We start from the raw sequence: 144,179 nt of genomic DNA on the forward strand, positions 1-144,179 counted from the left end.
AAATACTTACTAGAAGTGCACAAATAGTCCCCAAACATGGATAGTGACATACTAGAGGGATCAATGACAAAAATTCCCACAAAAAATATGTATTTTAATCATGGGCCATTTTTATGCATCTTAAAGGAAAATTCGCAAAAATGTGACCTGCTGGAGCCTAGAAAAATTGTATTTTAGGCCACGGGAGTACAGGCCATAAAGCCTAGGCATTCACTTGACATAAAATAAATTGTGATTATGTGGCTCGAGGTACATTGTGCGGTAAATGCAACATAATTTTACTGTAGCCCACTGAAGTACAGGCTCAAACATTAGGCATTAACCGTACAGAAAAGATCAAGTGATTATGTGGCTGGAGGTATATTAGATGGTATAGTGCAGGCCAGTACAAATACATGTAAAAAACATGTTTAAAAAAACTAAAAATATTAAATAAGAATTAAAAACATGACTGACGAAATCCCCCTCTTAAATTAACCCCAAATGATAATAGGTGAATAGAGTTGAGCGGACACCTGGATGTTCGGGTTCGAGAAGTTCGGCCGAACTTCCCGGAAATGTTCGGGTTCGGGATCCGAACCCGATCCGAACTTCGTCCCGAACCCGAACCCCATTGAAGTCAATGGGGACCCGAACTTTTCGGCACTAAAAAGGCTGTAAAACAGACCAGGAAAGAGCTAAAATGCTGCAAAAGGCAGCAACATGTACAGTCATGTGAAAAAATTAGGACACCCTTTGAAAGCATGTGGTTTTTTGTAACATTTTTAATAAAAGGTTATTTCATCTCCGTTTCAACAATACAGAGAGATTAAAGTTATCCAACTAAACAAAGAAAACTGAAGAAAAGTCTTTTCAAGATCTTCTGTAAATGTCATTCTACAAAAATGCCTATTCTAACTGAGGAAAAAGATAGGACACCCTCACATGTATTCCCTCTTAAATTGGCTCAGATCTCACACAGGTATATCACACCAGGTGCACATAATTAGTAGATCGTTACTCTGCATGTTGAATGAGGCTTGCCCTATTTAAACCTCAGACATTTAGTTTGGTGTGCTCTTGACTGTTGAAGTGAGAGTGAGCACCATGGTGAGAGCAAAAGAGCTGTCAGAGGACTTCAGAAAAAAGATTGTAGCAGCCTATGAGTCTGGGAAGGGATTTAAAAAGATCTCAAAAGATTTTGAAATCAGCCATTCCACTGTCTGGAAGATAGTCTACAAGTGGAGGGCTTTCAAAACAACTGCCAACATGCCCAGGACTGGTCGCCCCAGCAAGTTCACCCCAAGAGCAGACCGCAAGATGCTAAAAGAGGTCTCCAAAAACCCTAAAGTGTCATCTCGAGAACTACAGCAGGCTCTGGCTACTGTTGATGTAGAAGTACATGCCTCTACAATCAGAAAGAGACTGTACAAGTTTAACTTGCATGGGAGGTGTGCAAGGAGGAAACCTTTGCTTTCCAAGAGAAACATCGAGGCCAGACTGACATTTGCCAGAGATAAAGTTGACAAAGACCAGGACTTCTGGAATAATGTTCTTTGGACAGATGAGTCCAAAATTGAATTATTTGGACACAACAGCAGAGGACATGTTTGGCGTAAACCAAACACAGCATTCCAAGAAAAGAACCTCATACCAACTGTGAAGCATGGAGGTGGAAGTGTCATGGTTTGGGGCTGCTTTGCTGCAGCAGGACCTGGTCAGCTCACCATCATAGAATCCACGATGAATTCTACTGTGTATCAGAAGGTGCTTGAAGAACATGTGAGACCATCAGTTAGAAAATTAAAGCTGAAGCGGAACTGGACCATGCAACATGACAATGACCCAAAACATACTAGTAAATCAACCAAAGATTGGCTGAAAAAGAAGAAATGGAGAGTCCTGGAATGGCCAAGTCAAAGTCCAGATTTGAATCCCATTGAGATGCTGTGGGGTGACTTGAAAAGGGCTGTACGTGCAAGAAACCCCTCAAACATCTCACAGCTGAAAAAGTTCAGCATTGAGGAGTGGGGTAAAATTTCCTCAGACCGATGTCGAAGACTGGTAGATGGCTACAAGAACCGTCTCACTGCAGTTATTTCAGCCAAAGGAGGTAACACTCGCTATTAGGGGCAAGGGTGTCCTATCTTTTTCCTCAGTTAGAATAGGCATTTTTGTAGAATGACATTTACAGAAGATCTTGAAAAGACTTTTCTTCAGTTTTCTTTGTTTAGTCGGATTACTTTAATCTCTCTGTATTGTTGAAACGGAGATGAAATAACCTTTTATTAAAAATGTTACAAAAAACCACATGCTTTCAAAGGGTGTCCTAATTTTTTCACATGACTGTAGGTAAATCCCCTGCAAACAAATGTGGATAGAGAAATGAATAAAAATAAAAATAAAATAAATAAAAATTAACCAATATCAATTGGAGAGAGGTCCCATAGCAGAGAATCAGGCTTCACGTCAGCCGCCACTGTAACAGTCCATTGTCATATATTTAGGCCCAGCACTCAGGCAGAGGAGAGAGGTCCCGTAACAGAGAATCTGGCTTCATGTCAGCAGAGAATCAGTCTGCATGTCATAGCAGAGAATCAGGCTTCACGTCAGCCACCACTGCAACAGTCCATTGTCATATATTTAGGCCCAGCACCCAGGCAGAGGAGAGAGGTCCCGTAACAGAGAATCTGGCTTCATGTCAGCAGAGAATCAGTCTGCATGTCATAGCAGAGAATCAGGCTTCACGTCAGCCACCACTGCAACAGTCCATTGTCATATATTTAGGCCCAGCACCCAGGCAGAGGAGAGAGGTCCCGTAACAGACAATCTGGCTTCATGTCAGCAGAGAATCAGTCTTCATGTCATAGCAGAGAATCAGGCTTCACGTCAGCCACCACTGCAACAGTCCATTGTCATATATTTAGGCCCAGCACCCAGGCAGAGGAGAGAGGTCCCGTAACAGTCAATCTGGCTTCATGTCAGCAGAGAATCAGTCTGCATGTCATAGCAGAGAATCAGGCTTCACGTCAGCCACCACTGCAACAGTCCATTGTCATATATTTAGGCCCCGGCACACAGACAGAGGAGAGGTTCATTCAAATTTGGGTAGCCTCGCAATATAATGGTAAAATAAAAATAGGATTGAATGAGGAAGTGCCCTGGAGTACAATAATATATGGTTAAGGGGAGGTAGTTAATGTCTAATCTGCACAAGGGATGGACAGGTCCTGTGGGATCCATGCCTGGTTCATTTTTATGAACGTCAGCTTGTCCACATTGGCTGTAGACAGGCGGCTGCGTTTGTCTGTAATGACGCCCCCTGCCGCGCTGAATACAAGTTCAGACAAAACGCTGGCCGCCGGGCAGGCCAGCACCTCCAAGGCATAAAAGGCTAGCTCTGGCCACGTGGACAATTTAGAGACCCAGAAGTTGAATGGGGCCGAACCATCAGTCAGTATGTGGAGGGGTGTGCACATGTACTGTTCCACCATGTTAGTGAAATGTTGCCTCCTGCTAACACGTTGCGTATCAGGTGGTGGTGCAGTTAGCTGTGGCGTGTTGACAAAACTTTTCCACATCTCTGCCATGCTAACCCTGCCCTCAGAGGAGCTGGCCGTGACACGGCTGCCTTGGTGACCTCTTGCTCCTCCTCTGCCTTGGCCTTGGGCTTCCATTTATTCCCCTGTGACATTTGGGAATGCTCTCAGTAGCGCGTCTACCAACGTGCGCTTGTACTCGCGCATCTTCCTATCACGCTCCAGTGCAGGAAGTAAGGTGGGCACATTGTCTTTGTACCATGGATCCAGCAGGGTGGCAACCCAGTAGTCCGCACACGTTAAAATGTGGGCAACTCTGCTGTCATTGCGCAGGAACTGCAGCATGTAGTCGCTCATGTGTGCCTTGCTGCCCAAGGGTAAGGACAATATGCCCTCTGTGGGAGGCGTATCGTCTTCGTCCTGCCTTTCCCCCCAGCCACGCACCAGTGATGGGCCCGAGCTGCGTTGGGTGCCACCCCGCTGTGACCATGCTTCATCCTCATCCTCCTCCACCTCATCCTCGTCCTCCAGTAGTGGGCCCTGGCTGACCACATTTGTACCTGGCCTCTGCTGTTGCAAAAAAACTCCCTCTGAGTCAATTCGAAGAGACTGGCCCGAAAGTGCTAAAAATGACCCCTCTTCCTCCTCCTCCTCCTCCTGGGCCACCTCCTCTTCTATCATCGCCGTAAGTGTTTTCTCGAGGAGACATAGAAGTGGTATTGTAACGCTGCTAACGGCGTCATCGCCACTGGCCATGTTGGTGGAGTACTCGAAACAGCGCAACAGGGCACACAGGTCTTGCATGGAGGCCCAGTCATTGGTGGTGAAGTGGTGCAGTTCCGTAGTGCGACTGACCCGTGCATGCTGCAGCTGAAACTCCACTATGGCCTGCTGCTGCTCGCACAGTCTGTCCAGCATGTGCAAGGTGGAGTTCCACCTGGTGGGCACGTCGCATATGAGACGGTGAGCGGGAAGGCCGTAGTTACGCTGTAGCGCAGACAGGCGAGCAGCAGCAGGATGTGAACGTAGGAAGCGCGAACAGACGGCCCGCACTTTATGCAGCAGCTCTGACATGTCGGGGTAGTTGTGAATGAACTTCTGCACCACCAAATTCAGCACATGCGCCAAGCAAGGGATGTGCGTCAAACCGGCTAGTCCCAGAGCTGCAACGAGATTTCGCCCATTATCGCACACCACCAGGCCGGGCTTGAGGCTCACCGGCAGCAGCCACTCGTCAGTCTGTTGTTCTATACCCCGCCACAACTCCTGTGCGGTGTGGGGCCTGTCCCCCAAACATATGAGTTTCAGAATGGCCTGCTGACGTTTACCCCGGGCTGTGCTGAAGTTGGTGGTGAAGGTGTGTGGCTGACTGGATGAGCAGGTGGAAGAAGAGGAGGAGGAAGCTGAGTAGGAGGAGGTGGCAACAGGAGGGAAAGAATCTTGCCCTGCGATCCTTGGCGGCGGAAGGACGTGCGCCAAACAGCTCTCTGCCTGGGGCCCAGCTGCCACTACATTTACCCAGTGTGCAGTTAGGGAGATATAGCGTCCCTGGCCGTGCTTACTGGTCCACGTATCTGTGGTTAGGTGGACCTTGCCACAGATGGCGTTGCGCAGTGCACACTTGATTTTATCGGATACTTGGTTGTGCATGGAAGGCACGGCTCTCTTGGAGAAGTAGTGCCGGCTGGGAACAATGTACTGTGGGAAAGCAAGCGACATGAGCTGTTTGAAGCTGTCTGTGTCCACCAGCCTAAATGACAGCATTTCATAGGCCAGTAGTTTAGAAATGCTGGCATTCAGGGCCAGGGATCGAGGGTGGCTAGGTGGGAATTTACGCTTTCTCTCAAATGTTTGTGAGATGGAGAGCTGAACGCTGCCGTGTGACATGGTTGAGATGCTTGGTGACGGAGGTGGTGGTGGTGTTGGTGGTACATCCCCTGTTTGCTGGGCGGCAGGTGCCAACGTTCCTCCAGAGGCGGAGGAAGAGGCCGAGGTGGCAGCAGCAGAAGAGGCCAAGGTGGCAGCAGCAGAAGAGGCCGAGGCGGCAGCAGCAGAAGAGGTAGCAGGGGGAGCCTGAGTGACTTCCTTGTTTTTAAGGTGTTTACTCCACTGCAGTTCATGCTTTGCATGCAGGTGCCTGGTCATGCAGGTTGTGCTAAGGTTCAGAACGTTAATGCCTCGCTTCAGGCTCTGATGGCACAGCGTGCAAACCACTCGGGTCTTGTCATCAGCACATTGTTTGAAGAAGTGCCATGCCAGGGAACTCCTTGAAGCTGCCTTTGGGGTGCTCAGTCCCAGATGGCGGCGGTCAGTAGCAGGCGGAGTCTCTTGGCGGCGGGTGTTCTGCTTTTGCCCACTGCGCCTTCTTTTTCTATGCTGTTGGCTCGGTCTCACCACTGCCTCTTCCTCCGAACTGTGAAAGTCAGTGGCACGACCTTCATTCCATGTGGGGTCTAGGACCTCATCGTCCCCTGCATTGTCTTCCACCCAGTCTTGATCCCTGACCTCCTGTTCAGTCTGCACACTGCAGAAAGACGCAGCAGTTGGCACCTGTGTTTCGTCATCTTCAGAGACATGTTGAGGTGGTATTCCCATGTCCTCATCATCAGGAAACATAAGTGGTTGTGCGTCAGTGCATTCTATGTCTTCCACCGCTGGGAAAGGGCTAGGTGGATGCCCTTGGGAAACCCTGCCAGCGGAGTCTTCAAACAGCATAAGAGACTGCTGCATAACTTGCGGCTCAGACAGTTTCCCTGGTATGCATGGGGGTGATGTGACAGACTGATGGGCTTGGTTTTTTAGGCGCCATCTGTGCGCTTTCTGCAGAAGACTGGGTGGGAGATAATGTGAACGTGCTGGATCCACTGTCGGAAACCCAATTGACTAATGCCTGTACCTTCTCAGGCCTTACCATCCTTAGAACGGCATTGGGCCCCACCAAATATCGCTGTAAATTATGGCGGCTACTGGGACCTGAGGTAGTTGGTACAATAGGATGTGTGGCTGTGGCAGATCGGCCACGTCCTCTCCCAGCACCAGAGGGTCTACTAACATCCACCACGACCATGTCTGCGTCCGCGTCCCTTACTAGATGTTTTCCTCATTGTTACCGTTCACCACAATAAGAAAAGTATTATTTGGCCCAATGTATTGAATTCAAATTCAGGCCTTTTTTTACAGACACCTAACACTATTTGGCTATCTATTTAGATACCATATTACACTAATACAGGCACAGCAGTAACAACAGATTTAGCTGGATATAAATTTGAGGCCTAGTATTTAGGCGCTAGGTGACAGGTATACGTTTACTGACAGAATTAGACTTGGAAATGCACAGTAGCGTGTGTGTGAAGTTATTCAGAATGACCCTATGCGCACCTTGAATCTTATATACCCTTTTAGGGATAGATTTAAAATAGCTCTGATACAGCAGAAACCACTAAATTAGGAAATTGCTAAATTGGGAATTGTATTTCAGCCCAGAACAAAAACTGTGCTTTGACGGACACTAAATAACTTGACCAGCCACAGCAGTATTGACAGATTTAGCTGGATTTAAATTTGAGGCCTGGTATTTAGGCGGTGGATGACAGGTATACGTTTACTGACAGAATTAGACTTGGAAATGCACAGTAGCGTGTGTGTGAAGTTATTCAGAATGACCCTATGTGCACCTTGAATCTTATATACCCTTTTAGGGATAGATTTAAAATAGCTCTGATACAGCAGAAACCACTAAATTAGGAAATTGCTAAATTGGGAATTGTATTTCAACCCAGAACAAAAACTGTGCTTTGACGGACACTAAATAACTTGACCAGCCACAGCAGTAACGACAGATTTAGCTGGATATAAATTTGAGGCCTTATATTTAGGCGCTGGGTGACAGGTATACGTTTACTGACAGAATTAGACTTGTAAATGCATAGTAGCGTGTGTGTGAAGTTATTCAGAATGACCCTATGTGCACCTTGAATCTTATATACCCTTTTAGGGATAGATTTAAAATAGCACTGATACAGCAGAAACCACTAAATTAGGAAATTGCTAAATTGGGAATTGTATTTCAACCTAGAACAAAAACTGTGCTTTGAAGGACACTAAATAACTTGACCAGCCACAGCAGTAACGACAGATTTAGCTGGATATAAATTTGAGGCCTATTATTTAGGCGCTGGGTGACAGTTATACGTTTACTGACAGAATTAGACTTGGAAATGCACAGTAGCGTGTGTGTGAAGTTATTCAGAATGACCCTATGTGCACCTTGAATCTTATTTACCCTTTTAGGGATAGATTTAAAATAGCTCTGATACAGCAGAAACCACTAAATTAGGAAATTGCTAAATTGGGAATTGTATTTCAACCCAGAACAAAAACTGTGCTTTGATGGACACTAAATAACTTGACCAGCCACAGCAGTATTGACAGATTTAGCTGGATATAAATTTGAGGCCTAGTATTTAGGCGCTGGGTGACAGATATACGTTTACTGACAGAATTAGACTTGGAAATGCACAGTAGCGTGTGTGTGAAGTTATTCATAATGACCCTATTTGCACCTTGAATCTTATATACCCTTTTAGGGATAGATTTAAAATAGCTCTGATACAGCAGAAACCACTAAATTAGGAAATTGCTAAATTTGGAATTGTATTTCAACCCAGAACAAAAACTGTGCTTTGACGGACACTAAATAACTTGACCAGCCACAGCAGTAACGACAGATTTAGCTGGATATAAATTTGAAGCCTATTATTTAAGCGCTGGGTGACAGTTATACGTTTACTGACAGAATTAGACTTGGAAATGCACAGTAGCGTGTGTGTGAAGTTATTCAGAATGACCCTATGTGCACCTTGAATCTTATATACCCTTTTAGGGATAGATTTTAAATAGCTCTGATACAGCAGAAACCACTAAATTAGGAAATTGCTAAATTGGGAATTGTATTTCAACCCAGAACAAAAACTGTGCTTTGACGGACACTAAATAACTTGACCAGCCACAGCAGTAATGACAGATTTAGCTGGATATAAATTTGAGGCCTATTATTTAGGCGCTGGGGGACAGTTATACGTTTACTGACAGAATTAGACTTGGAAATGCACAGTAGCGTGTGTGTGAAGTTATTCAGAATGACCCTATGTGCACCTTGAATCTTATATACCCTTTTAGGGATAGATTTAAAATAGCTCTGATACGTCAGAAACCACTAAATTAGGAAATTGCTAAATTGGGAATTGTATTTCAACCCAGAACAAAAACTGTGCTTTGACAGACACTAAATAACTTGACCAGCCACAGCAGTAACGACAGATTTAGCTGGATATAAATTTGAGGCCTAGTATTTAGGCGCTGGGTGACAGGTATACGTTTTCTGACAGAATTAGACTTGTAAATGCACAGTAGCGTGTGTGTGAAGTTATTCAGAATGACCCTATGTGCACCTTGAATCTTATATACCCTTTTAGGGATAGATTTAAAATAGCTCTGATACAGCAGAAACCACTAAATTAGGAAATTGCTAAATTGGGAATTGTATTTCAACCCAGAACAAAAACTGTGCTTTGATGGACACTAAATAACTTGACCAGCCACAGCAGTAATGACAGATTTAGCTGGATATAAATTTGAGGCCTAGTATTTAGGCGCTGGGTGACAGGTATACGTTTACTGACAGAATTAGACTGGGATATGGCCAAAAAATAACCACACTATTGACGGTTAAATGCACTTGGTGACAGGCTCAGCTTGCCCCTGATGTAGTATATGGCCAAAAAATAACCAGACTATTGATGGTTAAATGCACTTGGTGTGGCAGCTTGACCCTGATGTAGTATTTAGCCAAAAAACAACCACACCATTGAGGGTTAAATGCACTTGGTGACAGCTTGCCCCTGATGTAGTATATGGCCAAAAAATAACCAGACTATTGATGGTTAAATGCACTTGGTGTGACAGCTTGACCCTGATGTAGGATTTAGCCAAAAAACAACCACACCATTGAGGGTTAAATGCACTTGGTGGCAGCTTGTGCTGGCGCACCACAAGACACAAAATGGCCGCCGATCACCCCAGAAAAAAGTGACTGAAAAATGCTCTGGGCAGCCTAAAAACAGTGAGCAATTCAATAGCAGCAGTTCAATCATCCACAGCTGCAGATCGATCTCTGAATGAAGTCTTTTGGAGGAGTTAGTCACTGCCTAATCTCGCTCTAACTTTACAGCTGCAACCTCTCCCTATGCTGATCAGAGCAGAGTGACGGGCGGCGCTACGTGACTCCAGCTTAAATAGAGGCTGAGTCACATGCTGCACTGGCCAATCACAGCCATGCCAATAGAAGGCATGGCTGTGACGGCCTCCTGGGGCAAGTAGTATGACGCTTGTTGATTGGCTGCTTTGCAGCCTTTCAAAAAGCGCCAAGAAAGCGACGACCACCGAACCCGAACCCGGACTTTTACAAAAATGCCCGGGTTCGGGTCCGTGTCACGGACACCCTAAAATTCGTTACGAACCCGAACTATACAGTTCGGGTTCGCTCATCCCTATAGGTGAATTTTAATAACACAAGGTCGTCACAGGTGTTGAATTCTTCTAAGGCCCCAACAATTAGGCATTCACCATACAGAAAAGATCAAGTGATTATGTGGCTGGAGGTATATTAGATGGTCATTGTACCGATTTTACTAAAGGCAAGTGGAGTACAGGCCCCAGAAATTAAGCATTCACCGGACAGAAAAGGCCATTTATGCCGCTGTATTTACATAAGACAGAGATCATTCTTTGTTCTGGGTGGTGGCAGGTATGTTGTCACGAGGGTGTCAAGAGCCACGTCTGACTCCGTTATACCCGGGGTCAGGAAGTCGCAGCGGGTGGCTGCGCGCTCTATGTCTAAAGATCACGGTGTTTCTTAGTGTTTGTTTTCTGTGTTTGCCTTGCTATCCTTTTTGTCTCACTCAGGGATCCGTAGCTTCTCCTCCTCAGCTGTTTCTTGTCTGCCACTCCCAAACTCCTTATATTCTCCTCTCACACTTCTCTTGTTGCCAGTTATAGAGCTTCCTGCCTGGACATCTATGCTGACCCACTGGAGCTGAGAATCTGGTTGTTGTTCCAGAGTGCTACCCTCCGGATCCCTGTTGGGCTTTTGTTGTCTCCTGTTGTTGCCCACCTGGGATTATATGTTTAGTTTGTATTGTCTGTCCTCCCCTTGGTGTTTTCCTTTAGAGCTAGTGGTGCGGACTAGTGTTCCCACCGCCCTGTTCACTATCTAGGGCTCATCCTAGGGAAAGCCAGGGTTTTAGGCACGTGATCGGCGTACGGGTGAGGAACCCGTCTAGGGACGACAGGGCAGCCAGGCGCCAGCCGCAAGGTGAGTCAGGGGTCACCACCTTCCCTCTCACTAGGGCAGGGCCTCCCTCTTTTCCTCCCTCCGTGTCACGTATGTGACAGTTACGCCGATCGTGATATTATAACTGGCCCTTATTTTTTTTTTGAGAAAAAAAATAAAAATTAAAAAATATAATTTTTTTTTTCTCTACTTAGAATCCAATATGGATCCTATTGCTGCTTTGGCAAAACAGCTTCAAGGCCTGTCTTTGGAGGTGGCAGGATTGAAGGCGTCTGTCCTCCAACAGCAGCAGCAAATGCAGCAGACCGTAAGCCCAGCGGTTGCTATGGGTAACCAGGTTGTTACAGAACCCAAGGTTGTTCTTCCTGACAGATTCTCTGGGGGAAGGGACAAATTTGTGTTGTTCCGTGAGGCCTGCAAATTATATTTTAAGCTGCGCCCTTACTCCTCAGGTAATGAAGAACAGCGGGTGGGGATTGTTATTTCCCTGCTTCAGGGGGACCCGCAATCCTGGGCGTTCTCGTTACCCCCTGGTTCCCAGGCTCTCCGGTCAGTGGAGGGATTTTTTGGGGCTTTGGGTCTCATATATGATGACCCTGACCGTGTCGCCCTGGCTGAGTCGAAGTTACGGAGACTCCTACAGGGAGATCGGCCAGCAGAGGAATATTGCTCAGAGTTCCGCAGGTGGGCTACGGATACTCAGTGGAACGACCCGGCTCTCAGGAGTCAGTTCTGCTCTGGGTTATCTGAAAGGGTTAAGGATGCGCTGGCGCTGTATGAGACCCCCCTTTCCCTTGATGCTGTTATGTCCCTCTCTATCAGGATAGATAGACGTCTTAGGGAGAGATCGAAAATTCCTGAGCAATCGGTAACCTCTCCCAAGCAGCAGTTAGTCTGTACTGACTTGGATGAGCCTATGCAGCTAGGAGGAACTTCTCGTCAGGTCCGTCCTCCTGAGGTTCGCCGTAGGTGGGGGGCTTGTTTTTTCTGTGGGGGGAAGGGTCATTTCATTAATGTCTGTCCCTCCTTTCCCAAAAACAAAAGACCGTCGGAAAACTACTAACCCCAGGCTGTGCGGAGGATGTCAGCCGGGGGGTATACGTTTCCTCCATACGAACATCTCAATTTGTGTTGCCAGCGGTTATTGTTTTTGGTGTTAAGACGGAGTCTATTTCTTTTTTTCTAGACAGTGGTGCAGGGGTAAATTGATAGATGCCCATTTTGCCCGCACTATGGGTTTGTCTCTCTGTACGCTGCAGAGACCCATTCCCATATTCGCTATTGACTCTGCTCCTCTGTCTCAGAGAAACCTCACTCACGTTGTCCATAACTTACATCTTCGGGTAGGGGACCACCATAAGGAGCGTCTTTCATGTTACGTTCTGGAGGGCCTTCCCTCTCCTGTGGTATTGGGTCCTTCCCTGGTTGGTAGCGCACAATCCAGTGGTGGATTGGCAGGCCAGGGAGATATTGGAGTGGAGTGAGCATTGCAGAGAGAATTGCTTAAATAACAATTGCTTAATCGCCTCCATAGCTTCCCTACCTACATTTATTTCGGACTTTGAGGACGTTTTTTCTGAAAAGGGTTGTCAGAAACTACCACCTCATCATCCTTATGATTGCCCGGTTAACCTGATTCCCGGTGCAAAATTACCCAACTCCAGGTTGTATAATCTTTCGGGTCCCGAGAGACAAGCCATGAAAGATTATATCTCCGAGAGTCTGGCCAAGGGACACATCAGACCCTCTTCTTCACCCGTGGCTGCAGGGTTTTTCTTTGTTAAAAAGAAAGATGGGGGCCTGCGTCCTTGCCTAGATTTCCATGAGCTAAACCGGATAACCGTCCGAGACCCATACCCTCTTCCTCTCATTCCTGACCTTTTTAATCAGATTGCGGGTGCTAGGTGGTTCTCCAAACTTGATCTTAGGGGGGCCTACAATCTGATTCGTATCAAGGAAGGGGATGAGTGGAAGACAGCTTTTAACACCCCTGAGGGGCATTACGAAAATGTAGTCATGCCTTTCGGTCTGACCAATGCCCCTGCTGTCTTCCAACATTTCGTTAATGATATTTTTAGTCATCTCATCGGCAGGTTTGTAGTCATATACCTAGATGATATCTTAATTTATTCGGCTGATCTGAAAACACATGAAGTACATGTCAGGCAAGTACTGCAGGTCCTACGGACGAATAAATTATATGCGAAAATTGAAAAATGTGTCTTCGCCGTTCAGGAAATACAATTCCTGGGATATCTATTATCTTCTTCAGGTTTCCGTATGGATCCTGGGAAGGTCCAGGCAATTTTAGATTGGGATCTTCCTGAGAACCTTAAAGCTCTACAACGGTTTTTGGGTTTCGCAAATTTCTACAGAAAGTTTATTAAAAATTATTCAGTGATCGTTAAACCCCTTACTGACATGACTAGGAAGGGGACTGATTTTTCTAAATGGTCTGACGCCGCTAAAATTGCATTTTCCTCTCTAAAAGAGAGATTTACCTCGGCACCTGTCCTAATTCAACCTGATGTCTCCCAGCCTTTTATTGTTGAAGTTGATGCGTCGGAGGTGGGAGTGGGGGCTGTATTGTCTCAGGGTCCGTCTCCTGGCAAATGGCGTCCTTGCGCTTTCTTTTCCCAAAAATTATCTGCAGCAGAAAAGAACTATGATATTGGAAATAGGGAACTGTTGGCGATTAAACTGGCGTTTGCAGAGTGGCGTCACTTCTTAGAGGGAGCAATCCACCCCGTCACGGTAATTACGGATCACAAAAACCTTCTGTACCTAGAATCGGCTAAGCGTCTCACCCCTAGACAAGCTAGGTGGTCGCTATTCTTTACCAGATTTAACTTTGTAATCACCTATCGTCCTGGGGCAAAAAATACCAAGGCAGACGCATTGTCTCGTAGTTTCCCTGGGGGGGTAATGTTAGTGATCCGGTACCTATTTTACAAAGAGGAGTGGTTGTCTCTGCTGTACACTCTGTTCTAGAGGGAAAGGTGTTAGAGGCCCAGGGGGACGCCCCGGCCTCTTGCCCCTCAGAGAAATTGTTTGTACCGTTAAACCTGCGTCTTGAGTTATTGAAGGAACATCATAATTCGGCACTTGCTGGGCACCCGGGTAGTAAAGCAACCTTGGAGCTATTGTCTCGTCGTTTTTGGTGGCCAAGGTTGCGTCAGGATGTAATAGATTTCGTGTCTACATGTTCTACTTGTGCACGCGCGAAAGTCTCTCATACACGTCCAGCAGGGTCTTTATTGCCACTTTTCATCCCCAATAGACCATGGACACATCTATCAATGGATTTCATCACTGACTTACCTTTGTCTGCGGGTAAAACAGTTATCTTGGAAGTAGTAGACAGGTTTAGCAAAATGGTACACTTTATTGCGCTACCCGCACTTCCTAATGCTAAGACTCTTGCTCAGGTGTTTATCAGTGAAATCATGAAGCTTCACGGGGTCCCTTCCGATGTGGTTTCGGATCGGGGAACCCAGTTTATTTCTAAGTTTTGGAAAGCTTTTTGTACCCGTTTAGGGGTACACTTATCCTTTTCCTCAGCTTTCCATCCTCAGTCGAATGGACAGACTGAGCGTACCAACCAAAACCTAGAAACATATTTAAGGTGTTTTGCGTCTGAAAACCAAGAGGTGTGGTCATCATATTTACCGTTAGCCGAGTTTGCCATAAATAATCGCCGTCAGGAATCCACTGGCAAGTCACCATTTCTTGGTGCATACGGTTTTCATCCCCAATTTTGTACTTTCAAAGAGGGGGGGTCTTCTGGGGTTCCCGAAAAGGAACGGTTTTCTTCATCTCTTTCATCGGTATGGCAGAAGGTGCAAGCGAACTTGAAAAATATGAGTGGTAAATACAAATGCATGGCCGATAAGAAACGGTCGCCAGGTCCGGACCTAGGAGTGAATGACTATGTGTGGTTGTCTACTAGGAATATTAAGTTGAAGGTTCCCTCTTGGAAACTGGGTCCTAGGTTCATTGGTCCTTATAAAATTGTAGCCGTCATTAACCCTGTGGCTTTTCGCCTGGAGCTACCTCAGACTTTTAAGATCCATAACGTCTTCCATAAGTCGTTGCTCAAGAAGTATGTTCCATCTCTAGAACCATCACCGCTGCCACCTCCTCCTGTTGTTGTGGATGGTAATCTGGAGTTTCAAATATCCAGAATTGTTGATTCTCGTCGGGTCCGCCGCTCTCTTCAGTATCTGGTGCATTGGAGGGGTTACGGTCCCGAGGAAAGAATGTGGGTTCCAGCGTCAGAGGTAAACGCCAACAGGTTGATTCAGGCTTTCCATGTCTCTCATCCGGAGAGACCTGGTCCTGAGTGTCCGGAGGCCCCTCGTGAAAGGGGGGGGTACTGTCACGAGGGTGTCAAGAGCCACGTCTGACTCCGTTATACCCGGGGTCAGGAAGTCGCAGCGGGTGGCTGCGCGCTCTATGTCTAAAGATCACGGTGTTTCTTAGTGTTTGTTTTCTGTGTTTGCCTTGCTATCCTTTTTGTCTCACTCAGGGATCCGTAGCTTCTCCTCCTCAGCTGTTTCTTGTCTGCCACTCCCAAACTCCTTATATTCTCCTCTCACACTTCTCTTGTTGCCAGTTATAGAGCTTCCTGCCTGGACATCTATGCTGACCCACTGGAGCTGAGAATCTGGTTGTTGTTCCAGAGTGCTACCCTCCGGATCCCTGTTGGGCTTTTGTTGTCTCCTGTTGTTGCCCACCTGGGATTATATGTTTAGTTTGTATTGTCTGTCCTCCCCTTGGTGTTTTCCTTTAGAGCTAGTGGTGCGGACTAGTGTTCCCACCGCCCTGTTCACTATCTAGGGCTCATCCTAGGGAAAGCCAGGGTTTTAGGCACGTGATCGGCGTACGGGTGAGGAACCCGTCTAGGGACGACAGGGCAGCCAGGCGCCAGCTGCAAGGTGAGTCAGGGGTCACCACCTTCCCTCTCACTAGGGCAGGGCCTCCCTCTTTTCCTCCCTCCGTGTCACGTATGTGACAGTTACGCCGATCGTGATATATGTGTGGGCTGGCATTAGGAAATTCAATTACACGCGGTCGTCCCAGGTGTTGAATTGCTCCGAGATCCATGCCTCAATCATTTTTAAAAATGTGAGGTCGTACACACTGTCATGACCTAGGTGATTGCGCTTATCGGTCACCATCCCCCCTGCTGTGCTGAAAATGTCCTTTTAGACAGGACACTCAACAAAGGGCAAGCCAAGAATTCCATAGCAAATTGTGCCAGCTCTGGCCACAGTTCAAGCCTGCACACCCAGTAGTCCAGGGGTTCCTCGCTTCTCAGAGCGTCCACATCGGCCATTAACACGTTGTAGTCGGACACCTGTCGGTCTAGGCGTTCCCTGAGGCTGGATCCAGAGGGCGGCTGTCGATGGGTTGGCTGCAAGAATGATCTCACATCCGAAGTGACCAACACATCTTCAAACCGCCCTCTTCTTGCATGTGTGGTAGGATTGGTACTCGCAACTGTTTCTCTGTGGGTGGAAATTCCTCTGCCAGTGCCCGCAACAGCAGAATGCAGCATCTCTCGCAGCAAGGCCTGGAAATGCTGAATTCTGACAGCCCTCTGTGATGCTGGAAACATTTCCGCCATTTTGTGTTTGTACCGGGGGTCTAAGTACGTTGCCACCTAGTACTGGTCCTTGCCCTTTATGCTTCAAACACTGAAGCATGAAGGCCCCCATTTGCACTTAATTTAAAGCAGTGGAGCTCCATAGCTCCCACTCATCGCCCAAGAGAATGTCGTCCTCGGTCTACTCCCCCCAGCCACGGACAACACCAGGGATCCCAGAAAAGTTTAAAGCCTGTTCTTCTTTCTCCTCCTCCCCCCAGCCACCATCCTCCTCTGACTCCTCTTAAGACTCCTGCTGACTTTTCTCAGATGGAGTAGCCCCCCAGGGGAATTTATTCAGCATAGCAACTTCCTCATCTTCCAGCTCCTGCTCCTCGACGGCTTGATCAATGAAACAACGCAATGCATGCTCCAGAAAGAAGGTGTAAGGTATGATGTCACCAAATTGAATAGGTTCTGGGGAGCTTGGGGGGTGTAGCGGAAGAGGCAATACCAGTCGAAAAGGAGGAGTCAGCCGAGGAGGAGACGGATGATGGAGGAGGAGAAGAGGCAGGCCTGCATGCAATCCGTGGTAACACCAAATACACACGGGTGCCACGGGTTACATGCTTGACGGCTGTCAGAAAGTTCACCCAGTGTGCAGTAAAGGTTATGTACCTTCCCTGCCTGTATTTGATAGACCACGTGTCTGTGGTCAGATTTATCTTGGCACCGACACTGTGTGCCAGAGATATATTAACTTGCTGCTGAAAGTGGCCATATAGTTCAGGGATGCCCTTCTGGGAGAAACATTTCCTTCTGGGGACCTTCCATTGCGGTGTGCCAATGGCCACTAATTTTCTAAAGGCCTCCGAGTCCACCAATTTATATGACAGTAGTTGGCAAGCTAGCAGTTCTGACAAGCCAGCGGTCAGCAAGAGGATTATCCGGCATCATTATATTTTTACACTCGAACATTTAGGCCACGGAACCCTGCCTTGTGCCAGATGAACGTGAAGACGGCATGGTGGAAGGTGGAGTGGTGAACAAATGTTAGTAGAGAGGAGAAGTAGAAGAGGCAGGACGTGGAGCGCCGGGAGTGAGGCTTTGTGGGTTCTGACGGCGTGAGTGTTGGGCTTACCGCGACTTATGCGCTGACAGCACAGGCTGCAGATGGCAACACTATTATTAGCAGCAGACACGTTAAACAAAGCCCACACTGCGGAGCCATGTGCTGGCATCCTGGGAGCACAAGATGTGACCGTGCAGGGCTTGCTCCAGATACATTTGCAGTCATTTTTTTTAGTCCGGTGCACTGCAAGTTCTGCCTGCTTCTCCTCCCTATCTGCTGATGTCCCACCAGTGACAGGTTTGAGAAGGTCTGAAAGAATATCTGCACATTAGTTATCAGACAGCCTCTTTTGGTTTCACTTTGTCTGTGTGTTGCTGGTATGTTCACACCCCCTGTTCACAGGTGGATCATGTGACCTTCACCTCTCCCTATTTAGTCTGACTTTACCCATCACTCCTTGCTCTGGATAGGTTCATTTGGTTTTTGGAAGAGCTGGAGTGTGGTTCGTGGTGAAGTCCTGTTCGTCCATCATCCATCAGCCTCAGAAGTTAAGTGTTCCGCTTGTGTTTTGTATCCCCCCCCCACCTTTGTTGTTTACTAGGCCTCAGCGAGACACTGGTTCCTTCACCAGGGAAGGAGCGGGTTGTCTCTGCCCAGTCATTACTATTATGGCAACTGAGGGCCACCAGGGTTTTCTAGGTTCCTGTGTATGGGCATCTGTACCATCGAGAGGTGCCCATATGGATAGGAGTTAGGTCCAGGAGCAGGGTTTTGAAAGTGGTGACCCTTTTCCTTCCCTAGTGGTGAAGCCTAGTGTCCTTTCCCTTCCTTCTTGGTGTCCTTTGGTGTTCTCCACTACAACATCCGTGACAACATCCGGACAAAATCCGTCTCTCCCTCTGAACTCCCCTCATTTTCCTCTCCCCTTCTCCTCCCTATCTGTTGCTCCGTCTCTACCTCTGAATTCCCCTCCTCTTCCTCTCTTGTGGGCACCCACGTGACGTCCATTAACACGTCATCATTGTTACCTACAGCACCACTGACATTAGAGATCTCGGAGTAGGCAGCAACAGCGGCAACCACCCTCCTTGGGCCGCTCTAGTTACTGTCGTCAAACCACCGTTACTACCTCCTCTTCCTCATCCGATGCCAAGATTGGCTGTGCATCAGTAAGGTCTGGGAATGACTCGGGTGGAGGGGCTATAGTGGTGGTAGTGGTGGTGGTGTCTTTGGGGTTGCACACAGCAGAAAATGAGGAGGGGGCAGATACAGAGGATGAGGAGGGTGCAGAAGCGGAAGCTGATTGAGCCACTCAACCAACTCTGGTGCGCTCTTTGAAGTTATCGCACACTCCTTCTCTAACTTCCAGCTTAGACTCTGGCTTGGTGCACCTGCCTGACACCTGCAATCCCTGCAGAACGGTCTGCCTCTTCCTCTGCTTGTCATTTTACAAATGACCCTCTGACTAAGTCTGTATAGAAAAGTAGTTTTTGTGGAAAAAGGAATATCACAACCCTCAATCAGTATTTGGCAGAAAGAGGTATAATGCACTCCTCAATCAGTATTTTGTGGAAGTAGGTGTATTGCACCCCTCAAACAGTATTTGGTGGAAGAATGTATATAGCAATAGTACCCCTCAATCAGTATTTAGTGGAAGAAGGTAAATGGCGGAAAAAGGTGTATTGTACCCCTCAATTGGTATTTGGTGATGAAGGCATATGGCACCTCTTAATCAGTATTTGGCAGAAACTGGTATAATGCGCCCCTCAATCAGTATCTAGTGGAAGATTGTATATGGCACCCCTCAATCAGTTTTTGGCGGAAACAGGAATATAGGACACCTAAATCAGTATTTTGCTGAAGTATGTGTATTGCACCCCTCAATCAGTATTTGGTGGCAGAAGGTATAAAGGAATAGCACCCCTTTGGTGGAAAAAGGTGTATTGCACCCCTCAATCGGTATTTGGTGGAAGAAGGTACATAGCAATAGCACCCCTAAATCAGTATTTAGTGGAAGAAGGGATATGACACCCCTCAATCAGTATTTGGTGGAAAATTGTGTATTTCACCCCTAAATCGGTATTTGGTGGAAAAAGGTAGTTAGCAATAGCACCCCTCGATCAATATTTAGTGGAAGAAGGCATATGACACCGCTCAATCATTATTTGGCGGAAACAGGAATATTGCACCCTTCAATAGGTATTTGGCGGAAAATGGTGTATTGCACCCTCAATCAGTATTTGGTGGAAGAAGGTATATAGAAATAGCACCCCTCCATCAGTATTTAGTGGAAGATCGTAGATGGCACCCCTCAATCAGTATTTGGCGGAAACAGGTATATACCACAACACAATCAGTATTTGGCAGAAACAGGAATATGGCACCCCTGTCATGGAACCATGAACCAGACGTACAACAAGAGATAAGTGGAAATAAGAAGGCTTTATTGAAAATCAAGCTGTAAGGCAAAAGTCCAAACGGATGGCTAAACCGAAGCAGGGTCCTGCGAAGCCAGAGGTCAGGAACCAGAAGGGTAGTCAGACGAAGCCTGGATCAGGAACCAGCAGGGTAGTCAGACGAAGCCTGGATCAGGAACCAGCAGGGTAGTCAGACGAAGCCAGGATCAGGAACCAGAAGCAGCAGCAGTCTTAGAAGCATGTGAACACAGGAGGACCAAGCAAGGAACTGAAGCCACAGACCTCCTATATATATGAGCTAGGCATCCAGCTCCTCCCAGTGGGAAGGAGAAGCCGCAGGGTGGAAAGCTACAAGAAACCCAGAAACCAAGATGGCCGCCAGCACATGTCAAACAAAGGAGAACAGCAAGAAGGTAAGACCATGACAGTACCTCCCCCTCAAGGGCCCCTCCTCCGCGGAGTAAAGAACGGTTTCTGAGGGAAGCGTGCGTGGAAGGCTCGAAGCAAGGCAGGAGCATGGACATCTGCGGAGGGAACCCAGGAACGCTGCTCTGGACCATAACCACGCCAATGGACCAAAAACTGCACCCGACCGCGGACCAGGCGTGAGTCCAGGATATTGCTCACCTCATACTCCTCACGATTGCCCACTTGGACCAGACGAGGCCGAGGAACCGAGGAAGTGAAACGATTACACACCAGTGGCTGCAACAGGGAGGCATGAAACACGTTGGAGATCCGCATGCCAGGAGGAAGCGCAAGGGCATAGGCTACCGGGTTTACCCTGCGAAGCACTCGGAAGGGACCAACAAAGCGAGGCGCCAGCTTGGGAGTGGGCACTCGAAGGTTGAGGTTGCGGGTGGACAACCATACGCGGTCTCCGACCTGGTAGGAAGGAGCGGGCGCTCGTCTGCGATCAGCCTGGAGTCTCTGGCGCTGCGCAGAGACCTCAAGGGACCTCTGGATCTGTACCCAAGAAGCACGTAGGACGGAAAGGTGATCCTCCACAGCCGGAATATCCTGGGGAGAGAATACCTCCGGTAACACGGCAGGTTGGAACCCATAATTGGCCATGAAGGGAGACGTCCCAGAGGAAGAGTTCACCGCCGTGTTCCTGGCAAACTCAGCCCAAGGCAGGAGGTCAACCCAATTGTCTTGGTGATCGGAGACATAGCAACGAAGGAATTGCTCCAAGGCCTGATTGGATCGTTCTGCGGCCCCATTGGACTGAGGGTGGTAGGCCGAGGAGAAAGAGAGATGAATCCCCAACTGGGAGCAAAAGGCGCGCCAGAACCTGGACACAAACTGACTCCCCCGATCCGACACAATCTCCTTGGGCAAACCGTGCAACCGGAAGACCTCCCTGGCAAAAATCGAGGCCAACTCTTGTGCAGAGGGTAACTTCTTGAGAGGAACACAGTGGCACATTTTGGAAAACCGATCCACAATCATGAGAATGACCGTATGGCCTCGGGATGCAGGGAGGTCCACAATGAAATCCATCCCCAGGTGTGACCATGGACGCTCCCCGGTGGCTATGGGTTGCAAAAGGCCCAACGGAAGGTGCCGAGGGGACTTACTCTGGGCACAAACGGAGCATGTCGCTACATATGCGGCGATGTCGGAACGTAGAGAAGGCCACCAGAACAGACGTGAAACAGCCCAGGACAGCTGATTCTTTCCAGGATGCCCCGCGGCCTTGGAGTTATGGTAGGTTCGCAACAACCGAGTGCGCAACTCCTCAGGCACAAAACATCTGCCGTTGGGTCTCCCAGAGGGAGCACCAGATTGAGCCGCCAAAATCTGCTCACCCAGGGGAGAGGTCAGGCTGGTGCAACAGGTCACGAAAAACATCGTTGATGAATTCCTGGAAGACTGCGGGCGCATTGCACAACCCAAAGGGCATAACCAAGGATTCATAATGACCGGTCCTGGTGTTAAACGCGGTCTTCCACTCATCGCCCGCCTTGATCCTTACCAGGTTATATGCCGCCCTCAGGTCGAGTTTGGTAAAGACCGTGGCCCCTTTGAGGTGATCGAACAGCTCGGAAATCAAAGGTATCGGGTAAGCGTTCTTGATCGTGATGCGATTGAGACCCCTGTAATCGATGCAAGGCCTCAACTCACCGCCCTTCTTTTTCACAAAGAAAAATCCAGCCCCTGCCGGGGACGAGGATTTGCGAATGTGTCCGCGTGAAAGCGCCTCCCTCACGTACTCCTCCATGGCCTCATTCTCCGCTACCGACAGTGGATAGACTTTGCCACGAGGAGGAACGGCACCAGATTGTAACTCTATGGCACAATCGTATGGGCGGTGCGGAGGTAGGGCAACCGCACGCACCTTATCGAATACATCCCGGTACTCCTCGTATTCAGGAGGCAACAGAGAGTCCGAGGAAGTACACAGCAACTTGACAGGCCCATGGATGCAACTAGCCCCACACTGCGGTGACCACGAGAGGATCTCGGCCGATCTCCAATCGAAAGTCGGATTATGCTTCTGGAGCCAGGGGTACCCCAAGACCACCGAGTAGTGTGGAGACGAAATAACCTGGAGACAGACCGACTCTCTGTGAACGGCACCAATGGCCATCCCCACTGGAAAGGTCTCCTGAGTCACGTGTGGCGGCAGAAGGGGTCTGCCGTCTATCGCCTCAAGAGCCAGTGGGGAACCTCGAGGCTGCAGAGGAATGGAATTGGCGGCAGCGAACTCACTATCAATGAACAAACCACCAGCACCAGAGTCCACCAACGCCTGGGTCGTCACCGAGCCCCCGACCCAGGAGAGGACAACAGTAATCAGTGGTTTGTCAACACGGGAAACCGGGGACGAGGAGACTCCACCCAAGATCTGCCCCCGACAGGATCTCAGGTGCGAGCGTTTCCCGGACGGTTCGGGCATGCCAACCGAAAATGCCCACCGAGACCACAGTACATGCATCGGCCCTCGCGTCTCCGGAGTACCCTCTCCCCCTCGGACAGGCGAGCAAACCCCAGCTGCATGGGTTCACCCCCAGACAAGTCATCCCCAGGAGGCGTGGGAGGAGAGGGAGGCACGGGTGGGACAGCAAACGTAGGCGCCAATCTGTTAGAAGACCTCCGCAGGCTCTCCTTAAAGGAAGGTCTCTCCCTGAGTCTGGTGTCAATCAAAATCAGGAAAGAAATAAGAGACTCGAGCTCCACTGGTAGGTCCTTAGCTGCAACCTCATCCTTCAAGGCATCCGAGAGACCATGAGAGAAAGCAGCGACCAGAGCCTCATTATTCCAGCCCACCTCTGCTGCCAGGGTACAAAACTCAATGGCGTATTCAGCTACGGATCGTGAACCCTGTCTGATGGACATAAGGAGCTTCGCAGCAGAGGCAGCACGAGCCGGCACATCGAATACCTTCCGAAGAGAAGCAACAAAACCGGAAAACTCGGCAACCACCGGATTGTTGTTCTCCCATAAAGGGCTGGCCCAGGCCAAGGCCTTGTCCGAGAGCAGCGAGATCAAGAAGCCCACCTTTGATCTCTCAGTAGGAAAGGCATGTGGCAGCAACTCGAAATAAATGCCCACCTGGTTAAGGAAACCTCGGCACTGAGTTGGCTCTCCCCCAAAGCGCTGTGGAAGGGGGGCAGAACCGGTCATACCCCGAAACACCGCAGGCGCAGCAACAGGTGTCGGGGTAGACTCTGGCGCAACAACCGGAGCGGCAGTAGGAGCGGGCCCAGGAGCGACAATCGACCCATCGGCAACGGAAGCTAAATGAGCCGTGCGTTCAAGCAGGGTTTGCAACGCCACAGCGAACCGACCCAACAGGTGATCCTGCTGATCAAGTCTGGCAACCAGCGTAGGTAGCGAGGATGGCCCTGTACCGTCAGAATTCATGGCTTGGTCCTAATGTCATGGAACCATGAACCAGACGTACAACAAGAGATAAGTGGAAATAAGAAGGCTTTATTGAAAATCAAGCTGTAAGGCAAAAGTCCAAACGGATGGCTAAACCGAAGCAGGGTCCTGCGAAGCCAGAGGTCAGGAACCAGAAGGGTAGTCAGACGAAGCCTGGATCAGGAACCAGCAGGGTAGTCAGACGAAGCCTGGATCAGGAACCAGTAGGGTAGTCAGACGAAGCCAGGATCAGGAACCAGAAGCAGCAGCAGTCTTAGAAGCATGTGAACACAGGAGGACCAAGCAAGGAACTGAAGCCACAGACCTCCTATATATATGAGCTAGGCATCCAGCTCCTCCCAGTGGGAAGGAGAAGCCGCAGGGTGGGAGGCTACAAGAAACCCAGAAACCAAGATGGCCGCCAGCACATGTCAAACGAAGGAGAACAGCAAGAAGGTAAGACCATGACAACCCCTCAATCAGTATTTTGTGAAAGTAGGTGTATTGCACCCCTCAAACTGTATTTGGTGAAAGAAGGTATATAGCAATGGCACCCCTCTTTCAGTATTTAGTGAAAGAAGGTATATGACACCACTAAATCAAAATTTGGCAGGAAAATGGTGTATTGCACCCCTCAATCAGTATTTGGTGGAAGAAGGTATAGAGCAATAGTGTAACGGATCTACTGGCACCCCGACCGGGTACCTCCATCAATGGATGCTCCTAGTGCTTTCCGAGGACTCCAAGTACTCCACTTGACACCGTAAGTACTGCAGACCCCACAAATCGCCGAAACTTGGTTGAGGTCTCACAGTCTCCTACCCACCCTTGACCTACGACAAGGCTTCAGGCTCCAGTGGGTGAACCTCACTTAAATCCAGAGAGCAGGAACAGCTCTTACAAGAGCTAGGAGTTATAGCCAGGGGAGTATACACCGTATAGCAATCCCCATACACATGAGACGAGGCTCTATGTTGAATGTAAAACAGGAACTCTTTATGGAACACACAAGCATTGACTTATATACACATTTTCCAACAAGGGTACCACCCCCGTGGACCTGGTTGGGAACTGAGGACATGACATAGCAGCCAATTCTTTACAGTTTAAACAGAAAAGCTAACCCTATTCAACAAACATAATGACATTGTCTGTGATGCAATTAACAAACACAGCATGCAGACAGACATCTTCACCCCCTCCATAATGAATGAATAGGGACAGTAGAGACACATGTGATGGGATTATCTCCTGAGTATATCATGGTGATCTACTCATCTAGGAGTCGGCTGCTATTATAATCAACTATCTTAATCCCATCACTGACACAATCAGTGGGAGTCTCAGTGCAGAGTTAACCCTTTTAGTGTTGCTAAATCCACACCATACATTTTTAATGGGCAATTGGAAATATGTGGCATATAAATGACACACATAAATCAGGGTTCATAGTTCCTTGTAACCCCAAAAGGTCTTAGGGGGTCTCCATAGTTCCCGGTCCATAGTCTGTAGGAAGGAGGCTGGACCTCAGGCTTCTCCAGCAGCCCCAGTGACGTTTCAGTCCATCACAAATTTAGAGGAAGAAGGTATATGGCACACCTCAATCAGGATTTGATGTCTATGCGTTCCAGACTTCAGGCTGCAAGTAATTGCAAAGGATTTGCAACCAAGTATTAAAAAGTGAAAGTTTGATTATTATTATTATGTCCCATTACTTTTGGTCCCTTAACAAGTGGGAGGCACATATGCAAACTGTTATAATTCCTACACTGTTCACCTGATTTGGATGTAAATATTCTCAAATTAAAGCCGACAGCCTGCAGTTAAAGCACACTTGTTTGTTTCATTTCGAATCCATTGTGGTGGTGTATAGAGCCAAAAATGTTAGAATTGTGTCACTGGCCCAATATTTATGGACCTAACTGTAGCAATAGCACCCCTCAATCAGTATTTAGTGGAAGAAGGTATATAACACCCCTCAATTAATATTTGTTGGAAACAGGAATATGGCACCCCTCAATCAGTATTTGGTGGAAGAAGGTATATTACACCACTCAATCATTATTTGGCGGAAAATGGTGTATTGCACCCCTCAATCAGTATTTCGTGGAAGAAGGTATATAACAATAGCACCCTTCAATCGGTATTTAGTGGAAGAAGCTATTTAGCACACCATAATCAGTATTTTGTGGAATTAGGTGTATTGCACCCCTCAATCAGTATTTGGTGGAAGAAGGCATATAGCAATAGCACCTCTCAATCAGTATTTAGTGGAAGAAGCTATTTGGCACCCCTCAATCAGTATTTGGCGGAAAATGGTGTATTGCACCCTTCAATCAATATTTGGTGAAAACAGGAATATAGCACACCTCAATCAGTATTTGTCAGGAACAGGAATATGGCACCACTCAATTAGCATTTTGTGGAAGTAGGTGTATTGCACCCCTCAATCAGTAATTGGTGGAAGAAATCATATTACACCCCTAAATCAGTATTTGGCTGAAAATTGTGTATTGCATCCCTCAATCGGTATTTGGTGGAAGAAGGTATATAGCAATAGCACCCTGTTACAAAACTGTTAGTTACCCTGTTAGTCTGAATGGATGAAGCACATGGTGAGAACAATGGATGGCGGCCATTTTAACTCACAGACACTGTTTGGACTTTTCTACACGGTGCCATCTCGCCGGTATTTGGTGCAGAGAGACATCATTCAGTAGTTTGAAACTACCAAACAGGGGACACATTTATTAGTGACTATTTTCTGTATAACTTGTATATTTTTGGTGTAACTGGCATAAAACTGTATCTTCCAGACTACTGAACGGATCTGGGTGAATTTCGGATATGTGGTTCACCCAGATCCCCCGGTTCCGAGGATATACTGGTTATGGGGTTATTGCATGTTTTGGGGTTCCTGTGATATGTTTTATAAAACTGTATTTCTCTGCCTGTGATAATTATATTCGCCATTGTATTCAGTAATCTTATCACAGCCAGAGAGGAGGATTTTGAGTGGGAGTGTCTGTGTTTATTGTACGGATTGATTGGTTGTATTTCAAACCCCTGTGGGCAGTGCTATGTTTGTGGATTGTAAATAAAAGAGTCTATAGGCCCCAGGGCAGTCAGTCCTAGTCAGACCACCTAGTTTGATCAAATCGCAGCCTCGCCTCGTTTTGTGGGGGAAAGATTATCCTAGCTGAAAAATAGCTAGTGGGATTGTTCTACATTTACAGGATCCTTCTGGATATCGAGACGAAGCGGCTCCTCTCTCTCTCCCTAAACAGAGATCCAGACTATCCAAGCGGTCCAGCTTCCAGCTAGCCTGGGAGTAACCGTAACACACCCCTCAATCAGTTTTTTGTGGAAAAAGGTATTTGGCACACCTCAATCAGTATTTTGTGGAAGCAGGCGTATCGCAGCCCTGAATCAGTATTTGGCAGAAACAGGTGTATGGCACCCATCAATCAGTATTTTTTGGATGCAGGAGTATTGTACCTCTCAATCAGTATTTGGTGGAAGAAGGTATATGGCACCCTTCAATCAGTATTTGGCTTAAACAGGTATATAGCACAAAGAAATGAAATGACCTGGCACTCACGATATACATGGGTCACGCAGAAAATACTAATATCAGATTTTAAATTAAATCACAACCATAACAAACTTAATAAAACATTAGTATTGGCCAATACTACTGGACTACAATAATACTAAAATGCAATATAATAAACAAACCACCCAATTCTACCGCCATATATTCTTAGTAGCTGAATTAGTCACAATATACTAGTCCAAAAAATAATCGCTGGACTATTGTAAAAGTTTGCAATCACCCTTTGATAGAGTGTTAAAACGGATGGAGAAGATACTTTTGAAAAAATGTTTTCAGATGAAAAATATTTTTGAATGAAAAAAAGGAAAGATGTATTAAGTATACAAATGCACAATGGCTGAATGGTTCCCCAGTTCTTACGTATGTTCGCACTCAAACTGTATTACGGCGATAATTCAGATGAAAGATGAGTTCAGTATGGCCGCTTGGTTCACTGCGATAATTTAAATGGAAGGTGGATTCAGTGTAGCCACTTGGTTTGTGGTTATTTCAGATAAAGATTTGGCGGATCATCTTATATAGGTATATAGCACCCCTCAATCAGTATTTGGCAGAAAAAGTAATATGGATCCCCTCAATCAGTATTTTGTGGAAGTAGGTGTATTGCACCCGCCAATCAGCATTTGATAAAAGACGGTATATAGCAATAGCACCCCTCAATTAGTATTTAGTGTAAGACGGTATATGACAACCCTCAATCAGTGTTTGGCAGAAAATGGTGTATTGCACCCCTCAATCAGTACTTGGTGGAAGAAGGCATATAGCAATAGCAACCCTCTAACAGTATTTAGAGGAAGAAGGTAAATGGCACCCCTCAATCAGTATTTGGCGGAAAAAGGTGTACTGCACCGCTCAATCAGAATTTGGCGGAAATGGGAAAATGACACCCCTTAATCAGTATTTTATTTAATTAGGTGTATTGCACCCCTCAATTAGTATTTGGTGGAAGAAGTTATTTAGCAATAGCACCCCTCAATCAGTATTTAGTGGAAGAAGGCCTATGGCACCACTCAATCAGTATTTGGCTGAAACCGGTATATAGCACCCCTCAGTCAATATCTAGAGGAAGATGGTAAACGGGACCCCTCAATCATTATTTGGTGGTAACAGGTATATAGCACCCCTCAATCAGTATTTGACAGAAACAGGAATATAGCACCCCTCAATTAAGTATTTTGTTGAAGTATGTGTTTTGCACCCCTCAATCAGTATTTGGTGGAAGAAGGTATATAGGAATAGCACCCCTTAATCAGTATTTAGTGGAAGAAGGAATATTAAAATCAGTATTTGGCTGAAAATGATGTATTGCACCCCTCAATCAGTATTTGGTGGAAGAAGGTATATACCAGTGGCGTAACTAGAACTGACTGGGCCCCACACCAAATTATTGAATGGGGCCCCCCCCCCCCCCCTCACGGGCAACTTCTTCAAACCACCCCCCCCCCCCATGCAAGCCCCAGTCCTGCAGCTAGTCAAAAACATTCACTCAGACCAGGCCCGGCTGCGACTTCGTCCGTTTCCCACACATATACTGCATATCATGTCACTGTATATAATACTATTGTGGGGGTCCTTTTACAATTTAGTCCTCATCTTAGGTGGGCCCCTTTTGAGTTCAGGCCCCGCAGTAGCTGCGTCCCCTGTCTCCACTATAGGTACGCTCCTGCCTTTCACAATATTACAGCTATACACACTATACAATGCCAATAAAAGGTCTGTTACCATAATTACAAGAAAAATGCAAAAAAAAAGTACTCAAAACAAATATAAATAGGGAGAGTTTACATTTCCGTTCTTCTGATGTGTCAAATGGATCCTGTTGCATCCGTTATGCACATTTGGCATCCGTTTGAGCCATTTCTGAGATCTGTTCTATCAGACAGAAAAAAGTACTGCGTACAGGAGTTTTCTTTCTGTCTAAAAAACGGATCTCAGGTAGAAATGGCTCAAACGGATGCCAAATGTGCATAACGGATGCAACAGGATTCATTTGTTTACAGGATCCTTTTTTCTGTTCTTCTGACGGATCAGAAGAACCGAAAATGAAATGGAGATGTGAACTCTTGCTTACTTGAATACACAGAATAAAATAGCATAACCAATTTCAAGGAAGTACAGGAATAGCATTCACTGGGCAGTGTATTTCCCCTATGCCTCCTCAGTATGGGGCTGACTGTATAAATATACACAGACATTCAGTATATAGTCTTAGGCCTATTTCTCATTTCACATATGCATTGAAATTTCCACCAAATGCCTCCACTGGTGAGAAAACTAGGTTCTGTTATATATATATACAGTATAATAGATAGGAGATAGATGATCACACACACACCTTTCACATACATACACTTGCCTTTTAGGCAGGCTAGATGGATTTGTCAGGCTGTGGAGGATCCAGAAGAGTTTCTAACCCCCCGAGCACATGGCTGGGTGTCTCCTCCTCAGAGAGCAGTGCAGCCCCCTCACTGTGTCCCGACGCTGACAACAGAGCAAAGAGCACTACTGCCCTGCCGTAATATGACCGTAAGTGAAGAGGAGCAAAACGGGGGGGGGGGGGGGGGGGGGGGAGTTCTTAAGGAAGCTCCAGGGAGATTTTTTTAAGGTAGCAGCTGCTGACAAGAGCTGCTGTTATCGTCAGTGCGGCCCTCCACTATACGCTGCCTGCTGCCTGTGAGGCCAGAAGTTTACATCATAGTACATGCAACCCTGCCCTGCTGACACCCCTGCTACTGCTCCCGGGCCCCTTCTAAGCTCAGGGCCCCGAAGCAACTGCTTCCCCTGCTTCCCTGATAGTTACGCCCCTGGTATATACAGTCAGGTCCATAAATATTGAGACATTTACACAATTGTAAAATTTTTGGCTCTATACACCACCACAATTGATTTGAAATGAAATAAACAAGATGTGCTTTAACTGCAGACTGTCAGCTTTTATTTGAGTGAATTTACATCCAAATCAGGTGAAAGGTATATAAATTACAACAGTTTGCATATGTGCCTCCCACTTTTAAAGAAAGCAAAAGTAATGGGACAATTGGCTTCTCAGCTGTTCCATGGCCAGGTGTGTGTTATTCCCTCATTATCCCAATTACAATGAGCAGATAAAAGGTCCAGAGTTCATTTCAAGTGCGCTATTTGCATTTGGAATCTATTGCTGTCAACTCTCAAGATGAGATCCAAAGAGCTGTCACTATCAATGAAGCAAGCCATCATTAGGCTGAAAAAATACAAAACAAATCCATCAGAGAGATAGCAAAAACATTAGGCGTGGAAAAAACAATTGTTTGGAATATTCTTAAAAAGAAGGTACACATCGGTGAGCTCAGCAACACCAAAAGACCCAGAAGATCACGTAAAATAACTGTGGTGGATGACCGAAGAATTCTTTCCCTGGTGAAGAAAACACCCTTCACAACAGTTGGCCAGATCAAGAACACTCTCCAGGAGGTAGGTGTATGTGTGTCAAAATCAACAATCAAGTGATGAATTCACCAAAGTGAATACAGAGGGTTCACCATAAGATGTAAACCATTGGTGAGCCTCAATTACAGGAAAGCCAGATTAGAGTTTGCCAAACGACATTTAAAAAAGCCTTCACAGTTCTGGAACAACATCCTATGGACAGATGAGACCAAGATCAACTTGTACCAGAGTGATGGTAAGAGAAGAGTATTTAGAAGGAAAGGAACTGCTCATGATCCTAAGCATACCACCTCATAAGTGAAGTATGGTGGTGTTAGTGTCATGGCGTGGACATGTATGGCTGCCAATGGAACTGGTTCCCTTGTATTTATTGATGATGTGAATGCTGACAAAAGCAGCAGGATGAATTCTGAAGTATTTCGGGCAATATTATCTGCTCATATTCAGCCAAATGCTTCAGAACTCATTGGACGGTGCTTCACAGTGCAGATGGACAATGACCCAAAGCATACTGCAAAAGCAACCAAAGAGTTTTTTTAAGGGAAAGAAGTGGAATGTTATGCAATGGCCAAGTCAATCACCTGACATGAATCCGATTGAGCATGCATTTCACTTGCTGAAGACAAAACTGAAGGGAAAATGCCCCAAGAACAAGCAGAAACGGAAGACAGTTGCAGTAGAGGCCTGGCAGAGCATGACCAGGGATGAAACCCAGCGTCTGGTGATGTATATGCGTTCCAGACTTCAGGCTGTAATTGACTGCAAAGGATTTGCAAGTATTAAAAAGTTAAAGTTTGATTGATTATTATGTACCATTACTTTAGGTCCCTTAACAATTGGGAGGCACATATGCAAACTGTTGTAATTCCTACACCATTCACCTGATTTGGATGTAAATACCCTCAAAATAAAGCAGTCTGCAGTTAAATCAGATATGCTTCCTTTCAAATCCATTGTGGTGGTGTATAGAGCAAAAAATGTTAGAATTGTGTTGCTGTCCCAATATTTATGGACCTGACTGTAGCAATAGCACCCCTCAATTAAAATTTAGTGGAAGAAGGTATATAACACCCCTCAATGAATATTTGGTGGAAACAGGAATATGGCACCCCTCAATCAGTATTTGGCGGAAGAAGGTATATTACACCTCTCAATCATTATTTGGCAGAAAATGGTGTAATGCATCCTTCAATCAGTATTTGGTGGAAGAAGGTAGATAGCAATAGCACCCCCTCAATCAGTATTTTGTGGAAGTAGGTGTATTGTACCTGTCAATAAGTATTTGGTGAAAGAAGGTATATAGCAATAGCACCCCTCAATCAGTATTTAGTGTAAGAAGGAATATGAGAACCCTCAATCAGTATTTGGCAGAAAATGGTGTATTGCACCCCTCAATTAGTATTTGGTGGAAGAAGGTATATAGCAATAGCACCCCTCAATCAGTATTTTATGGAAGAAGGTATATGGCACCCCTCAATCAATATTTGGTGGAAACAGCTATATGGCACCACTCAATCAGAATTTTGTGGAAGTAGGTTTATTGAACCCCTCAATCAGTATTTGGTGGAAGAAGGCATATTACACCCCTCAATCAGTTTTTGGCAGAAAATTGTGTATTGCGCCCCTTAATAAGAATTTGGTGGAAGAAGGTATATAGCAATAGCACCACTCAATCAGCATTTAGTGTAAAAAGGTATTTGGCACCCCTTAATCAATAGTTTGTAAATGCAGGCGCATCACAGCCCTGAATCAGTATTTGGCAGAAACAAGTTTATGGCACTACTCAATCAGTTTTTTGGGGGGGATGCAGGAATATTGCACCCCTCAATCAGTATTTGATGGAGGAAGGTATATAGCAATAGCATCCCTCAATTAGTATTTAGTGGAATAAGGTATATGGCACCCTTCAATCAGTATTTGGCTTAAACAGGTATATAGCACCCCTCAATCAGTATTTAGTGGAAAAAGGTATTTGGCACCCCTTAATCAGTATTTTGTGAATGCAGGCATATCACAGGCATGAATCAGTATTTTGCAGAAACAGGTGTATGGCACCACTCAATCAGTATTTTTGGGATGCAGGAGTATTTCACCCCGAATCAGTATTTGATGAAAGAAGGTATATAGCAATAGCACCACTCAATCAGTATTTAGTGTAAGTAGGTATATGACAACCCTTAATCAATATTTGGCGAAAACAGTAATATAGCACCCCTCAATCACAATTTGGCGGAAACAGGAAAATGGCACCCCTCAATCAGTATTTTCTGGAATTAGGTATATTGCACCCCTCAATCAGTATTTTGTTTAAGAAGGTATATAGCAATAGCACCCCTCAATCAGTATTTATTGAAAAAAGGTATTTGTCACCCCCTCAATCAGTATTTTGTGGAAGTAGGTGTATTGTACCTGTCAATAAGTATTTGGTGAAAGAAGGTATATAGCAATAGCACCCCTCAATCAGTATTTAGTGTAAGAAGGAATATGAGAACCCTCAATCAGTATTTGGCAGAAAATGGTGTATTGCACCCCTCAATTAGTATTTGGTGGAAGAAGGTATATAGCAATAGCACCCCTCAATCAGTATTTTATGGAAGAAGGTATATGGCACCCCTCAATCAATATTTGGCGGAAACAGCTATATGGCACCACTCAATCAGAATTTTGTGGAAGTAGGTTTATTGAACCCCTCAATCAGTATTTGGTGGAAGAAGGCATATTACACCCCTCAATCAGTTTTTGGCAGAAAATGGTGTATTGCGCCCCTTAATGAGAATTTGGTGGAAGAAGGTATATAGCAATAGCACCACTCAATCAGCATTTAGTGTAAAAAGGTATTTGGCACCCCTTAATCAATAGTTTGTGAATGCAGGCGCATCACAGCCCTGAATCAGTATTTGGCAGAAACAAGTTTATGGCACTACTCAATCAGTTTTTTGGGGGGGATGCAGGAATATTGCACCCCTCAATCAGTATTTGATGGAGGAAGGTATATAGCAATAGCATCCCTCAATTAGTATTTAGTGGAATAAGGTATATGGCACCCTTCAATCAGTATTTGGCTTAAACAGGTATATAGCACCCCTCAATCAGTATTTAGTGGAAAAAGGTATTTGGCACCCCTTAATCAGTATTTTGTGAATGCAGGCATATCACAGGCATGAATCAGTATTTTGCAGAAACAGGTGTATGGCACCACTCAATCAGTATTTTTGGGATGCAGGAGTATTTCACCCCGAATCAGTATTTGATGAAAGAAGGTATATAGCAATAGCACCACTCAATCAGTATTTAGTGTAAGAAGGTATATGACAACCCTTAATCAATATTTGGCGAAAACAGTAATATAGCACCCCTCAATCACAATTTGGCGGAAACAGGAAAATGGCACCCCTCAATCAGTATTTTCTGGAATTAGGTATATTGCACCCCTCAATTAGTATTTTGTCTAAGAAGGTATATAGCAATAGCACCCCTCAATCAGTATTTATTGAAAAAAGGTATTTGTCACCCCCTCAATCAGTATTTTGTGGAAGTAGGTGTATTGTACCTGTCAATAAGTATTTGGTGAAAGAAGGTATATAGCAATAGCACCCCTCAATCAGTATTTAGTGTAAGAAGGAATATGAGAACCCTCAATCAGTATTTGGCAGAAAATGGTGTATTGCACCCCTCAATTAGTATTTGGTGGAAGAAGGTATATAGCAATAGCACCCCTCAATCAGTATTTTATGGAAGAAGGTATATGGCACCCCTCAATCAATATTTGGCGGAAACAGCTATATGGCACCACTCAATCAGAATTTTGTGGAAGTAGGTTTATTGAACCCCTCAATCAGTATTTGGTGGAAGAAGGCATATTACACCCCTCAATCAGTTTTTGGCAGAAAATTGTGTATTGCGCCCCTTAATGAGAATTTGGTGGAAGAAGGTATATAGCAATAGCACCACTCAATCAGCATTTAGTGTAAAAAGGTATTTGGCACCCCTTAATCAATAGTTTGTGAATGCAGGCGCATCACAGCCCTGAATCAGTATTTGGCAGAAACAAGTTTATGGCACTACTCAATCAGTTTTTTGGGGGGGATGCAGGAATATTGCACCCCTCAATCAGTATTTGATGGAGGAAGGTATATAGCAATAGCATCCCTCAATTAGTATTTAGTGGAATAAGGTATATGGCACCCTTCAATCAGTATTTGGCTTAAACAGGTATATAGCACCCCTCAATCAGTATTTAGTGGAAAAAGGTATTTGGCACCCCTTAATCAGTATTTTGTGAATGCAGGCATATCACAGGCATGAATCAGTATTTTGCAGAAACAGGTGTATGGCACCACTCAATCAGTATTTTTGGGATGCAGGAGTATTTCACCCCGAATCAGTATTTGATGAAAGAAGGTATATAGCAATAGCACCACTCAATCAGTATTTAGTGTAAGAAGGTATATGACAACCCTTAATCAATATTTGGCGAAAACAGTAATATAGCACCCCTCAATCACAATTTGGCGGAAACAGGAAAATGGCACCCCTCAATCAGTATTTTCTGGAATTAGGTATATTGCACCCCTCAATCAGTATTTTGTCTAAGAAGGTATATAGCAATAGCACCCATCAATAAGTATTTAGTGTAAGAAGGTATATGACAACCCTCAATCAGTATTTGGCAGAAAATGGTGTATTGAACCCCTCACTCAGTATTTAGTGGAAGAAGGTATATAGCAATGGTGTATTGAACCCCTTACTCAGTATTTAGTGGAAGGTATATAGCAATGGAGAAGGTATATGGCACCCCTCAATCAATGTTTGGTGAAAACAGGAATCTAGCACAACTCAATTAGTATTTGGTGGAAACAGGAATTTGGTACCACTCAATCAGTATTTTGTTGAAGTATGTTTATTGCACCCCTCAATCAGTATTTGGTGAAAGAAGGTATATTACACCTATCAATCAGTATTTGGCGGAAAATGATGTATTGCACCCCTTGAGCAGTATTTTGTGGAAGAAGGTATATAGCAATAGCACCCCTCAATCAGTATTTAGTGGAAAAAGGTATTTCTCACCCCTCAATCAGTATTTTGTGGAAGCATGCGTATCGCAGCACTGAATCAGTATTTGGAAGAAACAGGTATATGGCACCCCTCAATCAGTATTTTGTGGAAGTAGGTGTATTGCACACGTCAATCAGTATTTGATGAAAAAAGGTATATAGCAATAGCACCCCTCATCAATCAGTATTTAGTGTAAGAAGGTATATGACAACCCTCAATCAGTTTTTGCCGGAAAATGGTGTATTGCACCTCTCAATCAGTATTTGGTTGAAGAAGGCATATAGCAATAGCACCCCTTAATCAGTATTTTATGTAAGAAGTTATATGACAACCCTCAATCAGTATTTGGCGGAAAATGGTGTATTGCACCCCTCACTCAGTATTTGGTTGAAGAAGGCATATAGAAATAGCACCCCTCAATCAGTATTTTATCTGCTTAAGAACCACAGGTTTATACCCCCCTAGTGACCAGGCCCTTTTTTACAAATTGGCACTTCACAACTTTAACGGTTTATGGCTTGGTCATGCAACTTGGCACCCAAATGAATTGCTGCTGAGATTTTTCATTTTTCTGATATTAATCAATCTGATATTCTCAAAAAAAGTGTATTTTTAACTTTTTCTGGTAAAATTGTTCAAATATAATTACATTTCTATACAAGTTTGTGTCAGAATTTATTGTGCTACATGTCTTTGATAAAAAAAAAATATCTAATAAGTGTATATTTATTGGTTTGCGCAAAAGTTATAGCGTTTACAAACTATGGTACAAAAATTTGAATTTCCGTATTTTGAAGCAGCTCTGACTTTCTTAGCACCTGTCATGTTTCTTGAGAATGCAAGGATAGTATAAATACCCCCCAAATTACCCCATTTTAGAAAGAAGACACCCTAAAGTATTTGTGGAGGGGCATGGTGAGTTCATGTATGATTTAAAAAAAAATTCACAAGTTAGCGGAAAATGACACTTTCTGAGGATTTTTTTTTTTTATAAAGTTTCCATTTCTGCTAACTTCTGGCAAAAAATAAATAAATGTCCCACGGACTCACTATGCCCCTCAGTAAATACCTTGGGGTGTCTTCTTTCCGAAATGGGGTCATTTGTTGGGTGTGTTTACGGTTCTGGCATTTTGTGCGGGGCAAAATTGTGAGCAACCCTGTAAAGCCTAAAGATACTCGTTGGCCTTTCGGCCCCTTTACGCACCTAGGCTGCAAAAAAGTGTCACACATGTGGTATCGACGTACTCAGAAGAAGTAGGGCAATGTGTTTTGGGGTCTATTTTTACATATACCCATGTTGGGTGAAAGAAATATCTCTGTAAATTGACGACTTTGTATAAAAAAAAAAAAAAAAGTTGTCATTTACAGAGATATTTCTCACACACAGGATGGATATGTGTGAAAAGACACCCCAAAACACATTTCCCTACTTCTCCTGAGTATGGCGATACCACATGTGTGACACTTTTTTGCAGCCTAGGTGCGCATAGGGGCCCAAATTCCAATGAGTACCTTTTAGGAGGGCATTTTTAGACATTTGGATTCCAGACTTCTTTTCACGCTTTAGGGCCCCTAAAATGCCAGGGCAGTATAAATACCCCACATGTGACCCCATTTGGGAAAGAAGACACCCCAAGGTATTCCGTGAGGGGCATGGCGAGTTTGATAGAATAATTTTTTTTTTGGGGCACAAGTTTTCTCACAAAGTCTCCCTTTCCGCTAACCTGTGACAAAAAGTAAAATCTTTCATGGACTCAATATGCCCCTCAGCGAATACCTTGGGGTGTCTTCTTTCCAAAATCAGGTCATTTGTGGGGTGTTTGTACTGCCCTGGCATTTGAGGGTCTCCGCAATCATTACATGTATGGCCAGCATTAGGAGTTTCTGCTATTCTCCTTAGGCCGAATGCACACGGCCATGTTCCGCGGCTGAGAGCTGTCCGTGGTAACACGGCCTGGATTCATGTTTAGAGCAGAAGCACACAGCGTCATTGGTTGCTATGATGCCGTGCGCTTCCTGCTGCCGCCGCAGTACAGTGAAACACTGGTACCAGTGTATCACTGTACTGCGGCGGCAGCAGGAAGCGCACGGCGTCATAGCAACCAATGACGCCGTGCGCTCCTGCTCTGAACATGAATCCAGGCCGTGTTACCACGGACCGCTCTCGGCCGCGGAACACGGCCGTGTGCATTCGGCCTTATATTGAGCATATGGGTAATGAGATTTATTTTTTCCGTTCAGCCTCTGGGCTGAAAGAAAGAATGATCATCACAGATTTCTTCATTTGCATCGATCAATGTGGATGAAAAAATATCTGTCAAAGAATGTGCAAAAAAAAAAAAAAGAGGTGAAAGGACATAGGAGTGCTTGCGAAGTAATGCTGCAATCGCTAATAAAGATCCAAAAAGCTCAAAAGTGATCTTTATAGTGCCGCAGTGATTTTACAGTGTTTTTGCAGTGATCAGAAGAAAAAAAAATATTCTGTCACTGTGGTGGGGTGGACTGAACGCAAGTGTGCGCACAAGATCAGGCCTGATCGGGCGACCACTGTGTTTTTTGTAGAGCCTAAGATGACCCTAATGTACTGATATAGATCTGATTGCGATCAGTCTTGATCACTTACAGATACTAAATAGTACTAGTGCTGATTAGCGACAGCGACTACACTAATCAGCGACTGATCAGTGACTGCGGTGCAGTGGGCTGGGCGCTAACTAACTAGCGGTTATAAAGGACCCTTAGGCCCAATTCACACGTCCGCAATTTTGTTCCGCATTTTGCGGAAGGAATTGCGGACCCATTCATTTCTACGGGGACAGACTTTGTCCTGCTCGGATCTGGAATTGGACAAGAAAAGGCATTTTCTAAAGAGTTCTGGCAATGTGCGGATCCGCAAAATGCGGAATGCACATTGCCGTTGTCCGTGTTTTGCTGATTCGCAGATCCGTGGATCCGCAAAACACATACGGACGTCTGAATGAAGCCTTACAAGGGGGTGATAAATGACAGGGGGGTGATCAGGGGTTAATAAGGGGTTAATAAGTGACAGGGGGGTATGTAGTGTAGTGTAGTGTGGTGCTTGGTGCTACTTACAGAGCTGCCTGTGTCCTTTGGAGGTGGATCCAGAGGACAAGGTAGCAGGTATATCAGACGCTGTTAACAAAACAGCGTCTAATATACCTTTCTGATGCAATTTTTTTTAAACATCTACAGCCTGCCAGCGAATGATCAGCGCTGGCAGGCTGTAGTTTAACTTCAGAGCTGCACGCCGCTGTGAACTCGCGCGCATGCGTGTTCACACGATATCTAGGGTCTCACGAGATGACGCCAATAAGAGTTAGTGTGACGGGAAGTGGTTATGGAAGTAGGTATATTGCACCCCTCAATCAATATTTGGCGAAAACAGGAATATAGCACACCTCATCAGTATCTGGAATCAGGTATATAGCACCGCTCAATCAGAATTTGTCAGAAACAGGAAAATGACACCCCTCAATCAGTATTTTGTGGAATTAAGTGTATTGCACCCCTCAATTAATATTTGGTGGAAGAAGGTATATAGCAATAGCACCCCTCAATCAGTATACAATAATACTAAAATGCAATATAAAAAACAAACCACCCAATTCTACCGCCATATATTCTTAGTAGCTGAATTAGTCACAATATACTAGTCCAAAAAATAATCGCTGGACTATTGTAAAAGTTTGTAATCACCCTTTGATAGAGTGTTAAAACGGATGGAGAAGATACTTTTGAAAAAATGTTTTCAGATGAAAAATATTTTTGAATGAAAAAAAGGAAAGATGTATTAAGTATACAAATGCACAATGGCTGAATGGTTCCCCACTTCTTACGTATGTTCGCACTCAAACTGTATTACAGTGATAATTCAGATGAAAGATGAGTTCAGTATGGCCGCTTGGTTCACTGCGATAATTTAAATGGAAGGTGGATTCAGTGTAACCACTTGGTTCGTGGTTATTTCAGATATAGATTTGGCGGATGATCTTATATACAGTGGGATGCGAAAGTTTGGGCAACCTTGTTAATCATCATGATTTTCCTGTATAAATCGTTGGTTGTTACGATAAAAAATGTCAGCTAAATATATCATATAGGAGACACACACAGTAATACTTGAGAAGTGAAATGAAGTTTATTGGATTTACAGAAAGTATGCGATAATTGTTTAAACAAAATTAGGCAGGTGCATAAATTTGGGCACCACAAAAAAGAAATGAAATCAATATTTAGTAGATCCTCCTTTTGCCAAAATTACAGCCTCTAAATGCTTCCTGTAGGTTCCAATGAGAGTCTGGATTCTGGTTGAAGGGATTTTGGACCATTCCTCTTTACAAAACATCTTTAGTTCATTCAGGTTTGATGGCATAAATGTTCCTCTGCATAAATGCCTTAATGGATTTTGAGCAGTGTTTAGGGTTGTTGCCTTGTTGAAAGATCCAGCCCCGGCGCAGCTTCAGCTTTGTCACTGATTCCTGGACATTGATCTCCAGAATCTGCTGATACTGAGTGGAATCCATGCGTCCCTCAACGTAGAGAAGATTCCCAGTCCCTGCACTGGCCACACAGCCCCACAGCACGATGGAATCACCACCATATTTTACTGTAGGTAGCAGGTGATTTTCTTGGAATGCTGTGTTCTTTTTCCTCCATGCATAACGCCCCTTGTTATGGCCAAATAACTACATTTTAGTTTCATCAGTCCACAGCACCATATTCCAAAATGAAGCTGGCTTGTCCAAATGCACTATAGCCCACCTCAAGCGGCACTTTTTGTGCTGTGGGTGGAGAAAAGGCTTCCTCTGCATCACTCTCGCATACAGCATCTCCTTGTGTAAAGTGCGCTGAATGGTTGAACGATGCACAGTGACTCCATCTGCAGCAAGATGATGTTGTAGGTCTTTGGTGCTGGTCTGTGGGTTGACTCTGACTGTTCTCACCATGCGTCGCTTCTGTCTATCCGAGATTTTTCTTGGTCTGCCACTTCGAACCTTGACTTGAACTGAGCCTGTGGTCTTCCATTTCCCCAATATGTTCCTAACTGTGGAAACAGACAGCAGAAATCTCTGAGACAGCTTTCTGTATCCTTCCCCTAAACCATGATGGTGAACAATCTTTGTCTTCAGGTCATTTGGGAGTTGTTTTGAGACCCCCATGTTGCTACTCTTCAGAGAAAATTAGAAGAGGAGGGAAACTTACAATTGACCCCCTTAAATACTCTTTCTCATAATTGGATTCACCTGTGTATGTAGATCAGGGGTCACTGAGCTTACCAAGCCAATTTGAGTTCCAATAATTTGTTCTAAAGGTTTTGGAATCAATAAAATGACAACGGTGCCCAAATTTATGCACCTGCCTAATTTTGTTTAAACAATTATAGCACACTTTCTGTAAATCCAATAAACTTAATTTAACTTCTCAAATATCACTGTGTGTGTCTCCTATATGATATATTTAACTGACATTTTTTATCGTAACAAACAACGATTTATACAGGAAAATCATGACGATTAACAAGGTTGCCCAAACTTTCGCATCCCACTGTAGGTATATAGCACCCCTCAATCAGTATTTGGCAGAAAAAGTAATATGGCACCCCTCAATCAGTATTTTGTGGAAGTAGGTGTATTGCACCCGTCAATCAGCATTTGATAAAAGAAGGTATATAGCAATAGCACCACTCAATCAGTATTTAGTGTAAGAAGGTATATGACAACCCTCAATCAGTATTTGGTGGAAAATGGTGCATTGCACCCCTCAATCAGTATTTGGTGGAAGAAGGTATATAGCAATATCACCCCTCAATCAGTATTTTCTGGAAGATGGTATATGATACCTCTCAAACAGTGTTCATTCAATCGGCATTTGGTGGAAGAAAGTAGTTAGTAATAGCACCCTCAGTATTTCGTGGAAGAAGGCATATGGCACCCCTCAATCAGTATTTGGCGGAAACTGGTATATAGCACCCTCAATCAATATCTAGTGGAAGATGGTATATGGCACCCCTCAATCATTATTTGGAGGAAGAAGGTATGTAGCACCCCTCAATCAGTATTTGGCAGAAACAGGAATATAGCACCCCAGTATTTTGTTGAAATATGTGTATTGCACCCCTCAATCAGTATTTGGTGGAAGAAGGTATATAGGAATAGCACCTCTTAATCAGTATTTAGTGGAAGAAGGAATATGACACCCTTAAATCAGTATTTTGCAGAAAATGATGTATTGCACCCCTCAATCAGTATTTAATGGAAAAAAAGTATATAGCAATAGCACCCCTCAATCAGTATTTAGTTGAAGATGGTATATGGCACCTCTCAATCAGTATTTGGCGGAAACAGGTATATAGCACGCCTCAATCAGTATTCGTCGGAAACAGGAATATGGCACCCCTCAATCGCTATTTTGTTGAAGTATGTGAATTGCACCACTTAATCAGCATTTGATGGAAGAAGATATATAGCAATAGCACCCCTCAATCAGAATTTAGTTGAAAAAGGTATATGACACCACTAAATCATAATTTGGTGGAAAATTGTGAATTGCACCCCTCAATCAGTATTTGATGGAAGAAGGTATATAGCATTAGCACCCCTCAAAGAGTATTTAGAGGAAAAAAGCATATGGCACCCCTCAATCAGTATTTGGCAGAAAAAGGTGTATTGCACCCCTAAATCAATACTTGGTGGAAGAAGGTATATACAGTCAGGTCCATAAATATTGAGACATTTACACAATTGTAACATTTTTGGCTCTATACACCACCACTATGGATTTGAAAGCAAACAAACAAGATGCGATTTAACTGCAGACTGTCAGCTTTAATTTGAGGGTATTTACATCGAAATCAGGTGAACGGTATATGAATTACAACAGTTTGCATATGTGCCTCCCACTTTTTAAAGAACCAAAAGTAATGGGACAATTATCTTCGTAGCTGTTCCATGGCCAGGTGTGTGTTATTCCCTCATTATTCCAATTACAATGAGCAGATAAAAGGTCCAGAGTTCATGTCAAGTGTGCAATTTGCATTTGGAATCTGTTGCGGTCAACTCTCAAGATGAGATCCAAAGAGCTGTCACTATCAGTGAAGCAAGCCATCATTAGGTTGAAAAAACAAAACAAACCCATCAGAGAGATGGCAAAAACATTAGGCGTGGAAAAAACTATTGTTTGAAATATTCTTAAAAAGAAGGAACACATCGGTGAGCTCAGCAACACCAAAAGACCCAGAAGACAACAAAACATCTGTAGTGGGTGACCGAAGAATTATTTCCCTGGTTAAGAAAACACCCTTCACAACAGTTGGCCAGATCAAGAACACTCTCCAAGAGGTGTATGTGTGTCAAAATCAACAATCAAGAGAAGATTTCGCCAGCGTGAATACAGAGGATTCACCACAAGATGTAAACCATTGATGAGCCTCAAAAACAGGAAAGCCAGATTAGAGTTTGCCAAAAAAAATCTAAAAAAGCCTTCACTGTTCTGGAACAACATCCTATGGACAGATGAGACCAAGATCAACTTGTACCAGAGTGATGGTAAGAGAAGAGTATGTAGAAGGTAAGGAACTGCTCATGATCCTAAGCATACCACCTCATAAGTGAAGTATGGTGGTAGTAGTGTCATGGCGTGGACATGTATGACTGCCAATGGAACTGGTTCTCTTGTATTTATTGATCATGTGACTGCTGACAAAAGCAGCAGGATGAATTCTGAAGTGTTTCGGGCAATATTATCTGCTCATATTCAGCCAAATGCTTCAGAACTCATTGGACGGCGCTTCACAGTGCAGATGGACAATGACCCAAAGCATACTGCAAAAGCAACCAAAGAGGTTTTTTTTTAAGGGAAATAAGTAGAATGTTATGCAATGGCCAAGTCAATCACCTGATCTGAATCCGATTGAGCATGCATTTCACTTGCTGAAGACAAAACTGAAGGGAAAATGCCCCAAGAACAAGCAGAAACTGAAGACAGTTGCAGTAGAGGCCTGGCAGAGCATGACCAGGGATGAAACCCAGCGTCTGTTGATGTCTTTGTTTTCTAGACTTCAGGCTGTAATTGACTGCAAAGGATTTGCAACCGAGTATTAAAAAGTGAAAGTTTGATTGATTATTATTATGTACCATTACTTTTGGTCCCTTAACAAGTGAGAGGCACATATGTAAACTTGTAATTACTACACCGTTCACCTGATTTGGATGTAAATACCCTCAAATTAAATCTTACAGTCTGCAGTTAAAGCACATCTTGTTTTTTTTTTTTTTCATTTCAAATCCATTGTGGTGGTGTATAGAGCTAAAAATGTTAAAATGGTGTTGCTGTCCCGATATTTATGGATCTGACTGTAGCAATAGCACCCCTCAATCAGTATTTAGTAGAAGAAGGTATATAACACCCCTCAATCAATATTTGGTGGAAACAGGAATATGGCATCCCTCAATCAGTATTTTGTAAAGAAGAAATATTACACCTCTCAATCATTATTTGGCAGAAAATGGTGTATTGCACCCCTTGATCGGTATTTTATGGAAGAAGGTATATGGCACCCCTCAATCAAAATTTGGTGAAAACAGGAATATAGCACACCTCAATCAGTATTTGGCGGAAACAGGTATATGGCACCACTCAATCAGTATTTTGTGGAAGTAGGTGTATTGCAATCAGTATTTGGAGGAAGAAGGCATATTACACCCCTCAATCAGTATTTGGCGGAAAATGGTGTATTGCACACCTCAATCAGAATTTGGTGGAAGAAGGTATATAGCAATAGCACCCCTTAATCAGTATTTTGTGAATGCAAGCATATTGCAGCCCTGAATCAGCATTTGGCAGAAACAATTGTATTGCACCCCTCAATCAGTATTTGGTGGAAGAAGGTAGTTAGCAATAACATCCCTTAATTAGTATTTAGTGGAAAAAGGCATATGGCACCCTTAAATTAGTATTTGTCTTAAACAGGTATATAGCACCCCTCAATCAGTATTTGGCAGAAAATGGAATATGGCATCCCTCAATCAGCATTTTGTGGAAGTAGGTGTATTGCACCCATCAATTAGTATTTGATGAAAGAAGGTATATAGTAATAGCACCCCTCAACCCTCAATCAGTATTTAGTGGAAGAAGGTATTTGGCACCCCTCAATCAGTATTTGGTGGAAGGTATATAGCAATAGCACCCCTCAATCAGTATTTAGTGGAAAAAGGTATTTGGCACCCCTCAATCAGTATTTTGTGTAAGTAGGTGTATTGCACCTGTCAATCAGTATTTGGTGAAATAAGGTATATAGCAATAGCACCCCTCAATCAGTATTTAGTATCTATAGAAATCTACAGTAGATACATGAACAGCTGTGTTGCAGCACTCCAATAACCCTGTTATTCACAAGGAATTGAACAAATAGAGTTAAATGTTTAAATTGCAATCAAGACAACTAGTTGTGGTTCAGTTAATAGACCTACAACTGTGTTTGAAGTGGAATTTGGTGTGAAGTTTAGGAAAAATTTTATTTGCAACAAATCAAAATTTCCTCGCACTACGTGGTAACGAATCAGTTTATTTTCTAAAATAGAGGCTGCATGTTACAAAGTGAAAGTAAAAAGCCCAGTAATGCGAAATGACCTCACCTGTTTTGCAGCCAGCTAATCCGCATATAGCCACTTCCTGTCTATAAAAAACTCATCCTGTGCGTTCCCCACCATTGTCTCATGAGCTGATTATAGGTAGAGACATGACAAGTGCTCATGTGCTAGGGACAGTGTTGCTGAAAACGATTAATAGAAGAATATTGGATAGGAAGAGTGTAAGGAAAATTGGAATACTTTCACATCAGTGTTTTTCCTTTCCGGTATTGAGATCTATCATAGGATCTCAATACTCGTGGAAAATGCCTCAGTTTTGTCCCACCTGTATTGGGTTGGAGAAAAGGGTATACCAAAGCTGATTAATATTCTGTGTTTACTGTCAAATAACCTGCAGGAGATTGCAGGCAAGAACAGCAATAATATCCATATTGTCCACCCATGTACAGTAACTAGCCAAACCCCATACCAGCAACAGCCCCTGTTTAAAGGTGCAGCACTGCCATTAACAATAAAGAGTAACTATACATTGTGATCTTCATTATTAAAGGAAAGGCAGCTGAAGGCTAATTGGCCATGCAGTTCTTCACTGCAGCATTGCTGCAATCCACTTGCAGCACAGTTGCTCCGTGTGGCAGAGTGGATTGGGTATACCTGATTTATAGCAATTTGTGATTAATTAATTCATAACGAATCAAATTTCTTGGCTAACTTCTGCCAGGTTGCCACATCAAATTTCTCCTTCACTTCTCCTTCATCTCTAATGGTGACTATAAAGTTTTCCTTTTACTTAATTGTCCATTATTATGGTTTCTGTCATTAATTACAGCAGGTGTTATTGTCTAAAATTATATTCATTGCTTCTGTCCATGAACTCCATATATAAATACATCATAGCAACTAAAGGTACAAGAAGTTGAAAATATATTTTGAACTAGCCAATTGAAAGGTAACTTTGACATTTAATCAACATTTTACATCTTTATCATTTGCTGTGTACTTAATTGCTTATCTGGCTAATTAAAACTTAAGAGAGTCCATTGGTTAATCACATAAAGCTTATAATAGATGATGTTTTTATTATGGGATTCAAGCACATTAGAAATGACAAACAACATAAAATCACTGAGTTTCTTTTTAAATCCTGTATTTCCCATTTTGAATAAAAGCTGTCCAGATTTCTTATCTGTAATCACTTATGTTAATGCAACACAGGTTCACAAACAAGTTATTACAGTAGGAATATGTCAACTGTCCATTTGTTCACTGTAATTATTAGGAAAAAATAGCAGTCATGTCCTATAATATTTGATTGTTATTACTGAAATGGTTTTAAGTTGAGGACATTATTAGTTTACTAGCATTAACCACTTTACATCCGGGCCATTTCCCCCTAACGAAGCCATTTTTTGCAAATCTGTAATTTTATGTGGTAATAACTTTAACACGCTTTTACTTATCCAGGCCATTCTGAGACTGTTTTCTCTTCACATATTGTACTTCATAACAGTGGTAAAAATGAGTCCAAAAATTTCATTTTTAATTATAAAAAAATACCAAACTTACCAAAAATTTGGAAAAATTAGCAAATTTCCAAATTTAAATTTCTCTACTCTTATAATAGATAGTAATAACTCCAAAAATAGTTATAACTTTACATTCCCCATATGTCTAATTCATGATTGGATCATTTTGTGAATGTAATTTTATTTTTTTGGGGACATTAGAAGGCTTAGAAGTTTAGAAGCAAATCTTGAATTTTTTCACAACCCACTTTTTAAGGACCAGGTCTGAAGTCACTTTGTGAGGCTTACATAATAGAAGCCACTCAAAAATGAACCTATTTTAGAAACTACACACCTCAAGGTATTCAAAACTGATTTTTAAAAACGTTTTTAACCCTTTAGGTGTGCCACAAGAAATAATGGAAAATGGAGATGAAATTTCAGAGTTTCACTTTTTTGGCAGAATTTCCATTTTAATATTTTTTTCCGCTAACAAAGCGAGAGTTAACAGCCAAACAAAACTGAATATTTATAGTCCTGATTCTGTAGTTTACAGAAACACCCAATTTGTGGTCGCAAACTGCTGTATGGCCACACGGCAGGCCGCAGAAGGAAAGGAACGCCATATGGTTTTTGGGAGACAGATTTTGCTGGGCTGTTTTTTTGACACCATGTCCCATTTGAAGCCACCCCCCACACCTCCCCCCCCCCCCCGATGCACCCTTAGAATACAAACTCCCAAAAAGTGACCCATTTTGTAAGATACACCCCTCAAGGTATTGGAAACTGATTTTACAATCTTTTTTAACCCTTTAGGTGTTCCACAAGAGTTAATGGAATATAGAGATGAAATTTCAGAATTTCTCTTTTTTGGCAAATTTTCCATTTTAATATTTTTTTCCCAGTAACTGTTGAGGGTTAACAGCCAAACAAAACTCAATAGTTATTGCCCCGATTCTGTAGTTTACAGAAACACTGCATATATGGTCATAAACTGCTGTATGGCCACACGGCAGGGCACAGTAGGAAAGGAAGGCCATATGGTTTTTGGAAGCAGATTTTGCTGGACAGTTTTTTTTTTACATCGTGTCCCATTTAAAGACCCCCTGATGCACCCCTAGAGTAGAAACTGAAAAAAGTGACCCCATTTAAGAAACTACACCCCTCAAGATATTCAAAACTGATTTTACAAACATTGTTAACCCTTTATGTGTTCCACAAGAAATAATGGAAAATGGAGAAGAAATTTCAGAATTTCACTTCCAAATTTTCCATTTTAATCAATTTTTCCAGTAACAAAGCAAAGGTTAATAGCCCAAAAAAACTCAATATTTATTGCCCTGATTCTGTAGTTACAGAAACACCCCATATGTGGTAATAAACTGCTGTACGGACACATGGTAGGGCGTAGAAGGGAATGAGTGCCATTTGGTTTTTGTAAGGCAGATTTTGCTGGACTGTTTTTTATTTACACCATGTCACATTTAAAGACCCTAGAGTAGAAACTCCAAAATTTGGGATAAAGAGGCAGTTTTGTTGGTACTATTTTAGGGTACATATGATTTTTGGTTGCTCTATATTACACTTTTTGTGAGGCAAGAGAACAAAAAATTGCTGTTTTGGCATTGCTTTTATTTTTTGTTATTTACAATATTCATCTGACAGGTTAGATTATGTACAATTTTTTTATAGAGCGGGTTGCTACGGATGCAACAATACCAAATATTGGTTGTTTGTTTCAGTTTTACATAATAAAGCATTTAAAAAATAAAATAAAAATAAGTGTCTCCACATTCTGAAAGCCATAGTTTTTTTTTTTGTTTGTTTTTTGGGTGACTGTCTTATGTAGGAGCTCATTTTATTCGGTATGAGATGATGGTTTGATTGGTATTATTTTAGGGTGCATATGACTTTTTGATCGCTTGGTATTACACTTTTTGTGATGTAAGGTGACAAAAATGGCCTTTTGGACACACTTTTTATTCATTTTTCATTTTTTTTATTTATATTTATATTTTCCAAAAAAGGAACAAGGGGTAACAGGGTACCAAGATATAGGCACGCAGGCCAGGCTGAGATTTTTATAAGTACAATGTCAGTATACAGTAGATACAGCAGTAGGACAAGATTACAGCTTAGCAAATGATGCTATATCTGACAGGCTTACAAAAAACATGCGGACAAGAAAACGCTAAAGATGTACTAGAGATCCAAAGACAACAGAGATCGGACATTTAATGGGTGTGGCAATAATTTTATAGCTAATGTATGGGTCGGATATGAAGCTATTCCAGTTATCAGCAGGAAGTGGCTCGTAGCAACTCAAGATATAAGAGGGTTCATCATGTTTTGGGGGCTCTATATTCAGACCAGGAGGACCAATTCTTGAGGAAGGCCACGTATTTCCCCAGATGACAGCTCTACAAACCTATGAAGCTGGTCTATTTTTTGGATCCACTGTTCCAAAGGTGGGACTAAGGGTTGCACCCAAAATTTAGGAAGTAAAAGACGGGCAGACGTCAGCATTTGTGTGAAAACAAAGGGCGGCTTTATGTGGGCCTTTTCTTGGGGGAGGGATAGGAGGGCTAGCTGAGGAGACGGTCTTATAGAAGTATTGCATATTTTGTTAGCAAATGAGAAAATCTCATTCCACCATTTGTAGATGGAAGGGCACGTCCACCAAATGTGAAAAAAGGTCCCTTCAAGTATTTTGAAGTCTTATCTGGCTTATTGTACCATCTGGTGAGAATCTTATAGCAATTTTCCTGAATTCGGACACAGCGGGAGGACCTATGCGGGGATTCTAGGAGCCTGGGGAGAGAGTCAAACGGGACAGTGATGTTCAGATCCAATTCCCATTGTTTCACAAAGGACGGTTTAGCTAACATTGGCGGGAGTCGTACTTTACTATAAATCTTCTATATAAGCTTCCTGGGAGCAAAATGAGAGGAAATGAATGATTCAAACCAAACCATAGGGCGAATTATGTCACACATTTTCACATGTTGTTTTAGATAGGCTCTGAGATATGCGATAGAAAAGAGGTCACGCGGATGAGGATTAAGTAAAGTGTTTGTGGCTTCGAGGTCCATCCAGTCCCCAGTGGGGAGTGCCAGTGAGATTAAAGAGATTGGGGAGGACTTTAACCCTTGGGAAGTCGAATCTCTCAGGGAAGGGGGAGCCGTGTCTAATACGTCTTTAACTGTTAGTAGTGGAGAGGGGAACGGGATGGAGCAGTGCGAAGTGGAGAGCCAAGTAAAGGGACAAGGAAGGCCAAACCTTGTCAGTACGTGCTTCAGATACAACCAGTTCACTCTATCGAATGCTTTCTCAGCATCCGTACTGAGCAGGAGCAAAGGAGAGGAAATATGTTTAGCATGACATAAAGTATTGATCAGTCTAGAAGTGTTATCGTTGCCCTCCCTGTTACGGGTAAAGCCGACCTGGTCCCCGTGAACAAGATGGGGGAGAAGGGTAGCTAGCCTGTTAGCTAGCATTTTGGCCAGGAGCTTGAGGTCTATGTTCAGGAGGGATATGGGCCTATAGTTAGAGCACTGTTTGGGATCTTTCCCTTCCTTAGGTATGAGTGTGATATGGGCCGCAGTCATATCCCTTGACAGTGGGGTCCCATGAAGCGTCTGATTGCAGACTTCTAGAAGGTGCGGAAGAAGAAGTTCCTGAAAAGTTTTATAGCAAGAAATTGGGAGGCCGTCGGGACCTGGGCTCTTCCGCGAGGGCATTTGGTGCATTGCTTTCCTTCAGCTAGGGTAAAGGGGGTTTCTAGTTTTGATTTTTGTTCAGTGGGAATAGAGGGAATATTGGACGCCTCCGGGAAAGTTAGTATTGCGGAGGTGTGTGGTTCTGGGGCTACAGTTGGAGGGAGATTGTAAAGATCGTTGTAGAAGGAGCGGAATTGGGCAGCTATCTGATAAACAGAGAAGATCGGGTTTCCTTCATGCAAGGTCAACTGGTGGACATAGTTTGCCGATCTCCTCCCTTTAATCCTGCTCATTAAAAATTTGGTGGCCTTGTCTCCATGAGCAAAAAATTTGTGTTGTGAGCTCGTATAGAATTTGGCCGCTTTATTTAGCAGGAGGGACCTAAGTTTTGCCCTAAATTCCGATAATTCCTGTAATTGGGAATCCGAGGGGTTCTTTTTATGTCGAGATTCAAGTCTCTGTATGTTTTTGAGCACCTCATAAATAGTTTTTTCCCTTAGTTTCTTTTGGTAAGAGCCAATCTTGACAAATTGGCTCCTGATAACAGGCTTGTGTGCGTCCCAGAGGGTGTTAGCGGTGAGGTCAGGGGTTTTATTCAGGGAGAAGTATTCTGTAATATGTTTAGATACTAAATCCACCGAATCTTGGAAGCTCAAGATCATTCATTTAAACGCCAATTAAAACATAAAGGAGTTTCATTGGGGGCCAGAATAGAGACAAAAATAGGGGCATGGTCCGAAATGTGTATAGAGCCAATTGAGGCCTCACTACACAGGTGCAAGTGTTCTTTGGAGATGAATAGATAATCTAGACGGTGGTATGTGCCATGTGTTGGGGAGTAGAATGTATAGTCTAGGGCAGGGGTGGCCAACGCATGCGGCTCCTCTGACCTTCACTTGCGGCTCTCAGAGGAGCGCGGTCTCATCTACATATGCGGCTCGCAGGGGAGCGGGCCAGGGATATCGCCGGTTTTAAAAATATTAGCAGCACGGGAGAAGGAAGAAGAAAGCAGTCCCCTCCTCCTCCCTGTGCTGCTGCCGCTGCCACCAATGAGAATTAAGAGGGGAAGAGGAGGGGAGGGGCTGTTTCCACTGGGGAACGCAGCATAGAGGCCAGGTGTCGGCTATGAGATTCTGCCGGCACCCGCCCCCTGTATCTGTATTAAAGGTTTTCATTGGTGGCGTAGTGCCCCCCCCCCCTTAATACCATGCAGGCCCGCGCTCTGACCTGCACGTCAGGTCACTATGGAGAGGTCGCCACAGTCTTCAGAGCAGCGGCAGCAGAGGTAGGATAAGCCTCCACAGTTTTATGTTATTAAAGTACTGATCTGGGGGTCTTATCTGACATGGGGGTAGTATGAGCTCAGATAAGACCCCCAAATTCTCATCAGACCCACAAAATAAGCCTCTCCAGTGCTCACATAAGACACTAAATATCAGACACCCCATGCTCACATCTCCCCTATGTCAAATCACCCCTGAGCATCTGAGCATGGGGCGTCATCTGAGCATGGGGTGTCATCTGAGCATGGGGTGTCATCTGAGCATGGGGTGTCATCTGATAATAAGGCGGTCATCTGATAATAAGGCGGTCATCTGATAATAAGGCAGTCATCTGAGCATGGGCGTCATCTGAGCATGGGGCGTCATCTGAGCATGGGGCGTCATCTGAGCATAGGGCATCATCTGATAATAAGGCGGTCATCTGATAATAAGGCAGTCATCTGAGCATGGGCGTCATCTGAGCATGGGGTGTCATCTGAGCATGGGGCGTCATCTGAGCATGGGGTGTCATTTGAGCATGGGGGGTCATCTGAGCATGGGGGGTCATCTGAGCATGGGGCGGTCATCTGAGCATGGGGCGGTCATCTGATAATAAGGCGGTCATCTGAGCATGGGGCGTCATCTGAGCATGGGGCGTCATCTGAGCATGGGGTGTCATCTGAGCATGGGGCGTCATCTGAAATAAGGCGGTCATCTGAGCATGGGCGGTCATCTGATAATAAGGCACTCATCTGATCATGGGGCGTCATCTGATAATAAGGTGGTCATCTGAGCATGGGCGGTCATCTGAGCATAAGGCGGTCATCTGAGCATAGGCGGTCATCTGAGCATGGGCGGTCATCTGAGAAATCTTGAAACACATTGTGAAAAACAAAGATTGCCAGAAGTCTCACTAAAGCTGTCTACACTACAGGTAGGAAAGGTGATTTAAATGCACTTTTAAATGTTTGATAACTCAATTGCAGTAATACTGTCGTGTGCACGCATATTTGTGTAAACGGATAGCTTGTGGCTCTTGGCAGTCATAAGATTTTTTTTTGGGCTCTTTGTGTCTGTAAGGTTGGCCACCCCTGGACTAGGGTATTGGGGTGGTGGGAACGCCACACATCTATCAAGTGCAAGTTCCAGAAGATGTTCCCGATGGCTTTAAGGGATTTGCCAGAGTGGGCCAATCTGTGTGATGACGTGTCTACTTGTGGGAAATTGTTTAAATCTCCACCCAATATCACTATCCCTTCTTGGAAGGAGTCTATGGTTGGGAAAATGTTAGAGAGACACTGGGATTGGTAAGAATTTGGGGCATATAGGTTTATAAAGGTATAGGTTTGTGGGCCTATGGTGCCCTTGATTAGGATATATCTTCCCTCAGGGTCTAGAACCTGGTTGATATATTTAAAGGGAATTTTCCTTTGAAAACCTATGCTGACCTCACTAGAGGCTGAGGAACTGCCTCCACAGTGATACCAATTAGAATAATAGGAGAACTGCATGTTGGGGTAGTGATTGAAACGAAAATGCGTCTCTTGGAGGAACTCCACTCCAGCTCCAGCTTTTCTTAAAATGGTAAAGATTTGACTCAGTTTTGAGCGGGAGTGAAATCCCTTACCATTATAAGAAGCTATATGTAAATCAGCCATTGTATGTAGTGGGTGCGCAATTACCTTGCAGCTGATGGTGTATCCTCCAAGAGAGTGCATTTGCATTGTGGATCTCCGCCTATCGGTGTGGGATAAGAACCATAGGGCTAGAGGACTCGCATAGTACTAGGAAGAAAAACCGATACCTTGGAAAAAGGAAAGGGTGAAAAAACAAGACAAAACTGGTTGAAACAACAAAGAAAGGAGAAACAGCATAAACGAATATGCATTATACATGTGGGGGGTAGTAGGTCAAATGACCGAGAAGGAGGTTGTATAACACCCTGGGTAGGGCTATAGGATAAAAGGCAAGAATGGGACTAGCCTTATGATTAATCATAGCTGGGACAAAAACAAGGTTAAGTTCAATAAGGGTCTGTGCTTTCAAGTAGTGATAAGAACATAATACCTAACAGTAGGCATAACTTATGTGGATATAATCAGAAAACGCGAGTCCTGCTACTGATCTTGAGAAAGGCTCCTGGGAGTGAGTTAATGTCCTCTTCTCTTGGAACCTCAGGACTTTGGGGTTCGCTGAACCTCAAAGGGAATGACTTTAGGAAGGTCCGGTAGGTCTCCTAGATCTTGGTAGAGTTCCCAATTTTCTATAGGCATCGGAGATACATTTAGAAGGGCGAAGGTGGAAGCAAGATCTGAATATGATGAGATGTTGATCCGTTTTCCTGCAAACGTGAATGCCAGACCAAAAGGATAGGACCAGCGATACAGAACCTTATTGGATCGGAGCCAATCGGTCAAAGGTTTGAGCGCTCTGCGCTTTTTCAATGTAGAAGGAGCTAAGTCCTGATAAATTTACTGGAATCTTCATAGGCTAAATTGGGGTGATTACGTGCGGCCTTTAAGAGGGCGGCTTTGACAGGAAAATTCAGAAACTTGCAAATATTGTCTCTGGGTGGCTCAGATGGCTTGGGTTTTGGGCGCAGGGCTCTATGAGCACGTTCAATGATGACATCTTGCGGGAAATCGGGACCCAGCAGCGAGCCGCATATGGTATGGTTGCGGAAATATTGCCGGGCAGCACCGACTCTGGGATCCCTCTGAACCTCAAATTATTGCGGCTCCCCCTATTTTCTTGATCCTCAAAGGCGCTATGCAGCTCATTCAAATGGGCAGTACAGCGGCGGAGAGAATCCGACACAGCTGATTGATTGGTTAAGGTTGCGAGTTGGTGGGATTCCAGGGTTTTCACCCGATTTGCCACACCTCTTGTCTGCAGGCCGAGAGTTCTGCGAGGATCGGCTCCATAACCCTGCGGAGAGCGCGGTCGAGATATTTCCTCGTAAGAGGTAAGTCGGAGCTGGACTGGATATCTTCTGAGTCGCTATCTCCCTCCAATTGTGCAGGAGCTCGCTTCTGGGCCTTGGGCTGTGGGGCCGGCGCCATTTTAGATTTTCTGGATGCGATCATCGCGGCCGCTTTCTTAAGGAATTTCTCCATGTCGCCGCCAGAGATCTGACCTTTGGGGACAGCAGGGTGGTCACCTTGCTTGGGGTTCCCAATTTTTACCATTTTCGCCTTTATATGCTGAATAATGCTGGTGTTAGGGAAGAACCTCCTGGCAGAGCAGGGAACTATGCGTCCTTCACCGTCTGGCACTAGCTCCGCCCCCCACTCTGTTTATTTTTTTACGGTGTTCATCTGAGGGGTTAGGTAATGCAATCATTTTTATACAGCAGGTTCTTACGGACGCGGCGATACCTAATATTTATACTTTTTTATTTCAGTTTTACACAAAAAAAAATCATTTTAGTGTCTCCATAGTTTTGTTTTTGTTTTTTTCTGGGCGATTTTTTCTGGGTAGGAAGTCATTTTTGCGGGATGAGATGACAGTTTGATTGGTACTATTTTGAGGTGTATATGACTTTTTGATTGCTTGCTATTGCACTTTTTGTGATGTTTTATTTTATTACAGTTTTGTTTTTGCGATTGTCCTAGGTAGGAGCAAATTTTTTGTGGGATGAGGTGACTGTTAGATTGCTACTATTTTGGGGGAATACACCTTTTTGATCGCTTGGTGTTGTTGCACTTTTAGTAATGTAAGATGACAAAAAAAAGTGTGTTTTAGCACAGTTTTTATTTTATTATTTTGACGTTGTTCATCTTAGGGGTTACGTCATGTGATATTTTTATAGAGCCAGTGGTTACGGATGTGTCAATACCAAATATATATACTTTCTTTTATTTAAGTTTTACATAATATATTTTATGAAAAAATAAAATAAAAAATATCATGTTTTAGTGTCTCCATAGTCTGAGAGTCATATTATTTTTTGGGGGGTGATTGTATTAGGTAGGGTATTATCTTTTGCGGAATGAGATGAAAGTTTGATTGGCACTATATTAGGGTGCATATGACTTTTTGATTGCTTGCTATCACACTTTTAGTGATGCAAGGTGACAAAAAATTAAATTTTTTTGTGGCACTGTTTCTATTTTTTTACAACTTTCACCTGAGGGGTTGGGTCATGTGATATTTTTATAGAGCTGTTTTTTACAGACGTGACAATACCTAATATGTCTACTTTTTTATTTATTTCACTTTAATAGAATAATAGCATTTTTTTAAAAGAAAATTAAGACATTGTTTTAATGTCTCCATGTTCTGAGAGCTATATATATTTTTTATTTAATTTTTTTGAGCGATTTTCTTATGATGGGGCTCATTTTTTGCAGAATGAGGTGACTGTTTTATTGGTATCATTTTGTGGGACCTTGACCTTTTTGATCACTTGGTGTTGCACTTTTTGTGATGCTAGGTGACACCGTTTTTATTTTGAATTTTTATTGTGTTTATCAGATGGACACAGCAATACCAAATATGTCCATTTTAATAATTTGTTCCTATTTTCCTTTTTTTTATTGCTTAAATGGGGAATTTTTTGTGAAAACTTTTTTATTTTTTTTATGAAAACACTTTATTTTTTTATATTTTATTTTACACTCTGTGTCCCCCATAAGGTCATAAAAGACCTCTGGGGGACTTTTGATGCAATTTTTTTCTTTTTCACTATTGATTTCTCCTGTAACTGGCACTGAATATTAGACCCAGTTACAGGGGACATCCCCCAGAGAGGCTGTACAGCAGAATACAGCGTTGCCTCAGTGCAGGGCTTATCGAGGTCTGTGAAAGATTCAACAGCTTCTGCAAAGTCCAGGCCCCGGCGGTCACATGAACAGTGGGCTGAGACAGTCAGTGCATAGCGCTTCCTGATCTGTATACACAGCGTTCGGAGATCTCTGTGTATGCAGCGATCTATAAGGCAGGGACACCTGGGAACTGTCCCTGCCTTCTCTCTGGGTTGCCCTGCTGTTATTGACAGCGGGCAACCCGCTCTGCAGCTGCACGGTTAGCGTGCAGCTGCAATCTCTGAATGGAAATTCAAAAACATTCATTCAGAGTTTATATCCTATGGGCAGATATGAAGTGGTTAAAGGGCTTGGACACTTTCTGGTTATTGTTGACCAGTGTGTTTATAAAATGATTATAGGGCACTTACTAATATAGCATTTGTTAAAATTCTGCACTATTTACTGTATTTTATAAGTTATGCCTCCTTGTGTACAAAGTGTATTGTGCCGTCCACACCAGCCAAATCATCTCCTCCTTTCCAAAACAGTGCACCTTGCAATCTGTACTTATTCATTAAGCATTGTGCAGTGAGTCTGAATGGAGGAGACATCACATGACCCTCCAGCATCTTATAGATAGAGTCTCTGTATGGACAACACAAAAGAATTAGTAAACAAGGAAGCATACCTTACAAAATATTGAAAATGGTGCAGAATTTCAACAAAGTATTAGTAAGTGCCATATAATCACCTCACAAAACAGTAACCAGAAAGTGGCCAACCCCTTTAATTTGGCTAAAAGAGTTGAGCACCTGGATGTACGGGTTCGGCCGCACTTCACAAAAAAGTTTGAGTTCGGGACTAGAGTTGAGCAAACACCTGGATGTTCAGGTTCAAAGGGTTTGGCCGAACTTTGGAAAAAAGTTTGAGTTTGGGACCGGAACTTAACCCTGAACCTGAACCCCATTGAAGTCAATGGGGACCCGCAATTCTGAGCACTGAAATGGCTGTAAAAATGTAATGGAAAGGGCTAGAGGGCTGCAAATGGCATCACAATGTCGTTAAGAGCATGGCAAGTGCTCTGCAATCAAATGTGGATAGGAAAATGACTTTAAATAACATAAAATATGTAAAAATTAAAAATAATCTTGATCTAGGAGGACAAGGTCCATATGGAGTAGGAGGTTGAGGAGGCGGTGGAAGTTGCGGTGGAGGAGGAGGTAGCCTACATATGTTTTTTTGTTTAAAATTTTTTAAATTAGGGTACACCCAAAACATTGGGAAATATAACCTGTGATAACCCACTGCCTTCCTGCTAAACACACGTTCAGATAATACAATGGCTGCAGGGCAAACTATCACCTCCAAGAGGTAAAGGGCAAGCTCAGGCCATGTGCCCAGTTTGGAGACCCAGAAGTTGCAGGGGCTGACCCCTGTCAGTCAGTTCATGTAGGCGTGTGCAAACTTACTGCCCCACCATGTCGCACGTCAGCGTGATGTTTACGATCCAATTTGATATCTGCTCATCAACTTTCGATGTTCTTTTCTGTGCCTACCATGGTGATCACGGGTGGCGAGGAATCAGGGTTCCACACCCGAGAGGGAGCGTGAGAAAGACAGACCACATCCAAGGGAGGATTCATTTTTTCTAATTTAAAATTATAGAGTTGAAATATGGGAGAAATTATTAAAGCATAAAAGTGTGACAACTTTTAAAAGTTTAAGCATTGAATGAAAATATGTGGCTTTCATTAATTACTGAATAATTTATAAAATTTTATTCCCTGTCACCTATGCAGAGCAGGGGTTTATTCACGTCTAAAATTGTATAATGTCAACCCAAGAATGTAACAGAAATATTTGTGAAATTTATTAACCTGTCAACTTGGTAGAGCAGGGGTCTATGACAGAAAAAAATTGTTTATTGTCACCCGAAAATGTTAAAGAAAAATTTATTGAATTTTTTTTAAGCTGTCAACCAGATAGAGGGAGGGATATATTACACCCAAAAATTGGTGAATTTCCCCAAAAAATGTAACTGACATTTTTTTTCTCTTTTTTAACCTGTCTACTAAGTATAGCAGTGGTACATCACAACAAAAAATTGGTGAATTTCACTGGACAATGTAACTGACAATTATTATTTTTTTAACCTGTCTACTAGGTATAGCAGTGGTACATTACACCCAAAAATTGGTGAGTTTCACCAGAAAATGTAACTGACAATTTTTTTTTCTCGATCTACTAGGTATAGGAGTGGTACATCACACCCAAAAATTTCACCCAATAATGTAAATGAAATTTTGTTTGTTTAAACTGTCTACTAGGTAAAGCAGTGGTACTATACACCCAAAAATTGGTGAATTTCACCAGAAAATGTAACTGACAATTTTTTTTATTTTTTTTACTGGTCTACTAGGTATAGAAGTGGTACTATACACACAAAAATTGGTGAATTTCACCTGAAAATGTAAATGGCAAAGTAGCAAAATAAAATAAAATACGTACAAATAAAAAAATAAAATTTGATTTATGAGGGAGTTCCATATGGAGTAGGAGTTTGAGGAGGCGGTGGACGTAGCGGTGTAGGTGGAAGCGGCTGTGGAGGATTTTATTTTTTAAATTAGAATACACCCAAAAAAATTGGGAAATATAACCTGTGATAACCCCCTGCAGTCGTGCTAAACACACGTTTAGACAATACACTGGCTGCAGGGCAGGCTAGCACCTCCAAAGAGGTAAAGGGCAAGCTCAGGCCATGTGCCCAATTTGGAGACCCAGAAGTTGCAGGGGCTGACCCCTGTCAGTCAGTTTGTGTAGGCATGTGCAAACTTACTGCCCCACCATGTTGCACGTCCCCGTGATGTTTACGATCCAATTTGATATCTGCTCTATCAACTTTCAATGTTCTTTTCTGCGCCTACCATGGTGATCACAGGTGGCGGGGAATCAGAGTTCCACGCCGGAGAGGGAGCATGAGAAAGAGAGACCACATCCAAGGGAGGATTAATTTTTTCAAATTTCAAATTATAGAGTTGAAATATGGGAGAAATTTTTCAAGCATAAAAGTGTGACAACTTTTTAAAGTTTAAGCATTGAATGAAAGTATGTGGCACGCATTAATTACTGAATAATTTATAAAATTTTATTCCCTGTCACCTATGCAGACCAGGGGTTTATTCACATCTAAAATTGTAAAATGTCAACCCAAGAATGTAACAGAAAAATTTGTGAAATTTATTAACCTGTCAACTTGGTAGAGCAGGGGTCTATGACAGAAAAACATTGTTTATTGCTACCTGAAAATGTTAAAGAAAAATTATTGAAATTTATTAAGCTGTCAACTAGGAAGAGGAGGGGTATATTACACCCAAAAATTTTTGAATTTCACCAGAAAATGGAATTGACAATATATTTTTTTTAAAAACCTGTCTACTAGGTATAGCAGTGGTACATTACGTCCACAACTTGTTGAATTTCAACTGAAAATGTAACTGACAATTATAATTCGTTTTTACAGGTCTACTAGGTATATGTCACGGCTGAGGATGGGGAAAATCCTCAGCCATGCGATGGTGGTGGATGTCCGGTCGCTACTTGGCCAGGACCACAGAATTAGGGAGCAGGTCACCTCCTATTGCGTCCCTAACGCTGACCCTGTCTCCTGTCAGTATGAGCTGACCTTGATGGTAGGAGGGCTCATACGCTGGAACCTTATAGTCCCTACAAGCCCTCAAGTCGGCCCTGAACTAGAGAACAGAGTAAGACAACCCACTCCTCCTAGACACGGAGGAGCAGGAGTCTCACTGGCCAAGCAGTATGAAGAAGGGAACATCAACAGGCCTATGGATATGGCAGGTGCTGCACTAGTTCCAGCCACTTGCCACAGCCTTGCTGACTGGATCCGTGTGCAGGCAAGCTGGAGTCCACAAACAATACAAATAGTACTCAGCACACGCACATCCGCACACAGGAACCCAGATCCATAGCTGCACAGAATAGTAAAGGCAAACATAAACTGAACATCACACAAACTTAACCTATGACTGGAAGGGTGGCCCTTACAAGAAGGAGGAAATCACAGGAGGCTGCTACAGCAAAGCATGACTGAAGCAACCTACTGAGCCATGGTAAAGTGAGAGGCTTTAAAGGCCTAAGAGGCCACACCCAAGGGTCAGACACACCCAGTGCCTCACACACACACTGGGAAGGGAGTTAACCCTTCCAGCACCAGAGAAGGGAAACACCACTTAAAGGAAAAGTGTCCAACAGTACCAACACACTGTGGTTGTTGCCGCTGGCAATGACATGGGTGGCAACCGTGTCCTGGGAGATAGCCCGGAGGCCGGGACACTGCCACCACATGTACAGACAGCCAAACGTTGCCACGGGCAACCACAGTGCAGGAAAAGTGTCAGTGCACACAACACACTACACAGAGTGCACACAGACAAACAACACAGTGAACACAACACACACACACCTAACAGAGGTTGCTAGGTGCAACCGCATGCACAGCAGGAAAGCTGCCACATACATAGCGTTGTCAGCGGCAACCACAGGTGAGGCAAATACCACTGCCCTCGCCTGTGATTGACAACAAAACCAAACCGCTGACAATCGCATGCGGTTGAAGAGTCACGGTCATAGCCATGGCCGTGACAGTATAGCAGTGGTACTATACACACAAAAAGTGGTGAATTTCACCAGAAAATGTAACTGACAATTTTATTTACTTATTTGTTTATTTTTACCAGTCTAGTAGGTATAGCAGAGGTACTATAGACCCAAAAATTTGTGAATTTCACCCGAAAATGTAAATGAGAAAGTAGTGAAATGACATAAAATAAAATACGTACAAATAAAACAAAATTTTTTATTTATGAGGTGGAGTTCCATATGGAATAGGAGTTTGATAAGGCGGTGGAGGTAGCGGTGTAGGTGGAAGCGGCAGTGGAGGAGGACGAGGTAACCAACACAGGTTTTGGTTTAAATTTTTATTTATTTTTTAATTAGGGTACTATCTAAAAGAGTGTGAAATATACAAAATACAAGAATGATCAATTGTGCTGCAGTATAACAATGTCTGGTTAGTGCCGGTATACATGTCTATTCTGCACAAGGTATGGACAAGTCCTGAGGAATCTATGCCTGGTTCATTTTAATGAACGTGAGCTTGTCCACATTGGCTGTGGACAGGCGGCTGAGCTTGTTTGTTATGACGCCCCCTGCCATGCTAAACACACGTTCAGATAATACACTGGCAACAGGGCAGTCCAGCACCTCCAAGGCGTAAAGGGCAAGCTCAGGCCATGTGCCTAATTTAGAGACCCAGAAGTTGAATGGGGCAGACCTGTCATTCAGTACGTGTAGGCGTGTGTACACATACTGCTCCACCATGTTGGTGAAATGCTGCCTCCTGCTAAGACGTTCCATATCAGCTGGTGGTGCTGGTTGTTATGGCATGCTGACAAAGCTTTTCCACATTATGGCCATGCTAACCCTGCCTTCTGAGGTCCTGGCGGTGCCCCTGCTGCGTTGGCGACCTCTTCCTCTGCCTTTGCCTTGTGCTTCCACTGTGCCCCCGTGTCAGGTGGGAATGCCATCAGCAACGTGTCTATCAGCGTGCGCTTGTACTCGCGCATCTTAGCAGCACAAGTTAGAATGTGGGCAACTCGGCGGTCGTTGCGGAGACACTGCAGCATGTAATCGCTTATGTGTGCCAGGCTGCCCAGAGGCAACGAAAAGCTGTCCTCTGTGGGAGGTGTATCGTCTGTGTCCTCTGTATCCCCGCATCTATGTACCAGTGATGGCCATGAGCTGGTCTGCGTGCCACCCTGCTGTGAACATGGTTCCTCCTCCTTCATCTCCTCCCCCTCATCCTCCAGAAATGTGCCCTGGCTGGATAATTGTGTACCTGGCGTTTTTGGGTGCAGGAACCCTCGGAGCCACTTGTGAATGACTGGCCAGAAAACCCTACAAAATAATCCCTCTTCCTCCTTCTCCTTCTGTGCCACATCATCTTCCATCATTGCCAGGAACGTTTTTTCAAGGAGGCATAGAAGAGGGATAGTAACACTGAGAACGGTGTTTTCGGCACTGGCCATGTTGGTGGAGTACTCAAAACAGCACAACAAGGAACACAAGTCTCGCATGGAGGCCCAGTCATTGGCGGTGAAGTGGTGCTGTTCCACCGAGTGACTCACCCGTGCGTGCTGCAGCTGAAACTCCACTATCGCCTGCTGCAGTTTGGCCAGCATGTGCAAGGGGGAGTTCCACCTAGTGGGCACGTCGCATATGAGGCGGTGAGCGGGAATGCCGAAGTTACACTGCAGCGCTCACAGGCGAGTAGCAGCAGGGTGAGAACGCCGAAAGCACGCACAGACGGCCCACACTTTATGCAGCAGCTCTGACATATCGGGGTAATTTTTAAGGAATCTCAGCACCACCAAATTCAGCACATGCGCCAGGCAAGGGATGTGCGTCAAACCGGCTAGTCCCAGAGCTGCTATGAGATTTCGCCCATTATCACACACCACCAAGCCAGACTTGAGGCTCACTTATCGGTTTGTTGTTCCATGCCCTTCCACAGCTCCTGCGCAGTGTGGGGTTTGTCCCCCAAACAGATAAGTTTTAAAACAGCATGCTGTCATTTACCCCTGGCTGTGCTGAAGTTGGTGGTGAAGGTGTTACGCTGACCGGATGAGGAAGTGGAGTAGGAGGAGGAAGCAACAGGAGGCAAACTGAAGTGCCCTGCAATCCTCGGTGGTAGAAGGACTTGCACAAATTTGCTATCCGCCTCAGGCCCAGCCGCCACTGCATTTACCCAATGTGCTGTTATGGACATATAAGGTCCCTGACCGTGCTTACTGGTCCACGTATCCGTAGTGAGGTGCACCTTGCCACAGATGGCGTTGCTCAGTGCACACCTGATTTTGTCCCCCACTTGGTTGTGCAGGGAAGGGATAGTTCGCCTGGAAAAGTAGTGGTGGCTGGGCACGATGTACTGTGGGACAGCCACTGCCATAAGGCCTTTAAAACTATCCTTCTCCACTAGAAGGAATGACATCATTTCAAATGCCAGTAATTTTGAAATGCTGGCATTCAGGGCTAGTGATCGCGGGTGGGTAGGGGGGTACTTCCTCTTCTTCTCCAGCGTTTGGGAGATGTAGAGCTGAACGCTTCCGTGGGACATTGTGGAAATGCTTGGTGACCCAGGTGGTTGTGTTGCTGGAAGATCCTCTGTTTGCGGTGTGGCAGGTGGCACTGTCACCCCAGAGTTGGATGAAGAGGCCGCGACTGCAGCAGAAGAGGAAGCAGGAGGAGCCAGAGACCTTTCTTGGTTTTTGAGGTGTATACTCCACTGCAGCTCGTGCTTTGCACTTAAATGCCTTTGTGCTCAGGTTGAGAATGTTTATGCCTCCCTTCAGGCTCTGATTGCACAGCGTGCAAAACACTTGTGTCTTGTCGTCAGCACATTGTCTGAAGAACTGCCATGCCAGGGAACTCCTTAGAGCTGGCTTTGGTGTGCTCGGTCCCTTGCTGCGGTGTGCAGTAGCCGACATACTGTCTAGAGGACGGCCGCTCCGCTTTTGCACCCTGCTACCTCTTCTGTTGTGCTGGTGGCTCTGTGCGACCACCACCTCTTTCTCCGAACTACATAGGTCAATCGCATGACCTTGATTCCATGTGTCCTCCACATCATCTTCCACCCAGTCTTTACCCCTGCCTTCCTTGTTGGTCTGTACAGTTTTGAAAGCCCCAGGAGTTGGCACCTGTGTTTCATCATCATCCGAGACGTGCTGCGATGGTCCTCCCATGTACTCATCTTGAAAGATAAGTGGTTGGGCATCGGTGCCACTTCTGGGGGAGGGGTTCCACTTCTTGGGCAGGGCTAGGTGGATGGACCTGGGAAACCCTGCTAACAGAGTCATCAAAAAGCAGAAGAGACTGCTTCATGACTTGGGGCTCAGACTGCTTGGCTGATTTGCAAGGGGGTGAGGTGAAAGACTGATGGATATTGGCTGCAGGTGCCAACTGTGGTATTTCAGCAGCAGACTGGGTGTGAGACAATGTGAAGGAACTGGATCCACTGTCAGCAACCCAATCTATTATCGCCTGTACTTGTTCAGGCCTCACCAATTGTGGAGCCATATTAAGCCCGACAAATATCGCTGCAGGTTCTGTCGCCTACACGCACCTGAGGAAGGGTTTTCACTTGTGTGTGTAGCTGGCACAGATCGACTACGTCCTCTTCCTGCAACAGGAGCTCCACTAGCAGCACCACAACCTGGGCCACATCCCTTATTTGATGCTCTCCTCATTATTCTGGAATTTAGGATTCTGCCCTAAATGGGTGTTTAATTAATAGTAGAATAGAGCGACAGTATGTACAGGGTGTATCTCATACGCCCTGAACCAGACTAGGCCTGAATTAAATTTGTTTGCCAAAAATGGCTGTATTTCAAATACCTGAATAGAAACCCTATATTTAAAGGGTGTATCTCACACACCCTGAACCAGACTAGGCCTCAATTAAAGATTTGTGCACCAAATTGCGGTATTTCAAATATCTGAATAGTACCACACCATTTAAAGGCTGTATCTGACAATGACATATGCTTCAAAGGCTGCAAAATAAACTTTTATTTTTGCCCAAACAGGTGTTAGTTTAATAACTGAATATGACAGCAGTATATAACCCTGGAATTTCAAACGTGCTTATGCTGCAAGGCCTGAAAAATTGTGTATTTTGCTTCAAAAAGGGTGTTTTATTAATAGAAGAATATAAGCCCTGTATATACAGGGTGTATCTTACACGGCCTGACCCACACTAGGTCTCAATTAAATTTGTTCCCCCAAAATGGCTGTATTTCAAATACCTGAATCAAGCCCCTGTATTTAAAGGGTTTATCTCACACAGCCTGAAACAGACTAGGCCTCAATTAAATTTGTTTGCCCAAAATGGCTGTATTTCAAATACCTAAATCAAACCCCTGTATTTAAAGGGTATATCTCACACGCCCTGAACCAGAGTAGGCCTTACTGAAAGATTTGTGCACCAAATGGCGGTATTTCAAATATCTGAATATAACCCAAATATATAAATGTTCTATCTCACAATGACATATGCAGCAAAGGCTGCCAAATAAACTTTTTTTGCCCAATCGGATGTTTGTTTAATAACTGAAAATGCAAGCAGTATATAACCCTGGAATTTCAAACGTCAAGATGCTGCAAGGCCTGAAATATTGTGTATTTTGCCCCAAAAAGGGTGTTTTATTATTAGAAGAATATAAGCCCTGTATATACATGGTGTATCTCACATGGCCTGACCCACACTAGGCCTCAAATAAAGATTTGTGCACCAAATGCCGGTATTTCAAATATCTGAATATAACCAAAATATATAAAGGGTGTATCTCACAATGACATATTAAAGCGCAAATGTGGGACAAATTATTGAAACGCAAATGTGGGACAAATTATTGAAGCACAAATGTGGGACAACTTGTTAAAGTTTAATCATTGAATGAAAGGCGGTGGCGCGCATCAATTAACCTCCTCTGGACCGCCTAACGCACGGATGCGTCCTGAAGGCGGTCGATTCATTCCTCCTGGACGCATCTGTGCGTCATCTCGCGAGACGCGACATTTCGGTCTGAGCCGGCCCGTGCATGCGCATCGCGGGCCGGCAAAAGTTCAGGCACTATTTCGTCACCAGCCTGCCAGCCAATGATCGTAGCTGGCAGGCTGGCGATTTTTTATTGTAAATATAATTTGTAAATATATATTTGTAAATATAATGTGTTAAATGGCTTCCCAGTGAGTAGTACCAAACACCACACATAGCCCCAGATCACCCCCCTGCACCCCAATTAACCCCTTGATCACCCCTTCTTGCCCCTGTCAATCACTAATGAAAAGGGAAAAAGTGATCAGTGTAAACTGTCACTTTTTTTTTTTTTTTACTGGTATTGACTGTTAGGTTTTAGGGATAGTTTAGCCCAATGGTTAGGTAGTTTAGCGATCGTTTAGCGCCCAGCCCACCCCACCGCAGTCACTTATTCGCTGATTAGCGCATCGCTAATCAGCTTTTGTACTTTTATAGTATCTGTAAGTGATCAAAACTGATCACAGTCAGATCTATAATAGTATTAGTGTCACCTTAGTTCGCCCTCCACCCAAAACGCAGTGTTTGCCCGATCAGGCCTGACCCCCAAATTTTTTTTTTGATCACTGCACAATCGCTTTACAAGCACTGCGGCAATAAAAAAAATCCGTTTTGATATTTTTTATCAACCACAGCGGCCTCCGGTACTTTGCTAGCCTCCCATTTGTAAGACAGGTTTGCTTTTTTCTTGGGTAGTCTCAGGGAAAACCCCTAAATTTAGTAGCCCAAATGTCAAACAGGGGGTATTCTTCTAAAGAGGCCTGCAGGCTTCTGACCCAGTCGGATGAGGAATGGGAACCCTCATCTGATGAATCTAGCGGGTCAGAATATGAACCTGTAGAAAGCAGTGGCAGTCTGACTCAAAGTTCGGACAAGGAGGTTGAGGTCCCTGATAGCACCAGGCGTACCTGGCCCCGTGTCACTAGACCACAGGTTGCGCAGGATCCGCTTCAAGGGCAGCAGAGTGGGGCTGGCGCTGTCGGATTACGTGGTGAGGTATACACCAGCAGCACAGCCCATCCTGGACCTAGTACCAGCACTGCCGTACAACATGGTGAAGTGGCGAGCACCAGAAGGGCAGTTGAAGCTGGTACGGTGGCACGTGCAGTAGTTACCCCGTCGCAGCCACCACACAGATAGGCCCGGAGAGCCCCTAGAATCCCTGAGGTGCTGGCAAACCCTGATTGGCAGTCTCCAACTTCAGCCGCACCTGTAGTTCCCCCTTTCACCGCACAGTCTGGAGTTCGGGTTGAGACAACTCAGATCGGTTTGGCCCTGGGATTTTTTGAGCTGTTCTTGACTGCGGAGATCTTGACTTAGTTGTGGCAGAAACAAATCGGTATGCCACTCAATTTATATCCGCCAACCCGGGAATCTTTTATGCCCAGCCTTTCCGGTGGAAACCAGTCCAAGTTTCCGAAATTAAAATTTTTCTGGGCCTTCTCCTCAACATGGGTCTAACCAAAAAGCATGAATTGCGGTCATATTGGTCCACGAACCCAATTCATCACATGCCCATGTTCTCTGCTGCTATGTCCAGGACACGATTTGAGACCATCCTGCGTTTCCTGCACTTTAGCGACAACACCACCTCCCGTCCCAGAGGCCACCCAGCTTTTGACCGGCTCCACAAAATTCGGCCCCTCATAGACCACTTCAACCAGAAATTTGCAGATTTGTATACCCCTCAGCAAAACATCTGGGTAGACGAGTCCCTAATACATTTTACCGGGCGCCTTGGCTTCAAACAATACATCCCAAGCAAGCGCGCCCGGTATGGGGTCAAATTGTATAAGCTGTGTGAAAGGGCCACAGGCTATAGCCACAAATTTCGGATCTATGAGGGAAAAGATCAGACCCTGGAGCCGGTCAGTTGCCCTGACTACCTGGGGAGCAGTGGGAAGACAGTCTGGGACTTGGTGTCACCCTTATTTGGCAAGGGGTACCATCTTTATGTGGACAATTTCTACACAAGTGTGGCCCTCTTCAGGCATTTGTTTCTAGAACAGATTGGCTGCTGTGGCACCGCGCGAACTAGTCGTGCGGGCTTCCCCCAACGGCTCGTTACCACCCGTCTTGCAAGGTGGGAGAGGGCTGCCTTGTGTAACCAAGAACTGCTGGCGGTGAAATGGAGAGACAAGCGTGATGTTTACATGCTCTCCTCCATTCACGCAGACACGACAATCCAAATTAAGCGAGCAACCAGAGTCATTGAAAAGCCCCTCTCAGTCCACGACTATAACCTTCACATGGGAGGGGTGGACTTCAATGACCAGATGTTGGCTCCGTATTTAGTTTCCCAACGCACCAGACGCTGGTATAAGAAGGTGTCTGTATATTTGATTCAATTGGCTGCATATAATAGTTTTGTTCTCTACAGTAAGGCTGGGAGAACAGGATCCTTCCTCAAATTTCAGGAAGAGATCATCAAGAACCTCCTGTATCCAGGAGGTTCCGTGGCCCCATCCACCAGTGTAGTTAGCCGTCTACACGAACAACATTTCCCCAATGTCGTTGCTGGTACCTCAACCCAACCGTCACCCCGAAAAAGATGTCGTGTCTGTAGCAGGAGTGGAATAAGGTGTGACACCCGCTATTTCTGTCCTGACTGCCCTGACCACCCTGCCCTATGCTTAGGGGAGTGTTTCCGGAAGTACCACACACAGGTACACTTAGCATAGGGATCACATCTCACAGGACAGGCACACAGGGCTATTAGGGCCCATTCACACACAGCTGCTGCAAACCTTCGCCACATCTTTGGGCGATTTGCGCTTTGCACATTGTCCCATGGGGAAGGAGAGGTTTGTCCTATAAAGGTAAAAAAAAAAAAAAAAAAAAAAAAAAAAAAAACACCAGTAAGCAAAAAAGTTAACGTTCAGTTCCAAAAGTTAAATAAAGTTTATATATTCTGTTCAAAGGTTATTATAAAGTTAATAAAATTTATTGCGTTGCGGCCTGATTTACCTTCCAGGTGGACCAACCGATCGACAAGCTGCAGCACTGATGTGCATTCTGACAGAAGCATTGCGCTGATGTCAGATTACACAAAAGTCGGTGTATGCGGCGCTGCAAGATGAGATTTCTCCTCTGCAGTAAAAGATACGTTTGGCGAGGCATATGAGCTGAGGAGGCGGCGGTATTCATATGCTTTGGCAAAAACTTTGTATATAAAAAAATAAAAATAAAAATCCCGGCAATGATTTATTCATCCACATCGATTGTCTTTTATCAGGGGTAGATGATGTTTAAACACACATGGTGCTATGAGATAGCAAAAAAGTGGCTTGGGGGACAAAGCGTCCAAAAATGATGCCTTGACAGGGTCAGAATGCCTGCCCATATGACACACACTAGTGTTGATTGTCAGCAGATGCTTTGCGTTCATGGAGGTGGCAGTAGGCGATTAGCAATGAGGAGTAGCAGCAGCTGAAGCAGCATTGGCTGCAGCAGCAACCATATGATACATGTTGGCAGAAAGACAGCAGCAAAAGCCTTACAGGAGGATAATAGTTGGCAGGTCACATCAGTGGCATGATGAAGGCAGTGGCATGATGGAGGCGGCTGCAGCAGCACCTGTGCATAACGTGAATGTAGGCAATTTGCAGCAGTAGCATGATGGAGGCGGCAGCAACTGTAAAGAACATAATGGTTGGCAGGTTGAATTAGTGACATGAAGGAGGCGGAAGAAGCAGCCATACATAACTTGATGGTAGGCAGGTAGCAGCAGTGATGGAGGTGGCAGAAGCAGCGGCACAGAACTGAAAAAAGTGATGTTTTGGACACTGGTGGAGGATAACTTGGTCTGTTTGGGATCAGGGAACGGGGTATATGACAGAGACTGGACATAGTTTAGGTAGTCCTGAACCTGGGCATTGAGCCAGGAGCCGTCAACTCTCTGACTAGCCTCAGCCTGGTGCGGCACATGGAAAAACTGCTCCATAATGTTGAAGAGACTGAAATGGCTACTGCTGCTCGTGGTAATTAGAGATGTACCGAACTATTTGCCGGCGAATAGTTCCCGGCGAACATAGCTTGTTTGCGTTCGCCGCTGCAGGCGAACATATGTGATGTTCGGTCCACCTCCTATACGTCATCATTGAGCAAACTTTGACCCTGTACCTCACAGTGAGCAGACACATTCCAGCCAATCAGCATACCCTCCCTCCCAGACCCTCCCACCGCCTATCAAAAAGCAAGGACAGCATCCATCTTAGATTAATTCTGAAGCTGCAGTGTCACAAAGTTGTAATCGCAATGCGATTAATACAGGTTATATTTATTGCATTGCGATTACAACTTAGAGCTGGGTTCCTAATGGTTATATTGCTAGAATATAACGAAGATTGAGAATATAGTGCTATATTCGTTGTCAATTCTAGCAATACAACCATTAGGAACTCAGATCTAAGTTGTAATCACAATGCGAATAATGCAGGTTATATTAATCGCATTGCGAATTCAAGCTAGCGAATGGTTGTATTGCTAGAATTGACGAATATAACGAATATAGCACTATATTCTCAATCTTTGTTATATTCTAGCAATACAACCATTAGGAACCCAGCAGCTCTAAGTTGAATTTGCAATACGATTAATATAACCTGCATTAATCGCAATGCGATTAATTCAAGTTCTATAAATCGCATTGCGATTTCAACAGAACTTCTGCCGACTTCCGTGCTCATGGAGCGTCCCTATCACCATGGGAACGACTCCATGCTAGAATGTACTGTCGGATTTGAGAAAGTTGAAATCACAATGCAATTAATTCAAGTTCTATAAATCGCATTGCGATTTCAACTTACCACACTCTGCGTCAACTACGTAATTTTCCATGGGTGTTTTGCCATGGATCCCCCTCTGGCATGCCACAGTCCAGGTGTTTGTCCCCTTGAAACAACTTTTCCATCACTATTGTGGCAACAAAGAGTACCTGTGGGTTTTCAAATTTGCCTTCCTATTGATGTCTATTGCGGTTCGCCTGGTTTGCACGTTCGCGAACATTTGCGGAAATTCGCGTTCGCCAACGGAAAATGTAATGTTCGCGACATCACTAGTGGTAATGTGAGGCTGGTGAATCTGCGGGGGGTACTGGTAGCAGGATGTCTACTCACTGTAAGCTGCAGCAAGCTGTGTACACTGTTTCCTGATAATAATGTCATTTATCTTCCCTTTATGTGAGAGGAAAACATTCTCCCATTTTGCTCTTGTAGCAAGGGTCTAAAAGCATGGCTATCCAGTAATCATCAGAAAGCATGATGTCAACGATATGCCTGTTAAATTTGGAGTACCGCACACCATATTGCTGGTGCCAGCAAGGACTTGCTAGTCGTAGTCAAGTAGTAGAAAATTGCAGCACACAGTATTAAGTATTATTCTTTACTATTCTATTTTATGTTTTAATCGTATATCATCATATGATCGTCATGATCCAGTGCAAATACAGGGTATATAAGGCAGTCATGTACAAATCAATGTGGTGACAGGAAGCCAGCTACAGATTATAGACCGCTGGAGAAGGCCCTGATAGGCCGAAACGTCCAGTCGCCACATTGATTTGTACATGACTGCCTTATATACCCTGTATTTGCACTGGATCATGACGATCATATGATGATATACGATTAAAACCTAACCTAACGGTAAAGAATAATACTGCGTGCTGCAATTTTCTACTACCTGTCACTGCATATAGTAATCATATACAGGGAGTGCAGAATTATTAGGCAAATGAGTATTTTGACCACATCATCCTCTTTATGCATGTTGCCTTACTCCAAGCTGTATAGGCTCGAAAGCCTACTACCAATTAAGCATATTAGGTGATGTGCATCTCTGTAATGAGAAGGGGTGTGGTCTAATGACATCAACACCCTATATCAGGTGTGCATAATTATTAGGCAACTTCCTTTCCTTTGGCAAAATGGGTCAAAAGAAGGACTTGACAGGCTCAGAAAAGTCAAAAATAGTGAGATATCTTGCAGAGGGATGCAGCACTCTTAAAATTGCAAAGCTTCTGAAGCGTGATCATCGAACAATCAAGCGTTTCATTCAAAATAGTCAACAGGGTCGCAAGAAGCGTGTGGAAAAACCAAGGCGCAAAATAACTGCCCATGAACTGAGCAAAGTCAAGCGTGCAGCTGCCAAGATGCCACTTGCCACCAGTTTGGCCATATTTCAGAGCTGCAACATCACTGGAGTGCCCAAAAGCACAAGGTGTGCAATACTCAGAGAAATGGCCAAGGTAAGAAAGGCTGAAAGACGACCACCACTGAACAAGACACACAAGCTGAAACGTCAAGACTAGGCCAAGAAATATCTCAAGACTGATTTTTCTAAGGTTTTATGGACTGATGAAATGAGAGTGAGTCTTGATGGGCCAGATGGATGGGCTCGTGGCTGGATTAGTAAAGGGCAGAGAGCTCCAGTCCGACTCAGACGCCAGCAAGGTGGAGGTGGAGTACTGGTTTGGGCTGGTATCATCAAAGATGAGCTTGTGGGGCCTTTTCGGGTTGAGGATGGAGTCAAGCTCAACTCCCAGTCCTACTGCCAGTTTCTTGAATACACCTTCTTCAAGCAGTGGTACAGGAAGAAGTCTGCATCCTTCATGCAGGACAATGCTCCATCACACGCGTCCAAGTACTCCACAGCGTGGCTGGCAAGAAAGGGTATAAAAGAAGAAAAACTAATGACATGGCCTCCTTGTTCACCTGATCTGAACCCCATTGAGAACCTGTGGTCCATCATCAAATGTGAGATTTACAAGGAGGGAAAACAGTACACCTCTCTGAACAGTGTCTGGGAGGCTGTGGTTGCCTCTGCACGCAATGTTGATGGTGAACAGATCAAAACACTGACAGAATCCATGGATGGCAGGCTTTTGAGTGTCCTTGCAAAGAAAGGTGGCTATATTGGTCACTGATTTGTTTTTATTTTGTTTTTGAATGTCAGAAATGTATATTTGTGAATGTTGAGATGTTATATTGGTTTCACTGGTAAAAATAAATAATTGAAATGGGTATATATTTGTTTTTTGTTAAGCTGCCTAATAATTATGCACAGTAATAGTCACCTGCACACACAGATATCCCCCTAGCTAAAACTAAAAACAAACTAAAAACTACTTCCAAAAATATTCAGCTTTGATATTAATGAGTTTTTTGGGTTCATTGAGAACATGGTTGTTGTTCAATAATAAAATTAATCCTCAAAAATACAACTTGCCTAATAATTCTGCACTCCCTGTATATATGCTGTTAGTTTAAATGCAATCAACTGCTCCCCAAAAGGAAATGGATTTAGGCCTAAATTTGTTATCTCTCATATATACTTTTGTGTACTGGCCTGTTTATTGGTGTTGATCACCTATATGCTAGTTTAATGAAATTGAAAAAGTTCCCAATTTTTGTTTTTTAACTGTGTGTAGAAATAAATGAATGTTAATGGATGACTAAGGGACAGGTCCCACACTCAATAGCATGTCAACACTCACAGGTAGATTTCTTCCCTACCCTGTGTCTTGTAGTAATAATAATTATATATATATATATATATAATCGGAAAAGAACAGCACATCCAGTAGTACAAAAATGATTATTTATTGGGCCACAGTGGCACAGTGAGGCAACGTTTCGGCTCAAAATCCAGAGCCTTTCGCAAGCATCAAAACACAAGTGAAAATGCATATTATAAATAGGTGTACATAATTAAGAGATAACAATAATCAATAATCGCATTTAGTGTAAAAAATCGATGTCTAAATCAATATACAGTGGTTACAAAAGTGACAACATATAAGAAAAATATGGTGAAGCATGATTATGTGTACAATTTACAACAAAGTAATATGATATAGCATAATCCAATATATATATATATATATATATATATATATATATATATAAGTGGCACAAATATAAATCAGCTGCTTCATATATGTTTAATGATATTAAATAAAAACAGGAGGAGCTAGAGATCATGATGGTGACATACCACACCGAGTCAGCGTGTATCCACATCTACGCAATGGCTACGGTTGGCGTCCAGCTTGATGGTGTGCGCAGGCGTCAAGATGCATCCCGGCAAAATCGCGTCATGCTACGTCTAAACTAGGCGTCTCGCGTCACAATCTGCGCTGCGGGATCCATCCTGTCCATTGCTCTCCAGTGCGCATGCCCACAGTACTGTGAATGCAGACACGCCATGTTTGGCACTGGACAGGTTGCCCATAGTTACTTGATTAATATAAAATATGGCTAACAGGAGGCAAAACGAGGTAACCACACATCCCTGTCAAGGGAGCATGGTATCCATACATTTGGGCGTGCAATATGAGCCAGATCGGCACCCCCGTGCCGATCGTGCATACAAGTGCCGCCCCAATTGCGCCTCCTGATATTGCCACAAACAGGGTTCTCCTCATAGGTATATATAATTATTAAATCAATGCATATAGGATCTGTCGAAAAACCGCCCGACCCCAAGTGCAATCCAATCTAGATGTAACCAAATAATGGACAAAGTCAGATGTGGGACATGGTGTCTCCTGGTGTGGCAGGACAGAGTCATCCCCATATTGCTCCTCTTCTTATATTGACTAATCATCTGTAACATAAGATGACCAAAACATTTTTTAGAGAAAGAATAGAAAATGTAGGTTAGATCTTTTAATATCATTTGTGTTTGATTAATACCTACAAACTAATGAAAGCCGAATGACAGATGACACATTACATCAAAAGGCAAACCACCTTTTATGTACAAACCCCTAAATTAAAATCTATATTGAGACCATTAGGTCTCAGAGTATTCAAGGTATGTATCCAAAATAGCTATTTTCTTTTTAATAATAGATTCCTATTGCCTCCTCGTCTGGGTAGAGGAATATGATCTATAATCCAGCATTTTAATTGGTGTTCTTTATGATTCATCTCCACAAAATGTTTAGGGATGGGTAAATCCCGGCGTTTTTTTTCGAATGGTGGAACGGTGATTGTTTAATTTGGTTTTCAAATCAGTGGACGTCTCACCTACATACAATAGTTTGCAGGGGCAACTTAAAACATAAATTACAAAATTTGAATTGCAAGTGAGATGAAAAGAAATAGAATACCTCACATTGGTCATCGGATGTGTAAAAAATTTTCTTTTGCAAATATGTTTACAATTGACACAACTGAGACACAGTTGTGTCAATTGTAAACATATTTGCAAAGGAAAATTGACTTTAGGAGTAGTGTTGATCGTAAATTTTTGTATTGCTAATTTTAATCGCTAATTTTCAAATTGCCTATTTTTGCAATCAAGAAAATAATGACTGGAGATCACAAATTCTTGAATATATGATGAATATTCGCCCAAATACTTGTGAAATATCGCAAAATTGATCACTGATCACCTATATGCTGGTTAATTAAATTGAACCCTATAAATAACATTAAATTGCAACCATGTGGAAACTGAATAAACGGAAACAGACAATTAAGGCTTGATTCTTAATTCCGTATTAACACTCATAGGTAGATTGCTGCCATAGATTGTGCAGATTGATTTCTGATTGCCCCTGATTGTTTTTGCACTCTTCCTCACTCCCTAAGATAATTTTTCTGGCAGACATTTTAACACCCAACCACCCTCTTTCACAGCCCAGCAAAGAATCTCTGTACAGCATTAAACTGGAGTTTTAAGCAAAGTGACTTCGGATCAGATTGATCCAGGGAATTGTTGGGTGAGCCTAGGAAAATATAGACTACAGTCACTGGCAGGCAGAGTGGGTGGAAGAGTCTGATGGTGTGGGCTAGTGATGAGCAAAGCAAGCTTTGGATTCTAGTTCCAAAGTCAGTTCGCTCAAAACTTTGGTTTAATGCTGTACGGAGATTACAGTATTGAAATGTACGGCCCATGATGAGGCAAAGTCAGTTATTCCCAAAGTCTTGCAAGATTTTGGTGAATAACTTTGGAATTTGATTTTTAAACTACAAAACTATCTTAAAAGTTGGATCCGAACTTGGATTCAGTTCTGAGGTATCAATTGGAAGCCTAGTTCGGATCCAAGTTTTAAAATGGCTTTTCTTTTAAATCAGATCTTTTTTTTATTGAACGTTTTGATAAACATTGCAATATTTATTTTCAATTTACAATTAAAGTAATCCACACATTAATTGCATATATCATCCCTTGCCGTTCTATATCACTAATACACAATTTTACAATATACTGTTTGTTCAACCTCCCCCCTTCCTCTATAGTGTCAAATGTCCTATCTACCATTCCTTAAAGAACTCACATATCCCCTTCTGGAGTCCACAATTTATCGAATTTGGAGGGGCAACCTCTTTTCTGAAAGATAATTCTCTCATATGAGAGCATAGTTTTTACCTTGGTTATATATTCATTAAACCTTGTCGGCTCAGCTTGAATCCAGTACTGCACCACCAACTTTCTCGCCACATATAAAAGACGCCCTATCGCTATCTTACTAACATCATCAGTAATCAGTTCTGCAACCAGGGCTATTTTTCTGGCAGAACGCACCGGAACGGCGTTCCGCCACCTTTTGACATCACAGCCTGCCATGCTCCAGCATGGCAGGCTGCGATGTATCAGCGAGGGAGAGGAGCTGGGGGCCGGTGCGTTCACTGTGCTCCGGCCCTGCCGCTCCAGTACAGTTATAAAATGTGTAATTCAATTAATAATGATTCATGCTGCCCCCTCTGTAGTATAACATTCAATATATCCTACTCACAGGGCCACTGTTTCAGCGTAATGCAGGCCGGTGCAGGCACGTGACGTCAGTCAATCACGCTGCCGCTCTTCTGCCTGGCCGGCCTGCATTACGATGAAACAGTAGCCCTGTGAGTAGGATATATTGAATGTTATACTACAGAGGGGGCAGCATGAATCGTTATTAATTGAATTTCACATTTTATAACTGTACTGGAGCAGCAATGGGGGGTCTGTGGATGACACTGTTAAGGGGTGGTGGTCTGTGGATGGCACTGTTATGGGGTGGGGGGGTCTGTGGATGACACTTTTATGGGGTGGGGGTCTGTGGATGGCACTGTTATGGGGTGGGGGGTCTGTGGATGGCACTGTCAAGGGGGGGTCTGTGGATGGCACTGTTATGGGGTGGGGGGGTCTGTGGATGTCACTGTTAAGGGGGGTCTGTGGGTGGTACTGTTATGGGGTGGGGGGTCTGTGGATGGCACTGTTAAGGGGGGGTCTGTGGATGGCACTGTTAAGGGGGGGTCTGTGGATGGCACTATTATGGGGTGGGGGGGTCTGTGGATGGCACTGTTAAGGGGGGGTCTGTGGATGGCACTGTTATGGGCTGGGGGGGTCTGTGGATGGCACTGTTATGGGGTGGGTGGGTCTGTGGATGGCACTGTTATAGGATGGGGGATCTGTGGATGCCATCCACAGATCCCCCATTACAGTGCCATTCACAGATCCTCCACCCCATAACAGTGCCATCCCCAGATCCCCCATTAGCAGTGTCATCCCCAGATCACCCATTAACAGTGCCATCCCCATCTGGGGGGTTTCTTTGCTGGGCTGGACTTTTATAGCCCCCCAAATTTTACTTGCATCCCTGTTCTCTAAAGGGGTGGTTTTAGGGGGTGGTCCTAGTCGTGAGTAGGGGCGTGACCAGGGGAGGGGGGGGGGGTTCCACCACCTTTTCTTTGAGAAAAAAAGCCCTGTCTGTAATGTACCCCAAAATACAGACTTTGGGGTCCTTTGCAATTTGAACCGTATACGCTTTCTGTATGCTTTCCACTACTTTTCCCCAGAACCGCAATAATGCTGTACATTGCCATAACATATGTAAAAGATCTGCAGAGTCCACAGAACACCTTGGGCATTTTGCGTCCGATCTATACCCCATACGGTATAAGAAAATTGGCGTCTTGTACACTCTGTGAATTATGAATAATTGCGATAGTTTCCCTCCCTCACTAAGAGATGACAACGGTACTGCTTCCAGTATGTCTTCCCATTGATCCTTTGAGATTTCACCTATATCTCGCTCCCATCTGTGCATTCTTAATAACGGGTGAAATTCTAACTGTTTATCCAACAGAAGTCCGTACAGTACAGAGATTAACCCTTTCTTCTCTCCTCTAGAGAGAGTAAGCTGAAGCGCCATGTCCCATTGTGGTATCATGGATCCCTTCTTAATCGTAGTGTCATATGCATGTCTAATTTGCAAATACTTATAGAAGTGTGCTTTGGGAATATTAAATATTTCTTGCAAAGTATTAAATGTTCGAAAAACTCCCCCTTCTAATAAATGTTCCACCGGCAGCACCCCCTTTCTCTTCCACATCTCAAATCCCTCCAGGGAACTAAATTCTGGCATCCTCGGATTTCCCCATAAAGGGGTATACAACGTAAGTCAACTAACACCTCTAAGTTGTTTTACCATGTTCCATACTGCATACATTGTACGTCTCAAAGATCCAGTTAGCTGTTCAGTTCTTATGTCTGCTCCCTCCAGTATTAACATAATATCCTGCCCTTGCAACCTTAGATTCTGGCTAACAAATGTCCGTAGTCTCAGGGTCTAGCCAGCCCTTGAAATGTTGACACTGAAAAGGCTAAATAGTATATCCAGGGGTTCGGTATCGCCAAGCCCCCTTCCTTTTTAGAATACTGCAATGCTTCCAATTTTATTCTGGGTTGACCCCTATGCCAAATTAATTCTCTAAATATTGTATTCATTTTCCCAAATTTGTCCCTAGGTAACCAAACTGGAGAATTATGCAGAATATATAAAAGCTGCGGCATCATTATCATTTTAATCAAGTTTGCCCTCCCCACTACAGATAAATATAATTTGCACCAGGCTTTAAATTTGTCTCTAAATTTATTCAACAGTGGGACTATATTCATATCTTCAAAATCTCTAATGTTAGGTGAGATATGTATACCCAGGTACTTAATCCTCTCTTCACAGGGAATCCGACACTCTACCAACACTTGCGATTTGGGTTGATTATCTATCAGCATTAATACAGACTTATGCCAGTTAATTGTCAAGTCGGAGAGTTGTCCAAACTTATCAATGACCTTCATCGCTGCGGACAAAGATCGTTCAGTGTCTCCCAAAAACAACAGTGTATCATCTGCATACAGAGCCACTTTGTTATGTACGCCCCCATATCTAAATCCCTGTATGTCCTGGGCTTTACGTATTGTTGCCGCCAGTGGTTCTATCGCCAACGCAAATAGCAACGGCGATAGGGGGCACCCTTGACGGGTTCCCCTTCGGAGTTGGAATCTCGCAGACCCACTTACATTCGCCCTGATACATGCTTTAGGACTAGAGTAAAGAACCTTTACCCATGAAATAAATGTCTTCCCAAATCCCATATGTTCCAGTGTACTCCACAGGAATCTCCATTCTATACTATCGAAGGCCTTGGCCGCGTCTAAAGAGAAAATTGCCCTGTCTCCCACATTATCGCCCGTATCTGTAAGCTAGCAAACACCCTCTGGATATTTATCGCCGTGGATTTTTGGGGCATAAATCCCGTCTGATCCGAATGTACGACGGACAATATTACTTTGGAAAGAAGTCTGGCCAAGACCTTTGCAAGTATTTTAACATCTACCGATAATAGAGATATGGGTCGATAAGAGTCTGGCAACTGAGGATCTTTACCTGGTTTAGGTAAAACTACTGCTTCCTGCATGGAGGCAGGTAACTGACTGTTTTCAAGGGAATAATTAAATACTTTAAGTAATTCAGGTAGCAGTGTGTCCGCAAATTTCTTATAAATCTCCACAGGGAGACCATCCAACCCCGGCGCTTTATCATTCGCCATAGAGCTCACCGCTTCCTGTAATTCTTCAAGTTGTATAGGGGCATCAAGTGCTTCAAAATCTTCGCGTGACACCCGAGGAACATCAGCCTCTTGCAAAAAATTCCCTATGTCTACGTCGGAACACGTTATTTTAGACTCGTACAGCGACGCATAAAGATTTTCCAATATCAGAAGAATATGGTTAGTGTTTTTCCTAAGTATTCCCCCCGAGTCTATCAATCCTGTAATGCACGAGGAGCCCCACTGTGCCTTAGAAATCATTGCTAACATATGTCCTGACCTTTCCCCTTCTGCAAAAAAAACTGCTGTCTATAAAAGACCCGTTTTCTTTCTGATAGCTGGAGCAGATAACACCTAAATTCTTCCTGTACAATTCTCAGTTTATTACTATTTTCTATGGAAGGATTAGACGTAAATGCTGCCTCCATCACTCGCATACTATCATGCATTTGTATATCCTTTTCCCTAGACTTGGATTTAATCTTACTTATTGATTTCATTAGGAGTCCCCTAAGAAAGGCTTTCATAGCCTCCCATACTATGTGTACAGATGCCGTTCCTTCATTGTGTTTAAAATATTCTTGCAACTGTGAAGTCATTTCCATATTATCTCCCATTAGGGTAAGCCAGAATGCATTGAACCGCCAACATTTAGTCCCTGGTCTGCCCTCTCCCATATTTACCAGTTCTACCCTAAACAGTGAATGGTCAGATAACGACCTGGGCAAGTACTCTGCATTCCCCATATAAGAATACATTTTGGCATTTACTAGACCCATATCCAATCTAGTCATATACGTGGATGAACAGCAGGAATAACATTTATCGCTGGGATGTGTCTCTCTCCATACATCCAAGACTCCCACCTCCCTTAACAATTTACCGAAAGAGGTTTCAGCCACACTCCCCACCCCCAGCACCGCTCTGCGTCTATCTAAGTCTTCATTTATCACAGTATCACAGTATTGAAGTCACCAACTATGAGTGTTGGTAGGTCAGAAAACGCTGCCACAAACTCCAAAACCATCCGAAGAGGAACTACCGTATATGGCGGTGGAATATATATAGACGCCAACACTAACTGTACCCTATTAATAGCACAATGTATACAAACAAATCTACCTTCTATATATTCCTTGAAGCATTCAAACCTAATGTTCTTATGTACTAGTATGCTAACACCCCTAGAATATGCAAAGAAGGCAGAGTGCACAGAATATCCTACCCATGGTTTTTACAGCATGTGCAGTCTTTGTTTAGTCATATGCGTCTCTTGGAGACAACATATTGCTGGTTAAAGTTTAGACATATATTGGAAAATACTGTGCCTCTTAGTAGCCTCCGCCATTCCCCGCACATTCCACCTAAGTACATTAACCGACAATGCCATTTATTCTGAGTAATTCATGTATGAACATACATAACATATACATATTCCTCCACACATATGCACTTATGTAGTATAGCTGCATATCAACACTGGAATATGCCCCCCCCCCTTGATGTATAAACCAACTTAGAAAACGTTCAGCATTAAGGTTAGTCAAACAGAATGGGGCCGTTGAAAGTAACTGAGCCCAACTTTGCCTGTGGTACATTTCAGTCCAGCACCACTGCAAACACAATGTAAACTTAACTTTAGAAACCTATTCTCCTACTCACTCCCCTCTTTTTCGTAACGCTCTCATCCACCTGCCCAAAACTTCTGTCCATTGTCCAAGGCTGCCATATCTCGGGACAGCAGTATGGACTAAACAATCATTGCTGTATCCGACACGCACCTCAGGTGTTTGGACTTTGATCTCAGATCTGCCCCTCATTCATGTCTAGCCACTGTGTCGCCGCTTCGGGATCTTCAAAAAAACTTGTTGTTCCCAATGCCACTATGCGCAGCTTTGCCAGAAACATCATGGAATATTGTATTTGTAATCCACTGAGCCTTTTCTTTAGGTCCATGAAGCGAGCTCTCTTTCTTTGCACTTCGGCCGAGTAATCCGGAAACAGAGATTTTCATCCCATTTATCATGAGCTCTGGATGATCTCTTGATTGTTTAAGTACAGTATTTTTGTCCTTATAGTGCAGGACTTTAGCAATCATCGGACGGGGAGGTCTCCCTGGAGGCAGGGGTCTGGTGGGGACCCTGTGGGCACGCTCAATTGCATATAGCAGGGATAGGACTTTATCCTTGAACTTCTCCGCCAGCCACTTTTCAATGAAGTCTGTAGGGTTCGCGCCTTCCGTTTTGTCCGGTATTCGTACCAGACGGATATTATTCCGGCGTGACCGGTTTTCCAAATCATCAGTTTTAGCAAAAAGCGCGTCAATATTCTTAACAGCATTTCTGGTCCCTTTCTGTAGCTGTTTGACGCCATCTCCTAAATCTGAAACTCGATGCTCCACTTCTGTGGTGCTCTCTGCAACTTTTCGCAAATCATGCCTTATAACAGACAGATCCTCTTTAAGACTTCCAACCTGTAAGTTTAGGCTCTTTAGTGTGGCATTACATCCTGCTATTGCTGCCATCACATCTTTCAGAGTGGGCTCTACTGCTCCCTTCCCCCCATCTCCTCCATCAGGGCTCTTTGCAAAAATAAAATGGCCCGCTTCATTCTGCCTCCCCTCCTCTTGGATCTCCTCCTCTGAAAATTGATCAGAATGATCTGATTCCGATCTGTCCTCCACCTGATCCCCCCACCTCCCCTGCGAATCTTTGTGTTCACTGCGGCAAACTTCTGCAGCTTCGCCACGATCTCATGGCGCGCCGCTGCAGGCCGACTTCTGTCCTCGTCCTCCCAAGCGCCATGATGGTCCTGCGCTTCATGTCCCGATTTCATCAGGGTTTTGCCTTTCCTCGGCATGCTACCAGTCGGAACCTGTGTCCCTATGATTGCTGCTGTTTTGTGCAGCAGAATATACAGTGCGCTCACAATTTCGGCCAGCTGGAAGGATATAAAGTAGGATTTGTGCAGGAGCTATGGAGGCGCGCGTCTCACTCCACTCCTCGTCAGGCTCCGCCCCTTAAAATGGCTTTTCAGTAAAAAAATCCAATTTTGACTTTATTCATCGAAGTCTCGCAAGACTGCATCGGCGGAGGTCATTCATTTTAATGCTATAAGGAGCGTGTACCTCAAATAATAGTAATCTAAAAGAGGAGGAGATGACATGAAATGTGTAATGTGCATAAAAAAGTATGCCTGTCTTCTGGTCTAGGAGTATGAGAAAAGCGTAGCCCACCGTAAGATAGAGCAACAGTGGAGGCGGAATGTTGAAGCCAAGTTTATGTAACAGCAAACAGGTGAAGAGATTTTGAAAAGAAGATATCATGAATTATGTTTGTTGAACACTGACCGAGAGTTCCAGAGATCACAGTTAAAAGAGGCAGGATAATATGCACAGTAAATGTTAATCAAATTCCCAGGATTTCTATGAGGTGAGAAGCTGAAATTAGCATAATAAGGTGGACCAGGTTTGGTTAGAGGTCACCTACAGCTAATAGTCGTAGAACAGAACGAGAGATCAGGTGGTTGAATGATATGTGAGTGTGTTCTTTGTCCTGTACGTTGGAGAAATATGGTTCATGGTGATTTAAAAAACTGTATGTGAACTGTACATAGGTGTGGATAGAAGGAACAAAGGATGGCCATTGTGGAAGAGTTTGAAGCTAAACAGGAGAACGAATAAAGAGAGAAACAGTGAGACAATACTGAACATACCTGAGCTGTGAACAACTTTATGTAGCTAACATAGCATCCCTGTCTCCTGCCCTGTCTAATTGTCCTGAATAACTGCAGGGCACTTAAACAATATGGCACTTTGACAAAGATGGCAATTTGAATCATGCTTACCCCTGCACAAGTGCCTTTCCCTTATGCATCATTCACATGTGAGTGTTTTGGCCAGTGATTTCCATCAGTGATTGTGAGCCAAAACCAGGTGTGGCTCTACACATAGAACAAGTGCAGATCTTTCCCTCATACCTTATGTCTGTGAAGGTTAAAATCCTGTTTTTGGCTCACAATCTGTCATGACAGAGGGGAGGATAAGTGCTCCCCTAAACTCCACCCTACCTCTGTCCCTGCCTACTTGCATGGCTCGTACTAACTGACGGCATACAACTTGGCGGCATTCCCTCGCTTAGATACATGCAGGGGCCTAAGAAGAGAAGATAAATACCGTAACAGAGTCAGACAAGCCAAACTCAAAGCCAGAACGTCCCACAGGTACACAGGGAGCAATACAATATTGAGGTCAAAACACAATTCGGAGTCAGAAGCCAAGAGGTCACGTCAAATCCAGGGAGGCCACAAGGTTGAGGTAAAAAACAGAGCCGAGGTCCAAGAACACAGAAATGAACAATAGGAAACTGCTGGTGAGTGTAGCAAGACCAATCACAGGCAACCTGTGGCCAGCAGGTTACCTGTTTAAATAGGTCCTCCTGATGGGTGTTGTGACGTGGCCAGTATCTAATGACCCGTCCCCCGCAACTCAGAACAACTAAGCGCCGACTCTTGAATATCAGTGCTCAGTTTCCCATGTGCTCATTGTCTAGAGGATGGAGGACACCGGCCACGCCGAGGAAGCATGTGTGGCCGGGTCCTCCCCGCCTTCTGGTTGCTATGAAGAGGAGGACGCCGGCCGCGTCCTCGCTCCTCTTCACTAGCAGGATGTCGGTGGTGCTGCAGAGGGGAAGTGCGTCACTGGCTCCCTGTTATGCAATCACTGATAGAATACACTGTTCATAGACTTTACAAACGATAACATCACATCAAGTGGAAATAACGTTTGTACCAAGAAATAATAACTCTTGCAGGGTTGACAGTGGATGATTTCAGCAGTGATGGTTATTTGAAGGAATATGCAGGAATATGTACCAATAAATAACACTTGCTGGCAGGGGTGTACATAGAAGTCATTAGGCCCCATATCAAGATTCAGAATTGGGCCCCCTAACTCCGCCCACTACCCACCCCTTGCCAATCCCACCACCTGCCATGGCTCCTCCCCTGCCCCCTCCATATTATGCCTTACTTACTCCGCTCCCCGACAACCGTGTTGCTCCTGATGCACCCACGGCTGTAGCTGAATCCCCCTGTCATGCAGATCCTGCGATGGGGGGGAGGGGGGGCAGTTGGTAATTTTCCCCAAATAGTAATTTCCACCACACTTTCCCCATATAGTAATTTCCCCCATCCTTCCCCTATATAGTCATTTCTCCCACATTTCCCCCATATAGTAATTTGCCCCACATAGCAATTGTAGCTCCTTGCCCTAGCGATTAGCACCTGCCCATTCTTTTACCTAGTAGTAGGCACCTGCCATATTAGTCCTTCCCCTTGCAGTGGGCACCTGCCCAGTGGCTCCGTGCCCTAGAGGTGGGCACCTTCCCCATCCTTGCCCTTGCAGTGGGCACCTGCCCCATCCTTGCCCCTGCAGTGGGCACTTGCTATATGAATCCTTGCCCTTGCAGTGGGCACCTGCCCCCACAGAGTCCTTGTGCCAGTGGTGGGCCCCAGCACGATTTGTCCAGGGGGCTGCATGAGCACTTGAGCAGGAGACCAGCCCTGCTGGGAGGAGGAGATGTAGCCTAAAGGAACCCACACTGAAAAAAGGACAATTAAGGAACTATAGGTAGCCATCCCGGCTGAAGTCAGAGTGGCCACACACAGAAAAATTCCACAATGGGCCGCACAGAGCGGATTCTGCAGCAAAGGGGCGGGAGACGGCTCCATACACCGTCTGCTCCCGTCCATATACCTGGCACACTTACCTGCCTGCTCACGTCTCCCCGGGAGCCGGATCCCGTAGCTTCATAAGTCTCCATAGCCGGGGTCCCACTGATGCTGTTGACTGGAAATAGGAGAAGCCATTGTGCTGCGTTCCGGCGCAGAGGGGGTAGGAGGGAAAACTGTCTGTGCAGCAGAGTAGACATAGGGTGCAGAGCCTTCCATGCGCTCCGGGCCCCCCCCCCCCTGTGCCGCGGGCCCCATAGCAACGGCGTGGTCTGACTATATTGGTGGTACGCAGGAGATTTTAGCAGAGATGGTTACTTGCAGGAATACATACCTGTATGCAGAGAGACGAGAAGTATATTATACACATGCAGGACACAAACAAGATTGCACTTTGAATTTATGTCTGAAGTAAATATAATTGGTACACAGCTCAGGTGATTCGAGTGTATTAGTGACATAACTAATTTTAGCCTTAATTTTAGCCTTAAAGTGGTTGTCTGAGTAATTATTTTTTGTTCTTTCTATGTTTCTAACTAGGAAAATGTAACAGCTTTCCAATTAACTCACTTTATCTCCAGTGGCTGGTTTCTCAGATTTCACTGAGGGTCACATGGACCTGTGATGTCAGCTTCTCTCCCTGCTCTGATAATGTTCCTGCGCAAGCCTGAGAGATCTATACATGAGACATCACTGTGCTGGCCATGCCCCTTCACTGTCTGCTGCTTATTGCTCTCTCCCAAGATTCTTAACCTCTTCAGCTGCACAGACTCAGGGCTGAAGTGTTTATTGTATAGGTGCAGACAGTGAAGAGACAAATGCTGGGCACAGGAGCTGAAAGACCCCTTTCACACGGGCAAGTATTCCGCACGGATGCAATGCGTGAGTTGAACGCATTGCACCCGCACTGAATACCGACCTATTCATTTCTATGGGGCTGTTCACATGAGCGGTGATTTTCACACATCATTTATGCGTTGCGTGAAAATCGCAGCATGCTCTATATTGTGCGATTTTCAGAGAAATGAATGGGGTTGCATGAGAATCGCAAGCATCCGCAAGCAAGTGCGGATGCGGTGCGATTTTCACGCACGGTTGCTAGGAGACGATCGGGATGGAGACCCGATCATTATTATTTTCCCTTATAACATGGTTATAAGGGAAAATAATAGCATTCTGAATACAGAATGCATAGTCAAATAGCGCTGGAGGGGTTAAAAATAAAATAAAAATGTAACTCCCCTTAGTCCACTTGTTCGCGTAGCCCGGCATCTCCTTCTGCCTCCTTTGCTGAACAGGACCTGGGTGAGCATTAATTACATGAAAAGGACCTGTGATTTTGTCACTCCGGTCATCACATGTTCCAACACATGATCCATCATCATGGTAAAAGATCATGTGATGGAACATGTGATGACCGGAGTGACATAATCACAGGTCCTGTGAGCAGTTTTTTTAAGGCTTTTTTTTATTTATTTATTTAATTTAATTTAATTTATGAAGCCTCATTAGTTGTGAAGTTGTTTTTAGGAACCATTCTGGTACTGTACATATAGTGTATTAAATAACCTTTCTTATTTTATATTTAGGAGGGAAGATAAAAGCAAAATTGTTAACATTTTTGTAGGTTTTAATTTTATGACATTCACTGGGTGGCATAAATAACATGAAAACTTTATTCTGTGGGTCATTACTAGGGTTGAGCGAACCCGAACTGTAAAGTTCAGGTTCGTACCGAACTTTGGGATTCTGTGAACCCGGACCCGAACCCGATTTCAGTAAAAGTTCGGATTTGAGTTAGTGTTCGGCAATTTAATGGCACTTTTTGAAAGACTGCAGGGCAGCCAATCTTCAAGCGTTTAACTCGTGTGCCCTTAGAAGCCATGACAGCCGTGCCTACTAATGGCATGGTTGTGATTGGCCAGTGCAGCATGAGACCCAGCCTCTATATAAGCTGGAGTCGCGTAGCGCTGCACGTCAAATCAGCTCTTACTAGTGTAGGGATAGGATGCTGCTGCTATGAGGGAAAGAATAGGAAAGATTCTATCTGATAGAGTTGTTAACTTTGCAATCTACAGCAATATTGTTTTGTGGGTGCAGTGCACATTTTTTTTAGCCTGCCCTGAGCCCGGTGACACAGAAAAGTTAAGTTTTATCCGTCTCTAAGTTAGGAAGGTGTCGGCAGCCATTTTGTGCAAGTTCAGTGTGCCAGCACTGAATATGTGCCACGGACAATATTTTAATCCTGCTCTTTTAGTTCAGCAGGAAACATATACCCATTTTTTAAGTGCACCTGCACTGCATATGTGTCAAGGGAAGGGAAAACAATATAGGTAATCCGTCATTGAGTTCAGGGACCCAGGGGGTGACATATTCAATTTTTTTTTCTGTAAAGTACAATCCAATTAAATCCATCTGTTAGATTCTGTGAGGACAAATGATATATTTGTTTGCTAAAAAGTACATTTACACACTGCACTGCATTTGTGATAGTGAAAGAAAATAAGTTAAATATATCTGTTTAATTGTGGGTGAAAAAAATCATGTTTTTTTTCCCATAAAGTACTTTTCCAGCCTTTGCTGCATTTCTAAGAGTCCAATACAAGCGATAAATACTGCAGTTATATTCTGGTTTGAAAAAAAAAACCACCTATTTTGTGCAAGATACTACATTTGCGGCCTTTGCTGCATTTTTGAGAGTCCAATATAAAAGTTAAATACTGCTGTTATATTCTGGTTTTAGAAAAAAACACCCATTTTGTGCAAGATACTACATTTGCGGCCTTTGCTGCATTTCTGAGAGTCCAGTACAAGCGTTAAATACTACTCTTATAGTCAGGTTTAAAAAAAAAAAAACACCCTTTTTGTGGAAGATACTGCATTTGCGGCCTTTGATACATTTCTGAGAGTCCAATACAAGCGTTAAATTCTGCAGTTATATTCTGGTTAAAAAAAAACACTAATTTTGTGCTAGACAATACATTTGCAGCCTTTGCTGCATTTCTGATAGTCCAATACAAGCAATAAATACTGCTGTTATATTATGGTTTTAAAAAAAAAAACATCCATTTTGTGCAAAATTCTATATTTGCAGCCTTTTCTACATTTCTGACAGTCCAATATAAGCGTTAAATACTGCTGTTATATTCTGATTTTTAAAAAAAAAACACCCATTTTGTGCTAGATACTACATTTGCAACCTTTGCTGCATTTCTGAGAGTCCAATACAAGCGTCAAATACTGCTGTTATATTCATTTTAATTTATTTTTTTTAAACACCCATTTTGTACAAGATACTACATTTGTGGCCTTTGCATTTCTGAGAGTTTAATACAAGCGTTAAATACTGCTGTTATATTATGGTTTTTAAAAAACATCCATTTTGTGCAAGATACTACATTTGCGGCCTTTGCTGCATTTCTGAGAGTCCAATACAATTGTTAAATACTGCAGTTATATTCTGGTTTAAAAAAACAACACCTATTTTGTGCAAGATAATACATTTGCTCCGTTTGCTGCATTTCTGACAGTCTAATACAGCCTCCTGGATAAAACTAAGCAAATAGTTATGAGCCTCCTATTAGTCAATTACTGCATGGGTGATTATCTTTCAGCTGGCAACAAGTTATTTAAGCCCAACTGGTGCAATGAGTTGCTTCTCATTTCTTAAACAACCATGTTGAAAGACACATCTCGTGGTCGTGGAAAAGATGTTAGTCTGTTTGAGAAGGGTCAAATCATTGGCATCCATCAAGCAGAGAAAATATCTAAGGAGATTGTAGAAACTACTAAAATTAGGTTAAGAACTGTCCAACGCATTATTAAAAACTGGAAAGATAGTGGGGACCCATAGTATTCGAGGAAGAAATGTGGCGGGAAAAAAATCCTGAATGATCATGATCGGCGATCACTTAAACGTTTGGTGAAATCAAATCGAAAAAAACCCCAACAGAACTCAGGGCTATGTTTAATAGTGAAAGTAAGAGCATTTCCACATGCACAATGCGATGGGAACTCTAGAAATTGGGACTAAACAACTGTGTAGCTATAAGAAAACCACTAATCAGTGAGGCAAACCAGAAAAAAAGGCTTCAATTTGCTAAAGAGCATAAAGATTGGACCCTGGAGCAATGGAAGAAGGTCATGTGGTCTGATGAGTCAAGATTTACCCTGTTCCAGAGTGATCGGCGCATCAGGGTAAGAAGAGAGGCATATGAAGTGATGCACCCATCATGCCTAGTGCCTATTGTACAAGCCTGTCGGGGCAGTGCTATGATGTGGGGTTTGTGCAGTTGGTCAGGTCTAGGTTCAGCAACAGTATGTGCTCCAAGAATGAGGTCAGCTGACTGCCTGAACATTCTGAATGACCAGGTTATTCCATCAATGGATGTTTTCTTCCCTGATGTCACGGGCATATTCCAAGATGATAATGCCAGGATTCATCGGGCTCAAATTGTGAAAGAGTGGTTCAGGGAGCATGAGACATAATTTTCACACATGGATTGGCCACCACAGACCTTAATCCCATTGACAATCTTTTGGATATGCTGGAGAAGGTGTTGTGCAGCAGTCAGACTTCAGCATCATCAATGCAAGATCTTGGTTAGAAATTAATGCAACACTGGATGGAAATAAATCTTGTGACATTGCAGAAGATTATCGAAACAATGCCACCGCGAATGTGTGCAGTAATCAAAGCTAAAGGTGGTCCAACAAAATATTTTTGGTGCCAACTTTTTTTTTGGAAGGGCAGTGTATTTTGGTTTTAAAATAACACCCATTTTGTGCAAGATACTACATTTGCGGCCTTTGCTGCATTTCTGAGAGTCCAATGCAAGCGTTAAATACTGCTGTTATATTTTGGTTAAAAAAAACACCAATTTTGTGCAAGATACTACATTTGCCGCCTTTGCTGCATTTCTGAGAGTCCAAAACAAGCGTTAAATGCTGCAGTTGTATTCTGGTTTTAAAAATACACCTATTTTGTGCAAGATACTACATTTGTGGCCTTTGCTTTATTTCTGACAGTGCAATACAAGCGTTAAATACTGCAGTTATATTCTGGTTTTAAAAAAAAAAAACACCTATTGTGTGTAAGATACAAAATTTGCAACCTTTGCTGTATTTCTGAGAAACCAATACAAGCGGTAAATACTACTGTTATATTTTGGTTTAAAAAAAACACAATTTTTGTGCAAGATAGTACATTTGCAGCGTTTGCTGCATTTCTGAGAGTCCAATGCAAGCGTTAAATACTGCTGTTATATTCTGGTTAAAAAAACACACCCATTTTGTGCAAGATACTAAATTTGTGGCCTTTGGTGCATTTCTGACAGTGCAATCCAGCCTTTAAATTCTGCTATTATATTGGGGTTTTAAAAACACACCCATCTTGTGCAAGATACTACATTTGTGGCCTTTTTTGCATTTCTGACAGTCCAATACAGCCTTTAAATACTGCTGTTATATTGAGGTTTTAAAAAAACACCCATCTTGTGCAAGATACTACATTTGCTGCCTTTGCTGCATTTTTGAGAGTCCAATACAAGCGTTAAATACTTCAGTTACATTCTGGTTTAAAAAAAAACACCTATTTTGTGCAAGATACTACATTTGCAGCCTTTGCTGCATTTCTGAGAGGCCAATACAAGCTTTAACTACTGCTGTTATATTCATTTTTTTTAAACACAAATTTTGTGCAAGATACTACATTTTCAGCCTTTCTACGACTCCAATACAAGGGTTAAATACTGCTTTTATATTCTGGTTTTAAAAAAATAATAACACCCATTTTGTGCAAGATACTACATTTACCGTCTTAGCTTCATTTCTGATAGTCCAATATAGGCGCTAAATACTGCTTTTATATTCTGGTTTTAAAAAAGCACCTATTTTGTGCAAGATACTACATTTGCAGCCTTTGCTGCATTTCTGAGAGTTCAATACAAGCGTTATTACTGCTGCTATATTCTAGTTAAAAAAAAAAAAAACATCCATCAAGATACTAAATATGCAGCTATTGGTGCATTTCTGACAGTGCAATACAGCCTTTAACCACTTCTACCCCCATAGCTGAAGCACCCTTAATGACCAGGCCACTTTTTGCACTTCTGCACTACATTACTTTCACCGTTTATTGCTCGGTCATGCAACTTACCACCCAAATGAATTTTACCTCCTTTTCTTCTCATTAATAGAGCTTTCATTTGGTGGTATTTCATTGCTGCTGACATTTTAATTTTTTTTGTTATTAATCGAAATGTAACAGAATTTTTGCAAAAAAATGACATTTTTCACTTTCTGTTGTAATTATTTTTTTTTTAAACGACATCCATATATACATTTTTCGCTAAATTTATTGTTCTACATGACTTTGATAAAGAAAAATGTTTGGGTAACAAAAAAAAATGGTTTGGGTAAAAGTTATAGCATTTACAAACTATGGTACAAAAATGTGAATTTCCGCTTTTTGAAGCAGCTCTGACTTTCTGAGCACCTGTCATGTTTCCTGAGGTTCTACAATGCCCAGACAGTAGAAAAACCCCACAAATGACCTCATTTGGGAAAGTAGACACCCTAAGGTATTCGCTGAAGGGCATAGTGAGTTCATAGAACTTTTTATTTTTTGTCACAAGTTAGCAGAAAATTCAGATTTTTTTTTTCTTACAAAGTCTCATATTCCACTAACTTGTGACAAAAAATAAAAACTTCCGTGAACTCACCATGCCCATCATGAAATACCTTGGGGTGTCTTCTTTCCAAAATGGGGTCACTTGTGGGGTAGTTATACTGCCCTGGCATTTTAGGGGGCCAAATGTGTGCAAAGTAATTTGAAATCAAAATGTGTAAAAAATGGCCTGTGAAATCCAAAAGGTGATCTTTGGAATGTGGGCCCCTTTGCCCACCTAGGCTGCAAAAAAGTGTCACACATCTGGTATTGCAGATAAGAATTGGGCAATGTGTTTTGGGGTGTCCTTTTACATATACCAATGCTGGGTGAGAGAAATATTTTGGCAAAATACAACTTTTACATTTTTTTTTATTCAAAGTTGGCACTTGACCAAGATATTTATCTCACCCAGCATGGGTATATGTAAAATGACACCCCAAAACACATTCCCCAACTTCTCCTGAGTACGGTGATACCACATGTGTGACACTTTTTTGCAGCCTAAGTGGGCAAAGGGGCCCACATTCCAAAGATCACCTTTTGGATTTCACAGGCCATTTTTTTACAGAATTTGATTGCAAACTACTTTGCACGCATTTGGGCCCCTAAAATGCCAGGGCAGTATAACTACCCCACAAGTGACCCCATTTTGGAAAGAAGACACCCCAAGGTATTCCATGAGGGGCTTGGTGAGTTCCTACAATATTTTATTTTTTGTCACAAGTTAGTGGAATATGAGACTTTGTGACAAAAAAAATAAAAAATAAAAAAAATCATCATTTTCCGCTAACTTGTGACAAAAAATTAAAAATTCGAGGAACTCGCCATGCCCCTCACGGAATACCTTGGGGTGTCTTCTTTCCAAAATGGGGTCACTTGTGGGGTAGTTATACTGCCCTGGCATTTTAGGGGCCCATATGCGTGAGAAGTAGTTTGAAATCAAAATCTGTACAAAATGCCCTGTGAAATCCGAAAGGTGCTCTTTGGAATGTGGGCCCATTTGCCCACCTAGGCTGCAAAAAAGTGTCACACATGTGGTATCTCTGTACTCAGGAGAAATTGGGGAATGTGTTTTGGGGTGTCATTTTACATATACCCATGCTGGGTGAGAGAAATATCTCGGCAAAAGACAACTTTTCCCATTTGTTTATACAAAGGTGGCATTTGACCAAGATATTTATCTCACCCAGCATGGGTATATGTAAAATGACACCCCAAAACACATTCCCCAACTTCTCCTGAGTACGGCAATACCACATGTGTGACACTTTTTTGCAGCCTAGATGCGCAAAGATGCCCAAATTCCTTTTAGGAGGGCATTTTTAGACATTTGGATCCCAGACTTCTTCTCACGCTTTAGGGCCCCTAAAAAGCCAGGGCAGTATAAATACCCCACATGTGACCCCATTTTGGAAAGAAGACACCCCAAGGTATTCAATGAGGGGCCTGGCGAGTTCATATATTGTTTTTTTTTTTTTGGGCATAAGTTAGCGGAAGTTGATTTTTTTTATTGTTTTTTTCTTACAAAGTCTCACTTTCCGCTAACTTGGGACAAAAATTTCAATCTTTCATGGACTCAATATGCCCCTCAGCGAATACCTTGGGGTGTCTTCTTTCCAAAATGAGGTCATTTGTGGGGTGTTTGTACTGCCCTGGCATTTGAGGGTCTCCGCAATCATTACATGTATGGCCAGCATTAGGAGTTTCTGCTATTCTCCTTATATTTAGCATTCAGGTAATGAGATTTTTTTCTTTCCGTTCAGCCTCTGGGCTGAAAGAAAAAAATGAACGGCACAGATTTCTTCATTCGCATCGATCAATGTGGATGAAAAAATCTCATAGGACCTCCGCCCAACATCCATACCCTCTTAGCTCGTATGCCCTGGCAAACCCGATTTTTCCATTCACATCAATCGATGTGGATGAATAAATCATTGCTGGGATTTTTTTTAATTTTTTAAACACCGCCACCTCCTCAGCTCATATGCCTCGGCAAACGTATCTTTTACTGCAGAGGAGAAATCTCGTCTTGCAGCGCCGCATACACCGACTTTTGTGTAATCTGACATCAGCGCAATGCTTCTGTCAGAATGCACATCAGTGCTGCAGCTAGTCGATCGGTTGGTCCACCTGGAAGGTAAAAAAAAAAAAAAAACAGGCCGCAACGCAATAATTTTATTAACTTTATAATAACCTTTGAACAGAACATATAAACTTTATTTAACTTTTGGAACTGAACTTTAACTTTTTTGATTACTGGTGTTTTTTTTTTTTACCTTTATAGGACAAACCTCTCCTTCCCCATGGGACAATGTGCAAAGCGCAAATCGCCCAAAGATGTGGCGAAGTGCATTATGCACTTTGTCCCAGGTGAAAGGAGAGGTTTGCAGCAGCTTTGTGTGAATGGGCCCTAATAGCCCTGTGTACCTGTCCTGTGAGATGTGATCCCTATGCTAAGTGTACCTGTGTGTGGTACTTCCGGAAACACTCCCCTTAGCATAGGGCAGCGTGGTCAGGGCAGTCAGGACAGAAAAAGCGGGTGTCACGCCTTATTCCACTCCTGCTACTGACACAACATCTTTTTCGAGGTGACGGTTGGGTTGAGGTACCATTAACAACATTGGGGAAATGTCGCTCGTGTAGACGGCTAACTACACTGGTGGATGGGGCCACGGAACTCTCAATGATCTCTTCCTGAAATTTGAGGAAGGATCCTGTTCTCCCAGCCTTACTGTAGAGAACAAAACTATTATACAGAGCCAATTGAATTAAATATACAGACACCTTCTTATACCAGCATCTGGTGCGTCGGGAAACTTAATACGGAGCCAACATCTGGTCATTGAAGTCCACCCCTCCCATGTGAAGGTTATAGTCGTCGACTGAGAGGGGCTTTTCAATGACACTGGTTGCTCGCTCAATTTGGATTGTCGTGTCTGCGTGAATGGAGGAGAGCATGTAAACGTCACGCTTGTCTCTCCATTTCACCGCGAGCAGTTCTTGGTTACACAGGCAGCCCTCTCCCCCCTTGCAAGATGGGTGGTAACGAGCCGCTGGGGGAAGCCCGCGCGATTAGTTTGTGCGGTGCCACAACAGCCAATCTGTTCTAGGGACAAATGCCTGAAGAGGGCCACACTTGTGTAGAAATTGTCCACATAAAGATGGTATCCCTTGCCAAATAAGGGTGACACCAAGTCCCAGACTGTCTTCCCACTGCTCCCCAGGTAGTCAGGGCAACCAACCGGCTCCAGGGTCTGATCTTTTCCCTCGTAGATCCGAATTTTGTGGTTATAGCCTGTGGCCCTTTCACAGAGCTTATACAATTTGACCCCATACCGGGCGCGCTTGCTTGGAATGTATTGTTTGAAGCCAAGGCGCCCGGTAAAATGTATTAGGGACTCGTCTACGCAGATGTTTTGCTCAGGGGTATACAAATCTGCAAATTTCTGGTTGAAGTGGTCTATGAGGGGCCGAATTTTGTGGAGCCGGTCAAAAGTTGGCTGGCCTCTGGGACGGGAGGTGGTGTTGTCGCTAAAGTGCAGGAAATCCAGGATGGCCTCAAATCGTGCCCTAGACATGGCAGCAGAGAACAGGGGCATGTGATGAATTGGGTTTGTGGACCAATATGACCGCAATTCATGCTTTTTGGTTAGACCCATGTTGAGGAGAAGGCCTAGAAAAGTTTTAATTTCGGAAACTTGGACTGGTTTCCACCGGAAAGGCTGGGCATAATAGCTTCCCGGGTTGGCGGATATAAATTGTGTGGCATACCGGTTTGTTTCTGCCACGACTATGTCCAAGAGCTCCGCAGTCAAGAACAGCTCAAAAAATCCCAGGGCCGAACCGATCTGAGCTGTCTCAACCCGAATTCCAGACTGTGCGGTGAAAGGGGGAACTACTGGTGCGGCTGAAGTTGGGGACTGCCAATCAGGATTTGCCAGCACCTCAGGGATTCTAGGGGGTCTACAGGCCTGTCTGGCTGCGACGGGGTAACTACTGCACGTGCCACCGTACCAGCTTCAACTGTCCTTTTGGTGATCGCCACTTCACCATGTTGTATGGCAGTACTGGTACTAGGTCCAGGGAGGGCTGCGCTGCTGGTGTATGCCTCACCACGTAATCAGACAGCGCCAGCCCCACTCTGCTGCCCTTGAAGCAGATCCTGTGCAACCTGTGGTCTAGCGACACGGGGCCGGGTACGCCTGGTGGTATCAGGGACCTCAACCTCCTCGTCCGAACTTTGGGTCAGACTGCCACTGCTTTCTACAGGCTCATATTCTGACCCGCTAGATTCATCAGATGAGGGTTTCCATTCCTCATCCGACTGGGTCAGAAGCCTGTAGGCCTCTTCAGAAGAATACCTCCTGACATTTGGGCTACTAAATTTAGGGGTATTCCCTGAGACTACCCAAGAAAAAAAGCAAGCCTGTCTTACAAATGGGAGGCTAATGAAGTACCGGAGGCCGCTGCGGTTGATAAAAAATATCAAAACTGATTTTTCTTATAGCTGCAGCGCTTATAAAGTGATTGTGCAGTGATCAAAAAAGATATATTTTTTGTCACTGCGGCGGGGCGGGCGTGGGTGAATGCACGTGTGGCGACCGATCATGCCTGATCTGGCAAACACTGCGTTTTGGGTGGAGGGCGAGCTAAGGTGACACTAATACTATTATAGATCTGACTGTGATCAGTTTTGATCACTTACAGATACTATAAAAGTACAAATGTGGTGCGGTGGGCTGGGCGCTAAACGATCGCTAAACTACCTAACCAAGGGGCCTAAACTATCCTAAAACCTAACAGTCAATACCAGGGGGAAAAAAAAAAGTGACAGTTTACACTGATCACTTTTTTCCTTTCACTAGGTGATTGACAGGGGTGATCAAGGGGTTAATTGGGGTGCAGGGGGGTGATCTGGGGCTAAGTGTGCCGTTTGGTGCTACTCAATGTGATGCCTGCCCCTCTGCTGAGACCAACCGACCAAAAGGACAAGCAGAGGAGCAGGGAAGCCATTTAACACATTATATTTACAAATATAATGTGTTAGATGGCTTGTGATTGTTTTTTTTTTTAAATCATCAGCTTGCCAGCCACGATCATTGGCTGGCAAGCTGATGATGGGACCCCCCTCGAACTATTGCCGGCCCTCCATGCGCATGCGCGGGCCGGCTAAGCGCATCATTTCGCGTCTCGCGAGATGACGCATCGCTGCGTGACTCTGCCTGACACTGCCGCCTCCGGACCGTGATCCTGCGTTAGGCGGTCCGGAGGCGGTTAAATACTGCTGTAATACTTTGGTTTTAAAAAAAACACAATTTTTGTGCAAGATACTGAGTGTCCAATACAAGCGTTAAATACTGCTGTTATATTCTGGTTAAAAAACACCCCCATTTTGTGCAAGATACTACATTTGCGTCCTTTGCTGCATTTCTGACAGTCCAATGCAGCCTGTAAATACTGCTGTTATATTGGGGATTTAAAAAAACACCTATCTTGTGCAAGATACTACATTTGCAGCCTTTGCTGCATTTCTGACAGTACAATACAGCCTTTAAATTCTGCTGTAATATTGGGGTTTTAAGAAATCACCTATTTTGTACAAGATACTACATTTGCGGCCTTTGTGGCATTTCTGACAGTGCAATACAGCCTCTAAATACTGCTTGTTATATTGGGGTTTTAGAAAAACAACCATTTTGTGCAAGATAGTACATTTGAAGACTTTGCTGCATTTCTGACAGTCCAATAATAGCGTTAAATACTGCAGTTATATTCTGTTGTTTTTTTTTTAATACCTATTTTGTACTAGATACTATATTTGCGGCCTTTGCTTCATTTCTTACAGTCCAATACAACCAGTCAATACTGCTGCTACATTGTTGGTTGACAAATGCACATTATTTGTGACCGTGAAGTAATTGGATAAAATTCGCCTACCACACTGTTGTGTGACCTCAATAAATTTCTCTTTATGACCCTGGCACTGCCTTACTGTCAGTGAACTTAATTGTTCACTATTGGCGGTTACATTGTCGCCTGACATAAACAACCTGTTAGTTTGGTGGGTGAACGCAAAGAATGAGGAGAGCGTCAAATAAGGGACGTGGCCCTGGTCGGAGTGCTGCTGGTGTTGGTGGAGCTCCTGTTACAGGGAGAGCATGTGGTCAATCTGTGCCAGCTACATGCACAAGTGAAACACCTTCCTCAGGTACGAGTAGGAGACAGAACCTTCAGCTTAATTTGAGAGCCGAATGCTCTCTACGAATGGTGAGGCCAGAACAAGTACAGACGATAGTAAATTGGGTGGCTGACAGTGCCTCCAGTTCCTTTACATTGTCTCCCACCCTTTCCCTTGCTGAAAGATCAGAGTTGGCACCTGCAGCCCATGGCCATCAGTCTTTCACCTCACTCCCTTGCAAATCAGCCTAGCAGTCTGAGCACCAAGTCATGCAGCAGTCTCTTCTGCTTTTTCATGACTCTGCTAGCAGGGTTTCCCAGGGCCATCCACATAGCCCTGTTCCAGAAGTGGAAGAGATGATGCCCAACCACCTATGTTTCAGGATGAGCACATGGGAGGACCACCGCAGCACGTCTCGGATGATGACGAAACACAGGTGCCAACTGCTAGGGCTTTCAAAAGTGTGCAGAGCGACAAGGATGGCAGGGGTGAAGACTGGGTGGATGATGATGTGGAGGACGATAAGGTCCTCAACCCCGCATGGAATTAAGGTCATGCGAGTGACCTGCCTAGTTCAGAGGAAGAGGCGGTGGTCGCACAGAGCCACCAGCACAGCAAAAGAGGGAGCAGGGTGCAAAAGCGTCTGTTACATTCTTGGGTGACATTTTACAATTTTTGCCGTATACAAACCCCTGCTCTGCATAGGTGACAAGGACCTAATTTTTGTCAAATTGTCTGTTCAATTGGTGGATGACATGAACCCAGTTTTGCCATGAATAAACCCCTGCTCTAAATAGTTGACAGGGACCAAAATTTTTAAAAATCGTCTGTTCCACTGGTGGGTGACAACCCATTTTTGTCGATGAAAAACCCCTGCTCTTAAATTTATAAAGTTCATCTTTATCTGATGCGCTCCCCCTCCTTTCATTCGATCCTTCCGCTTTAACAACTTGTCCCACATTTCCGCTCGATCACATTTCAGCCATTGACCTCCCTTGGATGTGGTATCCCTTTCTCACACTCCCTCTCCAACATGAAACCCTGATTCCCCGTTGACCGTGATCATCATGGTAGGTGCATAAAAGAATATAGAAAGTTGAAAGAGAAGATATCCGATCGGATCGTGAACGTCACCGGGACGTGCGATCAGGCAGAAGTTATGTAGAGTCAACAAAGCGGCAGCAGGGCCTCTCCTGTCTAACGTTTCCTAATCCAAAATACCGCTGTGACGCTTTTATTAATCATTCCAATAACAGGGCATCTTAAGAGTCCTGTATTGTTATTTATCGTCACTACCTCCCCGAGTCGGGAGTGGGTAATTGCCGTGCGCCCCTACCTTTACTTGGATGCTTCCACTTTAACAACTTGTCCAACTTTTCCGATCGATCACATTTCATTCATTGACCTCCTTTTTAATGTGGTATCTCTTTCTCAGGCTCCCTCTCTCGCATGGAACCCCAATTCCCGTTACCCATGATCACCATTGCAGGCGCATAAAAGAACATCGAAAGTTGATAGGGAAGATATCCAATTGGATCAAGGCCATCACAGGGATGTGCAATCAGGCAGAAGTTATCTAGAGTCAACAAAGCGGCAGCAGGGCCTCTCCTGTCTAATGTTTCCCAATGCAAATTACCGCTGTGCCATTCTCTGTAATCTTTTATTAATCATTCCAATAACAGGGCATCTTAAGAGTCCTGTATTATTATTTGTGGCGAAACCAACCTCGCCACGGTGTTTTGGAGGGGGCTGTTTACCAGCCTCCTGCCCTGGGATTATGGTCCCTTAAGTTATTGGGTTTTAAGGCACTTGGGACGGAGCCCTCTGTCCCTGGATTGCATCCTTTGCCTTACTTGCTTGGATGAAGCACATGGTGAGAACAATAGATAGCGGCCATTTTAGCTCACAGACACTGTTCTGACTTTCCAACACAGTGCTATCTTGCCTGTATTTGGTGCGCAGAGACATCATTCAGTAGTTTGAAACTACCAAACAGGGGACACATTTATTAGTGACTATTTTCGGTATAACTTGTATATTTTCAGTGTAACTGTATCTTCCAAACTACTGAACGGATGTGGGTGAATTTTGGACATGTGGTTCACCCAGATCCCCCGGTTCCGAGGATATATGGTTATGGGGTTATTGCATGTTTTGGGGTTCCTGTGATATGTTTTATAAAACTGTATTTCTCTGCCTTTGATAATTATATTCGCCCTTGTGTTCAAATAATCATCATCGGCAGAGGGGAGGATTTTGTGTGGGTGTGTTTCTATTGTCCCATTGTCCCATTGTGTGTTTAAATGGTGATGTCTGTCCTGTTGTCTCCACATGTGTATTGGCGATCTCCCCTTTGTCCTGAGAGATAAATGCATTGCCCTCGGTTGTCTCCCAGGCAGAGAGGAGGAAACCATGATGCATTGTGGGGATGTGTTGTATCTGTTCTGTATTTGCAGAACTGTAATAAAAACCAGGCTGGGTGTGCCAGCACATCAGAGAGCACTGCTTGACCCTCAACACGGAGCCTTGTCTCGTTATTGGGGGGATTCCCTGTATGCTGTTGGAGACTGATTGCCAGGAGTGTAAGCTGACTGAATGCTTTTCCTGTTCATCTGCTGACAGTTATTTGTGAGGTTCCGGTTTGGAGTGCTGTTTTGTGTCCAGTTCGGGAGGTTGGTGTTCTGCAGTAGCTGTGCCTGTCTCTCGGAAAGGGGCATATCGCCTAAACGGATGTTAACCCCTTGTCTGCTGAAACGGTCCGTTACATTGGTGGCAAGCAGCGGGATCGTTCCTACAGCCAGAAGGACAGCTACAGGAGACACCATTTCTGTGGATTCTACAATTTAAGGGCAACACATGTCTCAGTACAGTGACCCTAAAAGCACCAGGATGGAACCAGCAGTGGAGTACAGATACTCTGTGGAGGAATTTGACCATATGATGTGGTTGCGGCTGAACTTCTTCGGACCCAATCCAGCTGAGAAATACGTGAAGTACGTGAGGAGTCTAGTGTCTAAGACCCTACTATACCGGGCAGAAGGTGACGGTCAGCTTCCACGTTGGGTGGACCTCCATCGGAAGTTACGGTTGCGGGACAGTGGGAGCCCAGTCTCCATTCCCCAGCGGCAGTGTGAAGTGCAGGGAGGGGAGAGCAGCGGCCTCCCTCCCCAGCAGCAGGCTGAGTTACAGGGGGCAGAGGTAGTTGTTCCTGCCCCCCAGCAGCAGAATGATTTTTTGGGAATTGGGAGCCTAGTCTCCATTCCCCAGCCCGCAGTGTGAAGTGCAGGGAGGGGAGAGCAGCGGCCTCCCTCCCCAGCGGCAGGCTGAGTTACAGGGGGGAGAGGTAGTTGTTCCTGCCCCCCAGCAGCAGAGTGATATGCCGGGAAGGCAGTGTGAAGTGCAGGGAGAGGAGAGCAACGTCCTCCCTCCCCAGCGGCAGGCTGAGTTACAGGGGGCAGAGGTAGTTGTTCCTGCCCCCCAGCAGCAGCATGATTTTTTGGGAATTGGGAGCCCAGTCTCCATTCCCCAGCGGCAGGCGGAGTTACAGGGGGCAGAGACAGTCGGTCCTGTCCCCCAGCGGCAGAGTGTCCTACAGGGAATAGAGAGCCCAGTCTCCTTTCCCCAGCAGCAGGACACTGTATTGGGAGCGGAGGCGGTCGGTCGCCCTCCCCAGCGGCTGGAAGTATGTATGGGAGAGGAGCACGTTACCCCCTCTTCCCAGCGGCAGATTAACGCACCAGGGGGAGACAGTAAGCCCCACAACAGTGCAGATGGGACCGTGGTCTCTGCACTTACAGCACAGGGGGTAGGGACAGTCGGTCCTGTCCCCCAGCAACAGGGCTGTTTAGCCAAAGGGGAGACAGTCGGTTTCCCCCTCCAACAACCAGACTCCAACCAGGCTTCTTCCGTGGTAACGCTGGCACCAGGGCAGAGTACCGCTGATCCCTGCCCACAAAGCAACCTCCACTCCAAGCCAGGGAGCAACTCAGAGACCGAGAGTACCAGCTACAAATATAACCTTGGTGGATTCACTGGACAGAGACAGGCTACGAAATTCAGCAGGTCCAGTATTGGGTTGTGGGTGGGCTGCCAGACTAACTCAGGTACCGACCGGCGTGAGGTCAGGTATCTGGTTAGTCTTGAAATTTATAGTACAGGTCGGCTCACCCCAGATTCCAGCTGGTAAGGTGCTCCACCCTGATGTCGTACCCCGATCACCAGAAGTATTGCAATAATAATTAATAGGGTGGGCACTCTAATATCTGGGTCACAGAGTAGGCAATGCGGCAGTGTTTAGTTGACGATAATTTGTTTTATTAACACCAAAACAGAACAGATCAATGTCTGCTAAAACATACAATTGATAAGATTAATAAAATAAAAAAATAAAAATAAATATACTTGATAAAATATTGTGGTGTATCCACTGATAATAATATAGTATGGCCTGGATGTAGATATAATAGCCGTAGATTCTGATTTGTGCAAGCTATATTAGCAAGTATATTTATTCTCTGGGACAACCATCTGCAGTCTCCTTTCTCTCCACATAATCAAATAAATATGAAATATAAATAAGTGGCCAGTGAATAAAGTATAAGAAAACAAAAATTAAGTGATAAATATGCAAATCTTATATTAAAGTGCAATAAACTACAAGTGTTCAAATTTGTTACAATAATGTGCAAGCGTGCAAATTATGCAAAGTATCTGTGGAGATTTATCTTCGAGCTCAATCTTCCTAGATGTAGCAGAAACTTGTGTCAGAAAAATATTTTTTTCTTGTATCAGAAAAAATTCCTGAGGGTCAGCTTGTTATTCTAACAACTGATCCAACATATACTCCGTTGTACAAAATATCAATCCGGCAAATCTCTAGTAAATGTTGCTATAGAGTAGTGTATTGGTCCGGCAAACCTCTAGTTGATACCGCTATAGAGCACAGCGGCTTTAGTTGTTGCAATGTGTTAGTACAGTCCCGCTATAGAGCACAGCATTGGTAGTTGGTACAATATCTCAGTCCAACAAGTCTCAAATTAGTATCGCTATGATGTGCAGCAGCGATAGTAAGTTGGTTGAGCAGTGGAGCTATTGAACAATGTTATATGCACACATGATGTCAGTAATTTTGTTACTCACGTGCGGGCTTTCTGCCCTCTTCACCGCGGCGTCCCACGTAATGGAGATTCTGGGTAAAGCGTATCACTAAGACCCCAGATAGCTTCCGGCCTGGCTGTTTTAAATGTAAGTTCCTCTGGTATGTTACCGTGTTGTTTTGCCGGGTCCGGCTGTGAGTAACAGTGCTGGTGGTAATCGTTCAGCTCCGCTGCAGGTTCACCTCAGTAGCTTTAATTAGAATGCTGCTCCACCTTTTTAGTGCGGTCACATGCATGGATGTCTGTTCAGTATCAATAAAGTTTTTGGAATCCTGGAAAGCGCTTTCTCCTGTCCGGTATCGAATGGCAAACTGTTGCGGTTAGTAGTCAGGTCCAATTGGTCCACGCCACGCCCTTTGAAACGCGTCTGGCGTGGACCAATTGGACCTGACTACTAACCGCAACAGTTTGCCATTCGATACCGGACAGGAGAAAGCGCTTTCCAGGATTCCAAAAACTTTATTGATACTGAACAGACATCCATGCATGTGACCGCACTAAAAAGGTGGAGCAGCATTCTAATTAAAGCTACTGAGGTGAACCTGCAGCGGAGCTGAACGATTACCACCAGCACTGTTACTCACAGCCGGACCCGGCAAAACAACACGGTAACATACCAGAGGAACTTACATTTAAAACAGCCAGGCCAGAAGCTATCTGGGGTCTTAGTGATACGCTTTACCCAGAATCTCCATTACGTGGGACGCCGCGGTGAAGAGGGCAGAAAGCCCGCACGTGAGTAACAAAATTACTGACATCATGTGTGCATATAACATTGTTCAATAGCTCCACTGCTCAACCAACTTACTATCGCTGCTGCACATCATAGCGATACTAATTTGAGACTTGTTGGACTGAGATATTGTACCAACTACCAATGCTGTGCTCTATAGCGGGACTGTACTGACACATTGCAACAACTATCGCCGCTGTGCTCTATAGCGGTATCAACTAGAGGTTTGCCGGACCAATACACTACTCTATAGCAGTATTTACTAGAGATTTGCCGGATTTACATTTTGTACAACGGAGTATATGTTGGATCAGTTGTTAGAATAACAAGCTGACCCTCAGGAATTTTTTCTGATACAAAAAAAATATATTTTTCTGACACAAGTTTCTGCTACATCTAGGAAGATTGAGCTCGAAGATAAATCTCCACAGATACTTTGCATAATTTGCACGCTTGCACATTATTGTAACAAATTTGAACACTTGTAGTTTATTGCACTTTAATATAAGATTTGCATATTTATCACTTAATTTTTGTTTTCTTATACTTTATTCACTGGCCAATTTATATTTCATATTTATTTGATTATGTGGAGAGAAAGGAGACTGCAGATGGTTGTCCCAGAGAATAAATATACTTGCTAATATAGCTTGCACAAATCAGAATCTACGGCTATTATATCTACATCCAGGCCATACTATATTATTATCAGTGGATACACCACAATATTTTATCAAGTATATTTATTTTTATTTTTTTATTTTATTAATCTTATCAATTGTATGTTTTAGCAGACATTGATCTGTTCTGTTTTGGTGTTAATAAAACAAATTATCGTCAACTAAACACTGCCGCATTGCCTACTCTGTGACCCAGATATTAGAGTGCCCACCCTATTAATTATTATTGCAATACATCTGGTTAGTCTTCCCTGGGGAGTGAGATGTGTGGCGAAACCAACCTCGCCACGGTGTTTTGGAGGGGGCTGTTTACCAGCCTCCTGCCCTGGGATTATGGTCCCTTAAGTTATTGGGTCTTAAGGCACTTGGGACGGAGCCCTCTGTCCCCTTGCCATGCTGAGAACCGTGACGTGGTGCATGTTGGGCTCCGATATCTCCATGACTGGAACATATTGGCAAAAGTCTCAGCTTTTAATACCTTTACTTATGTCTTGCCAGCATAGTCAGTGTTATATCTGTTTGGTGCATTCTCTCTGTGTGTTCTATATGATTGCTACATTCTGTGTAGTTTGCTCTTGTGGTGCATGTGGACCGCGCCGATATCCTCCATTGTATGCATATTTTGCTGGGGTTAGTCGATTACTGCGGTCCACATGCGGTCGGGCTGCTCCCCTAACAAAAGACACGCTACAGTGTCATGGGCTGAGCAGCTCCTTCAGAATTGCCACAATTTTTTTGTTTTTCATTTTTCTGCCTTGCTAGATTTGAGTGTGTTTGCCTTTACTTGGCACTCTAACACTTTTTTGCACCTGGTAACCTCCATCACATGGTCTGGTGTGGGTGTGGCTCACGGCCTGGCTTCATCCACATTGTACAACCGCAGTATTCATGCTGGGCAATTGTGGGGAGCTTGGCTGTGAGCTGAATTATATCATCCCCAGACCGTGTTCACACCATAGTCAGAGCAGTGGTTAGGACCTCTTGCCATGCTGAGAACCGTGACGTGGTGCATGTTGGGCTCCGATATCTCCATGACTGGAACATATTGGCAAAAGTCTCAGCTTTTAATACCTTTACTTATGTCTTGCCAGCATAGTCAGTGTTATATCTGTTTGGTGCATTCTCTCTGTGTGCCCTGGATTGCATCCTTTGCCTTACTTGCTTGGATGAAGCACATGGTGAGAACAATAGATAGCGGCCATTTTAGCTCACAGACACTGTTCTGACTTTCTAACACGGTGCTATCTTGCCTGTATTTGGTGCACAGAGACATCATTCAGTAGTTTGAAACTACCAAACAGGGGACACATTTATTAGTGACTATTTTCGGTATAACTTGTATATTTTCAGTGTAACTGTATTTTCCAAACTACTGAACGGATGTGGGTGAATTTTGGACATGTGGTTCACTCAGATCCCCCGGTTCCGAGGATATATTGGTTATGGGGTTATTGCATGTTTTGGGGTTCCTGTGATATGTTTTATAAAACTGTATTTCTCTGCCTTTGATAATTATATTCGCCCTTGTGTTCAAATAATCATCATCGGCAGAGGGGAGGATTTTGTGTGGGTGTGTTTCTATTGTCCCATTGTCCCATTGTGTGTTTAAATGGTGATGTCTGTCCTGTTGTCTCCACATGTGTATTGGCGATCTCCCCTTTGTCCTGAGAGATAAATGCATTGCCCTCGGTTGTCTCCCAGGCAGAGAGGAGGAAACCATGATGCATTGTGGGGATGTGTTGTATCTGTTCTGTATTTGCAAAACTGTAATAAAAACCAGGCTGGGTGTGCCAGCACATCAGAGAGCACTGCTTGACCCTCAACATGGAGCCTTGTCTCGTTATTGGGGGGATTCCCTATATTCTGTTGGAGACTGATTGCCAGGAGTGTAAGCTGACTGAATGCTTTTCCTGTTCATCTGCTGACAGTTATTTGCGAGGTTCCGGTTTGGAGTGCTGTTTTGTGTCCAGTTCGGGAGGTTGGTGTTCTGCAGTAGCTGTGCCTGTTTCTCGGAAAGGGGCATATCGCCTAAACGGATTTTAACCCCTTGTCTGCTGAAACGGTGCCGTTACATTATTTATCATCACTACCTCCCCGAATCGGGAGTGGCTAATTGCCGCTCGCCCCTCCTTTACTTGGATGCCTTTGCTTCAATAATTTGTCCCACATTTTTGCTCGATCACCTTTCATTTCATCCATTGACCTCCCTTGCATGTGGTATCCCTTTCTCACGCTCCCTCTCCGGCATGGAACCCTGATTCCCAGTTACCTATGATCACCATGGTAAATGCATATAAGAACATCAAAAGTTGATAGGGAAGATATCCAATTGGATCAAGTCCGTCACGGGGACGTGCAACATGGTGGAGCAGTATGTGCACACACCTACACATACTGACTGATGGGTCTGCCCCCTTCAACTTCTGGGACTCTAAATTGGGCACATGGCCTGAGCTTGCCCTTTACCCTTGGAGGTGGACAAGCTCACGTTCATTAAAATGAACCAGGCAGGCATCCCACAGGACTTGTCCATACCTTCAGTGGCGTAGCGTGGGTTGCCAGCACCCGGGGCAAGCCATGTAGTCCTATGTAACACCACAGATAACACAGTGATAACTCTCCGAGTACAGATAATGTAGTAGATGGGTGTGAGGCCGCAGAATTCAGAACACGCAAAGTGTGACCTGAAGTCTGGGGCCAGGATACGGCAGGGTGGGCCAAATTCTATATGCACCCCCCAACCCTACCGTGAAACAGATATGTGGATGGACATAACATACATTGCTACAAAATATACAGTATAATACAGCACCACATACCTCATCCATCCAGTGACATCTCCTGTGATGTAGACTTTCCTCAACGTCTTCATTCGGAGATAGGACCGCCATGATACCTTCTTTCAGCTGCGCCTCTACAGAGTTTCACAGAAAGCATTTTTAGATTCCTCACTTTACTATCATCCTCCCCTCCTTGTACCTCAACACTGTTATCCTGCTGCCCCCCAATACTGTGGTAGAGCCAGACAGATAGGAGGACCAGAGTTTAGGCACACTCATATACACTAATATTACAGAGGGGCCATTATATATTATAATACAGAAGGGCCATTATATATTATTATAATACAGAGGGGGCTATTATATATTATAATAATACAGAGGGGCTATTATATATTATAATAATACAGAGGGGGCTATTATATAGTATAATAATACAGAGGGGGCTATTATATAGTATAATAATACAGAGGGGCCATTATATATTATAATAATACAGAGGGGGCTATTATATATACTAATAATACAGAGGGGGCTATTATATATACTAATAATACAGAGGGGGCTATTATATATACTAATAATACAGAGGGGGCTATTATATATACTAATAATACAGAGGCAGGCATTATATATTCTAATCCGTGTGGAGGGGGCACAGAGGAGGCAAAACCACTGTGTAGGGATGAGCAAATTTCATGTTATAAAATTTATTTGTGCTTTGTTTGGTGGTAGAAGCAGAATTGCATTATGGATTCCGTTACCACGGACCATAACGCAATTCTATGACGTAGAAAGCATAACGAAATGCCTTTAGAGGCATTCCGTTATTCCTTCCGTCATAATAGAAGTCTATGGGCTGCATAACAGATCTGTCCCATTTCCGTTATGCAGGAGAGGACTCCCCTGCATAACGGAAATGGGACGGATCCGTTATGCAGCCCATAGACTTTTATTATGAGGCATTCCGTTATGCATTCTTCGTCATAGAATTGCGTTATGGTCCGTGGTAACGGAATCCATAACGCAATTCTGCTTTTACCACCAAACGACGTGTAAACGAATTTCAAAATCTGAAATTCGTTCATCTTTACCACTGTGTGGAGGGGGCACAGAGGAGACAAAACCCACAGTGTGGAGAGCGCACAGACAAGGCAAAACCACCTTATGGAGTTAAAATACCTAATGTAAGGGGATGTACTGTATGGTGAGCAATGTAACTGTGGGTGACTTTATAAAAGCTTCTAGCAGCTCTCACACCCCTCATATACTCCACTACAAACTACATAAAAATAGAGCCCCCAAACCCCTCACGAGAAATCACTGACCACAGCATACTGTAAGTGCCTGCACTCTCCCTGCTCTGGACGCTGCTCTGCTTCTCCTTACAGCCCTTTTCCTGAATCTGGCACAGTCTGTAAGGGGCGAGAGGAAGCGGTCACATGATCTAATGATGTCATGCCCTCAAAGAAGCCAATACATTCTAGACCTGTCCTGAAGCCTATGAGGCAGAATTGAAATGCCTGCTTCCCTCCTTTAAAAAATGCCTGCTGCCGGGCGCCCCATGCAACTGCCATGTATACTGGCCCAGGGGCGGACTGACCGGTCGGGCACTTCGGACATGGTCCGAGGGCCCGGCCGGGATGGGGGCCCGCTCACTGTATTTACTCATTCATATATGAACAACTTGAAATCCCCTGCGATCCTCTCCCTCCCCCCTGTGCTGCCTCCACCTCCGCCAATAAGAAGAGAGATGGGAGGAAGGGAGGGGCTGTGGCCACTGTGCCACCAATGAAGATAACTGACGTGTTAATACAAATGCATGAGGCGGGTGCCGGAATCAAAAAGCCGGCACCCGACCTCTATGACAGGGAGCGGCACCTGAGGGGTTAACTGCCGCTGATCGCAGCCCCCTGTCATAGAGGTCGGGTGCCGGCTATTTGATTCCGGCACCCGCCTCCTGCATTTGTATTAACATTGGTGGCGCAAGTGCACCCCCCCAACACCCCAGTATAATAAACATTGAGTGCAGCCCCACCCAGTATAATAAACATTAAGTGCGCCCCCCCCCCCCCAGTATAATAAACATTGAGTGTGCCCCCACCAGTATAATAAACATTGGTGGCGCAGTGGGAAGTGCCAATGAGGGTTAAAAAATAAAAAAAAAATTAACTCACCTCCTCCAATTGATCGCGCAGCTGCTGGTCTCCTGTTCTTTCTTCAGGACCTGTGGTGACATCACTGAGCTAATCACATGGTCCATTACCATGGTGATGGATCATATGATGTACCATGTGATGACCACAGTGATGTCACCACAGGTCCTTTGACAGGTCCTAAAGAAAGAACAGGAGACCGGCATCTACGCGATCAATTGGAGGAGGTGAGTTAATTTTTATTTTTTTAACCCCTTATTGGCACTGCCCACTGCACCACCAATGTTTATTATACTGGGGGGGGGGCACACTCAATGTTTATTATACTGGGGGGGGCACACACTCAATGTTTATTATACTGGGGGGGCGCACTCAATGTTTATTATACTGGGGGGCGCACTCAATGTTTATCCCCCCTTCCAAATTTTACATATAAAAAATATATACAATAAATAAACATATTACATAGCGCTGCGTACGAAAAGTCCAAACTATTAGATTATTAAAAAATATCTCCTATGCGGTGAGCATTCGCCATTTTTTAGTCACCTTGTCACCCCAAAAAATAGGATAGGACTGTTCTATTATGGGCCGAACGTTTCATAAAATGCAAAATGCACGCGGCTTTTTTGGGTGTTTTTTTTTTTTTTTTTGCGTGGTATTGAGTATCGCAATACTTTTTTATGGTGACGAAAGCAAATCAAAATTTTGGTATTGAGACAACCCTACGCCGATCTGATCGGCGTAGGGTTGTCACGATACCAAAATTTTCATTCGGTTTCGATTTGGCGACTAAAAAGTTAATTTGGCTCCTAAATTTTTCAGTTCAGGAGCCAATGGCTACTAGGTATTTTTTTAGTCTGGAGCCCTGAGAGGATCGCAGAGGATTTCAAGTTGTTCACATATGAATATTAGTATTACAGTGAGCGGGGCCCGGTGTAATAGAATACAGTGACTGCACCAGGCCCCGCTGCCATTACAACACTGATAGATACCGGCCCCCAGTCCCTGTATTGGGGATCATTCACTCACAGGGACACTGTTATGGGGGGATCTGTGGATGACACATATATAGCATAAGGTGCTATATATGTGTCACCCACAGATCCCCCCACAACAGTGTCATCCACAGAGCCCCCATAACAGTGCCATCCACAGAGCCCCCATAACAGTGCCATCCACAGAGCCCCATAACAGTGCCACCCACAGAGCCCCCATAACAGTGCCATCCACAGAGCCCCCATAACAGTGCCATCCACAGAGCCCCCATAACAGTGCCATCCACAGAGCCCCCATAACAGTGCCATCCACAGAGCCCCCACAACAGTGCCATCCACAGAGCCCCCACAACAGTGCCATCCACAGAGCCCCCATAACAGTGCCATCCACAGAGCCCCCATAACAGTGCCATCCACAGAGCCCCCATAACAGTGCCATCCACAGAGCCCCCATAACAGTGCCATCCACAGAGCCCCCATAACAGTGCCATCCACAGAGCCCCCATAACAGTGCCATCCACAGAGCCCCCATAACAGTGCCAACCACAGAGCCCCCCATAACAGTGCCATTCACAGAGCCCCCCATAACAGTGCCATCCACAGAACCCCACAACAGTGCCATCCACAGATCCCCTCCATAAGTGCCATCCACAGATCCCCCCCATAACAGTGCATCATCCACAGATCCCCCCCATAACAGTGCCATCCACAGATCCCCCCCATAACAGTGTCATCCACAGAGCCCCCATAACACCTTTTGGTTCAAAATATTTTCCCCACCCCTCTTGTAATTGTTCTGCTACTTGTGGGCTGCGCAGGAATGAGTTCAGTCACTTCGGTGGGCAATCCTGTCCTGCAGCGCGTGATCCCGCAAGACCTGCCGCTGTAGGTCACGGGTCTCATGGGATTGTGCACCGAAGTGACTGAACTCATGCCCATGTAGCCCGCAATTAGCGGATCAGTGGAATAAGTACAAGGTGGGTGGGGGGATGATCTGTGGGGTTGCCCAGACGGCTAGGCCCTTTACAGTAGATATTAACCCCTTTCAGCAGTCCCCCATTCACTGAAGGGGGGACTACTGAAAGGGATTAATAACTACTGTGAAGGGACTCCCCCCTTTCACAGTAGTTATGCCCAGATATGTGCTCCCTTCACAGTAGTTATGCCCAGATATGTGCACCCTTCACAGTAGTTATTCTAGATATGTGCCCCCTTCACAGTAGTTATGCCCAAATCTGTGCCCCCTTCACAGTAGTTATGCCCAGATATGTGCCCCCTTCACAGTAGTTATGCCCACACTGCTTCTAACAGAGGCTCACTAATGGACGCTGAGATTAGATCACCCCATACGAAAGCATTGAGTCAATGCTTTCCTATGGGGAAAAATTTGACCCTGGAGGTCATCATGCAGGGTGTGAGGACGTCCAGCGTCAGATACCGGACCAAAGGTCTGTTTTAATCCAGGAAGCCCTCATGTGGCTGCCGGTAATTTCCCTATCCACATTTGTTTGCAGAGCACTTGCCATGCTCTTAACCACATTTTGCTGCCCCTTTCAGCCCTCTAGCCCTTTCCATGACTTTTTTAAAACCCTTTTTGGTGCTCCAAAGTTCGGGTCCCCATTGACTTCAATTGGGTTCGGGGTCAAGTTCAGGTCCCGAACTTGAACTTTTTTGCGAAGCTCGGCCAAATCCAAACATCCAGGTGTCCGCTCAACTCTAGTCATTACACTAATGATGTTGCTAAATGTATGTTTTGTTTTTTTTTAAACATTGGTAGTGTTTCATAATTGGTACTTAGCAAATGTGGTGCCTATATTAATTGGATCCTACCTCAAGTTTTTTTTTTTTTGCCTTCCTCTGGATCAACTTGCAGGATAACAGGCTGATATGGAAGGTCAGTTGTCTTTTTTCAGCCTTATAAACTATATTAAGTTTTTTTTTTTTCTGTCCTTGTCTTCTCCCCCACTACTGAGATCACAGCCAGCTGATCTCCTGAACTCCTCATATCTTGGGCTGGGTAAAACCAAGATATATGTGCATAGTCTTGTTTGATAGCTGGCAGAATTGCATTATCTTCTTTTAATCAGGATATGTAGCTGTTTGGCTACATTCACATGACATTGGAACAAAAAAACACCCTAAAAAACAGACTCACTGTCATTTTTTCATGGTCATTCTGCATCCATGTATGCATCCATTTTCTGACTGTTTGTCCATTTTCAATGGCCATTTAACTGCCATGAAAAAATTATTAATTTCATAGCTTTTTTTATTATTATTCCTTTATTCCACCCCCTGCAGTGCCATCAATACACTCCCTCAGTGCCCTCAGAATGGCCCTCCTGTTTTGTCTCCAATGTCTATAATGTCCCCTATAATAGCCACAGTATATAAAAAGCAGTGCCCCTATATATTAAATGACTCTCAATAGTGCCACTCTGTAAATAAAGTAACACAGTAGCTCCCACCTGTATATAAAAATAATATCCCCCCCCAATAGTGTTCCCCAGTATAAAACACTCACCTCATCTGCTTGCATGTGCTGACTCTCACTCTGCCCTGAAGGGAAATGGAAGAACCTGACATACCCAGCATCATGACCAGGGGTGTTTCTAGGGTCTCAAAAGATCTGGGGGCCAAGCCCCAATGCATATGGCCCAATTCTCTTAGTCGACCAACCCCTAAGCCCGCTTTAGCTATACAGGTATACAGCAGCACATACCTCTCACATCCAGTTTCTTCCAGGTGACGTCTCTACTGATGTAGATCTTCTCTGTCATCATCTTCTCCAGTCCGTCAGGACAACATCCCTACAGAGTGTGACGCACAGACATCTTAGCTTCCTAATTTTTCTTTACCCCCAAATACTATCCTGAAGAAAAATTTGTGCCTCCATAGTAATAGTGCTCCTCATAGTCCCACCAATAGTAATTCCCTTCTAGAATGCCCTCATTAGTAATACTGCATCCTACAGTGCCCCAACTGTGATAATGCTCCCCAAGAGTGCCCTCATTATTTGAAGAGCCCTCTAGTATTAATAATGCCCTTACAGAGCGCCTAGCAGAAATAAGCCCCCCCTTTTGTTCCCCAAGTGGTAATAAAGCTATCTACTGACCCCTCAGTAGTAGTAAGACCCCCACAGTCCTCTTAGTAGTAATAATGCAGATCTATAAGTCCATCTTATAGAGCCCCCAGTAGTTATAAGAACATTTAATGTCTCCTGGATTTAAAATGCCCCCACAGTGCCCCCAGTATTTATAATGTCCCCTACTGTTATAATGCTCACCCTAAAGTGCCCCAGCATTTATATCGCCCCTACTGTTATAATGCTCGCCCTGAAGCCCTCCCATTATTTATAATGCCCCCTGCAGTGCCCCCTGTAGTTATATTCCTCTGTATACTGTCCTCTAAAATTATAATTCCTCAGCCCCTCAACCATACAGTCCCATATAAATAACATTATTTCCCTTCTCCGCCATAGAGTGCCATGTAAATACCATCACACCGTCTCTCCAGCCCCCTCCAATATACAGTCTCATGTAAATGACATCCCTTTCTATCTACAGCCCCCTCTAAAATACAGTCCTATGTAAATAACATCACACCATTTCTCCTGCCCCACTCCAATATACAGTCCCACGTAAATAACATTACCCCCTCCCCAGCCGCCTTCAACACAGTCCCATGTAAATAACATCACTCCCTCAATATTCAGTCCCATGTAAATAACATCACTTCCTCCCCCAGTCACTTTTAACATACAGTCCCGTGTAAAAAAATCACCCCCTTCCCAGCCACCTACAACATGCAGTCCCATGTAAATCACGTTACCTCCCTCAACATTCAGTCCCATGTAAATTATATTACTCCCTCCCACAGCCACCTTTAACATATAGTCCCATGTAAATAACATCACCCTGCCCCAGCCACCTCCAACATGCATTACCATGTAAATAACATCACTCCCTCAACTTTCAGCTCCATGTAAATAACATCACTCCACCTCGCTGTCCTATGTAAATAACGTCCTTACCTTTAGCCCTAACATACAGTCCCAGTTAAAAAACTACAATTCCCAACATTGCTCTTCCTCTCACACTGAGTAATCTACCCCTTCACTTACCTCTCATCATGTAGCAGACCTCACCACAGCTTCTTCCCAGGACTTCTCTTCACTGCTAAGCCATCCTCTCCTGCACTGGTCACATTATGGTGACATCATCGCAGATCCTTTTCAGCTACTGCATTTAGCACTGATCATTAGTGATGAGCGGCAGGTCCCATATTCAAATTAGCGATATTTCACAAATATTCACTAGAATATTCTTTTCATATTCGCAAATATTCGTATTCAAGATTATTTTCGAGATTGCGATTAATCTAAAATGTAAAAATTGCATAATGCGAAGTTGATTAAAAAAAATAATATATAGCAGTAAATATAGTGTCATATATTCATTTTAAGAATATTTGTCATATTCTAAAACAAGAATATATAGGAATATAGCGAATATTCGAGAAAATACAAACAAAGCAATTAAGCTGAGCTAATATAGTGCAATACAAAAAAAAATTGAGTGTCAATTTTTTCCAAATCTGAAGTTCAGAATAGAATAATAAATAAGGGTATCATTTTTTTTTAGAGCACTATATTAGCTAAATTGCAGTCTGTATTTGTATTTAGCGAATATTCGCTATATTGCTATATATTCTTGTTTTAGAATATGCCAAATATTCTAAAAAACGAATATATAGCAATATAGCAAATATTCGTAAAATACACATATAGACTACAATTTAGCTAATATAGTGCTATAATCTTTTTTGTTGTAATTTTTCTTCAAATCTTAAGTTCATAAGAGAAAAATAATTACGACTATGAAAAAAGTTTATAGCAGCATTAGCTAAATTGCAGTCAATATGTGTATTTTACGAATATTCAATATATTGCTATATATTCTTTTTTTAGAATATGACTAGAGTTACAGTTCGGGTTCGTACCGAACTTTAGGTTTTTCGGCAACCGGACCCAAACCTGAACATTTACGTAAAAGTTTGTGTTCGGTGTTCGGCGCTTTCGTGGCGCTTTTTGAAAGGCTGCACAGCAGCCAATCAACAAGCATCATACTACTTGCCCCAAAAGGCCATCACAGCCATGCCTACTATTGGCACGGGTGTGATTGGCCAACTGCAGCATGCGACCCAGCCTCTATTTAAGCTGGAGTCACGTAGCGCTGCCTGTCACTCTGCTCGGATTAGTGTAGGGATAGATCAGGGAGAAATCTTATGAAGAACTGCTTCTTTACTCAGCGATCTACAGCAAATGGGTTTTGTGGGTGCAGTGCACAATTGTTTTAAGTCTGCCCTGAGCCAACTACTACTGAAAACAAACTTTTTTTCCTTCAATTAGTCACTATCAATACATAATCGGCAGCCATTTTATGCAACAATAGTGCACCAGCAAAGGATATCTGCATGTCTGCAAGTCTAGAAATACTGCTTTGAGACACTGGGGTTAAAAAAAAATACCTTTTTCATATAGTGCACATCTAGGATTAGACATGCATAACTGAGTGTCACATCTAAGCCAGAAATACAGCTTTTTACTTACTGGGGTGAAAAAAAAAAAAAAAAACATAAGTAAGTGTCACATTTAGGCCAGAAATATGGCTTTTTGGTTACTGGGGTTATAAAAACCATCTGATATACTGCACATCTGGGATTAAACATGCATAAGCGAGTGTCACATTTAGGCCACAAATAAAGCTTTTTAGTTACTGAGGTTATAAAAACCCTTCCATATAATGCACATCTGGGATTAGAGGTGCATAAGTGAGTGTCACATTTAGGCCAGAAATACAGCTTTTCGGTTACAGGGGTTATAAAACCCTTCTAATATACTGCACATCTGGGATTAGAGATGCATAAGTGAGTGTCACATTTAGGCCAGAAATACGGCTTTTTGGTTACTGGGGTTATAAAACCCCTCTGATATACTGCACATCTAGGATTAGACGTGCATAAGTGAGTATCACATTTAGGCCAGAAATATAACTTTTTGCCTACGGGGGTGAAAAAAACCCCATCTGTTTCATATAGTCCACATCTAGGATTAGACATGCATAAGTAAGTGTCACATTTATATTTTGCTTACTAGGGTGAAAAAAACGCTCTGATATACTGCATATCTGGGATTAGACATGCATAAGTGACTGTGAAATTTAGGCCACAAAAACAGCTTTCTCATACTGGGGCATACTGGGGTGAAAAAAAGAAAACATACTGGGGCATACTGGGGTGAAAAAAAGAAAACAACTGTTTCATATAGTGCACATCTAGGATTAGACGTCCATAAGTCAGTGTCACATTTAGGCCAGAAATACAGCTTTTTGCTTACAGAAGGTGAAAAAAAAAAAAAAAAAAACATCTGTTTCATATAGTGTACATCTGGGATTAGGTATTCATGCATAAATTAGTGTCACATTTAGACCACAAATGCGGCTTTTTAGTTACTGGGGTTATAAAAACCCTCTGATATACTGCACATCTGGGATTAGACTTGCATAAGTGACTGTAGAATGTATGCCACAAATACAACTTTCTCATACTATGGCATACTGGGGTGAAAAATAAATAAAAAAAACAACTGTTTCATATAGCGCACATCTAGGATTAGACGTGCATAAGTTAGTGTCACATTTAGGCCAGAAATACAGCTTTTTGCTTACTGGGGTATAAAAAAAAACAGTGTTTCATGTAGTGCACATCTGAGAATAGACATGAATAAGTGAGTGTCACATTTAGGCCACAAATACGGCTTTTTGATTACTGGGGTTATAAAAACCCTCTGATATACTGCACATCTGGGATTAGATATGCATAAGTGACTGTGAAATTTAGGCCACAAATACAGCTTTTTGGTTACTGGGGTTATAAAAACCATCTGATATACTGCACATTTGAGATTAGACATGAATAAGTGAGTGTCACATTTAGGCCACAAATACAGCTTTTTGGTTACTGGGGTTATAAAAACCCTCTGATATACTGCACATCTGAGATTAGACATGAATAAGTGAGTGTCACATTTAGGCCACAAATATGGCTTTTTGGTTACTGGGGTTATAACAACCCTCTGATATACTGCACATCTGGGATTAGATATGCATGAGTGTCAGATTTAGGCCAGAAATACGGCTTTTTGGTTAATGGGGTTATAAAAACCCTCTGATATACTGCACATCTGGGATTAGATATGCATAAGTGACTGTGAAATTTAGGCCACAAATACAGCTTTTTGGTTACTGGGGTTATAAAAACCATCTGATATACTGCACATCTGAGATTAGACATGAATAAGTGAGTGTCACATTTAGGCCACAAATACAGCTTTTTGGTTACTGGGGTTATAAAAACCCTCTGATATACTGCACATCTGAGATTAGACATGAATAAGTGAGTGTCACATTTAGGCCACAAATATGGCTTTTTGGTTACTGGGGTTATAACAACCCTCTGATATACTGCACATCTGGGATTAGATATGTATAAGTGACTGTGAAATTTAGGCCACAAATACAGCTTTCTCATACTGGGGTGATAAAAAAGAACATCTGTTTCATATAGTGCACATCAAGGATTAGACGTGCATGTCACATTTAGGCTAGAATTACAGCTTTATGCTTACTGGGGTGAAAAAAAAAAATCATATGTTTCATATAGTGCACATCTAGGATTAGACATGCATAAGTGAGAGTGTCACATTTAGGCCAGAAATACGGCTTTTTTGGTTACAGGGGTTATAAAACCCTCTGATATACTGCACAACTGAGATTAGACATGCAAAAGTGACTGTGAAATTTAGGCCAAAAATACAGCTTTCTCATAATGGTGCATACTAGGGTAAACAAACATCTGTTTCATATAGTGCACATCTAGGATTAGACGTGCATAAGTTAGTGTCACATTTAGGCCAGAAATACGGCTTTTTGCTTACTTAGGATGAAAAAAAAAACATATGTTTCATATAGTGCATATCTAGGATTAGACGTGCATAAGTGAGTGTCACATTTAGGCCAGAAATACGGCTTTTTGGTTATTGGGGTTATAAAAACCCTCTGATATACTGCACATCTGAAATTAGACATGTATAAATGAGTGTAGCATTTAGGCCACAAATACGGCTTTTTGGTTACTGGGGTTATAAAACCCTCTGATATACTGCACAACTGAGATTAGACATGCAAAAGTGACTGTGAAATTTAGGCCAAAAATACAGCTTTCTCATAATGGTGCATACTAGGGTAAACAAACATCTGTTTCATATAGTGCACATCTAGGATTAGACGTGCATAAGTTAGTGTCACATTTAGGCCAGAAATACGGCTTTTTGCTTACTTAGGATGAAAAAAAAAACATATGTTTCATATAGTGCATATCTAGGATTAGACGTGCATAAGTGAGTGTCACATTTAGGCCAGAAATACGGCTTTTTGGTTATTGGGGTTATAAAAACCCTCTGATATACTGCACATCTGAAATTAGACATGTATAAATGAGTGTAACATTTAGGCCACAAATACGGCTTTTTGGTTACTGGGGTTATAAAAACCCTCTAATATACTGCACATCTGGGATTAGACATGCATAAGTGAGTGTCACATTTAGGCCAAAAATACAGCTTTTTGGTTCTGGGGTTATAAAACCCTTCTGATATACTGCACAACTGGGATTAGACATGCATAAGTGAGTGTCACATTTAGGCCAGAAATGCGGCTTTTTGGTTACTGAGGTCATAAAAACCCTCTGATATACTGCACATCTGGGAAATAGACATACATAAGTGAGTGTCACATTTTGGCCACAAATACGGCTTTTTGGTTACTTGGGTTATAAAAAACCCTCTGTTATACTGGACATCTGAGATTAGACATGCATGAGTGTCAGATTTAGGCCAGAAATACGGCTTTTTGGTTAATGGGGTTATAAAAACCCTCTGATATACTGCATATCTGGGATTAGACGTGCATAAGTGAGTGTCACATTTAGGTCAGAAATACGGCTTTTTGGTTACTGGGGTTATAAAAACCCTCTGATATACTTCACATCTGTTATTGGACATGCATAAGTGAGTGTCACATTTAGGCCACAAATACGACTTTTTGGTTACTGGGGTTATAAAAACACTCTGATATACTGCATATCTGGGATCAGACGTGCATAAGTGAGTGTCACATTTAGGCCAGAAATACGGCTTTTTGGTTACTGGGGTTATAAAAACCCTCTGATATACTGCATATCTAGGATTAGACGTGCATAAGTGAGTGTCACATTTAGTACACAAATGTGGCTTTTTGGTTACTGGGATTATAAAAACCCTCTGATATACTACACATCTGGGATTAGACATGAATAAGTGAGTGTCACATTTTGGCCAGAAATACAGCTTTTTGGTTACTGGGGTTATAAAATCCCTCTGATATACTTCACATCTGGGATTAGACATGCATAAGTGAGTGTCACATTTAGTCCAGAAATACGGCTTTTTTGTTACTGGGGTTATAAAAACCCTCTGATATACTGCATATCTGGGATCAGACGTGCAGAAGTGAGTGTCACATTTAGTACACAATTACGGCTTTTTGGTTACTGGGATTATATAAAAACCCTCTGATATACTACACATCTGGGATTAGACATGCATAAGTGAGTGTCACATTTAGGCCACAAATACGGCTTTTTGGTTACTGGGGTTATAAAAACCCTCTGATATACTTCACATCTGTTATTAGACATGCATAAGTGAGTGTCACATTTTGGCCAGAAATACGGCTTTTTGGTTACTGGGGTTATAAAAAACCTTTGTTATACTGCACATCTGAGATGGCACGCATGAGTGTCAGATTTAGGCCAGAAATACAGCTTTTTGGTTAAAGGGGTTATAAAAGCCCTCTTATATGCATGTCTAATCCCAGATGTGAAATATATCAGAGGGTTTTTATATCCCAAGTAACCAAAAAGCTGTATTTGTGGCCTTAATGTGAAACTCACTTATGCATGTCTAATCCCAGATTCAAAGTATATCAGATGGTTTTTATATCCCAAGTAACCAAAAAGCTGTATTTGTGGCCTAAATGTGACACTCACTTATGCACGTCTGATCCCAGATATGCAGTATATCAGTAGGTTTTTATATCCCCAGTAACCAAAAAGCTGTATTTCTGGCCTAAATGTGACACTCACTTATGCACGTCTAATCCCAGATGTGAAGTGTAAGTGAGTGTCACATTTAGGCCAGAAATACGGCTTTTTGGTTATTGCGGTTATAAAAACCTTCTGATATACTGCATATCTGGGATCAGACAAGCATAAGTGAGTGTCACATTTGGCCACAAATTTGGCTTTTTGATTACTGGGGTTATAAAAACCCTCTGATATACTGCACATCTGGGATTAGATATGCATAAGTGACTGTGAAATTTAGGCCACAAATACAGCTTTTTGGTTACTGGGGTTATAAAAACCATCTGATATACTGCACATTTGAGATTAGACATGAATAAGTGAGTGTCACATTTAGGCCACAAATACAGCTTTTTGGTTACTGGGGTTATAAAAACCCTCTGATATACTGCACATCTGAGATTAGACATGAATAAGTGAGTGTCACATTTAGGCCACAAATATGGCTTTTTGGTTACTGGGGTTATAACAACCCTCTGATATACTGCACATCTGGGATTAGATATGCATGAGTGTCAGATTTAGGCCAGAAATACGGCTTTTTGGTTAATGGGGTTATAAAAACCCTCTGATATACTGCACATCTGGGATTAGATATGCATAAGTGACTGTGAAATTTAGGCCACAAATACAGCTTTTTGGTTACTGGGGTTATAAAAACCATCTGATATACTGCACATCTGAGATTAGACATGAATAAGTGAGTGTCACATTTAGGCCACAAATACAGCTTTTTGGTTACTGGGGTTATAAAAACCCTCTGATATACTGCACATCTGAGATTAGACATGAATAAGTGAGTGTCACATTTAGGCCACAAATATGGCTTTTTGGTTACTGGGGTTATAACAACCCTCTGATATACTGCACATCTGGGATTAGATATGTATAAGTGACTGTGAAATTTAGGCCACAAATACAGCTTTCTCATACTGGGGTGATAAAAAAGAACATCTGTTTCATATAGTGCACATCAAGGATTAGACGTGCATGTCACATTTAGGCTAGAATTACAGCTTTATGCTTACTGGGGTGAAAAAAAAAAATCATATGTTTCATATAGTGCACATCTAGGATTAGACATGCATAAGTGAGAGTGTCACATTTAGGCCAGAAATACGGCTTTTTTGGTTACAGGGGTTATAAAACCCTCTGATATACTGCACAACTGAGATTAGACATGCAAAAGTGACTGTGAAATTTAGGCCAAAAATACAGCTTTCTCATAATGGTGCATACTAGGGTAAACAAACATCTGTTTCATATAGTGCACATCTAGGATTAGACGTGCATAAGTTAGTGTCACATTTAGGCCAGAAATACGGCTTTTTGCTTACTTAGGATGAAAAAAAAAACATATGTTTCATATAGTGCATATCTAGGATTAGACGTGCATAAGTGAGTGTCACATTTAGGCCAGAAATACGGCTTTTTGGTTATTGGGGTTATAAAAACCCTCTGATATATTGCACATCTGAAATTAGACATGTATAAATGAGTGTAACATTTAGGCCACAAATACGGCTTTTTGGTTACTGGGGTTATAAAACCCCTCTAATATACTGCACATCTGGGATTAGACATGCATAAGTGACTGTGAAATTTAGGCCAACAATACGGCTTTCTCATACTGGGGCATACTGGGGTGGAAAAAAAACGTATGTTTCATATAGTGCACATCTAGGATTAGACATGCATAAGTGAGTGTCACATTTAGGCCACAAATACGGCTTTTTGGTTACTGGGGTTATAAAAACCCTCTGATATACTGCACATCTGGGATTAGACATGCATAAGTGAGTCTCACATTTAGGCCAGAAATGCGGCTTTTTGGTTCTGGGGTTATAAAACCCCTCTGATATACTGCACAACTGGGATTAGACATGCATAAGTGAGTGTCACATTTAGGCTAGAAATATGGCTTTTTGGTTACTGGGGTTATAAAAATCTTCTGATATACTGCATATTTGGGATCAGACGTGCATAAGTGAGTGTCACATTTAGACCACAAATACAGCTTTTTGGTTACTGGGGTTATAAAAACCCTCTGATATACTGCACATCTGGGATTAGACATGCATAAGTGAGTGTCACATTTAGGCCACAAATACGGCTTTTTGGTTACTGGGGTTATAAAAACCCTCTGATATACTGCACATCTGGGATTAGACATGCATAAGTGAGTCTCACATTTAGGCCAGAAATGCGGCTTTTTGGTTCTGGGGTTATAAAACCCTCTGATATACTGCACAACTGGGATTAGACATGCATAAGTGAGTATCACATTTAGGCTAGAAATATGGCTTTTTGGTTACTGGGGTTATAAAAATCTTCTGATATACTGCATATTTGGGATCAGACGTGCATAAGTGAGTGTCACATTTAGACCACAAATACAGCTTTTTGGTTACTGGGGTTATAAAAACCCTCTGATATACTGCACATCTGGGATTAGACATGCATAAGTGAGTGTCACATTTAGGCCAAAAATACAGCTTTTTGGTTCTGGGGTTATAAAACCCTTCTGATATACTGCACAACTGGGATTAGACATGCATAAGTGAGTGTCACATTTAGGCCAGAAATGCGGCTTTTTGGTTACTGAGGTCATAAAAACCCTCTGATATACTGCACATCTGGGAAATAGACATACATAAGTGAGTGTCACATTTTGGCCACAAATACGGCTTTTTGGTTACTTGGGTTATAAAAAACCCTCTGTTATACTGGACATCTGAGATTAGACATGCATGAGTGTCAGATTTAGGCCAGAAATACGGCTTTTTGGTTAATGGGGTTATAAAAACCCTCTGATATACTGCATATCTGGGATTAGACGTGCATAAGTGAGTGTCACATTTAGGTCAGAAATACGGCTTTTTGGTTACTGGGGTTATAAAAACCCTCTGATATACTTCACATCTGTTATTGGACATGCATAAGTGAGTGTCACATTTAGGCCACAAATACGACTTTTTGGTTACTGGGGTTATAAAAACACTCTGATATACTGCATATCTGGGATCAGACGTGCATAAGTGAGTGTCACATTTAGGCCAGAAATACGGCTTTTTGGTTACTGGGGTTATAAAAACCCTCTGATATACTGCATATCTAGGATTAGACGTGCATAAGTGAGTGTCACATTTAGTACACAAATGTGGCTTTTTGGTTACTGGGATTATAAAAACCCTCTGATATACTACACATCTGGGATTAGACATGAATAAGTGAGTGTCACATTTTGGCCAGAAATACAGCTTTTTGGTTACTGGGGTTATAAAATCCCTCTGATATACTTCACATCTGGGATTAGACATGCATAAGTGAGTGTCACATTTAGTCCAGAAATACGGCTTTTTTGTTACTGGGGTTATAAAAACCCTCTGATATACTGCATATCTGGGATCAGACGTGCATAAGTGAGTGTCACATTTAGTACACAATTACGACTTTTTGGTTACTGGGATTATATAAAAACCCTCTGATATACTACACATCTGGGATTAGACATGCATAAGTGAGTGTCACATTTAGGCCACAACAACGGCTTTTTGGTTACTGGGGTTATAAAAACCCTCTGATATACTTCACATCTGTTATTAGACATGCATAAGTGAGTGTCACATTTTGGCCAGAAATACGGCTTTTTGGTTACTGGGGTTATAAAAAACCTTTGTTATACTGCACATCTGAGATGGCACGCATGAGTGTCAGATTTAGGCCAGAAATACAGCTTTTTGGTTAAAGGGGTTATAAAAGTCCTCTTATATGCATGTCTAATCCCAGATGTGAAATATATCAGAGGGTTTTTATATCCCAAGTAACCAAAAAGCTGTATTTGTGGCCTTAATGTGAAACTCACTTATGCATGTCTAATCCCAGATTCAAAGTATATCAGATGGTTTTTATATCCCAAGTAACCAAAAAGCTGTATTTGTGGCCTAAATGTGACACTCACGTATGCACGTCTGATCCCAGATATGCAGTATATCAGTAGGTTTTTATATCCCCAGTAACCAAAAAGCTGTATTTCTGGCCTAAATGTGACACTCACTTATGCACGTCTAATCCCAGATGTGAAGTGTAAGTGAGTGTCACATTTAGGCCAGAAATACGGCTTTTTGGGTATTGCGGTTATAAAAACCTTCTGATATACTGCATATCTGGGATCAGACAAGCATAAGTGAGTGTCACATTTGGCCACAAATTTGGCTTTTTGGTTTCTGGGTTTATAAAAATAAATCACAGAAAAAATGCACCACACGGATATGCCACTGACTATACTGGCTAGTCATAAATGCAGATATTAAAAGCTGAGACTTTTGCCAATATATTCCTGTCAGGAAGATATCGGAGCCCCAAGCACCACGTCACGGCTCTCAGCATGGCAAGGGGTCCTACCACTACGCTACCAATGGTGTGAACAAGGTCTGAAGGTGATGTAATCCAGCTCACAGCCAGGCTTCCACACAACCGCCTAGCAGGACAACTAGTGCAATGTGAACAAAGCCAGACTGTAAGCCACACCCATATCAGACCATGTAATGGAGGCTACCAGGTGCAAAGAGTGTTTGAATGCCAGGTGAAGGCACATACAGAAGTAAAGTCTCAGCTTTTAATATCTGCATTTATGACTAGCCAGTATAGTCAGTGGCATATCCGTGTGGTGCATTTTTTCTGTGATTTATGATTATATTTTCATCCGCACAATGCTCCGTTTTGTGTAGGATGCCTTTGTGGTGCATGTGGACCGCGCCGACATCCTCCACCGTATGCAAAATATTTTTTGCTGGGGATAGTCGTTTGCTGCGGTCCACATGCGGTGGGGCTGCTCCCCCAATGAAAAACACGCTACAGTGTTAGGGGTTGAGCAGCTCCCCCAGATTTGCCACTATTTCTGTGTTTTTGTCTTGTTTTACATGTAGTGTATGTGCCTTCACCTGGCATTCAAACACTCTTTGCACCTGGTAGCCTCCATTACATGGTCTGATATGGGTGTGGCTTACAGTCTGGCTTTGTTCACATTGCACTAGTTGTCCTGCTAGGCGGTTGTGTGGAAGCCTGGCTGTGAGCTGGATTACATCACCTTCAGACCTTGTTCACACCATTGGTAGCGTAGTGGTAGGACCCCTTGCCATGCTGAGAGCCGTGACGTGGTGCTTGGGGCTCCGATATCTTCCTGACAGGAATATATTGGCAAAAGTCTCAGCTTTTAATATCTGCATTTATGACTAGCCAGTATAGTCAGTGGCATATCCGTGTGGTGCATTTTTTCTGTGATTTATGATTATATTTTCATCCGCACAATGCTCCGTTTTGTGTAGGATGCCTTTGTGGTGCATGTGGACCGCGCCGACATCCTCCACCGTATGCAAAATATTTTTTGCTGGGGATAGTCGTTTGCTGCGGTCCACATGCGGTGGGGCTGCTCCCCCAATGAAAAACACGCTACAGTGTTAGGGGTTGAGCAGCTCCCCCAGATTTGCCACTATTTCTGTGTTTTTGTCTTGTTTTACATGTAGTGTATGTGCCTTCACCTGGCATTCAAACACTCTTTGCACCTGGTAGCCTCCATTACATGGTCTGATATGGGTGTGGCTTACAGTCTGGCTTTGTTCACATTGCACTAGTTGTCCTGCTAGGCGGTTGTGTGGAAGCCTGGCTGTGAGCTGGATTACATCACCTTCAGACCTTGTTCACACCATTGGTAGCGTAGTGGTAGGACCCCTTGCCATGCTGAGAGCCGTGACGTGGTGCTTGGGGCTCCGATATCTTCCTGACAGGAATATATTGGCAAAAGTCTCAGCTTTTAATATCTGCATTTATGACTAGCCAGTATAGTCAGTGGCATATCCGTGTGGTGCATTTTTTCTGTGATTTGTGATTATATTTTCATCCGCACAATGCTCCGTTTTGTGTAGGATGCCTTTGTGGTGCATGTGGACCGCGCCGACATCCTCCACCGTATGCAAAATATTTTTTGCTGGGGATAGTCGTTTGCTGCGGTCCACATGCGGTGGGGCTGCTCCCCCAATGAAAAACACGCTACAGTGTTAGGGGTTGAGCAGCTCCCCCAGATTTGCCACTATTTCTGTGTTTTTGTCTTGTTTTACATGTAGTGTATGTGCCTTCACCTGGCATTCAAACACTCTTTGCACCTGGTAGCCTCCATTACATGGTCTGATATGGGTGTGGCTTACAGTCTGGCTTTGTTCACATTGCACTAGTTGTCCTGCTAGGCGGTTGTGTGGAAGCCTGGCTGTGAGCTGGATTACATCACCTTCAGACCTTGTTCACACCATTGGTAGCGTAGTGGTAGGACCCCTTGCCATGCTGAGAGCCGTGACGTGGTGCTTGGGGCTCCGATATCTTCCTGACAGGAATATATTGGCAAAAGTCTCAGCTTTTAATATCTGCATTTATGACTAGCCAGTATAGTCAGTGGCATATCCGTGTGGTGCATTTTTTCTGTGATTTATGATTATATTTTCATCCGCACAATGCTCCGTTTTGTGTAGGATGCCTTTGTGGTGCATGTGGACCGCGCCGACATCCTCCACCGTATGCAAAATATTTTTTGCTGGGGATAGTCGTTTGCTGCGGTCCACATGCGGTGGGGCTGCTCCCCCAATGAAAAACACGCTACAGTGTTAGGGGTTGAGCAGCTCCCCCAGATTTGCCACTATTTCTGTGTTTTTGTCTTGTTTTACATGTAGTGTATGTGCCTTCACCTGGCATTCAAACACTCTTTGCACCTGGTAGCCTCCATTACATGGTCTGATATGGGTGTGGCTTACAGTCTGGCTTTGTTCACATTGCACTAGTTGTCCTGCTAGGCGGTTGTGTGGAAGCCTGGCTGTGAGCTGGATTACATCACCTTCAGACCTTGTTCACACCATTGGTAGCGTAGTGGTAGGACCCCTTGCCATGCTGAGAGCCGTGACGTGGTGCTTGGGGCTCCGATATCTTCCTGACAGGAATATATTGGCAAAAGTCTCAGCTTTTAATATCTACATTTATGACTAGCCAGTATAGTCAGTGGCATATCCGTGTGGTGCATTTTTTCTGTGATTTATGATTATATTTTCATCCGCACAATGCTCCGTTTTGTGTAGGATGCCTTTGTGGTGCATGTGGACCGCGCCGACATCCTCCACCGTATGCAAAATATTTTTTGCTGGGGATAGTCGTTTGCTGCGGTCCACATGCGGTGGGGCTGCTCCCCCAATGAAAAACACGCTACAGTGTTAGGGGTTGAGCAGCTCCCCCAGATTTGCCACTATTTCTGTGTTTTTGTCTTGTTTTACATGTAGTGTATGTGCCTTCACCTGGCATTCAAACACTCTTTGCACCTGGTAGCCTCCATTACATGGTCTGATATGGGTGTGGCTTACAGTCTGGCTTTGTTCACATTGCACTAGTTGTCCTGCTAGGCGGTTGTGTGGAAGCCTGGCTGTGAGCTGGATTACATCACCTTCAGACCTTGTTCACACCATTGGTAGCGTAGTGGTAGGACCCCTTGCCATGCTGAGAGCCGTGACGTGGTGCTTGGGGCTCCGATATCTTCCTGACAGGAATATATTGGCAAAAGTCTCAGCTTTTAATATCTGCATTTATGACTAGCCAGTATAGTCAGTGGCATATCCGTGTGGTGCATTTTTTCTGTGATTTATGATTATATTTTCATCCGCACAATGCTCCGTTTTGTGTAGGATGCCTTTGTGGTGCATGTGGACCGCGCCGACATCCTCCACCGTATGCAAAATATTTTTTGCTGGGGATAGTCGTTTGCTGCGGTCCACATGCGGTGGGGCTGCTCCCCCAATGAAAAACACGCTACAGTGTTAGGGGTTGAGCAGCTCCCCCAGATTTGCCACTATTTCTGTGTTTTTGTCTTGTTTTACATGTAGTGTATGTGCCTTCACCTGGCATTCAAACACTCTTTGCACCTGGTAGCCTCCATTACATGGTCTGATATGGGTGTGGCTTACAGTCTGGCTTTGTTCACATTGCACTAGTTGTCCTGCTAGGCGGTTGTGTGGAAGCCTGGCTGTGAGCTGGATTACATCACCTTCAGACCTTGTTCACACCATTGGTAGCGTAGTGGTAGGACCCCTTGCCATGCTGAGAGCCGTGACGTGGTGCTTGGGGCTCCGATATCTTCCTGACAGGAATATATTGGCAAAAGTCTCAGCTTTTAATATCTGCATTTATGACTAGCCAGTATAGTCAGTGGCATATCCGTGTGGTGCATTTTTTCTGTGATTTGTGATTATATTTTCATCCGCACAATGCTCCGTTTTGTGTAGGATGCCTTTGTGGTGCATGTGGACCGCGCCGACATCCTCCACCGTATGCAAAATATTTTTTGCTGGGGATAGTCGTTTGCTGCGGTCCACATGCGGTGGGGCTGCTCCCCCAATGAAAAACACGCTACAGTGTTAGGGGTTGAGCAGCTCCCCCAGATTTGCCACTATTTCTGTGTTTTTGTCTTGTTTTACATGTAGTGTATGTGCCTTCACCTGGCATTCAAACACTCTTTGCACCTGGTAGCCTCCATTACATGGTCTGATATGGGTGTGGCTTACAGTCTGGCTTTGTTCACATTGCACTAGTTGTCCTGCTAGGCGGTTGTGTGGAAGCCTGGCTGTGAGCTGGATTACATCACCTTCAGACCTTGTTCACACCATTGGTAGCGTAGTGGTAGGACCCCTTGCCATGCTGAGAGCCGTGACGTGGTGCTTGGGGCTCCGATATCTTCCTGACAGGAATATATTGGCAAAAGTCTCAGCTTTTAATATCTGCATTTATGACTAGCCAGTATAGTCAGTGGCATATCCGTGTGGTGCATTTTTTCTGTGATTTATGATTATATTTTCATCCGCACAATGCTCCGTTTTGTGTAGGATGCCTTTGTGGTGCATGTGGACCGCGCCGACATCCTCCACCGTATGCAAAATATTTTTTGCTGGGGATAGTCGTTTGCTGCGGTCCACATGCGGTGGGGCTGCTCCCCCAATGAAAAACACGCTACAGTGTTAGGGGTTGAGCAGCTCCCCCAGATTTGCCACTATTTCTGTGTTTTTGTCTGGGTTTATAAAAACCATCTGATATACTTTACATCTGGGATTAGACATGCATAAGTGAGTGTCACATTTTGGCCACAAATACGGCTTTTTGGTTACTGGGGTTATAAAAACCCTCTGATATACTTTACATCTGGGATTAGACATGCATAAGTGAGTGTCACATTTAGGCCACAAATACGGCTTTTTGGTTACTGGGGTTATAAAAACCCTCTGATATACTTTACATCTGGCATTAGACATGCATAAGCGAGTGTCACATTTTGGCCAGAAATACGGCTTTTTGGTTACTGGGGTAATAGAAACCCTTTGATATACTGCATATCTGGGATTAGACATGCATAATTGAGTGTCACATTTAGGCCACAAATACGGCTTTTTGGTTACTGGGGTTAAAAAAAAACCTCTAATATACTGCACATCTGGGATTAGACGTGCATAAGTTACTGTGAAATTTAGGCCACAAATACCGCTATCAAATAGATAAAAAAAAATATATAAATTTGAGTGCAATACCCTACATCAGGGTTTTTATTGGCGGTTAATTATTTTTAACAGACTTAACCACTTTTTACTTTGCTTGGTGAATGCTGACTATGGGGCAAACATCTAATAAGCGACGCGGTCATGGTCGTGGTGGTGGTGTTGGTGGAGCCTCTGGTGCAGGGAGAGGACGTGGCCATTCTGCCACAGCTACACGTTCTACTGAACCTACTACCTCAGGTCCCATTAGCCGCCAGAATCTACAGCGATATTTGGTTGGGCCTAATGCCGTTCTAAGGATTGTAAGGCCTGAGCAAGTACAGGCGCTAGTCATTTGGGTGGCCGACAGTGGATCCAGCACGTTTACATTATCTCCCACCCAGTCTTCTGCAGAAAGCGCACAGGTGGCACTTGAAACCCATGCCCATTAGTCTGTCACATCACCCCCGTGCATATCGGTGAACCTGTCTGACCCTCAAGTCATGCAGCAGTCTCTTATGCTGTTGGAAGACTCTGCTGGCAGGGTTTCCCAAGTGCATCCACCTAGCCCTTCCCCAGAGGTGGAAGACATAGAATGCACTGACATACAACCACTTATGTTTCCTGATGAGGACATGGGAATACCACTGCAGTGTGCAGACCGAAAAGGAGGCCAGGGAGGAAGACTGGGTGGAAGACGATGCAGGGGACGATGAGGTCCTAGACCCCACATGGAATGAAGGTTGTGCCACTGACTTTCAGAGTTCGGAGGAAGAGGCTGTGGTGAGATGCAGCTAACAGCATAGCAAAAGAGGGAGCAGGGTGCAAAAGCAGAGCAGCCGTTCCCAAAACAGTTCGCCTACTACTAGCCACCGTCACCAGGGACCGAGCACACGAAAGGCAGCTTAAAGGAGTTCCCTGGCATGGCACTTCACACAATGTGCTGATGACAAGACCCGAGTGGTTTGCACGCTGTGCCATCAGAGCCTGAAGTGAGGCATTAACGTTCTGAACCTTAGCACAACCTGCATGACCAGGCATCTACATGCGAGACTCGGGCTGCAGTGGAGTAAGCACCTTCAAAACCAAGAAAGGGCTCAGGCCCCTCCTGCTACCTCTTCTGCTGCTGCCTCGGTCTCTTCCTCCGCCTCTAGAGGAACGTTGGCACCTGCCACCCAGCAAACAGAGGATGTGCCACCAACAACACCACCTCCGTCACCAAGCATCTCCACCATGTCACACGGAAGCATTCAGTTCTCCATCTCACAAACATTTGAGAGAAAGCATAAATTTCCACCTAGCCACCCTCGATCCCTGGCACTGAATGCCAGCATTTCTAAACTGCTGGCCTTTGAAATGCTGTCATTCAGGCTGGTGGAGACAGACAGCTTCAAGCAGCTCATGTCGCTTGCTGTCCCACAGTATGTCGTTCCGAGCCGCCACTACTTCTCCAGGAGAGCTGTGCCCTCCCTGCAAAACCAAGTATCGGATAAAATCAAGTGTGCACAGATACGTGAACCAGTAAGCACGGCCAGGGACACTATATCCTAACTGCACACTGGGTAAATGTAGTGGCGGCTGGGCCCCAGGCGGAGAGCGGTTTGGCGCACGTCCTTCCATCGCCAAGGATCGCAGGGCATCATTCTTTGCCTCCTGTTGCCTCCTCTTCCTACTCGGCTTGCTCCTTTTCTACCACCTCCTCATCCGGTCAGCGACAGACCTTCACCATCAACTTCAGCACAGCCAGGGGTAAATGTCAGCAGGCCGTTCTGAAACTGATGTGTTTGGGGGACAGGCCCCACACCGAGCAGAAGTTGTGGCGGGGTATAGAACAACAGACCAACGAGTGGTTGCTGCCAGTGAGCCTCAAGCCTGGCCTGGTGGTGTGCGATAATGGGCGAAATCTTATTGCAGCTCAGGGACTAGCCGGTTTGAAGCACATCCCTTGCCTGGCGCATGTGCTGAATTTGGTGGTGCAGAAATTCATTCACAACTACCCCGACATGTCAGAGCTGCTGCGTAAAGTGCTGGCCGTCTGTGCGTGCTTCCTGCGTTCTTATCCTGCCGCCGCTTGGCTGTCTGCTCTACAGCGTAACTTTGGCCTTCCCGCTCACCGCCTCATATGCGATGTGCCCACCAGGTGTAACTCCACCTTGCACATGCTGTAGAGACTGTGCGAGCAGCAGCAGGCCATAGTGGAGTTTCTACTGCAGCACGCACGAGTGAGTTGCACTGCGGAACAGCACCACTTCACCACCAAAGACTGGTCCTCCAATGCGAGACCTTTGTGCCCTATTGCACTGTTTCGAGTACTCCACCAACATGGCCAGTGGCGATGACACCGTTATCAGCGTTACAATACCACTTCTATGTCTCCTTGAGAAAACACTAAGAGTGATGATGGAAGAGGATGTGGCCCAGGAGGAGGAAGAGGGGTCATCTATAACACTTTCAGGCTAGTCTTTTAGAAGTGGCTCAGAAAAAAGATTTTTGCAACAGCGGAGGCCAGGTACAAATTTGGCCAGCCAGGGCCCACTACTGGAGGACAAGGAGGAGGAGGATGAGGAGGAGGGGGATAGGGATGAAGCATGTTCAGAGCAGGGTGGCATCCAACTCAGCTCGGGCCCATCACTGTGCGTGGCTGGGGATACGGAGGACGCAGACGATATGCCTCCCACAGAGGACAGCTTGTCCTTACCTCTGGGCAGCCTGGCAGACATGAGCGACTACATGTTGCAGTGCCTGAGCAACGAAAGCAGAGTTGCCCACATTTTAACACGTGCTAACTACTGGGTGGCCACCCTGCTGGATCCCCGTTACAAAGACAATGTGCCATCCTTAATTCCCTCACTGGAGCGTGATTGAAAGATGCGCGACTACAGGTGCACACTGGTAGATGCGCTCCTGAGGGCATTCCCGACTGACGCTGTAGGACAAGTGGAAGCACAAGGCGAAGGCATGGGAGGAGGAAGAGGTCGCCAATGCAGCTGTGTCAGCGCCAGCACCTCAGAAGGCAGGGTTAGCATGGCCGACATGTGGAAAAGCTTTGTCACCTCACCGCAACAACCGTCCCCAACTGCTGATATGGAGCGTTTTAGCAGGAGGCAGCATTTGAACAACATGGTGGAACAGTACATGTGCACACGCCTACACGTACTGACTGATGGTTCTGCCCCATTCAACTTCTGGGTCTCCAAATTGTCCACATGGCCAGAGCTTGCCCTGTATGCTTTGGAGGTGCTGCCCTGCCCTGCAGCCAGTGTACTCTCTGAACGTGTATTTAGCACGGCAGGAGGCGTCATTACAGACAGACACAGCCACCTGTCCACAGCAAACGTGTAAAAGCTCACGTTCATTAAAATGAACCAGGCCTGGATCCCACAAGACTTGTCTGTACCTTGTGCAGAATAGACAGTTCTAACAGCATCCTTGTACTCAAGTGCACTTATTCCTTTTTTTTTTTTTTCTTTTATATGTCCCAATATTTTGGGGGATACCCCTATGTAAAAATGCAAAATAACACACATCTGTGTTGGCTACCTATTCCTCCTTCACCACCGCTTCCACCTAGACCGCCATGTGAGCCTACACTGCCACATCCACCCATTCACCGCCTCCTCAACCTCTTCCTCCTGCATCATTCCAAATTTTAATTTTTTTAAGGTATTTTTATGTTTTTTTTTTATTCATTTCCCTATCCACATTTGTTTGCAGAGCATTTGTCATGCTCTTAAGCACATTTTTGCTGCCTTTTGCAGCCCTCTAGCTCTTTCCAGGGCTATTTTAGAGCCATTTTAGTGGCCAAAAGTTTGTGTCTTCATTGACTTCAATGGGGTTTGGGGTTAAGTTCGGGTCCCGAACCCAAACTTTTTTTTCAAGTTCGGCCGAACCTGCTGAACCTGAAAATATGACAAATATTCAAAAAAACTAAATATATAGCAATATAGTGAATATATTCGTTATTTAGAATATTCACCTTTTTTTTTTTTTTTTTTTTTTTAAATCTGTACAGTTGTTCGGCATACGTCACCATGGGAACGTCTGTGGGTTAGAATATACCATCGGATCTGAGTTTTCATGATCTCAGGGAAAACTCAGATCCGATAGGATATTCTAACCCACAGGTGTTCCCATGGTGATGGGGAAGCTTGTCGGGGAGGAGTATGCAAACAACTGTAACGGATGTGAAAAAAAAGAAAAAGACTAATATTCTAAATAATGAATATATTCGCTATATTGCTATATATTAGTTTTTTTGAATATTCATCAATTTTTTTTCCATATGAAAACATGATTCCTTCCTGCTTAAAGGGGTTCTGCACTTTGTTTAAACTGATGATATATTCACTGTTCACTTGAAATGAGCTTAGCCCCACCCAGGCAAGTTGATACTAGTCGTGACATCATTGGGCTGGTGGTAAACAGTGAGAAGGCCGCGGCTCAGTGGCCCACAAGCAAGAAGCAGTGAGGAATCATGTTTGCAGATGTAAAAAAAAAAATACGAATATTAGATATAGCAAATATATAAAAAAAATATTGTTATTTGAATATTCACACTCAACACTACTGATTATTAGAGATGTCCCGAACTATTCACCGGTGAACAGTTCTCGGCGAACATCGCTTGTTCGCGTTCGCTGCGGCAGGCGAACATATGCGATGTTCGGTACGCCCCTATTTGTCATCATTGAGTAAACTTAGACCCTGTACCTAACAGTCAGCAGACACATTCCAGCCAATCAGCAGCATACCCTCCCTCCCAGACCCTCCCACCTCCTAGATAAAAGCAAGGACAGCATTCATCTTAGATTCATTCAGAAGCTGCAGTGTTAGTGAGAGCAGGGACAGTGCAGCTGCTGCTGATTTAATAGGGAAATAGATAGCTAGGCTAGTGTATTCAGTGTCCACTACAGTCCTCAAAGACTCATCTGATCTGCTGTAAGGACAGCGTCCTGACAGCACCCCAAAAAGCCATTTTTAGGGCTAGTACATCAGTCTGCTTTTTTTTTTGTTTCTCTGTAATCTAATTGCAGTTGCCTGCAAGCGTGTGTGTCAGGCCTACAACGTGTACTGTGCCAACTACTGCCAGTGCCCAGTGCCACCACTCATATCTCACAATAGATTACATTTAAAAAGTAGCTTGCACACATAGTACAACTAATTTAAAAAAAATGATAGGCAGAGGCAGGCCACCCCGCAGGGGCCATCATGGTCGTGGTGCTGTGATTTCCTTTGGCCCTAGAATAATGCCCAGTGTTCAGAGGCCATGTACCCTGAACTTGAAAGGTTCTGAGGACATAGTTGACTGGCTAACACAGGACACCCAATCTTCTACAGCTTCCGCTCAGAACCTTGACGCACCATCCTCCTCCTGCTCAGCTTCGGGCACCTCTCAAGTTACCACTCCCCCGCCTGCCGCCATCACCAACACTAGCACCACAGCTGCTTCACTTGATCTGTCAGAGGAGTTATTTACACATCAGTTGGAAGAAATGAGTGATGTGCAACCATTATTGCCAGAGGATGTAGATAACAGGGATATGTCTCAATCAGGCAGCATTACACACATGGACGTACGGTATAATGATGATGCTGTACCCACTGCTGCTTCCTTTGCTGAGTTGTCAGATACAAGTGAAGCGGTTGATGATGATGATGTGTCCATGGATGTCACGTGGGTGCCCGCTCGAAGAGAAGAAGAACAGGGGGAAAGTTCAGATGGGGCGACAGAGAAAAGGAGGAGACAAGTTGGAAGCATGGGGAGGTCGCCGCAAGGAGCTAGTGGCACAGTCAGACAGCATGTATAGGCACTCTGGGTCAGCCAGACAGCACGCCAATCAACGCATGCTGTTGCCACCATCAGAATGCCTTCATTGCAAAGCTCAGCAGTGTGGCATTTTTTTTTTTGTGTCTGCCTCTGATAACAGTGATGTCATTTGCAACCTGTGCCAAAAGAAACTGAGTCGTGGGAAGTCCAACACCCACCTAGGTACAACTGCTTTGCGAAGGCACATGATCTCACATCACAAACGCCTATGGGATAAACACATGATGACGAGTACAAACAGCACACAAACTCAAAGCCACCATCCTCCTCCTGGTCCAGCAACTTCAGCCACGTCAACCACTGCTGTCCTCCTTGCCCCCTCTCAACCACCCGCCACTCCGCCTCTCGCCTTGAGTAGTTCCTGCTCATCTGCCCACAGTCAGGTGTCTGTCAAGGAAATGTTTGAGCTTAACAGAGTCACCCCCTTGCACGGCGTCTGACAGCTGGCTTGTTGGAACTCTTAGCCTGCCAGCTTTTACCATACAAGCTGGTGGAGTCTGAGGCCTTCAAAACTGTTGTTGGGACACCGCAGTGGAAGGTACCCGGCCGAAATTTCTTTTCACAAAAGGCAATCCCCAACCTGTACTCTATTGTGGAAAAGGAAGTCATGGCATGTCTGGCACACAGTGTTGGGTTAAGGGTCCATCTGACCACTGATACCTGGTCTGCAAAGCACGGTCAGGGCACGTATATCACGTACACTGTGCATTGGGTAAACCTGCTGACTAGAGTTGAGCGAACACCTGGATGTTCGGGTTCGAGAAGTTCGGCCGAACATCCCGGAAATGTTCGGGTTCGGGATCCGAACCCGATCCGAACTTCGTCCCGAACCCGAACCCCATTGAAGTCAATGGGGACCCGAACTTTTCGGCACTAAAAAGGCTGTAAAACAGCCCAGGAAAGAGCTAGAGGGCTGCAAAAGGCAGCAACATGTAGGTAAATCCCCTGCAAACAAATGTGGATAGGGAAATGAATTAAAATAAAAATTAAATAAATAAAAATTAACCAAAATCAATTGGAGAGAGGTTCCATAGCAGAGAATCTGGCTTCCCGTCACCCACCACTGGAACAGTCCATTCTCAGATATTTAGGCCCCGGCACCCAGGCAGAGGAGAGAGGTCCCGTAACAGAGAATCTGTCTTCATGTCAGCAGAGAATTAGTCTGCATGTCATAGCAGAGAATGAGGCTTCACGTCAGCCACCACTGCAACAGTCCATTGGCATATATTTAGGCCCAGCACCCAGGCAGAGGAGGGAGGTCCCGTAACAGAGAATCTGTCTTCATGTCAGCAGAGAATTAGTCTGCATGTCATAGCAGAGAATGAGGCTTCACGTCAGCCACCACTGCAACAGTCCATTGGCATATATTTAGGCCCAGCACACACACAGGCAGAGGAGAGAGGTCCCGTAACAGAGAATCTGGCTTCATGTCAGCAGAGAATCAGTCTGCATGTCATAGCAGAGAATGAGGCTTCACGTCAGCCACCACTGCAACAGTCCATTGGCATATATTTAGGCCCAGCACACACACAGGCAGAGGAGAGAGGTCCCGTAACAGAGGATCTGGCTTCATGTCAGCAGAGAATCAGTCTGCATGTCATAGCAGAGAATCAGGCTTCACGTCAGCCACCACTGCAACAGTCCATTGGCATATATTTAGGCCCAGCACACACACAGGCAGAGGAGAGAGGTCCCGTAACAGAGAATCTGGCTTCATGTCAGCAGAGAATCAGTCTGCATGTCATAGCAGAGAATGAGGCTTCACGTCAGCCACCACTGCAACAGTCCATTGGCATATATTTAGGCCCAGCACACACACAGGCAGAGGAGAGAGGTCCCGTAACAGAGAATCTGGCTTCATGTCAGCAGAGAATCAGTCTGCATGTCATAGCAGAGAATGAGGCTTCACGTCAGCCACCACTGCAACAGTCCATTGGCATATATTTAGGCCCAGCACACACACAGGCAGAGGAGAGAGGTCCCGTAACAGAGGATCTGGCTTCATGTCAGCAGAGAATCAGTCTGCATGTCATAGCAGAGAATCAGGCTTCACGTCAGCCACCACTGCAACAGTCCATTGTCATAAATTTAGGCCCAGCACCCAGGCAGAGGAGAGAGGTCCCGTAACAGACAATCTGGCTTCATGTCAGCAGAGAATTAGTCTGCATGTCATAGCAGAGAATGAGGCTTCACGTCAGCCACCACTGCAACAGTCCATTGGCATATATTTAGGCCTAGCACACAGGCAGAGGAGAGAGGTCCCGTAACAGACAATCTGGCTTCATGTCAGCAGAGAATCAGTCTGCATGTCATAGCAGAGAATGAGGCTTCACGTCACCCACCACTGCAACAGTCCATTGGCATATATTTAGGCCTAGCACACAGGCAGAGCAGAGAGGTCCCGTAACAGACAATCTGGCTTCATGACAGCAGAGAATCAGTCTGCATGTCATAGCAGAGAATGAGGCTTCACGTCACCCACCACTGCAACAGTCCATTGGCATATATTTAGGCCTAGCACACAGGCAGAGCAGAGAGGTCCCGTAACAGACGATCTGGCTTCATGTCAGCAGAGAATCAGTCTGCATGTCATAGCAGAGAATCAGGCTTCACGTCAGCCACCACTGCAACAGTCCATTGGCATAAATTTAGGCCCAGCACCCAGGCAGAGGAGGGAGGTCCCGTAACAGAGAATCTGTCTTCATGTCAGCAGAGAATTAGTCTGCATGTCATAGCAGAGAATGAGGCTTCACGTCAGCCACCACTGCAACAGTCCATTGGCATATATTTAGGCCCAGCACCCAGGCAGAGGAGGGAGGTCCCGTAACAGAGAATCTGTCTTCATGTCAGCAGAGAATTAGTCTGCATGTCATAGCAGAGAATGAGGCTTCACGTCAGCCACCACTGCAACAGTCCATTGGCATATATTTAGGCCCAGCACACACACAGGCAGAGGAGAGAGGTCCCGTAACAGAGGATCTGGCTTCATGTCAGCAGAGAATCAGTCTGCATGTCATAGCAGAGAATCAGGCTTCACGTCAGCCACCACTGCAACAGTCCATTGTCATAAATTTAGGCCCAGCACCCAGGCAGAGGAGAGAGGTCCCGTAACAGAGAATCTGGCTTCATGTCAGCAGAGAATCAGTCTTCATATCATAGCAGAGAATCAGGCTTCACGTCACCCACCACTGTAAGAGTCAATTTTCATAAATTTAGGCCCAGAACCCAGGCAGAGGAGAAAGGTCCCGTAACAGACAATCTGGCTTCATGTCAGCAGAGAATCAGTCTTCATATCATAGCAGAGAATCAGGCTTCACGTCACCCACCACTGTAAGAGTCAATTTTCATAAATTTAGGCCCAGAACCCAGGCAGAGGAGAAAGGTCCCGTAACAGACAATCTGGCTTCATGTCAGCAGAGAATCAGTCTTCATATCATAGCAGAGAATCAGGCTTCACGTCACCCACCACTGCAACAGTCCATTGGCATATATTTAGGCCTAGCACACAGGCAGAGCAGAGAGGTCCCGTAACAGACAATCTGGCTTCATGACAGCAGAGAATCAGTCTGCATGTCATAGCAGAGAATCAGGCTTCACGTCAGCCACCACTGCAACAGTCCATTGGCATATATTTAGGCCTAGCACACAGGCAGAGGAGAGAGGTCCCGTAACAGACAATCTGGCTTCATGTCAGCAGAGAATCAGTCTGCATGTCATAGCAGAGAATGAGGCTTCACGTCAGCCACCACTGCAACAGTCCATTGTCATAAATTTAGGCCCAGCACCCAGGCAGAGGAGAGAGGTCCCGTAACAGACAATCTGGCTTCATGTCAGCAGAGAATTAGTCTGCATGTCATAGCAGAGAATCAGGCTTCATGTCAGCCACCACTGCAACAGTCCATTGGCATATATTTAGGCCTAGCACACAGGCAGAGGAGAGGTTCATTCAACTTTGGGTAGCATCGCAATATAATGGTAAAATGAAAATAAAAATAGGATTGAATGAGGAAGTGCCCTGGAGTCCAATAATATATGGTTATGGGGAGGTAGTTAATGTCTAATCTGGACAAGGGACGGACAGGTCCTGTGGGATCCATGCCTGGTTCATTTTTATGAACGTCAGCTTGTCCACATTGGCTGTAGACAGGCGGCTGCGTTTGTCTGTAATGACGCCCCCTGCCGTGCTGAATACACGTTCAGACAAAACGCTGGCTGCCGGGCAGGCCAGCACCTCCAAGGCATAAAAGGCTAGCTCTGGCCACGTGGACAATTTAGAGACCCAGAAGTTGAATGGGGCCGAACCATCAGTCAGTACGTGGAGGGGTGTGCACACGTACTGTTCCACCATGTTAGTGAAATGTTGCCTCCTGCTAACACGTTGCGTATCAGGTGGTGGTGCAGTTAGCTGTGGCGTGTTGACAAAAGTTTTCCACATCTCTGCCATGCTAACCCTGCCCTCAGAGGAGCTGGCCGTGACACAGCTGCCTTGGCGACCTCTTGCTCCTCCTCTGCCTTGGCCTTGGGCTTCCACTTGTTCCCCTGTGACATTTGGGAATGCTCTCAGTAGCGCGTCTACCAACGTGCGCTTGTACTCGTGCATCTTCCTATCACGCTCCAGTGCAGGAAGTAAGGTGGGCACATTGTCTTTGTAGCGTGGATCCAGCAGGGTGGCAACCCAGTAGTCCGCACAGGTTAAAATGTGGGCAACTCTGCTGTCGTTGCGCAGGCACTGCAGCATGTAGTCGCTCATGTGTGCCAGGCTGCCCAGGGATAAGGACAAGCTGTCCTCTGTGGGAGGCGTATCGTCATCGTCCTGCCTTTCCCCCCAGCCACGCACCAGTGATGGACCCGAGCTGCGTTGGGTGCCACCCCGCTGTGACCATGCTTCATCCTCATCCTCCTCCACCTCCTCCTCATCCTCGTCCTCCTCGTCCTCCAGTAGTGGGCCCTGGCTGGCCACATTTGTACCTGGCCTCTGCTGTTGCCAAAAACCTCCCTCTGAGTCACTTCGAAGAGACTGGCCTGAAAGTGCTAAAAATGACCCCTCTTCCTCCTCCTCCTCCTCCTCCTGGGCCACCTCCTCTTCCATCATCGCCCTAAGTGTTTTCTCAAGGAGACATAGAAGTGGTATTGTAACGCTGATAACGGTGTCATCGCCACTGGCCATGTTGGTGGAGTACTCGAAACAGCGCAACAGGGCACACAGGTCTCGCATGGAGGCCCAGTCATTGGTGGTGAAGTGGTGCTGTTCTGTAGTGCGACTGACCCGTGCGTGCTGCAGCTGAAACTCCACTATGGCCTGCTGCTGCTCGCACAGTCTGTCCAGCATGTGCAAGGTGGAGTTCCACCTGGTGGGCACGTCGCATATGAGGCGGTGAGCGGGAAGGCCGAAGTTACGCTGTAGCGCAGACAGGCGAGCAGCAGCAGGATGTGAACGCCGGAAGCGCGAACAGACGGCCCGCACTTTATGCAGCAGCTCTGACATGTCGGGGTAGTTGTGAATGAACTTCTGCACCACCAAATTCAGCACATGCGCCAAGCAAGGGATGTGCGTCAAATTGGCTAGTCCCAGAGCTGCAACGAGATTTCGCCCATTATCACACACCACCAGGCCGGGCTTGAGGCTCACCGGCAGCAACCACTCGTCGGTCTGTTGTTCTATACCCCGCCACAACTCCTGTGCGGTGTGGGGCCTGTCCCCCAAACATATGAGTTTCAGAATGGCCTGCTGACGTTTACCCCGGGCTGTGCTGAAGTTGGTGGTGAAGGTGTGTGGCTGACTGGATGAGCAGGTGGAAGAAGAGGAGGAGGAAGCCGAGAAGGAGGAGGTGGCAACAGGAGGCAAAGAATGTTGCCCTGCGATCCTTGGCGGCGGAAGGACGTGCGCCAAACAGCTCTCCGCCTGGGGCCCAGCTGCCACTACATTTACCCAGTGTGCAGTTAGGGAGATATAGCGTCCCTGGCCGTGCTTACTGGTCCACGTATCTGTGGTTAGGTGGACCTTGCCACAGATGGCGTTGCGCAGTGCACACTTGATTTTATCGGATACTTGGTTGTGCAGGGAAGGCACGGCTCTCTTGGAGAAGTAGTGCCGGCTGGGAACAACATACTGTGGGACAGCAAGCGACATGAGCTGTTTGAAGCTGTCTGTGTCCACCAGCCTAAATGACAGCATTTCATAGGCCAGTAGTTTAGAAATGCTGGCATTCAGGGCCAGGGATCGAGGGTGGCTAGGTGGGAATTTACGCTTTCTATCAAATGTTTGTGAGATGGAGAGCTGAACGCTGGCGTGTGACATGGTTGAGACGCTTGGTGACGGAGGTGGTGGTGGTGGTGTTGGTGGTACATCCCCTGTTTGCTGGGCGGCAGGTGCCAACGTTCCTCCAGAGGCGGAGGAAGAGGCCGAGGCGGCAGCAGCAGAATAGGCCGAGGCGGCAGCAGCAGAAGAGGTAGCAGGGGGAGCCTGAGTGACTTCCTTGGTTTTAAGGTGTTTACTCCACTGCAGTTCATGCTTTGCATGCAGGTGCCTGGTCATGCAGGTTGTGCTCAGGTTCAGAACGTTAATGCCTCGCTTCAGGCTCTGATGGCACAGCGTGCAAACCACTCGGGTCTTGTCGTCAGCACATTGTTTGAAGAAGTGCCATGCCAGGGAACTCCTTGAAGCTGCCTTTGGGGTGCTCGGTCCCAGATGGCGGCGGTCAGTAGCAGGCGGAGTCTCTTGGCGGCGGGTGTTCTGCTTTTGCCCACTGCTCCCTCTTTTGCTACGCTGTTGGCTCGGTCTCACCACTGCCTCTTCCTCCGAACTGTGAAAGTCAGTGGCACGACCTTCATTCCATGTGGGGTCTAGGACCTCATCGTCCCCTGCATCGTCTTCCACCCAGTCTTGATCCCTGACCTCCTGTTCAGTCTGCACACTGCAGAAAGACGCAGCAGTTGGCACCTGTGTTTCGTCATCATCAGAGACATGCTGAGGTGGTATTCCCATGTCCTCATCATCAGGAAACATAAGTGGTTGTGCGTCAGTGCATTCTATGTCTTTCACCGCTGGGGAAGGGCTAGGTGGATGCCCTTGGGAAACCCTGCCAGCGGAGTCTTCAAACAGCATAAGAGACTGCTGCATAACTTGAGGCTGAGACAGTTTCCCTGGTATGCATGGGGGTGATGTGACAGACTGATGGGGTTGGTTTTCAGGCGCCATCTGTGCGCTTTCTGCAGAAGA

This window comes from Bufo gargarizans, chromosome 2 (assembly GCF_014858855.1).
Source record: "Bufo gargarizans isolate SCDJY-AF-19 chromosome 2, ASM1485885v1, whole genome shotgun sequence".
Classification (NCBI taxonomy): Eukaryota; Metazoa; Chordata; class Amphibia; order Anura; family Bufonidae; genus Bufo; species Bufo gargarizans.